This window comes from Mirounga angustirostris, unplaced genomic scaffold (genome assembly GCF_029215605.1).
Source record: "Mirounga angustirostris isolate CCGP_5_RB_7025 unplaced genomic scaffold, mMirAng1.0.hap1 SCAF_6, whole genome shotgun sequence".
NCBI classification, from domain to species: Eukaryota; Metazoa; Chordata; class Mammalia; order Carnivora; family Phocidae; genus Mirounga; species Mirounga angustirostris.
In genome coordinates, this window is record NW_026991714.1 from 9685848 (window position 1) to 9828994 (window position 143147).

At 49.6% G+C, this 143147-nt stretch overlaps 1 protein-coding gene across 5 annotated transcripts; it reads right to left on the reverse strand.

Moving 5' to 3' along the window:
* Positions 1-20991: 20991 nt before the first annotated feature.
* FAM78B (family with sequence similarity 78 member B) lies at positions 20992-109791 on the reverse strand. 5 transcript variants are annotated; one of them, XR_010412181.1, is made up of 4 exons: positions 109058-109791; positions 101247-101348; positions 33563-34493; positions 20992-24259 (listed from the first exon to the last, which is right to left on the reverse strand). XR_010412181.1 is itself a non-coding variant. In XM_064593837.1 (3 exons), exons 1-3 carry the CDS (start codon positions 109318-109320, stop codon positions 33971-33973), a joined length of 888 nt encoding a protein of 295 aa, XP_064449907.1. In that variant the 5' UTR covers positions 109321-109791; the 3' UTR covers positions 33008-33970. The 5 variants fall into 5 exon arrangements, 4 of the variants coding, with proteins under 4 accessions (XP_064449907.1, XP_064449908.1, XP_045732786.1 ...); XM_064593837.1 differs by lacking the exon at positions 20992-24259 and having other exon boundaries at positions 33008-34493; XM_064593838.1 differs by lacking the exons at positions 20992-24259; positions 109058-109791 and adding an exon at positions 101616-101754 and having other exon boundaries at positions 33008-34493.
* Between the last annotated feature and the right edge of the window lie 33356 nt (positions 109792-143147).

The following is a 143147-nucleotide window of genomic DNA, read 5'->3' on the forward strand; positions in this document are numbered from 1 at the left end:
AGGTGTCAGCTGTCTGAAGAGCTGTGGATGGAAACTTTCCAGCCGGAGCTCGAGAGTCCCCAGGTGTGTCCTGTGACACTTCCAGTTGTACCCCATTGCCTGGCCCTTGGTCCCTTTCATCCTTTAATCCCAGTGACACATCACTCCGCTGGGAAACTGTTTGCAGACCTGGACTGGGCCAGCCTCTCTTTGCCTCCTCCCTCAGTGATGCTGGCTAATCTTCCCTGCCCTACTCCCTCCGTGGATTAGACTTTGTTGAAAGTACATGTCATAGGGCAGAGACCAGGCTCCCCTCTGCACCGTGGGTACCTGTGGAGTGCTGGGTGCTTAACAAGGACGTGTTGGATTAACATATGAAGGGTTGCTACAGTTTCAAGTATCTATATGCTCTGAGTATCCAAAGTGCCTCCAGAGCTTCCTCTTTGCTAATAGTTTACTCTTATTTTCAGAAGTAGGTGCATAAATCAGATTCTTAGCTTGAATATGTTTGGCACTTCTTTGAAAAAAAAAACAAACAGACAAACCAAAAAACAGAATTCCTGTTTTCACCCAACAAATATTTATTGAACATTTCATATGTACAAAGAGATGCTAGAGATGCAGAGGTGAATATGACATGGTCCCAGGCTTCCTATTATCATGGAGTTTCCAGTCTGGAGTTAAATAAGGTATTGAAAAAAACATTTGTTGGGTGGATGAGTAAATAATGAATATGAGTATTTAATTTAAAAAAGCAAAGCTTTTAGGGGTGTCTGGGTGGCTCGATTGGTTAAGTGTCTGCCTTCAGCTCAGGTATGATCCTGGGGTCCTGGGATCAAGCCCCATGTCAGGCTCCCTGCTCATCGGGGAGTCTCCTTTTCCCTTTCCCTCTGCCTCTCCCTCCCACTCGTTCTCTCTCTCTCAAATAAATAAATAAAATCTTTAAAAAAAGAAAAGTCTTTAAACTTTATAATTGCTTAGAATACCTGCATGTGTATGGCTACTGTGCAGTGGGAAACTTATCTTTAAATTCATTTTATTTATTCATTCAAACTGTAGTTATTGAGCATCTATTATATATTTTTAAAATTATTTATTCGAGAAAGAGAGAGCGAGGGGAGGAGCAGAGGGACAAGCAGACTCTGTGCTGAGCATGGAGCCCGACGTGGGGATCGATCTCAGGACTCTTGAGATCATGACCTGAGTGGAGACCAAGAATCAGACACTCAAACTATAGAGCCACCCAGCACCCCTCATTATATTTTCAGTACATGAATATATGCTCATTTCTGAATGGGAGCCATTAACCCCACGCAAAATATTATGGGCCTTTCAAGACCAAATGAAATGTCAACACAGAAGAGCTATTTGCAATGCAGATGTGAAGTCACCAGCCTCTGTAATAAACTGGCTGATGAAATAAACCCCGAGAGCTTCTGGTGAGAAGATCAGGTTTAGCAGTTTTAATGAATTACAAAGGCAGTGAAAACTGCTTCTAATTTGTTTATCGTCCATGTCTGAGGTCAAGGCATCAATCTGTACTTGGGCAGGACTGCCAGACCGCTGGGCCTGTTTGTAAACAACACATCTGCCTACAGATCAGTGATTTTTTAACCTTTGTGGGGACACATTCCCTTTGGAGAATCTGCTGAAAGCAATGCACTCTCTCCCCAAGAAAATGTATGCCCAGCGTGCTTTGCATTCAGGCCTAGGGATGAGTCCCTGGGAGCCCAGAGTCAGGGTTGAAGTCTCTGGAGTCGAGTCACATGTCTGATTTCAAAAGTGGTTCCCCAAAGCTTGCTTTCAGTCGTTTGGAGATGGAACTTGTATGCATATGTGGGACTTTGGAAACAGATGGAATGCTTGGGGTGCATTGGGGCATCTGTCTGCTGTGGTTCCTGGAGCCCATTAGGAACATCTCAGGACGGGACAGCAGCCCAGGACCCAGGCATTACAAAGGAAAACTTTCTGTGTTCACTACATTGCCGGGGGATCTTCTCTGCTGGAGCACAGGGACCCAGAACTAAAACCCAGAGAGGCCTTTTCATGGGCTTGGAGGTGGATCCTGGTTGTCCGGTTAGGGCTGGCGATGAGCAGCACCTGGGTGGGAGTTGGGCCAGGGGAGGCCAACAGCCACGGCCTCGCCGTCTGTTCTCTCGGTGGTCTCTCCTGTAACGGTCTTGCTCCTTACTCCGAGGGGAGGTGGGAGAACAGCATCCTCCCGTCACTGTCAACGGATCTTTGTGTCTTTGCGAGTCACCACCCTTCTCTCCCGAGGAGCTGGGCACAGTTTCCTTGAGGGGCTGAGCTAGAGGCTCATGGGGGAAGGGGACGGTTTCTCCACTCACCTGACTCCATGTCACCCCAGGTTCCTTCTCAGTGGCATTAGGGAGTTTGGGGATGCATTTCTCCAAGGTCCTGGTGGAGGAGGAGTGCCTCAGGAGGATGCGGTTCCATGTCAGCCCAGCCTATTAGTTGCTGTGTCAGGCAAACCACCCAAGCCCGGGCTGGCCTGCCCCTCTTCCCGGACAGACCCGGCAGGCGGGCCGGGTGTGGGTCAGAGGTGCACAGACGTGTCAGTGTTTATTAAAAACCCTGATTGCTCCGTGCCTATTTGGGTCTGAGCCCTCCTGATGTCCTGTTTCCGAAATCCCTAGGAATTTTCAGGGCTGACATGTAATGCCTGGCAGCTTCGGTGACATGGTGCTCCTGGCCAACACTCTGACACTTCACTCCAGGTGTGAGGACCTCGGGCCAGGGCTGGCGAGGAGCTGCTAACAGCTGGAGCTGCTGGGGTCATGGTCTGTGAGCGTGACCACCCGGACCACGCTGCCCTAGGCTTCTAGCTCCCTGTTCACTCAGTTTGCTTCCCAGGGCTTGACAAAAACCCAGCTTTTCCACGACCAGTGTTGCATGAAACTGACTGTTTGAAATATATTAGCAGCTGCTGTTATAACCAGCTGGCAGGGTGCCAGGGAAGGAAATTGAACTTTACATCTCCCCAGCCCTTCCTCCCCACTTCCTACTAACCCATCGATTCTGTTCGGAGTGTGCCAAGACCATGGCACTTGGATTTCTCAGTGAGTTGAGATATTCATTTAGCCCCTGCCAACTCATCGTTGGGCTCTGAGGAGTCTAAGGTTATTCCAGAGAAGGGTCCTCGCCTGCCCAGTATCTGACCCGAAGTGGGTATAGCCTGTGGGGAGACGGGGCGGGTGGTTGCCAACATCTCAGTTTGGCTTTTCAGTGATGGAGAGGAAATAATTTACAAAAGTCAGAAAAGCCATATATGTCAACAGTTTAAGAAACCAGCATGTGAATAATAAATATGGTTCTATTTATTTTATGACAATAAACTGTAATCTTTCAATGAGAGAGAACATAACGAATGGACTGAGTGTCTTCTCACGGAGAAACTTACTGCCACCTGCCCAAGGAGCTCTGCCCCTCATCCCCAGCCATTTTACCCAGACTGCCTCTTGGCTCATGTCTAGGGCCAAGTAGGGGCCACAGAAATGTGGAAGGCCTCTCCTGGCCCCTGGGGAACTCACAGCCCACTAGGGGAGATAGCAGACCTGCTCCTCATCCCCATAGCACAGTCTGTGATGAGCACCCATGGAAGAGAAAAGGCCTCTATGGTGAACGTGGCACACAGCTCACACCCAGTCCTTCATTCAGCAAACACTGAGCTCTTACCATGCCCCAGAATGCTGCTTACACTTGAGACTCAAAGCCTACAAAGTATTTCTATCTTGGAGGAATTCACAATGAGTAGACAGGGAAAAATATGACTTTTGTAGAGAGAAGACAGGTTCAAGTCTTGGCTCTGGCAAGACACTTTCCCACTCTGAGCCCCTGTTTTCCTCTTCAACAAAATGGAGGAGGTTGAGGACCGCCTCAAACGGATGGTGAGGATGGTGGGCATGAGAGAAGGCATGTGAAGAGGTTTTTTCAGGAAACAGTAAAGCAGTAACTGGGAGTTCTGAGACACCTGGGTGAGTTGGGAGGGGTACACTAATCGGCGCCCCTTGGTGGTCCTCTCTCCACAAGACCTGACTGCTCCCCCTGCTGGTGGTCCTCGGGATCCTGCCCTCTCAGGACTCCCCACCTCTCTCTGTCTGCAGGACCGGCCTTTGCGGGGATGAGTCCTCCTATCTGTAGAGCTCACCCATCTTTCTTCCCTGCCAGGCATCTGGAACCCTAGGTTGCTACCAAGATGTGGTGTGATATATGCTGAAAGCTTTGCCCCTTATTTATTTGTTTATTATTTTTAAGTTTTCTTCTGGAAAATCTCAAACATATACAAAAGTAAAGAAAATAGTATAATGAACCCTATGTACTCCGTCCTCAAGGTCAACAGTTATCAATACATACCCAGTCTTGTTTCGTTCATAACCCCACCTATGCCTCTGGTCCCCTGGATTATTTTAAAGGAAAGCACTTTATACACACACACAATCACAATCACAATACCACTATCACACCTAAAAATTTAGATTTTTCCTTAATATTATCAAACATTTAGTTGGAGTTCACATTTCCCCGATTGTCCCACAAATGTTTTTGTGGAGTAGATTTCTTCAAATCAGGATCCGAGTAAGACCTACACCATGTGCTGCTATTTGGCATGTGTGTGTGCTCCCCTAGTAGGGAAGGCAAAATGGCTTAGGCAGGAAAGGGAGAGAGTGATTTCAGGACCAACGTGCTCTGGTGCACGCAAGGTCCAGAGCACAAGTAGAGAAGTTGACTTTGGAGAGGCGTGGAGATACTTTCCCACCTGAACACAAGAGGAGGCAAGGGTGTGTGGTCTTAGAAGCTGGCGTAGGAAGGTGAGGTGATGCTTATCTGGTCGCTTCTATTTTCTCAATGAAGTACGAAGATCATAGGTGAATCCCTTTGGGCTGGGGAGAATCTGAGGACTACTCTAAGCAATCTTCTTCATTTGAAAGGTAAGGAGAGCAAGACCCAGAGAAGAGATTTGCCTGAGTTTCCCTGGACAGTTAATAACCGGCTTAAGAGCAGAACCTAGATCTCCTGGTTCTGAGCCCCGCATTCTTTTTACTCCCTGTCAATCAACAGAACATGTCTCTGGTTTCCCTCTGGAGATGGTTGGCTGGACTCTGGTGAGCTATCAGGGAGGTGTGTGTCTAGGGATTGTTACTGATATTTCCACAGTGGCTTTGGTGAGTCTGGATATTGGGTTGCATGATTTATTTATTTGTTTATTTTAAAGATTTTATTTATTTGTTAGAGAGAGAGAGCAAGCACGAGCTGGGGGGAAGGGGAGAAGGACAGAGGGAGAGGGAGAAGCAGGCCCCCTGCCGAGCAGGGAACCTGATGTGGGGCTCGATCCCAGGGTCCCAGGATCATGACCTGAGCCGAAGGCAGATGCTTAACTGACTGAGCCACCCAGGCATCCCTGGGTTGCATGATTTAAATCCAAGAGTTTGGTTAAGGAGGAGACTCACAATTACAGAATTTCAGACTTAAAGAGGCACCTCTAGGTGCCCCCAAGATCCATGCTCATTGCTAAGATATCCCTCAGAGCACCTTACAATCCTCCAGTAAGTCATTGCTCAGCCACTTTTTTTTTTTTTTTTTTTTTAGAGAGAGAGAGAACACAGGGGAAGAGGGACAGAGGCAGAGGGAGAGAGAGAATCTTAAGCAGGCTCCATGCCCAGCACAGAGCCTGATGCAGCGCTCAATCTCACGACCCTGAGATCATGACCTGAGCCAAAATCAAGAGTCAGATGCTTAACTGACTGAGCCACCCAGGCGCCCCTCGGCCACTTTTGATCACACGCAGTGACTGGGAGCTCGCCACCTCTCAAGCAGTGTACCCTACTGTGAGACATCTCTAATGGCAAGAAAACATCAGGCTAATGTAGTGTTGAAATCTGCCTCTGTATAATTTCTACCCACTGAGTCTAATTCTGCCTCTGGAGCTGTACAGTGAGACTCATCTCTCTCCTTCTTGACAGCCTTTCAATTACTTGGAACTTCCTCCCAGGTCTCCCTGCTGTGAAGTGACACTGCTTCTGAACCTTGAGAAGCAGAGCTGTCCCCAGAACAGCAGCCTCACCCCAAAGCTTGGAGGACCAGATTCTCTTGATAGCTCAATTTTTGTTGCTTGTTCTGGTGGAGGCCAGGAAGTCAACTCTGCTGCTGATCCCATTTTCTTTTTCTTAAAAATGCGTTCTCTTTTCATTTCAGTGCCCTGGGACCCCAATCAAAGCTCTCTAGTATGCCCCACTTGTCTTGCCTTACTTGCCTTGCATGTCCCCCAGGGGCACTGCAGGTAGGACCTGCTTGCTCTTCCTTCCTCTGTTAGTGTCCCACAAGGAGGTCCAGGGCACCAAGCCTCAATGAGGAGGCTCCTTCACTGACTCACTGACAGATTACCGGTAGGAAGTCTTTGGCAGGGAAGGTGGGGATGCACCTCAATGCGGCGGACACAGAAGTAGAATCTTGTCTGGAATCCCTACACTTATCCCTCACTATTCAAATCCTTCCCACACATCAAGGTTCACCCTCGGACCTTCCTCCTCTGTGAAATCTCCCCAACCTGCTCTAACCTGTGCTAACTTCCTCTTTCTTGGGACTCTTCATCTTAACAGTGGTGACATATGGGTAGGAGCCATCTTTACGTGTGAGGAGGAATATTTTATAACAGGTATTATTTAGAGTTACAGCAATGATGATCATAAAAAGCAGACCTTCTTTTAGTCCATCTATTGTTTGTAAATCCTTTGTGCACAACGCACCTCCTCATCGCTTGCACGGGGATGGGTGCCACTGCTTAACGGTGACTCGTGGCTTGCCATATGGTTTCTCTGATAGTTGCATGAGCCTTAGTTTTCTCCCCCACCCCAGGCATAAGCCGCTGATGGTTGGGATGAGTCTTACTAATCTTTAGCCAGCCCTTCTGAACCTGGTTGTACTCATGGCTTAAGAAGTAACATTCCCGATTTCGCGAGTGAATAATTGGAGTGGTTCCCCATTCCCAATATCCACAGCAGTGCATTGTGGTTCTAATCTCCCTTGGAATCATCCCTCCTGACCGGCCTCAAGGAGGAGAGAGACCGGAGTGAGTGGGTATTCGTGTGTGTGTGTGAAGGAAGAGGGAAGCATGAAGGGAGAACCCTGTATGCCCACCACCCCGGCTGTGGGAGAAGGCAAAACTGGAATGCTCCCTGGCTCACTGGTCTGCACCTACCCAGAAGCCTCTACTCTAATCAGGGGCAGGCATCCTACTTCTGCTCCTCTTCTCTCATCCTTCCCCCTCCCCACTCCTACCTTCCTTTTGTAATTACTCTGATGGGATTTCAAAGACTGGAGCATCCCTTTCCTGACCTCAGCAGTCCGTATGATTTCATTTTGATTTTGCTTTGGCTGAGCCCTTGACCTATTGTAATTATTTTCCCAAAGTGCCTGCAGTCCCCAGTGCACACAACTAATTATCTGCAGAGCATGCACAAAGTGATCTCTCAGCTTCTGATGGATCTGGGGCTCTGCAGCCCTCGCCTGTTGGTTAAGTACTGGGAGCTCTGGCTGGACAGTTTTGAACTTCCCATTCAGGGTTTTGGCATGTGGGAGGTTCAGTATTCAGTAAGGGCCCCATTCCTTCCGGAGGCTGGTTATCAATGAGTAACACCCAATAATCAAGAGTACGCTTTTCCTGGATATTCATTCTGATCACATGATGGCTAGCCTGCTTTCCGGGAGTGAGACCACCATGGGAAATCATTTCATTCAGTTACTTATTCAATTCATTCCTTCATCTATTCAACATCTTTTGAGACCCTACTACATGGTAGACATTATGCCAGGTGCTATGTATCTGATGAATGAATAAGACATGGCCTTTGCTTTCAAGAAGCTTGGTCTAGTCAAGGAAATGACAAGTCTTATATGCTCTGAGGGAGGCACAGATCAAAAGGCCACAGGAGTTTACATGACAGGAGGGGAAAGCACTTTTAAATGAGGTGACAGGGAAGTCTTCTGGGGAAAGGATATGGTTAAGCTGAGCTTAGAAGATGGGTTTAATTTGGCTACTGGGAGGCAGAAAGTAGAAGAAGCCCTTTGTGTGGTTGAGTCTGTAGGACTTTCTCCTGAAGGCCTGTTAGGGGACCCCAGCCTCCTCGAGGCCAGTGGCAAAGTCTCTACAGAAACCTTGCTAGTCCCCGTCCTCACTCCCTCCCAACCGGAGCACTGATCCTCTGGAGACTGACGCTCAAGGTCACGTTCGTGAAGTGTCATAGGCTTATGGCTCCACAGTCTTCTTTCTGGCCCATCTCACAGAGGCTGAGGAACTTCCCCACTTCCAACTTCTGCCACCTCCTTGCTCCCCACCGTGCCCTCTCCAGGGTCTGGATGAATCACTCTAAGTGTCAAAGATGCTGCCACGACAGACTAAAGACGTGAGAACACCTGATGTGTTCCCAGACCCCCCCACTCCCGGATGCTTCCTCACCTTTGTTCCTTTGCTTAAGCTGATCTTCCCTCCTTCTCCCTCCTCCCAGGGCTGACTCCTTAGCGTCCTTCTAGACTCAGCTCCAGTGCTGCTTCTCCCTGGGGACCCCTTCCCCCCAACCCGGGATGTGTTATGTGTCTCTCTTGGCGTTCCCATCAATGTCACCGTTGCCCGGAACTGTCTGTATTTGACCCTATGTACTGTTGGTTCTTTGCGGTCAGGAACTCTGTGTTTTTCCATCACCAGGGCATACATAGTAAGTGCTTAATTGGTGTTTGTTGGATCAAGAAATGCAGGCAGGGTGCTCTATAAAGCAGATGCCTCTGCAATGAATGTGGATTGAAGAAAAGGACTTTGCACATTTTTCTTAAAGCTGTCATGGTACTTAAATTATGTCACTGCTGTGGCCACATTCTGGCCAGCCAAGAAGACCAGGAACCAGGCTCAGAAGTGGGAAAAGCTCATGGGATGCGTCGGGAGGTGGTGGTCTACATGGCCTATAGACCTGGCTGCTGGGAGACCTTCTGGGGGAGACTCTTACCCAGATGCATGGCCTCGATAGTCTTCAGGAGTCAGTTGTTCTCCAAGTGGAATCCCCAGACTCCATTAGTATTGCCTGGCAACTGCAGATTCTCAGACCTACGCTAGAGCTACTGGATCAGAAACTCTGGGGCTGGGGCTCAGCCATCTGTGTTTCAACAAGTTGTCTAGGTGACTGAGATGTGCTGAAGTCTGAAAACCTCTGGCCCAGCTCAGCGCTCCTTAAACTGCACTCTGTATAAAAATCACTTGGGGGAATTTATTTAGAATGAAGATCCCTAGGCCCCATCACAGAAGCTGTGATGCAGAAAGTCAGGGAAACCCGGGCATGTGATCTCTGGGAGATTCAGGATCCAGCTCCAGATCATATGTTCAGTTCATCCACGGGGCAAGAGATGATCGCTGAGGTCCCCGTCACAGCGACTGGCCTCTGGTTCTGGTTGGTGAGGAGCTGTTGGTACAGTGAGTGGCAGAAGGTGGGTCTGGGAGGGGTGATGGTGCTCTGCCAGCCTTCCAGTTGGCTGGGAGAGGCCCTTAGGGGGAAACCATGATGACTGTCCTGTGGGACAGGACTTGGAAAGGAAAGCAGCCTGGAGCCTGAAGTGGGATAGTCTTTCCCCAAAATAGCCCAGAGTGGGACTAGGGGGAGGGCGTAGCACTTCTGCCCCTTTAAACACCCTTGTAATTTGCATTTAAAAATAGAAAGAAGCTCATGAATAATTTGTGAGTCATGAGCAAGCCCCTTCAAAATACAGTCATGAATAAAATATCCCACTTTGCCTCCTCTAATGACACCGGCCTTTGATGTTTTATTGATGGCTTGCCTGCCCCGAGTGCTGCCAGGCTCTGGGATTAATTCACGCACTTGGGCCTTCGACCCTCCCAGGTTGGTGGGTTTGCCCTTGCTTGCTGGCTGGCTTGCTTACACATAAATACACCACCCTGTTTTAGACGGTTGGAAAGGGCTGCCTCAGATCCCTTTGGAGCAAGAAGCATAATTACAGGACTGTGAGAACCCCTGCCCTGGCCTCAGAGAGGGTAAGACCTAAATCACCAGAAGCCATTGTTCGTAGCAAGGTGAGCATTTGGAGCAGGTGCAAGTGTGTCTCCCGTTTTATTGCTTCCTAGGAAGCCAGGCATGGAAAACAGACATTAAGGAACTATAAATAATAATCCCCTAAAGCCTGCACGAAGAGGTGCCCTGGAGGCATGTGCCCATCTAAACAGAGGCTCTGCCTTCCCCGGGGTGGGGTGGGGTGTGTGTGTGTGTGTGTGAAACAAAGGTGGAAGCCCCAGTGAAGGAGCTGGAGGCGGGGCTTGGCTTTGCATCCTACCTAGGGAGTCTAGGCACCTGCCAGGGACCCTCTCTCCAGGCAAATCCAAAGGACTGTCTTGCAAGTCCAAAGGACTTGGATATGGATATGTTGCTGTCTACCCAGGCATAGGAAAAAGTGGGGGAGGGTGGAGGAGGGCAACTTCATGGCCTTTTAAAGTAAAAATAAACAAACCAACCTTATAACGAGAAAAAATTGCATGGATGAAGAGGATGCTGGTAGTGAAGTTCCAGGCACTGAATGTCCTGACCGAGGGGAGACCCTAGCTTCCCCAACGATGACCTGGATGGGCTGGGAATTCACCCTGGGAGAACAGGGAGCTGAGGTGCTTTGGGTCTGTCCTGGGACAGAGTGATTGTTGGAGGGTGGGACAGTTTTGGGGTGGGAATGTGGAGATCCTACCAATGTCTTTGACTTAGGTCTTGGGCCACGTCCCAAGTTTGCTGAGAGAGATCGCTGGAAGAGTGGAGAGAGTTGTATTAGGTAGGGACAGAGCCCTTCAGAACCTCAGCCCTGTTAGCGTGGACAACTGTGGTCATCCAACTAGGGATCCAAGTCTGGTGGTGATGAGAAGAGCCAAGGGACAATGGGGACATGGCAGAAGCAGTTGAAGGCATTCAGGCCAGGGAGTGGGAGTGCCTCTACAGCTGGAGACCACGGTGGTCAACAAAGAGACAGCATGAGCTCCCTTGGATCCAGCTGCTCTCTCCTACCCCTTTTCCCCCATTCTGTGACTGACCATGGAGTCCTGGGCTAGAGTCCCCAGGCTAGTCCCCCATGGACAGTAGGACACTGGTTCCCATCAAGATGCAGAAAGAGGGGCATCTGGGTGGCTCAGTTAGTTAAGTGTCTGACTCTTGATTTCAGCTCAGGTTACGATCTCAGGGTCATGAGATCAAGCCCCACATTGAGCTCCATACTGTGCGTGGAGCCTGCTTGAGATTCTCTCTCTCCCTCCCTCCCTCTGCCCCTCCCCCCATGCATGCATGTGTGTGCGTGCATGTGTTCTCTCTCTCACTCTCAGAAAAAAAAAAAAAGAAAGAAAAAAGATGCAGAAAGGGGTCATGGAGTGGAGGCAGACTGAAGCAATGAGGGAGCACAAGGCTTGGTGGAAAGAAGAGACCAGGGCAGACAAGGTTCATGACACCTACACCCCCCCAGTGAGTCAAGGCAGGGAGGTGGTCTGGATCAAGTGCGTTCTATCCTGGTGGCGGGGGGGTCGGGTGAGCAACACTAGTACTAGACGTTCGATGCTATCTGCCAGCAAACTGTCATAAAAATATAAAAAATCCCCTAGGATTATGATGTAAATGGCACCCCCAGAGCTATGTAGTATAGAGTATACAGCAGGCCCAGGGGAGTTGGGGAGGGGGCTTGTCACTTCTGCTGCAGGCTGCCTTCCAGGGGCAAGTGTATTTGAATAGGATCAAAGCCTCATGCAAAAGGAAATCATGGCATTGCCCACTGATGGTAGGGACTAGGTATTTTTAGGGGGTCTCTTAGTCTGCTCTAACAAATTACTACAGGCTGGGTGGCTTATAAACAATAGTATTTATTTCTCATAGGTGGCTGGAAAGTCCCAGATCAGGGTGCTGGCAGACTCGGTGTCTGATGAGGGCTGATTCCTGCTTTATAGATAGCCATCTTGCTGTGGCCTCCCATCGTGGAAAGGACCAAGGAGCTCTGGGGGCCCCTTTCATAAGAGGACAGATCCTGCTCATGAGGCTCCACCCTCATGACCTAATTACCTCCCAAAGGCCCTAGCTCTTTTTCTTTTTTTAAGATTTATTTATTTATTTTAGAGAGAGAGCACAAGTGGGAGGGGCAGAGGGAGAGGGAGAGAGAATCTCAAGCAGACTCCCTGCTGAGCACAGAGCTCAATGTGGGGTTCGATCTCATGACCCTGAGATCACGATCTGAGCCAAAACCAAGAGTCGGATGCTTAACCAACTATGCACCCAGGTGCCCTGGCCCTACCTCTTAATACCATCACTTTGGGAGTTAGGATTTCAACATATGAATTTTGGGAGGATATAGACATTCCATCTATAGAGCAGGGAGTGGGGGTGTGTGTATGCTAACAGTGGGGTTCCCTGAGGCCCCTAAAGAAGACCGTGAATGTCACTAGGTGCCACCCACACAAGAATACAGCTGGGGGGATAGAGGTCTTTACTGGTGATCCAGTTCATTCATGCTGCTCATTGGACCAAGGGTCAATACCAGTCTCTGAGTCTCAGTGTAGAACCAACATTCTGGTGTGAGAGTGTTGATTTCAAAGTGGGTATAGAACTCTGTGTGTGTATGTGTGTGTGTGTGTGTGTGTGAGAGAGAGAGAGAGAGAGAGAGAGAGAGAGAAGGAGAGAGAGAAAGAGGAATTGTGGTTGTAGCCTTGAATTAAGAGACACTTGAGCACCAAGGAGCTCATAGGAGGTGAGAATAGCTAATTGCTGTCTTGTCCACACAGTCTGGGAGACAACACTGAGCTCGTTATTGCTGAGACTTAGGAGAGGCAAACACCCCAGAAAAGGCAAGTTGGGAAAGAAAAAAATGTTTCCAGGCCAGAGGAGGGAGGAGATGTCCATTTCCTCATCATGCCTCTCAGCCAGTGTTCAACAGAACACCCTTCCTCCGGAGCTTTCTCCGCCATCCTTCAGGACGGGTACAGCAGGCAAGAAGGTGGCCCGGCCCACCCTGCGGTCAGATGGCTGTGAGTCCGGGGTGCGTTGCTCAGTGCCAGTGAGCCTTAGCTTCCTTGCCTGTAAAGTGGTCATTCCGTTACCTGGCGGGGTTGTCGTGAAGGCGAAATAAGGGGTGTCTCAGCACTCGGCACCTGGTGAGTCCACTAAGTGTATTTTTATTTCTTTCTTTTTTTTAAATGTTTTATTTATTTATTCATGAGAGTCAGAGAGAGAGAGAGAGAGACAGAGGCAGAGGGAGAAGCAGGCTCCCCGCCTAGCAGGGAGCCCGATGCGGGACTCGATCCCAGGACCCTGGGATCATGACCTGAGCCGAAGGCAGACGCCTAACCATCTGAGCCACCCAGGCGCCCGACTAAGTGTATTTTTCAATGCTTCTTGAAAAGGAAATACATAGCGATTGGATGAATATCAATGTAAAAGGTGGGAAAGTCTCTCTATATTAAATATGATGGATTAAAAACTTTTTGAAAAGCTATTACACATACATAGAAACAAAATAGGGCAAAAGGATATGTTGCAAAAAATAGGTTCCCCTCTTTCCCTCTTCTTAGTTCCCAGGTGCCTTCTCCCAAGAGATGATCAGGTTTCACCCTCTTGTCGAGAGGGCTGTGTTCCAGAGTCCCCTGACTTCCCCCCTTGTGCTTAAATCATCTCAACCTCCAAGATTTTCTATGCAGCTTCACTTGCCTGGGAGCCAGCTTTGCAGAAAACAGGATTTGAAATGTCTAACACATAAATAAGCGTTCTGCACATTTGCTCTACAAAGGATTTGTTTTCTCACACCCCGGTGCCCTAGACCAACACATCTGCCGCGCTGGCACGGTGAATGGCCACTGGTGTGTTTCTGTGTGATGGCCAAGAGGCGGGAGCCAGCGCACCAGGTGTGGACAAACGCCCCTGGGGTGGAGGGGTGGAGGGGCCGGGAGGCGGGGGGCTGTGGCTACACCCTGGCCGCTGCCCCTTCTCATTGCGTTGTGACCCGCCCTGGGAATTGGTTCCTTCAAAGCAGCCTGTTGTGATGGGGGCATTTGTGGGTAAACCCTGGGCTTTTGAAGCAGTGACTACCACGGCTAAAGTCTCACTTTGGCAAAAAGATAGGCAAGCAAAGCCAGCAAAAATGACCTCTTTCCCCCTGGGCCCCCAAAATGGCATCGATGTAGATTCCTGCTTGGGTTTATCCTCAGGCACTTAGCGCCAGTCCTGGGACCCCCCCTCCCACCGCCCCCTCCCCACCAGGGAAGGGCCATGCCCTGTGACTCCTGCTGGGTCCTCACGAAGACTGGGAGCCAAGACTGGGAGCTGGGCTGTGTTCTGTGGATTCCAGCTCTGGGGAGACTCTGGCCCACCCCAAGGATCTCCAGTCCCAGGCCAATGGCGGATGGGATATGCAGGCCTGTGTGCCAGCTCACCAGCTCACCAGCTCGCAGATGCAGTGGGAGAGTCCGAAAAGGAACGGTTTTGCCCCAGTGTAGATGCTCCCTCCATGAGGCTGCAGTAACTGCCCTCAGAGCACTCGGTTCTAAGGAAGGCAATGATCCTAGAATCTCCTATTCATTCACCCAGTGACCCTCTCTTCTGAGGTCCTGGAATTATGGTATTGCTGCTGACCTCAAGAAACTCACAATAAGCGAACTGCCGAGCAGCCGAGGTGAGTACAGAAGTGCGTACCGGCAGCCGGAACAACTGAGCCCTGCAGCAGGAGCGGGGGCAAGGGCGGATGGGCCCTCGCACAGGGGCAGCTCGTGCCCCGTTGCCAAGAGACTAGCAGGACCTGTTCACAGTCCTCAGTCTTGCTGCAACCCCACGTGTCCTATACCTGCTTCTCCTTATTTCCTTCCTTCCTTTGCCCAGCACGAACTCACCTCCATCAAAGACCCAGGAACTACTGAAGAATTTTCATGGGGAAATTGGCTACCCAGCCAGGACATCCTCTCCTCTGATGGAAGACCAGTGGGCAGGGCCAGTTCAGACGCAGTAAGGCACTCAGATGAGTTCCTGGCAAGCTGGGTCTCAAAGACAAGGCTCATTCCACTCTAACCCCACTGGGCTTCTGTAGTTCCTCAATCATGTCCACTTCCTGTTCACTCCGGCCTCAGGGCCTTTGCACTGCTGGTTTCCTCTTCCTGATAAGCTCCTTCTCTAGGTATCCGCCTGACACCCACTTCTTTCAAGTCTATGTTTAAATGCTACCTTCTCCTGAACCTTTCCTGACCCTCCTGTTTGAAACCCATCAATCTATATTTTCATTTCCTGCTATATTCTCCTCCAGAGCACAGATCACTAACATAGCCTCTATTTTGGTTACTGATTTTACTATCTATCACTCTGCAGCCTCCAACTAGAATGTAAGCAGAGGTTTGCCTGCCTTGTTCACCACTGGGTCTCCCACCCCTAAAACAGTGCCTGGCACCAAGCAGGTGTGCCCGACATGTTTGTTGAGTAAATAATGAAGGAATGGGTATTTCTGGGGGCTGAATAATTGGACTGAAGGGAGGCTCATCTTGCACCTCTGCTGAGGGGTGCTGCCTGGCCCTTCCCTGGTTGTGGGCCACAGGAGAAATCGCTGGGAAACTCCGCTGCTTGGTTTCCAAGCCCCTGCTCCCTGGACTCTGGGACCCCTGTCCTCTTTCATAGCAGATTCACGTCCCCCTACCAGACTCCAGTCACAGGCTTCCTCGTGGGCTCATCTGGGGGCTTGGTACTCAAGAGGTAGTGTCCTGCTCCTCTTCCCATCCCCCACATAGTAGGTACTCCTAGGAGGTTTGTTCAACTGAATGGGCCCCCCACTCCCTGTTTCTGAGGGGCCGCCTCATCACATGCAGTAGTTCCCTAGCATGAGTTGGCAACAGAGGTGTTCAACAGGGATATAAGAATGTCCTTGTTCACAGCCTCTGGTTTCTGCCTCTGTGAACTCACCAGCAGGGAGATCTCTCCCTAGAGGGGAGGAGGCAGTGCGGAGTTGGGGTCCCTAGTCGGCTTTGGTGCTGTTTCTTCCACTGCTTTGGGCGATGGCCTCCCTGCCCCTGGGATCCCAGGCTGTGTGGTTACTGAGCGACTCAGCGCCCCAGACCCACCACCCCCAACTTCTAATTCCTACTAAGGGGCACTGCTCCTCCTGGGGTGGGGGAAGCTCTCTTAAAGACATGGGATTTGGGGGGCGGTCCTTATAACCATCAATTTAATACACTGGAATTCAGAAGAAGTAGCCCAAGTCAACTCAGAAATGCTCAGGGACAAACTCTCCAGCCTGCAGTGTTTGCTGCTGCCTTGTGGACCCCTCTGTTTGGGGTGGGAGAGGCATGTTAGGAAGGAAAGAATAGCTCCCCACCAAAGACCATTTTTCACTCTCTCAGAATCTTTTTTTTTTTTTAAGATTTTATTTATTTATTTGAGAGAGTGAGAGAGAGAAAAAGAGTACACGAGAGGGGGGAGGGTCAGAGGGAGAAGCAGACTCCCCGCCGAGCAGGGAGCCCGATGCGGGACTCGATCCGGGGACTCCAGGATCATGACCTGAGCCGAAGGCAGTCGCTTAACCGACTGAGCCACCCAGGCGCCCCTCTCTCAGAATCTTAACAGAAGATCCCTACAGCTTTGGTTGGAGCCCATTTCTCTGTCTTTCCTCAGTGATAGGAAAATAATTGGTTCCCATCATCTTCAGTGTAGATGCTCTCACTAGAGTGAATAATTGCTACACCTCAGACGGCGCTGCTGGGTGGAGACACAGACACATTCCTGAACTTTGCGGATAGATTCTATTTAAACTATTTTGTGTCTTTGTCAGGCTATGCACATGAAGTTTTAGTTTGGAAACTATGACCATCGTGGTTCTAGCTTCTCCCACATGCTTCTTGCTTATTCCGGGATTTGTTTCATTTTCTGTCTTGGTTCATTCTCTATCCTTCCCTATGAAAATGAGGCTTGCCCGCTTCCTTCATGCTGACCCTGGGCTTATCAAGTATCTTTGTGTTTTGGGTGGTTTTGTCCCACTTCCCTTGGCATCTTGACAGTGAGGAACTGCAGAAGCAGGGAAGGGACACTTCTGCACACCCTCCAAGCTGGGAGGATGGCTGAAGAGGCTACTTACTGTCTTCCCTTGTTGTTCTAAAGTCTCTCACCCTGACCGTGGGGAGAGGAGAGCAGGCAACCTCTGGCAGCTCTACGAACCATTTCGGAAAAGAGAGTATGCTTCTTGTCTTAGTCAGTTGGGACCGCTATGAGAACACCATAAATTGGATTGCTTGACCAACAGACATTTCCTTCTCACAGTTCTGGAGGCTGGAAGTCCAAGATCAGGTGGCCGCATGGTGTGGTTCTAGTGAGGGAGCTCTTCCTGGTTTCCTCACTTGGGGGAGAAAGAGAGCGAACGAGTGAGAGCGAGAGCAAGAGAGCACAAGTGAGTGAGCTAGGGTCTTTTCATCCCTTTATAAGGGCACCACGCCCACCAGGGAGGCTCCTTCCCCATGACCTCATCCAAACCTGATCACCTCTCCAAGACTAAAATACCCCCCAAACCTAATTACCTCCCAGTCTCCAAATACCATCACTGTGGGTGATATGCTTTCAACATAGGCATTTTGGGGGACACGCTCAGTGCATAGCAACTTCCTGCCTATAGTTTTTATCTTCTAAGCTTTCCCAGAAGCTGAATTCATTCTTACTTACTAGGTTAGACTGATGGGCGCAGGACCAGCTGCCTTTCAGACCAGCATGACACTTCTTTCTGCTCCATGGTGAGCATCCTCCAATGGCTGAGATAACAAAGGGAAGCCAGAGGCCTGGGATGGGACAATAAATCCAACTGCTTGTTTGTCGCCACACCCACACCCCTGGGATCCGTCACATGAATGTCCTTTTCTCCACACACAGGGCTCAGAAGCTCCTGGCAAGGACCATGTCCCAGTGCTTCTTCAGCACATTTTGTGTAGTTATGTGCATGCTTTCGTAGAGTACCTGCAAGTGGGCTTGCTCTGAATCCAGTTGGAATCAGATAATTAGTTTACAGACAGAAAATATATACTGTTTTAATTTTCCCAACTTGAGTAAGGATTGCTTTGGGAGTTGTGTGCAGCATGCTGTAAAAATAACTCTTTTTAATTATATTTATTTACTTAATGAATCACACCAATAGCAGGTAAGTGGGGTGTTGAGGCAGCCCGCGGAGTTGCCCAAAAGTGTCATTTGTCCCATGCCTTCTGATTTATAATGTAATTTCACATCCAGTCTTATCTTCTGTTTGCAGGGAACTTTTCTAGGTTGCGTACACCTAGTAAGAGGCAATGCTGGGTCTCAGTTTTGAATCTTTGGGCTTCATGTCTTGTGCTCTTTCCACGTTCATTGGGGACATCATACAAGGGAGTCAGGAGAGCCTGACTCTTAGTAGCCATGTGGCCCTCGGGGGCCACTTCACCTTGCTCAGCAGCAGTCAGTGAAGGCTCCACAAGTTGCCCGAGATAGGAGGTGATCAACCTGAGACTGCCTTGGAGAGTGTGAAGTGATCCTTCCGTGGCCCAGGGCACCTCCTGATGCATAGGTTAAATGGGAGAGGGCATGATTACTATTGTTCTTATTAGTAAATGCAATTGGCAGCTGCTTCTTGGCATATGGCCCAGATAGAAAAGCACCTGGAAGCTGATCTTCCTGAACTCTTGATCCCCCTTCTCTGTTCTTGTCCCCTCCCATTGAACCTCTCACCACATAACATACAATTTCCTTATTCATTATGTCTATCGCCTATCTCTCCCTCCACTAGAATGGCAGTTCCAGGAGGGATGGGTTTTTTGTCTGTGTGATCCTGAGGACTGCTCAGCATCTAGAATAGTGTCTGGTACATGCTGGTCACTTAATAAGTATTTGTTGAAATAAATAAATCTCTTGCTCTGCAGATCACTCCAGTGGTCTCCTTATTTATGCAAACAGGGGCTTCAGGGAGAGGGCAAGGCAGAAGTGGATCAGCTTGCCTAGGAGATCTGGGCCTTTCTGTAAGTCAGGGAATGAGACCCAATTCCCTTTCCTAGGTTTGAAGTTGGGACACCCGTGGGGATCTCCAAGGGACCCATACTTGGGCTCAGAGCAGGAAGAGTGCTAAGGTCACTGACTTGGGTGGGCGGACAGGGCTTTAGGTTGTTGAACTGGGTGTAACATAGAGGTTTAGAAAGTTGTGAGGAAGGTGGTTTCAGCACAACATGGGATGGATTTTAGAAGGGCCTCCGGTTCCCAGCACCCTTGGCATCGTTTCTCTTTGAGAACAGTGACTGAGCAGAATATGGTGTCCAAAGCCGTACCAAGGTGATAACTTTTGTCCTGGGCATCCCAGCAACAGTGAACTGCTATCTTCCCTCAGCTGGTGGGAAGGGAAGGCAGCAATGGATGAACATGACCGTGTTCTTTCTGTTTGGTGTTTCGGCTCTCTTTGGGATGAGTTCAGGACACAGGGTTACTGAGAAATTGGGGGTGGGTGGGTTGAGGAGCCTCAAGAAGGGATTACTGAACTCTCTGCTAACAGGGCCTAAGAAAGTTCAGGTAATTAATTTGAAAAATAAAGCAAATGTGATCATATTTGTGCCATAAGTTGATTAGGCAGGTTGTACCATTTCTTCACATAGGTAGCAATAAATATACAGTTTTTGTTTGACTATTCTTTGTTCCCCCAAATTTCTTCTTTAAGTGTGTGTGTGTGTGTGTGTGTGTATATATATATATATATATATATTTTAAATCAAATACATCATTGTTTCCTCTTCTAAACCATTATGGAGTTTAACATAGAATTTTACAGTTTCTTTTAGCGAGAAAGAAATACCACTTATTTTCAAGTTTGCCTCAACTGTCACTATGTTCCCAACCCTCATTTATACGTTTGAGCTTTATACATGTACACACACAGACACACAGACACACACACACTCGGTGTGTTCAGCCATCACCAGGGCAGTGTTTATTTCTTAAAATAAATTAATTAGGAAAAAGTGCCAATTGCCCTTTCACACAGGATATACTTCAGATTATGCTTTTTACTGGAGAAGATGCAGGAATCCCATTTCCGAAATGTGCCTCTATGGCTGCTTCCCACAGAACTGTGCATGTCCTGCTTGGCTCACTTGGTGGGGGGGGGGGGGTCCTACTTATAAATACATATGTTTAAAATTGTACCGCCCCTCACCCCAGGAGAGGCATGATAGATAACATTTCTTCCCCCTAGTGGAAACCACTATTTACCATTCTTTGAGTATCTGGGTCTCCTTCTTGCTTTTCCTCTTTTGAATGGTGAGAGAGAAAGAGAGAGAGAGAGAGAGAGAAAGAGAGAACAAATATGAATTTTTGACTCCTAGCCCTCTTAAAACTGCTGACCCCTTAAAAGGGTCCCATTTCTTGTGGCAAATAGCCATGATAGCTCTGAATAAAAGGTCCAATAGAAAGAACAGCTGTTAGCCCGATGACACCAAGCACTTGCCAGCCAGGTGCTTACTTCCAGCAGAAAAGCAGGGTGAGGAGGAGGCGGGAGAGGCAGGGGTGGGGTGCGGGGGTGGGTGCTGTGGCCGGCCAGGGCTGGAGAGCTGTGCTCCCCAGTTCCTTCCCATCTGCAGAGTGTTCAGAATCCACGTGCACGCCAAGATCTCCATCCCAACTACACTTCCCATTGTTGCCCAGATAGGTCTGACCATTAAAAAACGTGACTCGAGGGAGAGAAGGCGATATCCCAGAAGCCTTAACTACCTTTGGGAGCTCAGACTCTTCACGTTATCTTGTTTAAGTAGAATCCTAGGTGGCAAGTGTTGAACTAAGGGGAAATCATTTAGCAAAGGCAAAGCAGAAACTGACCAAAGGGTGCTCTAAAGAGGAGTAGTGGTGGGGAGGGGATAAAGGGCAAGGTTTGCCCTCTTCTTTTCTAGAATGTTCTCCCCTCCCCAGTTTCATAGCACTAAGTTGGCCTTAGCCCACCAGTTGTCCTAATGGGCAGGACTCTTGCATCTGCCCTCTGTACGTCCCAGAGCTGCTTATTCTGAGGCCTCCCCAAGGCTTTAAAACAAAACAAAACAAAACAAAACCAGCCGCTGCATCTTTAATGACCAAATTAAAGAGAAAAGATACTTTGTTGTTGTTGAATACATACTGTATTTAACTTTTTTTAATCCCAGAGAAGTGAAATGCAACATCTGTTTGAGTTTATGTAACATCCAAAGACTGACGACTCAGAATTTCCTAATTGAAGTCATTTTTAAGGCACTCTGCAGAGCCAGCTTTCGTCTCTTCCTTGGGTGGCTTTTTCTCCAAACTGCAGCAGAATACCCGGTTTCTCTTTCTTCCAAGTGATACACACATGCTCATGCTTTTCACCTGCTCTTTGTCCAGACAACACCGAAAAACAGCACAATTCCAAACGGGAAACAGTGAAGGAAGGAAATACATCTGTTGGAGGGCACGGGGGGAGGGGGGCACAGAGAGGACACTTTTGAGTAAATTAACTGATGGGGTGGTAGCAGAAAAGAGAAGGAGCAGCAGGGAAATGGAACAGGGTGGGGTGGGCCAGGTGGCTGGCAGCCAGTGAAATACAGGCTACATTTCCCAGTGAGGTTTAAATTAATTTAGCTGTTCCTTCTTCTTTTTCTTCTTCTTCTTCTTTTTTTTTTTTCATTTGTAAAATTCGGGCCAATATAAGGGAGGAGTGTCAACATTCTGGAAAGTGTACATAGGTAAGTGTGCTTGCTTGTGCTCATGTACTTATGAAGGGTTGATCTTAGAGATAAGTGTGGTTGGGGGGCTCTAAAAAGCTCCCCTGATAAAAAATAATCTCCCTTACTGGCCCACTGCTGTGCCTGAGATACCCACTGTTAGAGCCACTCCTTCGGATTAAGGCATTATCTGTAGCCCCAATTAAAACATGAATGTCACCTGGGAGGGGTAACCCTCAACTCTTTAGCACCCACTGACTGAACTGTCTGTCACCTATCAGAGAGTAGGACCCTGAGAGATGGGACATAGGGCAGGGACATTCTGACTAATGGGGAAAGAAGGCTTGGTGGTATGGAATGCAGAGGGGACAGGCTGGGCAACGGAGGGTGTGTGTGAACTAGTACTCGCCCCAGGAAATTACTCAGATGGGGGAGATCAAGTACGAAAAAAACCTCTTCCCACATCCCAGGTTTCCCTGGACTGTGTGTGTGTGTGTGTAACAGTTTGTATATATTACAACATTCTTGTGTATATATCTAATATGGAAATCACCTAGGCCCATTTATGAACATGGTACATCTCTGTGGATCTCGGTTTGTATGCAGCTGATGCACATCACACACATACACACGTATGCATCACACACATACACACGCATTTACTCACACTCAGTGGAGATCTTGTAAAGTGTGAAGGGGGAGATGTCTCTTCTCAGCCATTTGGGATTTGGATGCTGCACAACTGTTGGGGAAAGAACTGGCTTGGGGTAATGAGACTCCTTCCTCTGTTACCAGTTGACCCTCATTCAATTCAGGTGGCTCTGCAGAAATAGCCAAGCCTTGGGTTATCAAGACTCAGCACGGGCCTTCCCATCAGGATTGGGATTTGGAGACATAAATGTCACCCAAGTGCCCTTTAAACCTTTGGAGTTGGGGAGTCTGGGGCAGATGAAAAGAGAATCTGGTGGGGAGTGGGTTTCTATTCCTAGAAAAGCTGGACACCGTTTGAGAGCCCCCGGGCTGGGTGTAGGCACCAGCCTCAGGGTGCAAAATGGTGGGACCTGCCAACTCTCCAGGGATCCACTCAGGTTGGTTGACCTGATGGGTAAGGTTGAGTGAGGAGGAGGGGCTGGAGAAATGGGAAGAGAGTTCTCATTCCCCAGTGGCCACTCCCATTCTTGGCAAGGCAGAAAGCTCCGGAAATAGAGGATGAAGGATGTGGATGGGTGGGAGGGACGAAGGGAAAAAACACTAGAAGTGCTTCTCAACCCTAGCCTCACATTAGGATCATCTGGGGGTACTTTTAAAAACACCCATGCCCAGGCTCTATCCCCAGATTCTGCTGTAATGAGTTGGAGAGGGGACCGGGTATGGATGGTTTTTAAGCTCCTCAGGCATCTCTAATGTGCATGTGGACTTCAGAAGGCGGCACCAGAGCAGAAGGAAAAATCTAGATCCGAGGTGGCCAGGCTGCAGCTGACTGCCCCCCCCCCTCCCGGTCCGCCCCACGTGCACACAGAGCAGGGGAGGGGTTATGCTGTGAGGGGGAGGGGAGGGCGGGATGCTGGGAGCTTCTACTTGGACAGTTGACCCTCTTTCTGCTGATTTGTATGGCTTTATTGCCTCACTAGAGCTGGTGGTTTCTAACCCCACTTCTGGCTGAAAATCTGGTTGGGGTAGAAGTGTTTGGGCACAGAGAGAGAAATCCCCCCTCTGTTTTTTCTGTGGCTTCAGAGAGGAGTCACTCACTGTGCTCTCCAGGGCCAAGAAGACAGATTCCGGGGCTGGACGCCTCAAAGATGGGAGTGGGTTTTCTGCTGTATAATAAATACATATTTTATAAATGAATCAACCAGTAAGCAAGCCAACCAATAAACCAATAAATAAAACAATGCACACCATTTTTCCCCTCTTAGGGTGGCTCTCCCCTCCCCACATCGATCCTGCTGACATACACTTGCCCTTGGTCACCTGAAGACACCCAGCCTGGTCATGCCAGGGAAGCAGGACTGCTTTGGCCCTAGCTCCAAGGATCAGAGAAATCTCAAGAGCGTATCCACACTGGCCCCCCATGTGGAGAAGGGAGGAAAAGGGGAGATATGCATTCCCGCTGTTTCAGACCCAAAAGCGTAGGGAGGGAAGGCAAGAGTTTGGGAACCAAGGCTGGGCCATGTTAGGTGTCTGAAGTCCAGGCTGACCAGCTCTTCCTCCCTGGGCAGCTTCACTTTAGAGGGTCGGGGATGGACTTGAGATCTGGATGGACCCAATCTTTCCACACAAAAAGATACAGCAGACACAGCTCCCACTTCAGCACAGCCCGCCAAGAGCCGAGCCGAGCCCAGCCAGTCCATGGGGAGTGCTGCATGACCCGTGCTTTGGTAGGAGGGGGTACAGCTCACGGGATGGGAGGATGGCTAGGAGACAGGGAGAATGGCACTCGTTTTAATGGGAAATCAGCTGTCCAGGTCTTCAGCTTCTAGAACCACCAGCCATGGCTCATTTCCTCCTCTTTAGTCTCTGCCATGTGGTTCTGCTTGCTGGACGTGCCTTGTCCTACTAGGTGACCTGTATGTGCACATGGAAACATGTAAATAAGATGGGCATGAAGACAGTGACCAAAGAATGTCATTCCTTAAAAGCAGATGGTTATAATCTGGCTTTATAGATTTCAAGGGGACAACGACCCTGCAATTTTATGTGAAGTTATTGGGACTTATTTACATATGCATTTCTCTGTAAAGATGGTCTATAGTATTTATGTGGGTCTTAAAAAATGATTAAAAACTAAAATAATATTAAGGGATTCCAGATCATCCATAGGTGTTATCCACCAGCAAGGCACAAAGGGATCTAAAGAAATGGGTGGGAATTCCAGACCCCCCACCCCCCTGCCTTGTTTTTCAGCATCTGAAGGCACAAGGAGATTTGCAAGACTCGCTGATTCACCAGAACCCTGTGGCTTACCCCAAATTCCTGTGCCTGGGCGCACACTCCAACTGCACTAAAATTTCTCGAGTGTAGGTCTATACTACTCAACTTGAAGTTGTCAGTCAGTTTGTCTTTTTAAGACAAACTTGCTGCCACTATTTTTGTGTGTGGGTGGGTATTTGTATATATCACTTTAATAGTTATGGTCCTAAAGAAGGGGGCGAACTGAATCTTTCAAATAAAAAGAGTACTTTTGAATGCATGGAAGGAAGAGTTGCTCCGAGGTAAATCCAAGCACCAGGCATCCTCCTCTTTCTTCCCTGATCATTTTTTCTGCTTTGTGTCTTTGGATTTTTGATATACTGGCTCTGCTTACAGGGATGCACAGCAGAACGAGTTTTTCCAACAACAAATGAACACCATTGCATTTTCAGAATGTCTGCATGGTTTCAATTTCAAGAAGAAAACAAATCCCTGGTTCTTACAGAGGTTGTCAAATAAACTCGTTCCAGTTGTTTGAAGTTTGCAGACAACCACATTGTATGTACAAATGGGGACTTAATAGCCTATAAGCCATTCTAGAAACGGTTCCTCCATACACCCTGTACTCTAGCTGTTGTGCCCTAGTGTACCCAGTGCCTGTCCCCCGCCCCCTGCAGCGAGTGAGTGGTCAGAGGCACTGAGAGTGCTAGGCTCTGCTGGCCCTTGATATCTTGCATGGCACAGAATGACAGACGTGGGGGATGATGGCGGAAGTTGGGACGTGACATGGGCACTCGTGTGCAGAAGCCTTGAGACAACCTCGGAGGCTGTGCGCTGCTCATGGACCATACTGGAGAGAAGCCTGTGTGCAAATGTCACATCATTGTGACAACTGCTTTATATGACCATTATATTCATTATTATAATGTTCATATCTGTTAACTGTATTCAACTTACTATACAGTAAGGTTACCTTTGGGTTAGCATAATTTTGGTACAGGAAATATTTTAACTGCATGGTTGAGTTTTATCTCTCAGTTTCCCCCAGGAAACTCTGCCAATGTGTTCTCACAAGCTTAAAAATTTCGGGGGGCTGACTGTGGCACTGAGAACAGGACTTCTTCCCATTTCACAGATGGAAACGTGAAGATGCCTTGCATGAGACCTGCATATTAAGGTCCATTCAAAAGGACCGGTCTCCTGGTCCCTGACACCATCCTGAGCATTTGAAGGAGGGAGCTGGCTTGGGAAGTGCCTCCTTCTTTCCTGAAAAGGAAAGGACAAGATCGTTTTGAATCCAAATGAGTTTAGAGCTGCTTATTTTCTCACAACAAAGGCCCCTATTTCCTTTCTGATGAATGTGCCCAAAAAAGGCATTTTCCTTTGTTTGATTTTGTGAGTGACTCTTGGGAGCAGATTTTTTTTTTTTGCTGTTTTCAGAAGACCCATGACATTTTTCAGGTGAGACAGCAGATGAGTCTTCAACCCTAAGGCATGTGTGTGTGTACGTGCATGTGCATATGTGTGCGTGTGTATGCATGTGCATAGGTGTACATGCACATGTGTGTGTGCACGCACACGTGCACATGCATGTACACGTGGGGTGTGCGTGTGTACATGCATGTGTGTGTATGTGTGCGTGTGTATGCACACGTGCACTGCACACGAAGAGCTAGGTGGTGTAGAGCCTAAGTCCCCGTTCATCTGATATGCATATGCAGGGCCCTTCTTTCTTTCCTAATTAATTAGAAGTAATAGCTTTCTATAGTTTCTGGTACATGAGGGAGTGAAGTGGGAAATAATTTAATTGGCTGTCTTGCTTTCAAAGACCAGTTTAATGAAATAGTTCTCAGCCTGAAGTGCATGTATTATCTTTCCTGTTATTTTTCCAATTAACATTTCATTGGATCATGTCTGTGTGGAATATTCTAATTGGTTTGGAGGGTGGGGGTGAGGGGACAAGAGCAGATGGAGAGATAACCAGCTGTTTCTCCCATCACCAGAGCCTGTGTATGTGTGGATGAGGCTGTAGGCTCTCCCTAGTGCCTTTCCTTGGAAGAGATCAAACAACACGACAGAATGCTGCTTGTCTCCTCACCCGTCCTCACCAAGTCCTCGTGCCGGAAAGGCGTCTTCCCCTCACAGGCAGACTAAGGGAGCGCTTGTTAAACTTCTGGGGTTACTTGTGATGTATGGCACCAAAGGAGAGGATGAGTGGTGCCCAGAGCTTCCTGTGAGCATCGTCTCCCTCTGGGCAGGGGCTCTGTTTAGTCTGGCACATAGTAGATGCTCCGTATAAACACTTGCTGGGAGAATGAGTATCCCGAGGGATCTCACGGGAGCCACCCCTACCCTCCCTTCCTGTGAAGAAAGCAGCATGTAGACGGTGGCACAGAGCAGGGCTGGGAGCAGGGTGAGGGAAGCCAGGCATCCAGGGCAGACACCGCAGGGCGTTCGTGCTCAGCAAGTGCAGAGCCAGTCTTTGCACAAACCTGCATCGAGGGCCTTCTGAAATTTTTGCACCCTGGGCGCCTGGTTGGTTCACCCTCATCCTGAGCCGGGCCTGAGGCAAAGTATTCTGCCGTCCTTCCTGTCTCCTCCCTGTTCCCAGAGACATGGGGCATCAGCCAGCCTGAGACCAGCCCCCCATGTAGCCATCTTGCTGTTTGAATGCTTCGCATGCCCTGTCAGAGCCCCCCATGGTCCCCAGGGGTGTCCAAGGGCAGCTGGGCCACTGCTCTGGGTCTCGGCCTTCTCCCCTCAGCGCTGTAATGCCATAGCGTCTATTTTCCCTTCTCTCGGCATTTCACTCAGCGGCTTTAAGGACTGAGCCACATGTTCTGGGTTAGCTAAGGACCCCTGGGAGCCCGGAGGCAGAGGAGAGGCTCCTGCGTGTGGCCATGTGGACTGCTGCCCAGAGGCCTGGCTTCATATTTATCCCGGTGAGAAGAGCGGGTGGTTTCTCTTCTGGACCACTCCCCAGCTGGGCCAGATTACCTCTCTCCTCAGAGGGCCCGTGATGCTGGGTCTGGCTGGGGAGGGGTGCAGTGGGGTATGTGGGGCCAGGGGGCCTTGGGAAGCAGTCCTGAGGCAAGCTGCATGGCTGGTCCAGGTGGGGCCATGTGGAATGGGGCCACAGCAGGCAGGGTGGGCAGAGAGGGACCATAACCACGTATGCCCGCCATGTGGTGGGACAGCCTGGGGGGTGGAACATTTGAAGAAACATATCCTTTTATTTGCATACTCAGAGCCAGATCTGTAATGCGACCTCCAAACTGTGGTGTCCTAGCCAAGATCTGGGGCATCAGAAACTGTGTAGAGACAGGACAGTGGGAGATCCCCACCCCCAACACTATATATATATTTTCCCCCTCTGTATCAGTGGAAATCCACAGAAAGGTGTATGTGTGTGTGTGTGTGTGTGTGTGTGTAAAATTATTATTATCACCATTTACTGCCTCTGTATCTCTTGCCTGAGCTCACAACAGGAAAAGGGCCCCTGCCCCTGGCTGGCTTCTCTAGGTGGCTTAAACCAGGCAAAGTGTGCTGGGATTTCAAGTTTGGCCCAGATCTGATGTTCAGCCTCCTTTCCTTTCCAAAGGCTTCTTGGAGTTGCAGCTACAAATTCTGCCCAGAGCTGCTTCCTACAGGGCTACGTAGTGGTCTCCTTTCTTTTCCTGACTGCCAGGGTCCAGGCCTCTCCAGCAAGGTGTTTGGGGGCAAGGGGGGGTTGGGGAGCTCAAACCCCACCACCCTCCACTGAGGCCAGGCTTACTTGGCGGGCAGAGTGGGTTTCCCTGAAATGGTTTTGGGCTTCCTAGTAGATGGAACTTGAAATCGTGCAATTAGCTCTGGGCCTTGTGATTCTACCAATGTGACAATACCTTACAACAGGCAGCATGTTAGACATTTTGGGAGTGTTTCCAGACATCATCCCCCTGTGTCTTCCTGACTGTGATGTTGGCTGGGTTGTATTAGTGGCTCAGTTAACAGAAGAGCAAATGGAAGCCCAGGTGAATTAAATGATTTGCTCAAGGTCTAGTTCACCAGCTGGATCGCAAGTCACGCTGAAGTCCTGGGCTCTGGCCTCCAACTTCAGAGCACCCAAAAGGGCCTCCCTTCCAATGAGGAATAGGAGAGAAATCACCTGAAGGCACAGAGCCTGGGATAGCTGAACCCAGACTCTTCCGGAGAGCTGATTCTGTCTTAAACTGCATCCAGGGATCAATCAAAAAGGATCAATTTCTGCATTCCTAAAAAGACACCCTCTCCTAGTTAGTCAGCCTTGCCCAAGGAACAGCAGTGGCTGGACAAACAGAGAAAAAATGCTTGCATTGAACGAAGGAGAGAATGTTCCATGAGAATGGAGTGCAGGTATGCAGCCAGAAGACCGAAGCTCAACTCCTCTGTGCACTACTAACATTAGGGTGACCTTGGACAGGTCACTTGACCTTTCTCCTCAAATCCTTCATCTGTAAAATAGGGACATAGGGCAGCTCTTACTGGATCATTGAGACAAAATGACAGAATCTCTGTGTCTGTGCTGTGTAAAGTGTAACATACCAAAGGGGAGTTGTTGTTGTTAATAATAAGGATAGAAAGATTAGGCCAATACTAAGATTTCCTCTCTTCAACAGAACTCTTTTTTACTCTATGTAAAGGACAGGAAAAACCCTTTGTGAACTGTAAAGCATGGTATGCCTGGAAGGAATCGTTAGCAGGACTGAGGTTAGCAGTAGGATGCATCGGGGAGGGAGCACGGCCCTGGCCCTCAGCTCCCCAGACACATTCCTGTAAAAGTGTTTGAGGATGGCCAAATAACCTTGGCTGTCCTCTGGCCACTGAGCTGGCAAGTCTCCTGTAGGCCTTCTAGAGGCAGATGTCCTACTGGGAAAACTGGAACCAGATGTACTCAAGATCTCAAAAGAAATTAATGGCAGTAAGACTCTGGGGTAAAAATATCTGTGTGCACTGAGCTTGCTCACTCAGCTCCCTTTCTATCTGAGGATCATTTAGGCTTAATTATAGAGTTCAGGCGTTCATTGGGTTTTTGATTAATTTTCTTTTCAGCTTGAGGAGTGTGTGAGTGTAGTGGGTCTGTGTGTGTGTGTGTGTGTGTGTGTGTTTACATCTTTCTTTGCAACGCAGTTGGGAGCTGGCTCTGGCAATGCCTAATTGTGCCCTCAGTTCTAACAAGAACATTCAATGTGCCAACCAGAACTCCGAAAGCCGTCGTTTGCACTGCCTCCGCCCCAGGGGCCGCTCCTGCCACATGGAGGGATGGTGGCCGGCAAGGTCTCGCTCAGCTGGGACCTCAGCTGCGGAATGCATGCTTTCCTCCTCCTTTTGTGCTTATGGGTTGTTGAAGGGGCTCTGAGACGAGGAGAGCCGACTTCCTCCTCTACTAATGACCAGGGCTGTGCTGAGAGCTGCCAGATGACCGCAGCTCCCCCACCCTGCAGCCCCTGACAGGCATTCTTGGGGGGCTAGTCTCCCCGAGGATTACAAGGTTCTCTGCCTAAGAAAACACTGTTCGTCCTCTTATTTTTAATACGTCCACTCAGTAGTTGGTAGGGACTACGTGGCCGTGGAGGGGAACGTGGCATGCTTTCTCCCTTGCTTCCTTCTCTTTGGGTGCCCTCCAGGCAGGGAATGCGTGGGGAGGCCGCACAGTGCCGTGTCCTAGCATGGGATTTGGAGCCAAATGGCCCAGTTCGAATCCTAGCTCCTGACATTTCCTGTTTGTGTGCCCATGGATAAGTCACTTAACCCCTCTGGATCTCAATTTATGGTCTGTAAAATGGAGACAATAATATCAACAGCAAAAGTACACTCCCTGCAAGACTGTCTGGGGATGAGAAGAGGCATGGAGAAGCCTTTGGTAAAATACTCTATAAATCACAGTTCTCTTATTTTACTGCTCAGGATTGCTGCTCAGAATGCGATTTTGCCCTATGCCCTTATTCATAGCACGAGGAGATGGGGTTGTAAAAAAGCCCAGGGAACGGGAGGTGGAGAGAGGACTAGCCTCCAACCTTCCATGGGCTGTGAACCAAAGCACTGACCTGGGAATACAAAGTCCATGCTGCCAAGGGCCCAGATTAAGAGTTCAATATCAAACAACTGTCATGGGTAAGAGGGAGTCTGGAATATTCATTTTTTTGACATAACAGTAACAAAGATTTCACCCTATTTTTAAAAGGGGAAATTCAATTGCCTCTAGTGCTGGAAGGGTGAATGGTTTAGGGCTAGACGCAGGAGAGGACAGTGGGTCTCAGGTAAGTGTGCCCATCTGTGCTATGAGATTTGGGAGACCCAGGCTCTTCTCTTGGCTCTGTTGCTAATTAGGTCTGTGACCCTGAACAGATGAACTAATTTAACTGGACCTCAATTTCCTTGAGATTGCGGAAGAAAAGATCTCAAAGGTGACTACATTTAAGATCTATTACCTGACAAAATGCTCTTTCCCACACGGAATTAAAAGGTCTTGTGCCACCAGAAACCATTGCATTATGTGTGTGTTCAGAATTAAGTATAGTCTCTTAAGTATATAAGACCACCCAACTAAAACCTGATCAAGGCACTGAATGAGCCTCTCTAAACTGATGGCCTCTGGCATCAGACCCCAGGGGTTCTCGGAGGAAGAAAAGCCTGGTGGGAGGATGGGGTGACCCCAGTAGAGATTTCAAGGTGAATTCTCTCTTGCTGGAGAGCCTTTCATTTGGCAATATCCTGACTAAGCTGAAAGGTAACGATCTAAGGATCACAGAAAGAAAAGGGATTGTTTCCTTGCAAAACCACTTTAACTTCAAAATAATCAGCTGTGGGGCAATGGAGCATTCTGCCCGGCTCATTCCAGAACCGAGAGACCCAACTGCACAGCTCGCAATAGTATCACCAACAATAATCATAATGTATATTTTGCCCAAGGGATTTTAACTTTTATAAGCACTTTCCTCTCTATTTTTCTCATTATTACATAATTTTCCAGAAAACTGGCCAGGTCACTTCTTTTCAAACTCTGAAAAGTGCAACTTTTCAGCAGGAACAAATCTAACTATGTATGCTGCCCCTTGCTTTCTACAGATATGCCCTTGAAGAAGTTATGCTATACGTAAATGTGATTGTGGAAGTCATATCTTGTTTTAATGGATGGGCAAGGGGAATTTAAAAACAGAAATCTTGTACAGGATTTTGTAATTCAATGATCATTTCTCATTAATCAGTGGTTTGTTGCAATTTTGGAATTTTAAATATCAGGTTTTCTTAGGATAGGGCCACATGGGTTAGATTCCAGGATTGGTGTCCTGGCATCCCATCTAATTCAATCAGAGGGAGAGTTTGTTGTTTCAGATGTCAAAGTGGAAAATAGGCAGGTTTATTTCAGCCATGGAGCTCTTTGGAGCTCTGATAAAAAACAAGGAAGCCTGGGAAGGACAGTGGAATCCAAATGTAACCGCTGAATTATTTTTAAATGGAATGTCTCTAGGTCTTCTGTGAGTCACTGATGTGTCATTAATGTGCTGTTATAAATAGCTCAGTTTGCCATCAATAACTAATCTATAAGAGAATAGCTGGTGGTTGGGTGTGAGGTTAACACTACATGATTTCAAGTGGATCTGTTAACCCTCTCTTGTAAATAAGCACCATCCCCTGGGACTAGAACCTGAAAGAAATTAGACTTAATTGCATTTTAAATAAAAGTAATAAGAAAGTCCTCCTGCTTTTTCTTCTCCACTCTCAGACTGTGGTAGAAGACATCATTGAAGCCAACCATAGGACTGTAATAATTACTCTGAACTTCAACTCTTTCACCTCTGAGATTAGGCTGCCAGTATCCATCCACAAAATCTACAATGACATTGTGACAGTTTTAAAATTATTTTGCTTGGGGGATTTTGAATGAAGAAACCGTGTGTGTGTGTGTGTGTGTGTGTATCACAATTTGCATGATTGAGAATAAAAGGAAAGGCTCTTTTCTGGGTGATGTAAGCTAGAAGAGCTGGGAAAGTCCTTATTGTAAAGATTGGAAACTCTCTAAAACATTTGATATTGGCCTGATTAAAGGAAATATGGTCTCTCATCCTTGATGGTTGGATCTCAGCCATATAGTCTTGCACAATGTGAGCAGCTCAGATTTTCTTTAAAGAGCTCTGAAGTTAAACATTATGAGGCACTTCCTCACAAGTGCTCATGCAGTTAAAGTTGAGCTTCTGTGAAATCAAGCTAAAGTAAACATATATAAAGTATATGTACTGGGCTACAAGGACATATGTAGGGACTGCTGGCACATGTGTTGGTCATGCTATCAGCATCCTGGTGTGTATGCTTGCATGTGTGCATGTATATACATGTGTGCATTCTGTATGTTCACATCGTTCAGAAGCTAAAAAGACACCAAAAGAATGAAAATAGTATTCTTATTTGTTAAAATGTTCTCGAAATCCTACATGGATTCCATGGTTTATAAACAATTATGCTTTTGTAAATTTAGGGCTGGTAACAGGAACAGGATAAGCAGCTGTAAACAAAATCACAATTAATGTTTCACCAAAAAACATGGTGAAGTCCCCAAATATCATAGCTTCTGCAGAATACAGGAACTGTCTATCCAAATACTGTGATTAAGGATACTCAGAACAATCAGATTTTGGAAAGAGGTGGGTAGATGGAAGCATCGAGGCACCATCTGTCTGTCCACATCAGAACCCCGGACAGTTCCCAGGAGGCTCCCCTTCAGAATGGAGTGAATATCAATATATCTCTAGTTCTCTAAGTGTACCTTTCATTCCACTGAGTATGTTGAAGATCTGATTGTCTACTAATAAATTCATAGGTATTAATTTGTAGTAACCACTTATTTCTCCTTCTCCCCATTCTCTTTACCGCCTGACTTTCATTCCACCCCCTTCCCCGAGCACCCTCCAGTCAGACAGTGGGACTCTCTGTCTTACAAACACCTGGTGTAGATGTTTTCACTCCCACTTCTAATTGGTTGGGAAGCAGCATTTGCCACAGGCACTGTTTAATTTTGTTTCCATCCCCTGCATCTCACAGGAAAGAAATGGTCAGTAGTTCAGATAAAAGAATCATCCTGGTCAGCTCCAAAATATGGCTACTTGCATGGTAATCACAGCAAGTCTGTCAAATCAGTGATTTCTTTATTCCTAAAAGGAAGGGACTTTTCCTAAGGATTATGGTTCTACCACCCAAGAAGCAGCCCTACTCTTCATAAGTGGCTGCAAATGCTGGCAAACCAAGTGGTCTGCTTTGGCTCAGAAACTCAGTTTGGCTCCTGCCACCCCTGGCAGCCTCACTGCGTGTCATAGCGTCATGTGCTCCACACACAGTCAGGCCAGTCTGCTTCTACTTAGGAGGGATCACAACCAGAGGTGGTCCTCGCTTGGGCCTCCACATGAGGACCTGGGCATCGTTGGCATTGGGTTTCACTAGTGCATTGGGGGGGATGGGTTCCATCCGGCTCAGGATCCGGGGCTGCTCCTGCTGAGTCCTGCCCACCAGCCGGGCCCGTTGCCCCAAGAGCTGAAGAGGGTCCACCTCAATGTCCACCCTCATCCTCCACTTGATGGTCTGTAGAATGATCTTCTCCTTTGTGGTGGTATTCATGGCCACCAGCCAGGTAGTGAAACTTTGGTCCCTCTTGATCCTTGTGAGCAGTGGCACATTGCTGTCACTCACTGGCACTGCCCACGTCACACTTGGGTAGAAGTTGTCATTCATGCTGACGGAGAACCTGGAGATCTTGTTGGTGGGACCAACCAGGGTCACAGTTTCTGTGGTGTTCCCGTACCAAGGGTAGCTCACCCCATCTGAGTCACTGATGGCTTTTACTCTCCCTTCCCTCAAGTCAGGTAGTTCCCAGCTTGACCTGGCAAAGCAGAAGAGATGCACAAGAAAAGAAGAGGCTGAATGAATTTTTCAAAAGCTGGAGAGGTGCCCACCACTTACTAACACTGTCAACTTGGGCAAAATGAGAAGTTCAGAGGGGAATTCAGGTCAAAGATCTATGCTGTGCTGCTTTGGGATTAAGTAGGGACAAATCAAAACAACACAAAGATTAAAAAGCAATACCAAAACAAGTTAAATAAAATCATAGCTGGTCCAACTGGAAACAGGAAGCTCAGAGAGGCATTTGTGAGCCCCACAGAGGCATCAACTAGTTGAGATGGTGGAATTGTAATCAGCTGGTTAGAGGCATTCCATTGCAAGAGCCACTTTCTCGGGAAGTATGAGTTTGTAAGGTTTGTTTGTTAGGAAGAGGTGGTGACAATTTGATGTACTTAGAGGGAAGTTTCAGGTGGAAAGGAGGGCAAAAGGAGGCAAACTTTCCCAGGAAATCACAGTAGTAGAATTTCTACTCAACAAAGAAAGTTGCTTAAATTCCAGTCATTGGCCAATCTAGCACTTGGCAAACACGTAGAAACTGATAACACAAGGAGATCATGGTCACCTTGGAAACCACCTCAATGTAAATGTTGTGCCATAGGCTGGCATACATAGTCTCTAATGTGCTGTTCTCCCACTGACTTCAGGTCCAGCCTGGAAGTCCAATTGCTTAGTTTAGCAAACCTGCCATTCTGGACACTTTGCTACTCCTCCTGGCTGCACCTGACTTTAGCCCATGTCTTAGCCCATGTCTCTCCCCTCTGCTCACCACTAACACCACCACCACCATCATCATCATACTGATACTTATTGAGCACTTGCTCTATTCCAACAACTGTGCTAAGTACTTTAACTATGTTATCTCAGTTAACGTTCAACATATTCCACAAGATAAATGAATTTCTATTTCCATTTTACACAGGAGAGGGTGGAGTTTTAAAGATGTTAAACACCAAGGGTTCTACAGTTTGTAAGAGGTGGAATTGGGAATCATCTGCCTCCAGAGTCTATGCTTTTGACCACTATATTTTACCACCTCCTGGTTCTGGAGATAGCCAGAGTGGAGGAGACTCGGGCTGTCCAGTGTGATTGCAGCTCCCAGAACAGCCACGGGGAGCTGGACTGAACCCAAATAGAAGTAGAAGTTTAGTCAGCAGAGCCTGGCTATGCATTCTCCATATATCCACTGCTGGGACTGGGAATGAGTCTCAGTGGCAGTGCAGAAGAATTTAATAATTAAAAAAAAAAAATGAGATGCTCCACTCATCAGCTGAGACGTGGTAGCCTTGTTTGATATAAAGTTCCTCCTCTTATGAAGTGACAGAAGATCCTACAGGGCTTTATACGAATGGCTTAAGAGAGAGTTGCATTGTCAAGTTGATGCTAAAATGTCTCAGCATCCTTTACCGTCACATGGGGACATGGAGACACTAATTGCTGCCCCTGGCTGGCCTCCACAGCTCCCCCTGTGCTAGTCAGTCCCAGTCTGAAGAGAAGGGAAGGCAGGGCTGCCTGGGGAGGAGGTGGGCCCACAGCTGCAAGAACCTTTTCTCTTGTCTCCATGCCCCTGGTAACTGCTGGGCATAACTGAAATGTATCCTGATTGGCAGAGATGAAGAAGAGGAAATGCCCTCATGTAGAAAGTCAGAGAGAGCCCACTTTGCTGCACATGCTCATTGTAGCTGTGCTGACCAGTAGCTCTCCGTGATAATGCTACAGCTCCCCAATAATGCTACAGCCATTCCTTACTGTACAGAGGGGCATAAATGTTGTTTGAGTGGGATATAATCATATACGCATCGGAGGTCAGGTGAGACCCAATCTGCTTGTTGGGTTTATGAAATAGACACACTGGAGTCAGCTTCTTGCCCCCAGCCAAAGTGTGGAGACAATTATTAAGTCACCAGGCATTTACTTTCTGTGTTGCCTCAGCTCTGTTCTCCATTTAGGTTACAGTGACCAGGCCTGCTTTGGGTTCTTTTGGTTCCTTTGTGGGATGGGAGGACAAGCATTCTCAGCAGCAGAAAATTGTACTTGTTCTCCTGTCTAGGACACTGTGCCAACTGAGGCACATTGGTTGGGGAATTTTTCATTCTGGTTGATTCTTGGTTTTTGATTCTGTTGTAACACTGTCCTTTTCAGGACTCGCTATCTTGCTGGTCGATTAAGATATGTTGTCTACAGAGTCTTCACAGTTCATATTTTTGCCCTCACTTTCCTGCCTAGAGTTATGTGAGCAGACTTAAGCCCAGGGTTCTAGAGGTCAGTCATGTGAGAAATTTACAAAGCTTAGTTTGGTCCCAGATTTTCTGCAAACAGAGATAATACAATAAAGTTGCACTCTTGTGCCTGTCTTGGGAGAGAAGGAAGATACCCTTTTCTTGTAGGATTCTGTGGAATAGAGAAATAAAACAAGCTTCTTAATCATCACATCAAAACAAAGGCACCTGGCTGAGTGTAGCCAATGGGCGTGGTGACCTTGGGAGGCTGTGTACTCATCCATCCACATTGCTGTGACTTCTGACACTGCTCTATTGGAAATCCTTTGGGTCTGAGGCATGTTCTCTCCCACAGCCCCAGGGACTGAAGGACTCCATCATTAAGGGAAGGTTTGATTTTGGGTAGCCCCAAATTCATTATGACGAAGTCTAGTGGATACGTTTCTTTTTCAAAAATATCCTATCTTTCTTTCTTTCTTTCTTTTTTTTTTTTTTTTTTGCTTTCTAAGGTAGTGGCTCTTTTTCTTTTCCCCCAGGAAGAGTCATGCCTATACAACGCATGACTGGTTTATGTAGCTGATAAACTGGCTTTGGTAATGATTTTCTTTTTTTTTTTTTTTAAGAGTATTTATTTATTTACTTATTTGACACAGAGAGAGAGACAGACAGAGCACAAGCAGTGGGAGCAGCAGAGGGAGAGGGAGAAGCAGGCTCTCTGCTGTGCAGGGAGCCCAACGCAGGGCTCGATCCCAGGACCCTGGGATCATGACCTGAGCTGAAGGCAGACGCTTAACCACTGAGCCACCAGGTGCCCTGGTAATGGTTTTTAAAGAAGTCCCTGATAAATTCCAAGCGTGATAGTACCCTGGTGTCACTCTCTGACCATTTAAGAAGACTACTTTGAATGGGATGCTGGAGGCACTTCAAATTCCGTATGTCCCAAAGTGAATGCACCACCTACAGCATACACTTGGCCCTTTCCCCCTTCTCTGCCGGGGGTGACCCACTGCTCACCCAGTCTTCTAGGCCAGAAGTAAGGGTTATCTTTGGCTCTTCCTATGCCCTCCCCTAGACTGTTTGAGCTATTGCATCACTGAGTCCTATGAGTTTTGCTCCATAAGTGATGCTTGAATTTATCTCCTTTTCTCCATCCAGCTGTCACTGCCCTCATTTAAAGCCAAGCCCTTAGCATCTCCCACCTGGTCTACAGGGAATGGCATAACTGCCCTCTCTGCTTCCAATCCTGATCCCTTTCAAATTGATCTTTTAGCTGCACTGGTGTTCAAACACACAGACATGATTCTGTCCTTTTTACACCTAACACCCTTCAAAAGCATCATTGGCATCACCCACATGATAGGATTCAAGTTCCTTAATATATGGCCCTCCATGGTCTGGCCTCCCTACCTCCACACACCATGCTGTTTTAACCTCTTCCTTTTTGCTCATGCCATGTCCGCTGCCTAAAGCACTCTTTCCCCTGCTACAGTCTCACTGGATCTAATCACTCATCCTTTGAGATTCATTACATGCATCACCTCCTTCAGGAAGCCTTCTTTTCCATGCTCCCATGGATATATCCAGCTCTTTACAGCTCTCAGGTTATATTATAATTATTTGCTTATATGTCTGTTTTCCCCATTAGATTATGATTTCCTTGAGGCTTGGGATTGTGACTTATTTTTGAATCATTAGTATCTCACACATTGTTGGCATATAGTAGATCTTAATACATTTTTGTTGAAGGAATAAATATTTTATTTGAATCACTTTCATGCCTATCTACCTGGAGCTTGGTAGAGCACAACAAAGTGCTTTATCACAGTTTTACCTTTTATATATTCCCTCACCTTTAAAAAAAAGACTAACATCTACTATTCATGTATTCTATTATTAGAATAGCACCATGCTTAACACTGAAAGTTATTTATCCTTGAGGGGGAGGCAGACAAGCCACACACAAATAAAAATGAATGAACTGGTGAATATAAATGTATTTAGTGACTGTTCATGCCATTATATACCTACATACAAAAGTGAACGACACAGACTCCGAGTGATACAGGACGTTGGAGACATGGACATCCATGCTGGCTATAGGGGGAGAGCTTTGTGGAGGAAATGGGATATGAGCTGTGGAGAACAAAGAAAGGCACACCCTGGTGGGAGGTTCCAGCATGGGCAAACATGTAGCCTTAAGCATGAACATGGAGTGTCCAGGAAAGAGAGGGCACCTGGAAAGTAGAGACAAGGCTGGGTGGGCAGGGCAGAGTCAGTCTGTGAAGTAGCCTTTAATAATGGGCTTAGGCACTGGGCTTCATTCCAGGGGTGGCGGGACTTTTGAGCAGGAGATGATGTGCCAGGAAGAAGGATGATGTAAGAAGGAGAATTAGAGGGCCAATGGGAGGGAACCTGGATGTTTAGGAGCTTTTGCAACACTGTAGGTGATCTTTAATGAGGCTTCCAGCTAGGCTGGAAGGAATGGAGGGGAGGGGCTACGTATGGGAGATGCTACAAAAGTAGGTACTCTCTGGCTTGGTAACTGATTGCCTATCAGAGACAAAAAGAAGGGATAAAGTAAAATAACGAGAAGAGCCACATACAGTTGACTGTTGTGTGTATCTGTGTGTGTGTGTGTGTGTGTAAAATCGTTCTCAGAAGTAACAAGGTGTGGTCTCACTGCTTCTGACATTCCACACCCATCCCTGGACCCACCCACAGTGGTATTTCAGGGTGCAAAGCCCTGACTCCTCCATGAGGGAGTAAAGATGGAGTCATGTTTGTCTTTGCATCTTTCCCCAGAACATGGTGGCTGGCACAGGGAGCACACACGTGACTCCTGTTGCCCCTTTTGTCTCATGAGCTCTTCCTCACCATCCTTTGCTGATTCTGCTTCATTTCGCAACCCTTTACCTTTGGAAGGCGCCAGGTCTCAGTCTTTGGTCCTCTTCTCCTTTCTATCTACTCACATTCCCTTGGTGAATCCAGTCTCATGGCTATTAAGTACCATCTAATCCTGACAACTTCCAAATTTCTATCTCCAATCTGAATTGCTTCCCTGAGCTCCAGATCCATAGACCCAACTGCCCACCTGCCAACAACTTTGGAGTCACTCTTGACCACACTCTCACATTCCACGCACTATTGGCAAATCCTCTTGATGCCATCAAAATCTATCCAGAATTCATCTCCTGGCCATCCATCACCTCCATTGCCACTACCCTGATCCACGCTAGAGATGTCTCTCCTGGATTGCTGCCCTAGCCTCCTAGCCAGTCTCCTCCTTGCTAAAACCTCTGTTCTGCTGCCCTGGTCTATTTTCAACATGGCAGTCACAGTGATCTTGTGAAACAAATGTGAAATTATGTCAGTCCTCGACTCAAAATGATTCCACAGCTCCTAAGCCGCTCAGGAAAAGCCCAAGTTCCTAAAAGGACCTATGTGGCCCTACATGATCTGGCTCTCCATTTCCTCTCGGCCACCATCAACTTTTCTCTCCTTCTTTGCCCATTCTGGCCTCTGTGCTGCTCACTTATCTGAAGCATTCTTCCCTCAGGATCTTCAAGGCTTGCTGTCTTGCCTCCATTATTCCTGGCTCAAGTATCGTGTTCTCAGTGCAACCTTTCTTGTCAACCATATTTAAAATCACAACTTCCTGCCCCGGCACTCCCCATGCCCTGACTCTGCTTTATTTTTCTCCACTGTCTAATACACTATAGTACTTACTTTGCTTATGGTCTCCCTTCCTTCACCCTGCAACTCAAAGGTAACCCCAAAGAAGGCAGGGACTTACTTCCTGGTTTATTCACTGCCATATCTCCAGTACCTAGAACAGTGCCTGGCACATAGAAGGAGTTCAGAATCATTTGTTGAATAGGTAAGTATTGAAATGATCTTAAGTGAAAGATAGGAAGAGATTGAATTTCAACTGGGAGGTGCTGCTTTTGTGGAATTGCAGAGTTGGATCGAGAGCTTGGGAGAAAGTCAGGGCTAGAGGTGTAAATTTGGTAACTGTCTGCATGGAGAGGACTGGCTGATGGTGATGGTGAGACCACGGGGGATGAAAGAGACACCTTAGGAGGCTCGTTCAGATGGCCAAGAGACAAAGAGGAACGTACGAAGCAGAAGAGACAGCAAATGGGGACAACTCGCTTCCAGAGTCAAGAGAATTTCAGGAAGCCATCATTGCCAAAAGCCACATGAATTGAAGAAAGTGGGGTTGAGAAAAGACTATGAGATTTATTAATTATCAAGACAGCAGTGAAGATATGCTGGTGGAGGCCATCCTGTAAGGGGTTATGGAGGGAATGAGCAAGCACAAGAAAAAAACGGGAGTTCAGGTAATTCCTTCAAGAAGTTGGGCAACAAAGGGGAGGAGAGAGTGAGGTGGAGAGCTGGTTGGGCAGAGGAGCCGAGAGCAGAATTTCTGGAGCCAGGCTGCCTCAGCTTGTAAACCGAGTGCTACCACCTACTGGCTGTGTCAGTTAGGCAAGTCACTTGCCCACTCTGTACCAGTTCCCCCACCTACAAAATAGAACACAGTGATAGGATTTACTTGATGTACTTGGTGTGGACATTAAATGAGGTAATGAATGCACAGTATGTAGCACTGCATGTGGTACAAGTGAGATCTGACTTTAGGTGTTAGTAAGAAAGAGCAATGGGGGCAGTGTTGGGAAAGAAGGAAACTTAACAGCCACTGATCCTTCCATGGGAAAGCACCCGACAGCAACCATGTGAGGCAGATCTGATGATACGCAGGTCACACACAAGGAAAAGAAGCTCCAAGCAAACTGTGCAAAGTCCTACCAATGGGAAGGGCAGCACCAGAATCTGAAGTCAGTTCTCTCTGACCCCAAACCCTGCTTTCTCTCCTTCACCACACTTGTGGGAAAGCTCCTTAGTCTTAACCTTAACCTTAAATGAGTTCTTCATCTCATTTTTTCTCTTTGCACTCAGTGGTTTGGGTGTCAGTCCCAAGGTGACAGCTGGCTGGCCTCAGACAAGCTGCTCCTGTCAGCCTCAGGCTCCTAGTGGGTAAAATGGGAAGGAAAATAACTCCAGGCTCCTTACATATCAGAGCTGTTACAAGGATCAACTGGAGTGATGGAATGTGAGCAGACACTTTGTAAACTATAACAGGCTAGATCCACGTTAGTATCTCGTTCCCCTCCTTCTCCCACAACCCTCTCCTCACGGTGATAAACACAATGTTTTTATTTTAGACAATCAGTCTTTGACCCAAAGCTCACAGCTAATGGGCTCACCAATGGGGCTAATAATGAAAACATCGATTATTGCAACCGTCATGCTTTCTGCATCCCATTTTTAGAAGAAAAAGGCAAATCCCATTTAAAGAAGCTCATGTGAAGCATTTCATTCAAATAAGTGGTCCCTGGGTTGAGGTCCAGCTTCCAGCCAGTTCTCCCAGTGCCCACGAGGGGCAGAGCACCCTCTCTGAAGGAGCTGTACTTTGCTCCCCCGAAGCCTTGTGGTCACCAAGGGGATGGGAGGGCCAATAGCAGCATTCTTGAGGGCAGGGATAGGCCAGGTGTTCAGGGGCACTGCTGACACTGATGTCCCCTGATGGATGGGTGGTTTTAAGCCTGTTTCAAGCTCCCGGGGAGGCTTTGGGATCCAAGATGACACTGCCCCTCAGCCCAGGTGAGAGGAGCCCCTGCTTGTCCTTATGCTTTAAGGGACCCACTCTGGTATCTTCTGGCTATGCCATTTCACACTGAGCAAGGGGTCTGTGGGGCTAAGAAGACTTGCCCACCTGAAGGCTGTTCCCCTCCTTTTAGACCACAGTCTGGGTATCTGGGATCTCAGTATTCCCAGCCATATGGCCCCAAACGTGCCTCCAGGGTCAATGCAGGCCTTTTCCCTGTTCTGTCTTTCTAAGGGCAGTCTACTCCACCTGTGTGGGCCAAAGCTTGGCTGTTTGTTGGGGGTGCACATGGAGTTTGGACATATGTGTTAAGCATCCACACGCATATGTGTGATTATCTGTTATCTCTCAATATGGTAACAAGCCAAGGTGGGAAGAGGAGTGGGGCCAGCTGGGTGTCAGCTATTCTTGCGCTGCTACACTCTAGCACAGAATTTTGAGGAGTCCAGGAATTCTAAATCTGAACTTTGCTTTCTAGGTTGTTATAAAGGTGTAGATAGATCAGGGTAGGAGGGCAGAACTGATGTGATTTAGCACTTAGTCTGACTTACACCCTTAGCTTTCCATTAGTTGACTTAGAATTAAAATTAATATTTAGAAATATTTAGAAACTAATTAAAATTAATATGTGGGCCTTCATTTGTGTTCTCTCCTTGGACCCTACAAATGTTGGGGACAGGTGGAGATCTGGAGCCCCATGACTTCGGAACCCTGGACAGCCCCAAATCAGACTTCTCTTTTGGTTTGTGTGCTATTACTCACATCATTCAGTCTTAACATTTACAAAGTACTCTCAGAAATAGCTTTGCACCCACTTCTTACATCAATCTCATGAAGTGGGTATCATTCTACTTTCCATTACACAATAGGGAACTTGCTCAAGGTCATATAGCTAGCAATGGGCAGAGCTGAGTTGCAAATCGAGGATCAGATTCAAAATCACATGCTTTCCTCACAGTGACTCCCTGGTACTAAATTAGTGGTCCAAAGGCTCTGAAAAAATAATGATAATAGTCATGGGTGATATTAGCTGACAGACACTTGCTATCACCATACCAGTTGTTAAAATATTGAAACATTTTTTTAAACAACTGCTAAACAGACACCCTCCACCCTTCCCTCCTCTCTAGCTATGCAGGTTCCTGCCTAGGGCCCCGGATCTCTCCAAAATCCACCAACCAAAGGGTTAATGCAGGCAGGACAGGGGACCTCGGAGACCCCCGCTCAAGCTCCAAGGCTGGATATCAGCCCTGATCATATCAACGGCACTGCTCTGAGAGTCTGTGGTCTGCCCACCTCGCTGAGCCTGCTCCTACAGGAAATTGGCTGCTGTGTTAACTTCACTGCATTCTGATGCTGAGAAGGGGCTCCCGCCTTCTCTCTTCACCTTCATCGCTCAAACTGATGGCATTACCACTGGGGAGTGTGGAAAATTAAAGAGAATGTCATGTTTTCTGAGGATTCAGGCTTTTCTCCATCTAGTACTAGGACGAGCAATCAGTGCCACATCCCAGAGAGTCTGCGGCTCAGGGTCACTTCTGATTTGGCAAACGCAGTGCCCGGCACCTTCGAGTCCCTGAAGCCCCTCCACACGAGTTGCTGGAAGCAATAGCCCATGGCCGGTGGGTGAAGGGAGATGAGAGGAGGAAGAGAAGCCCCCTTCTAGGAACAGGCAGGGGCAGGGCTCAGGGCTGGGGAGAGGGCTGTGGTGGGTGGTGGGGGGAAACAGGAATTCAAAGCCGCTGCCCTGTGTCACCTGGTGAGTCCGGACGCCCACGGCCTCTAGGCAGCCTCTCAGCCTGTTCAGACACCAATCCCAGCCCTGGTGTGGCTCCCGAGTCTCAGATGGTTTGCACCATGATTACAGAGTAAGTTTTAAAATTAGGTTTTTCCTCATTCTGCACTGTTTATGTCAGACTCCAAGAAGCCTCCCACCTCCTCCTCCGCCCCTTCCTTTCTGACCACATCCTTTTTTCTTGGCACACAGGGAGGTATTTTTTCCCACAGCAGAAAAGACAATTTCCAGTGTTTTTAAAGAGCCTTCTGTGTTGGGAGAGGCTCCATGTTGAAGTGAAAGGCTTCTCTCGCGGCCACACTCATGTTCTGTTTAGACTGGGTTTCACTAGCATTAGAGACGCCTTCTTATTACGTATTTATCCTTCACGACTGGGGAGTCAGTTTCTCTGGCGGACCCCCTAGCCCAGCACGGTTCTCAGAGGCCTCTGCTGGCTTGTTTATATTTGACATGCCTGAGGTCTTGGGTCAGCGGCCAGTTTTCCGGGTCATGTCTGAGGATGGTTCACCTCCGACTCCAATTCTGAGCTTCTCGGAGCAAAGCGCCCTTCCCCACAGACAGCTGCAGACCGGGGCAGCGGAAACAGCGAGTGTCCTCACTCACACGTGTGGGGCAGTCACGCAGGCCCAGGCTGTGTCCCGAGGGAGCACGGTGTCTGCTGTCCGGGCACAGGCTCTGTGCTAGGCCCGGTGGGCGTCTGTGCCCAGCCTCCAGGGGCTCACCACCTACCTGCACTCAGAGGCTCCTCACCTCCTCCTGTCTTTGGAATGAGGGTTCCAATCCTCCTCCCAAAGGCAGCTCCAAGGACACAGCCTTGAGTTGTGCTGTGGTGCTAAGACCATCTGGCTGGTTCACAGGCGCCAAGGTCCAGAGTTGCACAAAGGTCGGTGTGAGCCCCCGTCCCCCGCACTGCCTCCCCAGGTCAACGGCAGCCACCCCTCAGCCTACTCAGCTCTGGTCCACAATGCTTCACACTCATGATTTGCAATCCTGTTACGTAACTCATCACTTCTTATTACAGAATAAATACAGTTTTTTTTTTTTAAAGTAGTTCTCTACACCCAACGTGGGGTTTGAACTCACACCCCAAGGTCAAGAATCACATGCTTTTCCAACTGAGCCAGCCAGGTGCCCCCAAAATAATTATTTTTTAGAATAAGAACAAAATAAAAATAAAGGGAAAGACCCATAATCTTGTGATCATAGGTAACTACTTTTAACATTTTGGTGTATCCATCCAATATGGATGGATAAAATTTCTCAGTTTTAACAAAGCATCTATCTGTAGTAGCAAAATTCCTAAATGAGAGGAAGAAAACACATGTCCACCTTCCCCCTCCTCTTGTCCCTCATTTGTCTGGCTTCTAGGGATGAAAGCAGACGATTCAGTTGACTACCATGGCTGGAGTGTGCAGCCCCACTCCCCCCCGTCCACCACCTGGCCCTTCCAGCCTCTTCCAGTGCCTTGGGGCGGAGCTCATGGACGGTGCTGTCACATGGAGGCACTCGTGCTGATGGCTGGTGGGATTTTCAGGGCCTCAAGGGGGGAAGAAATCTGATTTCAGAAGAAAGAAGTGCAGTGGGTATTCGCTTAGGATGAGCTTCTCCTCCCAGAACATAGGACCCCACCCAGTAGGTTTTCCCGGGCCTCCAAAGACACTGTGAGGACTCAGGCTGGCTGCCCTGGATCTAAGCTGGGCCTGGGGCCCCATTCACTCTCCCCTCTAGGCTTCCGGCATCTTCCTGATTGAGTCTCTGGTACCACCTGCAGCTGGGGAGCCACCACGGCTCCTGACAGGTGGTTCTGATCTGCTGGTCGTCATGCTTCCAACCTGTGCATTTGGGGTGGAAGGAAACGTGGCTCCCGCCTTCACCCCGCCTGGTCCCAGCCCCAAGCCAGCCTTCCCGGGAGCTCCTATGCTCTGGAATCCAGCTCCTGTGGTGATGACAGCCCTCTGACCCTCCCAACTCTTTCTTTGCATTTGTTCCTCCCGTTCTGTCACTGACTGGGGGGAGGCGTGGCTGGCTTATTTCTTTTTGTACTATTCAAGTGAGATTCCTCCTTTGGAATCTTTTGGTGGGTCCCTGGAGGAGGACACCTTGGGGCCCTCCCATTTCCCCAGCCTCGGGGAACGGACCGCTTGGCACTGCATGCTCTGCAGTCTCACTGACTGTTAGCCCAGAACATGTGCAGCTTTTACTGTTGTTTATAAAGACACAGCTGGTTTTCTGGGGGCTGAATCTAATGATGGCACATGCCTCTGATAGAGACGGGGAATCCTGAGGATGGCTGGCGGGGGGCCCCAGGCAGCCCCCAGGAGGAGATAGCCTCTCTGCCGTCCCACCCTGACCTCTGGACCTAATGCCGCTGGAGGCTGAGGCCGGAACTCTGGATTCTTCGTATTTGCTGGTCTAGGTAGTAGTTGTGATTTCTTCCCATCTGGTTTGGGAATCATTATGGGGGACAGTTCCTCAAGGTCAAGATCACATGATGGCTAAATCTTCCCCAAGATGAATAGGAAGTCACTAGATATTTACAATTGAATGAATGAATGAATGAATGAATGAACCAGAGCAGGAGTTTGGGGGCACCACCACCCACCAGAGTTGCCTGAGCCTCTCTGATCCCAGCCTGGGGAGGAGAGATTGCCACTTCCCAGTCCTGCCCACCCCATCAGCTAGCCCGACAGAACAGCCTACAGGGCTCAGGCCCCTTTGGGGGACCAGGACTGGGGAGGTAGGTAGAAAGGCCAACAGACCAGGGGAGAGGCTGAAAGACCCTGCTCTGGGCCACCAAGCCAAGGGTGGGACTCAGGAGTGACCCGAGGGTCTGGGTACCACGGGTGGGGGGTGTCAATGCAGGGTCTAGGGTGCAGGCTCCTTGGCCTCAGTGGTCTAGTGACTAGAAAATGAAGTCAAAGGTCTGTTTATTGGAGCAAGAACAAGACCAGAGGAGCCAGGCTGAGTGCAACAGCTATGGTGACAAGGCAGAAATCAAGGCAAACAGAGGGGACTCTCAGAAGTCAAGTATTAATACCTCTATTACCTGCAAGAGCGGCCGGTATTTACTGGGGGCTTCCTGTGTGCCAAACATTCTACTAGATACTTGATACAGCAACCTCAAAGTAGGCACATGTTACTCCCCTCCACTTTTTTTTTTTTAGGGCACTGAGGCTCAGGTTAAATCATTTGGTAAAGTCACCAAGCAAGCAGGCGGCCGACCTGATACGAGCCTGACTCTCCAGCACCTGTATCCACTTGTGGCTCAGAACCCGAGGCTGTTGGCAGCCAGTACTGACCTGAGCGCCCTAACCTGCTTCCCTCTCCCTCGCCCCCCCGCAAGGCACCAGTTCTCTGTATGGGCGACACTCCAGCTGAGGCATCGCCCCAGGGAAGGCACGGCGGCAGGGGGAAATGACTGCCGGGTGCCGCCGGCCAGCTGCGGGGAGCACGCGTCTCTCACGGCACCGGGCAGGGTGTGGGAGGGAAGGCAGACAATGGGGACGTGCCCGTGCCCTTTCTCCCAGCTGCCAAGCGCTTCCGCTTCTTCTTCAGGGAGATCCCCATTGCCACCGGGTCATACCCAAGCAGGCAGCAGGGAGGGTGGGGAACGGTCAGGTTCCTGAAGCGCAGCAGAAGAGCGGGGTGCACACAGGGACACAGAAGGGGCGAGGCTGAGGACGGAAGCGGGGTGGGCTAGCGGCACCGACTCTTAAAATCGGAGTTTATTATTTGCATTAACTTTCCACTGTGTGTTCCTCACAGGCCACATTTCACTGCACACGGAGCCGGGCGGCAGATGGGGGGGTTACCAGCACAGCTACGCTGGGGGCAGACAACACGCGGCTGCTGCCGGCTCAGCGTGTGTCCTGGCGACAAGGCCATGAAAATGGTTTATTAGACAGGTCCCTGCTTAGCACACAGAAGGGGTGCCTGTCTGCAGGGAAGCGGAGGTGGACACATTTGTGAGCACAGAGGAATTCGCATAGGTATTACCAACCTAGAGGGGCAGAGAGATTCCAGAACGTGTTCCCCCACGTTCGGTCCGGGGGCTGGGAGGATGCCCTGCAGCTCTCAGCGAGGGACGTGCTTCACACACCTGCTCTCACTGCATCTGTAACAACGCTACCAGACGACTTCTATTATCACCACCCCATTTTGCAGAGGAGGAAACCGAGGCACCGAGAGATGAAGTTACGCCGGGATCAGGCAGCTGGTAAACCATGGAGCCAGGATTCACGGCCCGGTCACCTCTATGGCCCCCAATTCTCCAGAGATGGGAGGAAACTACCATTTTTCAAGCTCCTACTATGCCTGCCATGCTTGGTACTTTCTTACGAGTCAACTCATTTGGTCTTCATAACCTCCTTGGGAAGGAGGCGTCAGCAGCCCTGACTTTCCAAGGTGCAACGCAGACCGAGAAGTCAAGAAGCTTGTCGGTATTCTCCCAGTTGGGAAGTGGCAGACCCCACACTCTTTCCCCTGCCCTGGGTGCCTCCCACTTGACCGTGTTGTGTTTTCAATTTTAAAAAGTTACCTTATTTATCTGCCCCACCCCGTCCCCCCATCTGCTTTCCTCGTTAATCGATTAACTCGTTTAACACATAATTTTTGAAGTTGTTCTGCGTCCAAGGCCATGTGTGGGGAGGGGACACACCGCTGGCTGTGGCCTGGCTCCCGGTGTCCGCTATATGCACATGACCTTGGTGCAAGGGGGAAGGTGAGTAGTGCACTCAGGCCAGAGAACGTTCTGGGGTGCTGGGGATGCCGGAGAGCACCTGTTCCTCAGTATTTTAGTCTTTTTGATGCTCTTGTAAAATGGGCTGTTTTCCTAATTTCCTTTTGAGAGCGTTCGATACTCATGCTACCCAGAGACACAGCTCATTTAGGGAGTGCGTGTCAGCTGTCGCGTCCTGAGCTCTGGGGAAGGTGGCTCTGAAGTCAGCCTCCCCTGACGAGGGGTCCAGGCTGCAGACGCTTTGAGCCAAAGCTGCTCAAGCTGTTGGTCACCTCATCAAACCCCCAGGGGCCTGGCTTTTGCCCCTGGATGGATCATCTCTGCTCTGAAGATTCTGGCATCAGCCTGAGAGCCAGCAGGGGAGCTGACTCACAACAGAAAACTCTGGCACCTCACTCTCTTCAGATGTTAAGTTGAAATCTGGAGCTTCATGACTCTTCCTGTCTTTGGGAGCCCATCAGAGCTGTGTGAACTAGAAGGAGCAGTGGATCACCCCTGCACGCCGTGCCCCCCTCTGGTCTCACTCTCTTCCCGGGGGAATTTCCCTCTCCTCCGCAGACCCTGCTGGCGGGGTGTGAAAAGCACTGGACTTGACGTCGGAAGATCTGGGCCTGCATCCCGGTCTGTCCCTCAGCTGCACAAGCCCCCTGAGCAGCACCCTGGCTCCCCTCTCCCTGGGTTGCCTGAGCCATAAAATGCAGATAATAATGCCCCCTCATGGAGCCAGGAGCCACCGTGTGGGTTACACGGGAAGTCTGTGGACCGCTAGGTTTTATGCCCATTACAATTTCCTGGCTTTATCGAGTGACATCCAGCTGTGGCCAAGACATTTCCACCCCACAGTCCTCTGGGAGGTGCTTCTTGACCATCCTAGCGCACCTGGCTTCTGGAGGGCTGTGTCACCTTTCCCTCCAGCCCCCAACCACCCAGATAGGGGGCAGAGGAGGCAGACCCTGGCTTGGCGGCCTCCCCAGCTTGCGACTGTTCCTATTACAGGTAGAATAAATCCCAAGCCCCTCACTTTCTCCACTCACCCTGCCTAATCCAGCCTCCGGCTCTCCCTGCAGCTTCCTCTCATACCACGCTCCCCTGTTCCATCCCCACGCGCTCCATCCCCACCCGCTTGCCTTGTAGTCCTGAAACATACCAGACTCTGCCCTGCACCAGGACCTTGGCACATGCCATCCAGGAAGCACTTTTCCCCCTATTTACGTGGGTAACTCGGAATAACCCTTAGCTCTAAGTGCCAGTGGTGTTTTCTCTGGGATCTTCCCTGATCTGCACACACCCTCCCTTCCCCAACGCTGAACTAAACTAGGTTTCTCTTCCAGAACCCTGTGCTTTTTCTGATTCACAGAATGTATCACCATTTGCAATTACATAAATGCATGAGTGTGACTGTGCTTTAACGTCCATGTCTTCATGTGGGCTAGAACACGCGGACTCTGGCTACCACCACAGACCGAGTACCTGCCACACTCGGGCACACGGTGGGATTTCATAAGCATGTGGGGTGGGGGGAGTGAATGTCTGCAGGAGGCAAGAGGATGGAGAGTACTAGAGAAGGAGTGGTAGGGCTGACTACTGAGAAGGGAGGAGGAGGAACGTGGTGGGATGGGCAGGGAGAAAGCAGAGGGCTCAAGAGATGAAGGAAGCCTAGTGGGAACACCTGAGAGTGACTGATTGAATTTAAGATTTTGGAAGAGCAGAGTGAAGGATGGTCTGTTTTAGGGCTCCCAGAAGGGGTAGGGGCTGCCTCCAGATGGGGTGCAGCTGGGGCATCCAGAGTGCCCAGGGAGCTAGGAAATGGACCCGGAAGGAGGACAGGGCTCCATGGAGGGGCCCGTGTTGCCCACGTCCCTGTGGCAGGGGTGGCCCTGCGCTCCAGGCGTCTGAGGGATACTTGGAATTTCATTGGATTCATTGAGAGCCCACCTCCTTGCATCAACCCGACCACACCATCGTCCCCTCCCACCTTGTCTTCCCTCACTCTTTTTTTTTTTTAGGATTTATTTATTTTATTTTAGAGAGAACAAGAGAGTGCAAGATGGTGGAGAATCCCTTGGATTCTGCAGGAGGGAGCTCTCTGGGAGGCACGGAGCTCTTTGCACATAACTGGTGGGAATTGAACAGCAGCTTTTCCTCATGGGCTGGAGCCCTGTGGTCAGCAGTGCTGCGTGGACTCAGCAAGACTCGGCTCCCACGGTTCCTGAGCCGCACTGGGGCTCTTGGTCCTCCTGGCAGCAAGGATAAAGCCAAACAGCAGAGGTAGCGATGGAAAGCCACACGGAAAGCTGCTAATAGCCACTTGCAGAAGTAGCTCTTTTTAAATACAAAGGTTCGTACGAAGGTCAGTTATCCAAGGCTCCTCCTGTCCCTCCCAGACCCTCCCATTCCCAGTGCTTCCTTTCTGACCCCGTGCACTGCTGTGGGTTGAAAGATGTCAACGTGAAAACCGAGGGACTGAAAATCCTATCCCACATGCGCCACTGCTCAGGGCTCCATTTTCCAAGTCAGGACCCCACAGCCATCTGCCCATTTACTGATACACGAACCAGCCCAGCCCCTGGCCGGGCACATCAATGCCCAGCCAAGGAAACGGACCCCTTATTCAACAGGAAGACTGGGCTGAACAGTAGTCATAGGGGAAGTACGTGCCATGAGCCAAAGGAAGTGGCCGTGGCAATGATGACAACAGAAGAGCCTCCCAGCATCGCAGGTTAAGTCCATCCTTCTCCCACTACACCTAGCCCTGCTGAAGGAATGTTACCCCGATCAAAATCAATAAGAAAAACTGCCTCAAAGGTATGGCTCATTTTAAATTTAGTTCCATGATGTCTCGAGCACTTGCGCTGTGCCTGGCGCTGTCCCCGGTGCGGGGGACACCTACACTTAAGACAGGGCTGTTGACATCCCAGGCAATGTTGACGTTATTTGGGGAGGACAGGCTTAGTGGCAGATCACTTCAGTGCAGTGTGGGATATTTGGGGACAAAGACATGTCATCCTAGGGGAGGTAGGAGAAGCGTGAAGGCCAGCTGGGGAGAGAAGCAGGTGGTGATGGCATTGACAGCCAGTGCTGATCGAGGGCCTGCTCTGCATGGGCATCCTTCCCAGTGCTTCGCACACGTTCACTTGTTAATCCTCCCCACCACCCAGGGAGGTGGGAAGTAGCACTGTCCTGTTTTAAAGGGGACCGAGGTGTGGGAGGTTGATGACCTAGCCTGGGGTAATGTGCGGTTGGGACACGTCCCGCATGGGATTCCGGATGAAGACTGAGTGGCAGAGGAGGAGGGAGCATGGCCCGAGGAAGAGAGGGTGCAGGAGATAGCTTCTGAATGACTTGAACGTGGACGTGGGCTAAGAGTGAGGGAAGACCGGGGCACCTGCGTGGCTCAGTGGGTTAAGTGTTGGACTCTTGGTTTCGGCTCAGGTCATGATCTCAGGGTCCCGGGATCGAGCCCTGAGTCGGGCTCTGCCCTCAGAGGGAGTCTGCTTGGGATTCTCTCTCTCCCTCTTCCTCTGCCTCTCCACCATCTTGCACTCTCTTGTTCTCTCTAAAATAAAATAAATAAATCCTAAAAAAAAAAAAAAAAGAGTGAGGGAAGACAAGGTGGGAGGGGACGATGGTGTGGTCGGGTTGATGCAAGGAGGTGGGCTCTCAAACATAATTCTTTGTGGGTCTCCCACCTTCTGTTGCCACGGAGATGCTCTGCATCTGTGACTGACCCAGTGGGAAAATCACCAGAGCCAAATACTGGCTTAGCACTTTACACTTCACAAAATACTCCTTAATAACCCCATTTAATCCTCAAAATAATCCAGTGAAGTTGATGGTATGTCCTCCATTTTTGAGCCAAAGAAACCAAAGTTCAGAAAGGTTAAGTGATTTTTCTTAAGGTCCAGCAGTGAGTAAGTGACGGAGACTGGTCTCGAACCTCCATCTGCATTCTGTATGTTGTCTACCACACTCACCCTGCTCTCACAGAGGCAGGATAGCTGGAGAACCCAGAAACTGGGGTCCACATGGTTGAGCTACCATTTTTTCTGAAACACAAAAAGGGTGGGAGCCTTATGTACCAAGATTCTATTTTTCTGATGAATTTTCCAGAACCTGGCTCTCAGGGAGAATATCTGTCCAAACTGCCTGTAATACACTTAGTAAACATGAGCCAGAAATAATTAGGTACTAAGCTGCCATCAATGCTAATTATCTGTGCCAATGGAGGTGAGCACTGGTGTGGAGAATAAAGAGCATTGGGCAAGTGTCCCTCTGATGGCGGGCACGGCCCCACTCCTCCTCCCTGAAGGGGATCCCAGGCTGCCCTCGGTGCAGCCTGCACTCCCAAACCTGCCTGGTGCTCTCAATCCTCCCCAGCAGGCACCCCTCTAAAGGGACCTCTCGGGGTCGTAAGTGCTCTCCACTGCCCCTCTACCTTCTCCTTGCGCCCAGGTAGTCCTGCTCTGCCCCTCCTGTAGACCATCCATCATGGATTCAGGGCTGGTTCTCTGCCTATTCACTGCCTGTTGGTCTTCAAGCTTCAAGCTTCCTTAAGCCTGTCGTCTAGGACAGAGACCTTGGTTTTCCTTTACTCCTTGCTCCTCAGCTGCAAGCCAGCCTTGCCCCCCTAGAAATCCAGTCCTGGCCCTTGGAGCCCCTGGGGAACAGGCTCCCCAAAGGGAGTTTTGGGTATGCAGCATAGCTTTGATTATAGCCCTAACCACCCCAAACATCCTCCCTTAAATTTGGTGCTGTCTGATTATTTTTGCTTGCTAAGGTGAGAGTGAAGAGGCCCTAAGAAAAGTCATTCTAATCCACATTTTTGACGAATGAAGGAATAAGTAACTTAATCCTCCAATGATGCCCGTTTTACAGAGGAACACACTGGATCTCAGAGACCTTCTAACTTGCCACTAAGCAGCCATGCCAGGACTAAAGCCGGGCCGCTCCCGAGCCCCAGACCTACGCTCCTTCAGGTCCACTTGCAAACTTTAGCCGGAGTTAAAGATATGCCGAGAAACAAATATACTGGGGCAGCAACTCATTCAAGGAGCCTTGCAGAGAAGCATTTTGGAACCAAAAACTCTTGGTGTACAATACAAATGAGCACCCATTCATTTTTCCTATTTTACAAGTTTCTTTAAAAATAGATACTCCCGTTTTTTAAAGTGGGGCATGTCAGTTTGTAAGGAAAGACCCAGAAGAGGTATTGGGTGGAAAAGGGTGGTAGGAACACACAGCCAGGTGGTGCCTCAGGTCTAGTTAGTTGTATATGGCCGTTGTGAATGGCAGCACAAACATGCAGATGGTCATAAATTCTAATTTTTATGTACCTATTCCAAGTACTTGCCCTTCCCATTACTTTTACCAAGAGAAGAGGGGTCTGATCGTGCCCTTTTTTCCTGGGCCAAAAGCAGAAGGAAAAAGAACCAAAATATGACATGCCAGGCCCTATAGAACCCCCACGTAAAAGCAAAGGGCTTGCTTCCTTTTACATAAAATGTCTTTCTGTCCCTTCTCACATGCTAAGCCTCTAAGACATGAAATCTGTGCTAAATTAATGGAGGACACACATGAGAGGAAAGTGTGTCAGAGCAATTCTTTGCAAAATAAGGCAGTCCTGTTCAGCAGAGACCTCGCAGGGGCCGGGAGTCGGCAGGCAAGAGGGTCACAAGGAAAGTGTTCTTTATTATTTTGTTAAAGAAAGCAACAAAATTCGCAGACAAGATGAGGCACTGGAGGTGAGGCAGGCATTGATTTTTAGGGAAGAATTGATGCATCCTGATTGGCTGGGATGATACAAGGACAGGGCTGCTGGGAAGGGAAACTGACTAGTCCTGGGAACAATGGCAACTCCCTGGGGAGAGAAGGGGGCATGGGGACCAGGGGAGAGAGGTCCTCAGAGAGTGTGAACAAGTGTGTGTGTATGTGTGTGTGTGTGAGAGAGAGAGTTCTGAGGCCACACTTTACAGAGCCAGAGGCTGGAGAGGAGGCAGGAGGTCGGGATCAGGGCTGACCTCACACAGGAGGCTCTGAATGCAGCCGCAGAGAAGAAGCTTTCTGGGGGGGACAGTGCCGAGGAAAGTGCCTGTGGTCACAGCCAAGAGAAAAATGGTGGCGGCTGAAGAGCAGGACCAGGAGTGCCGCGACTCAAAGTCACGTGGGCCCCGATGGAGCCGGGAGCTGGGGGACAGAAGCAGAAGGCCCCCTGCCCTGCTGTGGAGGGCAGATGCGTCCTGTGCTCCCAGTAGGGACCCACCTCCATGCGGTGGCAGGACCTCCCCACCTGGGGGAGCGTGTCCACACGGGCATCTGCTCTCTGACAGAGCACGGCTGTGGGCATTTTCCGATCAAGGTGGACCCAGCAGAGCCCTTGGCCATGCTGCACTGGGGCTGAGAGTCTGGCCCCATGCTGTCCTGTCCTGAGCAGACTTCCCTCTGCTCCTGTCTGTACCTTCCTTAGAAGGCTGACAGTGCAGGGGGGTCCTGTAGATGTGGGGACCGAATGTGCCTTAATTCTTCTGCCGTGAACATGTTGGCCCTGTATGGATGCTGCTGTGAATCAAAATGGCTACGTATTCTGGAGGGAACCCTGAGGGTCGCCGAGGCCCGTTGGGGCCGGCAGAGGCTGACGGGTGCAGAGAGGGACAAGACTTCTGTTGCAGTGACAGCAATAACCACAGCAGTACTAGTTGCCGTGGCTTATGCACTGGGACGTGCCAGGCAGAGTAGGGCGTTGCATCCACAGCCACCCTTCTGCACATTTAATATATAAGAACACGAGAGCTAAAACCACCTGCCAAGGTGGCCAAACTGGCAGGCCGATCTGGCCGCCCAGACCCTCCGGGCCATCCTCAGTAGGCACGGCGCTCTCCATCCCCCTGCACCCGCCCTCGCGGGGCCTGCAGGAGCTAGCTGGCTGGCACGCAGGGCCGTAGGTGGCCGTGTTTCCCCCTTCCCAAACAGCTTGCCAGGCCCTGTGGGCAGGGCGGCTTCCCGGGGCAGGGGTGGGGGCAGCTTCCTTTCCTTTGAGCACGAACAACTCAATGACAGGCCCTCCGACTGCCCCAGTCCCACAAGAGGTGGCAGCCCAGGGCAGCTGGCGTGGCCAGGCCAGAGGGATGTGGGTAGAGGCACGCCCAGGCATCACAGGTGCCGGCCCACGGTGTGGGCGCTCTCCCTGGCTTCCCAGCGCTGCGGCATGGGCTGTCAGAGCCACCGGGGGAGGGCTGCAGAGGGGCTGCCCCAGGAGGAGGGCCCCCACCACGGTTTTCCAGCGGAGCTATACAACCTGGACTTCCATGCACACTGTCGGGGCTGCCCTGCCCCTGGCCCAGGGCTCCTGAACCCCCAGGGACCGCCCCCCAGACCCCCTTAGTCATGCCTCTCCTCACCCCTGCTGAGAAGGGGGCGTGGGGAAATGAGCAGGGAACCGCCCAAGTGACAGATACAGTGAGTGATGCACAGACCCTCCCAGGCAGGAGACAGTCTCTGGGGCTGGAGCAGGGGAGCAAATTAGGAACCACTTTGGGAGGTGACACTCCCTGAGCCGAGAGGAGTAAGATGTGAACTCCTGAGGATCAGTGACAGTTAGAATCAACTCAGAGACGATCAGACCCTAAATGCAGCAAGCTGCAGTCAGAAATGAAATGCCCCAGCTGGGAATGGCAACACCTAAAAATACAGGCTGTGGTTCTCGTAGGAATGCTCAACGGCCCACGTTAAATGGAGAATGGCTTCTGGATTATGGGTTAGAGTAAATAAAAAAGATCATCTAAGTAGCATAACCATAGGTTTTTAGCTTAAAATGACATCTGGTACCAACATATTGTCTGTCTCTAAGAAACTCAAATTGCCAGTCGTCCTGGGAGCCTCTGTTGTTCTCAGCAAGTTTTCATCCTGAGTTGCTCTGCCTGGTAAGAAAGAGCACAGTGTGGACTTCCAGGCCTGCTTTGGGCCCCCGAGTCTCTGTGGCGACCCCAGAGCCGCTGCTGGGGACAGGCGGCCACTGAGAGCCCACCTGCTCCCACCTGTGGGCCGGGAGCCCACACGGCCCCCATGCGGGTCACGGCGCACCTGTCTCCTCTCCAAGGGAAACAGCTTCAAGCGCTCCCCTTCCCCATGGTTGGTCAGTGGCAGCGCTGGACACTTTCTCTGGAAGGAAGTTAAACCCGCCCCACCATCGATCTAATTCCTGGTTCTCCAGTGTCTGCGCCACGTGACCCAGGGCGAGTTACTTCCCCGATTTATGCCCGTTTCTTCATCTCAGATGGGGACTCAGGAGGAGAATATTTCCGGCCGCCTGACGTTGCCTGAGAGGCCTGCTTTCATGTTCTCCTGCTCCTGTCCTCGCCCGGGGGCCTCCCCCCACCCCCAATACCACTGTGGCGGGTCGGCCTGCACCCCACCGCACGCTGACCTTTGCCACGGGAAGTCAGCCCAGTTGCCAGGGAAACCAGGCTGGAGCCCTCGGATCCAGAGAAGATGAAGAGCTGTCTTCAGAAGGAAACGAGCAGGGCTTTATCACTGGCCCTGGCCCCGGGGGTCGTGAAATCCTGACTTCGCCTCCTCCTTCGGCACAGCTGGGCATCTCTGGAGAGTCGGGCGGGAAGAGACCGTGACTGCTCTCTTCCTTCGGCTGTTCTGGACACTGTTCATTATCTTCTCTTCCTGTGGCCGAGGCCAGGCAAGTGGTGAGAAATCACAGGCCTTATGCCGCTGCCCCAAGCCGAGCTCCTCATTAACGCCCCCACTCCTTTCTTGCTTGGCCACTGACGCGGTGAGCAGATGTCGCAGGCACATGGGCTGCTGGCTCGGCGGGCATCAGTCACCCCAGACTCCAGGACACTTGGAACCAAGTCCCACAGAAAACCCCAAGAGGGAGCCCCCAGTTGGGGAGAGCAAATTGCAGCCCCCAACTATGGGAGACATGGCTTCTGACACCTCACGTAGCAGGGCTCGGGGATACTGTGAAGACCCACTGGGATGACACTGTCCTAGGACAGGCGCAAGGTCCGAGGGCCTCTGCACGTAATACTGGGCATTCCTTGTAGGGTGAACGTGCACTAACACCATACAGTCATGCTTTGGAAGGTCCTGTGCCCCTGAAATGTGAGGAATGACAGAGAAACCTGCAAGGCCCCTGTTGAGCAGTGGAAAGGTCTCTTCAGCAGTGGAGAGAGACAAAGTCAGTGGTATGAACTGTTTGACGACCAAACCTGGAGGGTAGGGAGTTTTTTTTGTTTTTTTGTTTTTTTAAGATTTTATTTATTTATTTGACAGAGAGAGAATGAGAGAGAGAGCACATGAGAGTGGGGAGGGTCAGAGGGAGAAGCAGGCTCCCTGCCGAGCAGGGAGCCCGATGCGGGACTCGATCCAGGGACTCCAGGATCATGACCTGAGCCGAAGGCAGTTGCTTAACCAACTGAGCCACCCAGGCGCCCCTGGAGGGTGGGGAGTTAAAGGCCTCCGTGGGAAGACCATTACAGGCCATTGTTGACAGGGTTCTCCTGACCCTCCCAGAAATGGTGGCCTGGACCTGATCCTTCTCTTTCATATGTCCCCTGGATCAAGCAGCTGCAAGGTCCAGGTGGCTGGGATCTGTCCAAGGAGGGCCCTGCCCGGGGCACCTGCTGTTCTCTCTATCAAGAAGATCCCACATTTATGCAGTTTGTTAGAAGTAGGACTCTCTCTAAGACTGATGGGCAGGGAAAGGAAGGACAGGGTTATAATGGGTTCACGTTTGCTCTCTGCACCCCAGTAAATGGGCCTCTGCTTTCAGAGGTTGGCTGTCAAGTGGGGACACTTGATAAGAACGATCTCACCCCTGCAGAGAGATAGCTAGAGAGCTCAGACATGTCCAGGGCTACCTGTCACAGAGGCCCAAATAGCTGGCAGCCAGCAAGGACACACCGACTGTGAGGTTCATGTGCAGTGTCCCTGCTGCACCTATAGTCTGTTCTGGAAATGTACTAAGTCTCCTGCTTTCCTTACAGATAACTGGGACTCACTTCTTTTTGGCCACCTGCAGTGGGGGAAAATTCATGCTCACAAGGTCCAAGAAAATGTCTTTACATGTCAGACAACTATCAAGTGGTTCCTGGTCTGGGAAGCCTCCTGCCCAGAGCTTTTGAGGGGACCCAATGAATGCAGGTCATTAAAGTTTGCAGCCCAGCTCCTGGTACCTAATAACTACTCGGTAAATGTTCACTATTATCTAATTTCCGGTAATATTTGAAATAGAACCAGCCAGAGAGCAGGGCTCCTGGCTTCCCAGAGGCTGGCTCATTACCTGTGGCTTACCATTCTTTATTGCTCTCTGGCTAAATTTCCACCCAGGTCATAGAGATTTTGCCTAAGAGAATATAAATTAAGTTCAGGAAGTTGCATGATCCAGGTTCTCACGGAGTTGATCAATGTCAGGAGACAGGGCTCAGTGGCCTGGCCTTCCCTGGCTATAACTGCTGTTCTGGGCCTCCTTGGCACTGTTCCTTCTGCCTCACTTCTTGGGGTGACTCTCTCCACTGCCTCTGCAATTTCCTTCCAGCTGAGTCATTCCCATCTTCGGAATGTATTCACGAGGGATTAGTTTTCTTAGTCACTGATCCCATTTCTATTACAATTGCATTCACAAGGCTGGTCCCTAGACAGACACAAAACAGAGGCAGGTCAAGGGAAAATACAGGTGGGACCCCAAAGCTGGGTTCTGTGGAGACCAGCCTGTTGCTTTGCTTCTCCTCCTCACCTCACTTCACCCAATTTCTAGAAAAGCACGGATCTGGTTTTTCGGACCCACAGTCTGAATTAGCCGAGGAGAGGAACTGCGGAGCCGGAAAGGGCACTTTTCCCGGAGAATCCTCCCCCTGCTGCAAGACCCAGCTCCCAACCCTCATGGCATCGCCTCCGCTGAGGGAGCTGAGGAAAGACTATGAGGGGGACCCTACGTCCTGGAGCTCGCTGATGAAGTGCCGACTAACCCCCCAGTCTGCACTGCCTGCTGCAGGCGCCCCCCTCTTCAAGGGGTGGCTACAATACACCAGCTTCCCTGTCCCCCAAGAGGCAGGCGTTCCCCAGCTCCTGCCCTCAAACCAAGCAGGACGGGGATGGGGCACCAAGGCCCCAGCCCACCCACGGTTCCATGAGTGCTTCCCACGTGCCAGGCCCCATGCTTGGCACCCGGGACAGGCACCTCATCTGTCTTCGCAACAATCCTATCGAGTACATAGTAGCCTTACGCCCACTTCACAGATGTGGAAGCTGAGGCCCAGAGAGGCTATGTCATTCACCCACAGCCCTATCACTAACAGGTGCCAGAGCTGGACTCCAAGTCTGTATTCCTGGGAAGTCCATGTATTTATTTATTTACTTGCCTTTTTTTAAAAAAAAATTTATTTATTTATTTTAGAGAGAGAGCATGTGTGTGCATGCAAGTGGGGGGAGGGGCAGAAGGAGAGGGAGAGAGAGAATCCCAAGCAGGCTCCCCGCTGAGCAGGGAGCCTGATGCAGGGGCTCGATCCCAGGACCCTGAGATCATGGGCTGAGCTGAAATCAAGAGTCAGACGCTCAACTGACTGAGCCACCCAGGCGCCCCTAGGAAATCCATTTAAAGTGCATTGTTAACCTGGCTAAGTTACAGAGATGAGAGATTAAAAAAAAATGTTTTCTACTTAATAACACCACAGAAACTAACTGTAGTGAACCAGGCTCAGCTGTGCCCCGTCTGAAGGCCTTTCAGGCCTCAGATGGTCAGCGGCCCTAGACCTGCCTGCCTTGTCCTGGCCACGGTTGGGAGGAAGGTGTGGGCACCAGGGCCACCGTGAACAGGCTGGCTGTCACCGTGGCCCTCTACCTGTTTTGCTGTCAGCAGCGAGATGCACCTGCAGTGGGCCCTGAGTTCACAGCCCTCCCCCAGCAGGTCCTGCCCCCACAGCCTTCCCAGGAGACTATGTAGGGCAGCCAAGGGAGACTCGCTCTGCAGGGTGAACAGACCTCCCTTACTTGTCGCTATATGCCCAGATGACGTCACTGCTCCAACCTCAGTCTCATGAGCTGTGAAATAGACCTAGAAGCTATATTGCAGAGTTACGAAGGTGAAATTAAATGTGTGATGACCAAAGCTATGTCAAAGCGTTATACACACTGGCAATTAAGTATGTAACTGAATTTATTTTCATCAGGGTGTGAAGGACCATTAGGATTTACCCTCCTGCTTTTTTTAAAAAGATTTATTTATTTATTTGAGAGAGGGAGAGAGAGTGTGAGTGGGGGAGGGAGAGGGAATGTCAAGCAGACGCCCTGATGAGCGTGGAGCCAGATGCGGGGCTCGATCCCACGACCCTGAGATCATGACCTGAGCTGAAGTCAAGAAGCAGATGCCCACCCGACTGAGCCACCCAGGCACCCCTACCCTCCTGCATTTTAAAAGAGGAATTTGATCAAAACAAATGACACTCCAATGAGTGGGTTGTGATGTGGCATCAGAAAATCCTTCCAGCAGGTGGGAGGACTGGACTCATCCTCCACCCCCGCCCCCCGGAGTCTCTGGCCCTGTCGTGCCATTCTAGCTGGCCTCCACTGCATGCTCACTCAGGTGCGCTCCCCTTAACAGCCCTGCACGGAAAGGAGCTGGTGTTTCCTGGCACAGAGGGCTGCTGGACGGGGGGGACAAGGAGATGGGCCTGTGTGCGGGTGGGCACGGCTGTGAAACCACATGCCAGGCCTTTGTCAGCTCTGCCACGCCACCTCCAGCAGGTGCACTGTCGGGATCCAAACTGGGGTGAAAGCATGAAGCCAAACAGTGGCCAAAAGGAGGCAGCCCAGCAGAGCTGGTGACGTGGTGCCCATGACGGGATCCACCAGCCTGCGGGTACTTGCTGGCATGCGAATTCTTTATAGAACAAGATAACTAAATCAAATAGACCCTATTTATCCCTTCCACATTAGCCACAGGCCTCCTCTGTGCACACTCTATGCCGGGCACCTTTGGGGGTACCACGTATGCTGATAAAAGGGCATTTCTCTTGCACATTAGAATTTGGGAAGTGCTCCCATCGGCGTGATCGAGCTGGATTCTTGAAACAGACCTGTACCAAACATAGTCTAATGCCCATCTAGTGGTCGGGAAAGTAAAGTTCAGGGAGGAAAGGTGTCCTGGGCCACAGTCAATGGCACAGTGAGGGTGACGAGCCACTGGTCCATTCGGTCACTCAGTCAGTCAGTCACAGAGTAGTTGGAATTTTTTGGAATTGATTTTGGCACAGATCTGTCACCTTTTAGAAAAAAGTCTGGCCATTGAGGCAGAGGGTCCAGGGCTCTGAGAGACGTGCGGCCTCCCCAGGAAAGCGGCTTCTCCGAGGAGATACGGAAGGTAGAAAAGGGAACTTTTACCCCCTTCAGACTGGTTGTCTCCCTTCTGCTCAGCACCTAGTAGTCTGGGGCCTGCTCACACTGGGCACTGGGGAAACTGAGGCAGCCTGGTAGCCGTCAATCACCCCGGCAGTGAGCTGCCACCCGATACTCTCATCTCACCTCTGTGACAGCCCTGTGAGGGGGTGCCAACACCTCCCGCTGCACAAAAGGTGAAAGCAGGAGGGGAGCGGGAGGCTGAGTCCCGCTCCCTGCGCGGCTCTGCGGTCGCCAGGAGCGCGGCCGGCTCGGGGCTCTGCCCACCGTGCAGCCCCTCCCTCCTGTCCACATTCCCCCCGTCAGCGCTCTGGCTCACCGAGACCCCGGTTTCCTGTCTCATGCAACACTGCAGTCGTTCCGTTTGACATTTGTTAAAAATACATACGTCTATGTATGTATTTTGTGAGCACCAGCAGTGGTCGGGGCTCTGTGCTGGGCCCCGGGGAAGAATGACGAGCATGACCCAGGGCCTGGCATGCTGGTTTGGAACAGGACAGGAGGACAGCCATCCCTACCTCGCAGGGGCGAGCGCTTCACTCAGTGAGCAGCCCAGCTGCAGCGTGAGCGCATGGGAGATGCACCTGGCCCAGCGGGGGGAGGCGGGGGCCGCGGTGTTCAGGGGTCAAGGGAGGCGCGGGACCTCCGTGACGAGTTCAAGCCAACCAATGTCCTGATGACCCCTGTTGAAAATGAAAATCCAACCAAACCACGCCTCTTCTCAAAACCTTTCCGTGGCTCCCTATCACTGACAGAAGGAAGGACGGGCTCCTTAGCAGGCCCACCAAGTTCTCCCACTCTGCCTATATATATACCTGTCTCCTCCATGATGGAAGCACCCAGAAGGCAGGGCCTGGGTCCAGTTTAGCTCTTCAAATCCAGGGCCCGAACAGGGCTGCTAGATAAGAGGTGCCTGAGGAATTTATTACAAAAGAAAGAATCATTCCTGAGGTCTGAGTCATGGTCCCCAGGGAGAAGGCCAATTCCGCTTTCCCTTGGGTCTCATGGTAGGAAGGGCCCAAGCCTCCTGTAATTTTGATCAGTGAGGGAAGAAGAGGAGGGTAACAAGGGATGAGATGCAACTTCGGCCCCTCTATTTTCTGTGGAGAACCCTAGGAGGCCTGTGGACCGTTCTTCCTACCTCTTGACACAGAGGGGTCAGTTTATAGGTCCTCTGAGTGCAGAGTCCGAGGAAACTTCTCTGTGTGAACTGCCCCTCCCCCCACTCCTTCACATTCCCTCCCTAGGAGCCCCCAGCCCCAGTGCTCTGCACACACCAAGCATTTAACAAGTTTCTGTGTGAAGGGTGAGCCCTCTGCACTTCCCACCAGGATGGGGTTTATAACAGAGACAAATTCCCCTATACTAATTTTCAAGGAGAAAAGAAATGCACTTCCAGCAAGAAAATTGGGTATCTGGGAAGGTTTCCAGCCAGGAGATTTCCAGCAGGACTTGAAAAAACCTAGTCCATCCTGCATTACAACAGATTGGGGGTGGGGAGGTGACCTTTACTCATCCTTTCCCCAGCTCTGTGCTAGTCCCCTCCGAGGACACAGAAGAGGCGACATGGAGTCTGCCCAGGAGAACAGAACAATGTGGATTCCTTCTCTCCTAACTATAGTGTAGCTTTTTTGCTTTTTCCTCCCCAAACTCCATGTCGGCCAACATCTTAACAGTTAACACTGTGTGCCTGACCCACGTCTATACAAGGGGCTCCTGACTCCCAGGGAGATAGTCTGGTTTTGTACCAATGGTTCCCTTCAGCCTTCTTCATTTGATAGCATAGAGATGGTAATTTTTAAATTTGGGGAGGAAGGATGAGGAGTGAAAGATTTAGGAGGGGTACGCAGTACCACCCTCCTCTCGAGATGTAGCCAAAAGCAGCTTTTGGTGCCTTACCATGATGCACATGGATTGTTCATTCATTCCACAAATGGTTACTGAATGGCAGAGACTGTTCCATCTCAGTGACAGAAGCTCCAGGGGTCCGGACAAGCCTGGCCACCACACACTGCCATCTGTCCGTGTCCACGAGGGGGGGCGCTGTGCCCACAGAAGCCAGGCGAGGCTCTGACCATAGCCGTGTTTGTCTGTGGCAAGAGGCACTTAGCTGGGGAAAGAGAAGAGCCAGCACTCTCTATAAAGAAGGTCCATTTGGGAGGAAATTGCCATCAGCAGATGGGCACGGTCATAGTTGAACACCAAACGAGCCGCCATGAAGTTAGAATGAAGTGCATGCCACGTGCCCTGTTCCCGGGTTAAAAAGCTCCTCATCTCCAGGTCCCTTTAGGAAGAGGAGTGTCCTTTCACTAAGCCCACGGCTTGACGTATTTCATCCCCGGTGTGTGCTTTCTGCTGAGTTGTCCTGCGGTAAGCTCCCCTCCTCACCTGGATCGCCCATACCTGACTTATGGGTCAAATACTGCTTTTGTTCTATCACCCTGAGCACCCCTTGGGCCTCAAGACTATCTGGAGAAAGGGGGGGTGAGAACAGTGGACCCCAAGGTCCCATGACCCTTCGTTTCTAATGGGCGCACCTTGCCATCTCTCCTGGCTGAGGATCTACCGTGCCCCTTGGATTGTATCTTGACCTCTGCCTTTCTGTGCTCTCCTTCTGCCTCCCTCCCCAGTTTAGGGAAAGACACATGTCCCTGGGTAAGATTCTTGCCTAATTTTGCATTTTGTGAAGCCTGCAACTTGCTCCTGGGGCTCCATAATACAAACAGAATAACAGACCCCCAAATCGCAAGTTTGTCTTTGTTCCTTTAGATGATGAGCCCTTGTGGTCTCGGCACCCCCAAAGACACATTTCCTGGTCAGCGCAAGCGGCTGCTTCTGCCATGTGCTAATAACATAAGTATCCATTTACTCCCACCTGAGAAGTGCAGTTCCGAGGGCCTGTTTCATCCCAGTCTTAATGGCACTGATTTTTCTATGGATATATGCCTTCATGAGCATAGATTTCTGTCGAGAAGTCAGCAGTTTTATTCGTGGCAGGAATGGCTGAACTGTAGGTAAATAGGTAGGTCGAAGGCACGGGGGTTCTGATTGGTCTGGAAAAGAGATTTAAAGTACCTCAGGGGTTCTCATATATTCTAAACTTTCTTCTTAGATGAATGGGGGCAGGGGCTGGACCAGGGCAGAGCTTCTGGATGTCTGGGTAGGTCATGGGGTGGGGGGGTGTTGAGCCAAATGGGGTCCAAGAGAGTCAAAAGTGCAGCTGGGATGGAAAGCTAGGCAGGCAGCCCCACGGGAGCGTTCCCTGCCAAAGGCTGGCCGGGCTGAGCTGGCAGGGCTAGGGAGGGGTGGGGGCCCAGGGACGCCAGGCCAGGAAGGCCCTGGAGGGAAGGGGGCAGAGCTGAATGAGTCCTCGGAGGCAAGCGTGCTGGGCTCTGCAGCTCATTATGGGGACAAGGGGAGGAAGAGAAGGAGAAGGAAGGAGCGTATACCAGTAGGGCTGGTGGGTGAGGCTACAAGGACGCAGAGTCTGACTTCACCGCTGGAGGGGCTTGGGTAGAGGGAGCTGCTGTCTGAGATGACCAGCCCTTTGCAGGTTACGGATCAACAGGGCTCAGGAAGGGGGAGAGGGGCTTCCAGCATGCGGGGCGGGGGCACTCTGTGATCCCGAACATCCCTTCGAGCACTAAGAGTCTGACATTCTATGCAATTCTTTTTTTTTTTTTTAAGATTTTATTTATTTGAGAGAGAGAGAGCACATGAGAGTGAGGAGGGTCAGAGGGAGAAGCAAACTCCCTGCTGAGGAGGGAGCCCGACGTGGGACTTGATCCCAGGACTCCAGGATCATGACCTGAGCCGAAGGCAGTCGCTTAACCAACTGAGGCACCCAGGCTCCCTCTATGAAATTCTTATCAAGTATATCCCAAGATAGTCATCTAAAGTATAATTTCAGTTAATCACACAGCAAATAAAAGAACCAACAATTTCATATTCTAATGGGTTTTATGCCTTCATTAGATAAAACATATAACTTTATTAAGTTAGAAAAAAGCTTATTGGATATGTTTACTACCTTGACTGTGGCGATGGTTCATTTTCATGAGTGCGTGCAGATGTCCAAACTCAGCAAATGAAATATGAAATAGGTGCAGTTTTTAATATGTCAGTTATATCTCAAAAAATTGTTAATTATCTTTAAAAAAAAGAAATATTGTGAATTAAAAAAAAAGAAAATCTTAAAAAAAAAAAGAAAGAGGGGCGCCTGGGTGGCTCAGTCATTAAGCGTCTGCCTTTAGCTCAGGTCACGATCCCAGCATCCTAGGATCGAGCCCTGCATCGGGCTCCCTGCTCCGTGGGAAGCCTGCTTCTCCCTCTCCCACTCCCCCTGCTTGTGTTCCCTCTCTCACTGTCTCTCTCTCTATCAGATAAATAAATAAAATCTTAAAAAAAAAAAAAAAGAAAGAGATATTCTACCTCCCAGTTTCAAACATACAAATCCTACCAAAAAAAAAATTAAGAAAAAAAAAAAAGAACCTCATTGGTTCTCTAATCCAGGACCTAGGGCAAATAAACAAATAAAGTTTTATTGGAACAGCCACACCTGTTCATTTACATATCATCTTTGGCTGTTTTCATGCCACAACGGCAGACTGGAGTAGTTATGGCAGTGACCAAATGGCCCATGAAGCCCTATATACTTGTGATCTGTTTGCCACCCTTCTATCTAATCCAATCCCCCAATTTATAGGTAAGAAATCTGAGGCTGACAGAGTTCAGTGACTTCCTTTAGGTTGAGCGAATCGGCTGAGAAGGAACAAGAACCACAACCTCATGCCAGGTGCTCATTTTACAGATACAAGGCCCGAGGACGGAGGTGAACTCTTGGGCCCAGGATCACTCCCACCACCTGGCCACAGGACGGGGCTGACTCTCTGAGTTCTGATTCCACAGGGCTGGCTCCCAAAGACTGTTCCAAGACGGCTGAGGCCTTGGAGGGCAGAGAGAGCTTCCAAGACAAGAACTCATCGGCTCCCCAGTTCCCTCTCAGCATTAGCATTCACCTTCTGTTAGCTAACAAAAGGACACATTTACAATTGTCTTGACTTCAACTTGAAAACCCTTTTCACAGGTTTCCAGGGAAATTACTCCAAGTGGCCCTGATGGGTTAAAATGATTTTAACACACCAGTTGCTTTCAGTTCCTTCCATGCCATCTGCTACAAACAGCAAACACATGAGTACCTGATATTTATCTTCTTTTGAAATAGGAGATTCCAAACGAGAGAATGCATGGGGGAAAACCACCCTATCTGCCCACAATCATATTTAAAAGAACAAACAGCCAGTCAGAGGCCCAGGTTGGGCCTCTGTGTTCTGTGTGGGAGACTTCTCAGAGCTACGAGATCAATCGACCGCTTGGATGATCTACGTTTGTCCAGGAGAGTATCAATTGGAAGCTGACCCTCCCTATCTCCTTTCTCCCAGCTGCGTGCGTCCCCTCAGAGGGCTGTTTTCCTCCTCTTAACCATTTACAAGTCTTTACATTGTCCGCATTTACACTTCTATCACACATCTCTCCTGGACAGAGAGTGATGAATATTCCTGGGAGAGATTAAAGAACATCAGCATTCTCAACATAAGTGGTCAAGAGAATAAAGTGGTGCTGTCAACAGCCACGAGAGACCCCCCCAAAGCCTTGCCAAGGGGATACATTTCACAGGTGCATGGTTCCCTGGGCCCACAGAGCTCCTGACCAGCGCAGACACGAGCTTAAATTTCAAGGGTGCCATTTTGCAGCCAAGGGAGGAAAGCCAAGGACCAGAGGGAAGCCAATCACCAGAGGCAGCTTTGCGTGGGGTTCAGCCAGTGCATCCCCTGTTACTCATGGCTCTGAACTCAGCCTGCCCTTCTCAGTGGAGTCAGCTCCTCAGGGCTTACCGAAGACAACAACCGACGAGTGTCACACCAGGCACTGGGGGCGGTGCTGACAATCAGAGATGGAGAAGGTCATTGTCTTTACATTTTTTGAGAACTCTGCTGGGGCTTTACCCGTGCTGCCTATTTCAATCCTCACACAACTCAAACGGTCCGCATCATTATCCGCGTTTTATACACGCAGCATCCCCAGCTCTGAGAAGCTAAGCAGCTGGTCCGAAGATGCACAGAAAGGAAGTGCGGGAGCTGGGCTTTGAACTCATGTGTGTCCGTGTGCCTTGCATCCTACCATGCCACCTCCAAAGTCTGGGGACTGTCTATCTCTGCGGCTGCTGGCCAACGGTGCCACACCCCCTCAGCGGGGTGCCCGGCGGCCGCAGGAACATGGTGGAGACACAGGTGCCTTGGATGTGGTGCATATCGTGTTGAAATGAGGGTAAGTTGGAATGGCGAAGGTCATTGGAGAGGAGAGGCAGATGAGGGAAACAAGGGAAGAACAAACCGGATTTGTTGGAAATACAATTGTGTATGTTGGTGTGAATTATTGGGATTGATCTTGCTCAACTGTGCTCACTCAGGCCCTGGGGGCTCCTGACGAGGGGGGCACATCCCCGAGGGCCGAGGCAAGGGCTGCCGAAGACAGCAAGAATGCAAGATTCCTGCAGCACCTGGAGTGAGGTGGGTGGGTAAAAACAGGAACTGAGAGCTGTTTCCAAGAAGAGGGGCGGGCGGTGAGCGGAGGACCTCCACCGGGAGCTCGCAGGTAACCCGGATGAGTGGAAGCACGCTCCAGGCAGAGGGTCAGCCTGGTTCCGGAACCCCCAGCCGCATCTGCAAACACCACTTATCTTGTTCCTTACAGCTAAGTCTCCAATACCTCTGCCTTCCATCTATTTGGCCACAGTTAGCGGAGGGAGGAAGCGAGGATGGAAATCAATACAGCAAGGCAGACACATCCCAGAGCTTCAGCTCTGAGTAACTGCTCTTGATCTCACGCCTCACCATGGTTATCACCACCAGGCCCACCGCAAAAACATTCAGGGTCTGGGGCAAGAATAAAAAAGCCCACACACCATATGAGTAAATATTTAAAAGTTATAAATCAAGCCTACAAACTGCTAGGTAAAAGAGATGCTGTTCTCCTACCTTGTCTACTATATGTTGTCCTATCTGGAAGATCAGATTCCAACTCAGAGTTTTCAGACTCCATAGAGTTCTGTGTTGGACCATGGTGGCAAGGGATGACACACCCGTGGACGTGGACCTCACGGTCAGGGAGGGGCCAAATCCACATGGTGGGAGAGCTAAGCCCAGAGTCCAGGCTCCACCCACAACTTCACCTTCATGCACCGGGGGCCTCTGAGGATTCCCAAGGCAGTGGAGGCCACCCACAGGAGGCTGACCTGGGGCAAAAAGCTCCTCATGGGTCCTGGAAGCAGTTTGAGGCTGTTTTAGCAGGGAATTCTGGGGTCCTGGGTCCCTGAAGCATGGCCTAGAAGGAGGAGTATGGACGCGTATGTCTCCTTGGCCATTCAGAACTCCATGCCCTGTGGAGCGCAGGGCCCTCTAAACATGGGGCCCAGGACCCAAGTGTGGTCATTGACTCCCACCAAGTTCCACCTACTAACACATGTTCCAAGCATTTTACATGGGCTAATTTATTTAATTCTCACAACTCCAGGAGGTAGGCACTATTCTTGTCACCATCCCACAGCTGAGGAACCTGCAACACGCAGCAGGAAGCCACGTGCCCAGGGTGACAAGTGATGGATGGAGCCAGGTTGTCTGGCTGCGCTATCGACTACCCCGCGTCCCCTCCTCACATGGCTGGGTTCACCTGCGGCGCAGGTGAGGCTCACGCAGTGGCCCCTTAGAGAGACACAGAGCCCTCAGGGCAACTGCCAATCAGGCACGATAGAGCGCCTCCTGTATGCACGTGGCCAGAACGTTTGTGATGACTCTGCCACGTCCCCATCTCTCTGACTGCTTTGCTGAATCAGATTAATTCCCAGACCTGGGAGGTAGATTTGCTGAGGCATCGTTGTGAAGACCGGGAAGTGAGGTAGGCGGTGGGTTCGTGTGTGTGTCTCAGCCAGGAATAAGGAATGGAACCATCCCTAAGGGAGAGGGTAAGCCCAGTCCGAGGGCATCTGTGGGCTGATGCCATAGCTGATCTAACCGGGAGAAAGTTGCTCTGTCAGGACACAGATCCGCCCGTAGCGTGAGCGATGGAAGGCACGGTGGATGAGCGAGGTTTCCAGCAGCGGGGGATGGTAGCTGCCCTTGAACTGGGGGAAGGTCCAAGCCAAAGAAAAGGAAGCTACTGCATCTCATCTTAGAAGCCCAACCCACCTCTACCCGAATCAGATAATAAAGGGGAAGAAAAAACCCCAGGAGCGTGGTATTTACAGATGTAAGGTGTGTCGTCCCACATTACGTCGGCAGGCTCCCCGTCTTAGGTACTAACAGACGTCAGAACAGAGACAGCTGGGACCCACTGACAAATGGTTAAAAAATCGGTCCGGAGGTGAGAATCATCACGGATCTGGGTTCAAATCCTCCTTCTCTCCCTTAGTGGCTGTGTGCTCTCGTGCGTGTCATCACACCTTCCTGAGCCCTGGCATTCTCGCCTGTAAAATGGTGACAAAGGACCTACCAGGATTACTGTGAAAATTCACTGAACCAACACTGCTAAAGCCTCTGGGACATAGAAGGTACTTGGGCAAAATGCCATTTCCCCCTTGAGGCCGTCCTGGGAGCCTCTGTCCCCTGCTGTGTGCAGGAGTCCGGGCGCAGGCTGATCCCAGCTGCGGGAGGCCCTCTTTTGCACAGGGTATCCGAGGTCCGGCCCAGAGCCCTGGGAGGAAGGTACAGAAACAGCAGAGGGCAGGGTCTGCTTTGATCAGGAGCCGCTCTGAAGGAAGGTGGGAACCCAGACAAACACATTTAAAAGAAATCCCTCCATGGCCGTGACCGCAGAGCCGTGGGGGCCGCGCCCAGCCCCGCAGTGACAGTGAGCACAGCCCACAGGGTCGGCTGCGCGGCGAGGGGGTGCGGGGTGGGACACGGTGCCTCTCACCCCCTCTGCTGGCTGCCCGCCTCCTGTTTTCAGGCCTTGACTTTCGAGGCCAGGCTAGGCCTTGCACACACCCTAGGCCGGTCCAGGGACCTCGGGAGGCCCGGACTCATGGGCGGAGACAGCTGACAGGCTGCTCTTGGTCACCTCGGTGTTTCTGGGATCGGTCTGCCTCCTCTGTTCTGACTTCAAGTCATCTTGACACCCAACGTGGGGCTCAAACTCACGACCCCAAGATCAAGAGCCGCATGCTCTTCTGACTGAGCCAGCCAGGCCCCATACTTCTCTCCCGGACTCAGGCGGCCCCTAAGCGTGTCCTCTCTCGACTCTTTTTCTAAGTCACCTTCCACGGTGCTGTCAGCGTGGCATCTCTCAAATGCACAGCCGACCCCAATTTGACACCTTCAATAGCTCCTTCGCTGCTCAGCCTCCTTAGTGTGGCCTATTAGTCAGGCCTGTTTCATTTGCACATGTCACAAACCAGCTTGAGAAAGCTTGGATTTTTTTTTTTTAAGGGTTTATTGGCAGGATACTGGGAAGTTCACAGCACAAAAGGAAGAACTATAGGAACCTAGGCAGTTCCTGGGATCTCAGGGGCCAGGACTGGGGACTCCCCCATGGGGTGGGGCCTTCAGGCGCCCCGGAACCACACGTCTCCAGCCACACACAGCTCGAGGGGCAAGCTGGACTCTCCCAGCCCGGCTCTGGCTTCATTGGAAATCCCAGGGGCGCATTATGATTGGCCAGCTTGGGTCACGTGGACACCCCTCGCTCACTCTGGCCCGTGGGATGCGGGGGAGGTGACTAGTGCTTGAGCTCCACTCCCAGGCCTACCAAACTGGGGAGAAGAGTGGGATCTGTGCTAAAAGAAGTCAGGAGGAGGGCGCCTGGGTGGCTCAGTTGGTTAAGCGACTGCCTTCGGCTCAGGTCATGATCCTGGAGTCCCGGGATCGAGTCCCGCATCGGGCTCCCTGCTCAGCAGGGAGTCTGCTTCTCCCTCTGACCCTCCTCCCTCTCATGCTTTCTGTCTCTCAATCTCTCTCTCTCAAATAAGTAAATAAAATCTTAAAAAAAAAAAAAAAGTCAGGAGGGTAAAGTCAAAAGCCCCCCATGATCTGACCTCATGGTCAGCTTAGCACCTCACTACTCGGTGTCCCACCTGGAACCTTACATCATAGCAACACCAGTCTCCTTGCACTTTCTAGCACACGCCATTATGTCTTGATCATGGTTTTCAACACCCCTTTCCTGGGACGTCTATACCTTCTTTGCTTGGATAATGCCTACTCATCCTGGTAGATTCAGTTCTTTGTCACCTCTTCCAAGAATCCTTCCTAGAGCCTTAGGTTAGATCATATGTCTCTTTCTGAGCACCTAGCACACCTGCGCATCTTTACTGTACTTAGGATACAAGGACACTACCCAATAATAATGATGGTAATGAAGACAAACACATACAATGTTTACCATGTGCCAGGCATTGTTCTAGGCAGCTGACACACTTGAATTCAGTTGCTCCTCACCACAACCCGACGAGGCAGGCACATTACTGGTCCCCATTTTATGAAGCAAAGAAACTGAGGCACAGAAGCTAGATTGCAAAGCTAGCAATCAGCAGAGCTGTGTTCAAACCCAGCACCCACAGCTCTGAGTCTGTGCTCCTAACTACTGTGTCCAGAAATGGCTCGAAGGGCCGCGGTCTGCCCTGCTGGGCTGTGAGCCCTCAAGGGCTGGGACAGTGAGAGTCACCCTCACATTCCAGGCGATGACAGAGTCCACACTCACAAAATACTGTCTGACAGAATCGAATCGAACTATCTCCGTGGGGTGGCAGGAGGACGACGAGGGAAGGAGAAAAGACTCCTTGAGCTGGATTTTGCAGACCTGCGGAAAGCACGCGGTCAGAGGCCAAGCTGCCCGTGTCCCGGCAGACCACACAAGGTGGCCAGAGCCCTGCTGCCCACTGGCCCTTTCTGCAAAATGCCTCTGGCTAACTCAGCCATGCTTCCTTTCTCCATATTCTGGAAGCAAACTTGGCTTTCTCTGTGGTTAACTGAGACTTGCATCGTGGCACAAAAGGAGGCTTCTACACTGAGCTCTCACAGATGCGGTTTTTTCCAACATAACGTGATAAAGCCAACACTGGGGTGCGCAGCGCTGGGGTGATTCTCACCTGGAGCTGCGGCATTCCTCGGTGTAGCTTTGCTTTCCTTCGGTTGCTGGCCCAGTGGGCAGGCAGACCTCTGACTCACCGCCTTTCCTAAATGAGCTATCAAACGTTCCCTGACTTGATTTCTCCAGTTGTGTATTGAAGCTGACTCTAATAACCCGCCTCAGTGGGCCACGGGGCTCAATAAAAGGGCCTATTTGTTTCCACTAGGAAGGCGGGTGGCAAGGAGGGACTGCAACCGTCGTGGACGGGTCATTAAACATGGCCCGTGTTTCCCTCCAGTAGGACCCGAACCCAAACTACACCCCAGCAGCAAATTAATCAATATTAAAGTCAGATACGACGAGAGCGGGCTTTTATTGGGTCCTTCCTATGGGTCAGGCTTTGAGCTAAACTATTAACAACTCCTATCTAATTTAATCCTCATAAATCTGTGTCGATCCTTTCAACAGTATGACGGGCACCCGTTTATGCCAGACTCTGTAGTGGGTCCCTGGGACACAGCAGTGAACAAAACAGACAAAGATCTTTGACTTGTATACAGACAGCAAGCAGTAGACATAATACACAAGTACACTACAAGGTGAACCACAAAGTAGGTTGGGGAAAAGATGGGTAGAATAGTAGAGCAGGTGAGCGGCTGGGCGCGCTGGGGGGATGGTCCCCGTTGAGAAGGTGCTATTTGAGCAAAAATTAATTGGAAGTGAGGGAGTCAGCCATGTGGCTATCTGGGAGAAGATCATTCTGGGCAAAGGGAATGGCCAGTGAGAGTGGCCCCAAGGCAGGACCGTGCCAGGGGTGCTCAGGGAGGGGTGAGGAGGCGGGAGAGGCGGGGGAGGGGTGAGAACAGGGAAGATGAGCAGGAGAGGCAGCGAGGGGCCACATCGGGCAGGCCCTCGCAGGTCACAATACAAGTAGCTTTACAGAAGAGGAAACTGAGGCAGAGCAAGGTGATGCCCAAGGGGACGTGACCTGTAAGTATCAGAGCTGGGACTGACCCCAGGGGCCCTGCATCAGAGCCTAGGTGTACATCCTGATGCTAGGTACCCCCTCCCCCTATACACGGCAAACCAAAGCTGCGGCTGCTTCTCTCTCGTGTTGTTTTTTAAGATTTATTTATGTGTGAAAGGGAGGGCACTCGTGTGCATCTGAGTGGGGGGCGGGGCAGAGGGAGAGAATCTTCCGCAGACTCCCCGTGGAGCATGGTGCCCGACGCAGGGCTCGATCTCACGACCCTGAGATCATGGCCCGAACTGAAACCATGAGTCAGACACTTAACAGACTGAGCCACTCAGGCGCGCCAAACCAAAGCTTCTTGATGTCCTCCCAGGTCAACCAACTTAGGTCTGATGGGATCCAAGACTCAGACATTTCTGATAAGTTCTGACAGTTTCTCTTTCCCGTCCTACCTCCTTCCCCAGCTTCTTGGAGCTACAGTCATTGACAACCCATCTCTGAGCTCAGTCCTGCCCCAGATGGGGACAGGATATGTACCAGTAGGCTCCACTCAATCGCTACCAATCCAGCGGGGAGCTGGGAATTTTCCCGGGACTGTGGAGCGTCACCCCCTCATCTGTTCCCACACACGGCAAGTCCACTTTCCACGCAGGGGGCCAGGATCTGGTGCCCTGGGTGTCCCCAACCTTGAGTCTCTACTGTTCCTCTTTCATTGGCTGGGGCCCCACTGGATGCGCTCAGAGCTCCACTTAAAGCATTAGACACACGTTAGGTGCTCAATGAATGGTTGTCACTGTTGTTACTAATAGTACAATGGGATTTGCTGCCCCCAAAAATGTATTGGACAAGTCATGCACCACTGTGCACCCCAGTCTTCCCTGCAGTATGGGGTTAATACCCATGCTAGTTTCCGTCATGGCAACTGCCTGGGCTACTATGGATGAAAAAACTGGATCATTTGTGAAAAGCTATACACACGGAAGCCACTGTTTTTAGGCATCAGCTGGAGAACAGAGAGGAGAAGGTTTCAAGCTGGATCCCACTGCCCACATCCACAAGCCAGAGCCTGGGGGACCTGGTCCTTGCGCCTCTCCTCCCACTTTCCCACTGGGAGCAAACCAGGCACAGGGCTGTCAGCCAGAGTGGCCGAGGCAGGACCGCCTTCTTTCCTGTGGTGGCCCCAGAGAGGCACGCAGCATCCCTCTGGCTGGTTAGCAGATAAATATTAATGACTAAATATGTATGTAGGGTGGAAGATGGATGGGTGTCCTGGGAGCCATCGCTTTGATTGTCCCTTCTTAGATGCATTTAAGGATCTCAACGTGATAATTGTAGAGAGCTGGAACGAAATAATGAAAAGCGTGGCGGGGAGGTAAAGCAAGGTCTAAGGGTGGGAAAATAAAGCCGTTGGGTCACCTGCTGAGAGGACACGATGCAAATGTGACTGGTGGCCCTGGGAGGGCAGAAGCCTTTGGTGGGGATACCCTCTCGTGCTCCAACAGTCCCGGCTCCGCTTTCCTGCTGGGGGTGTGAGCAATGGCAGGAAGCCCAGGGGTACCAATTCGGGCTCAGAGCCCCTGGTGCGGGCACACGCCAGTGTATATAGACTCAGAGCGTCCTGGTGTATTGTTAGAATATTCGGAAAAAACAGCATATGGCATATGCTTCGCATGCAATTCTGCTCCTGCTGTTAACTTAGTTAATTCCAAACTCGGATTCTCTCTGCTTATAAAAAGGTGCTTTGCACAGGGACTAAGGCCCCAGACTGAGCTTCTTTTCTTCTTTCTCACTGAATGTTATCTTTTGAGGGTCACATAGATCGTCCCTTAAAAAATTATAAATAGATCTGAGAAGCCTGTCCGCACTGAAAAAACAAAGCATTGAGCAAACGAGTGCGTGTCTTTTCCCACAGGAAGTGTGGGAGACCGGCCCAGGCATGGGCGTGGAAGCCTCTGGGAAACCCGCACGTTTAATGCTTTTCCTGGGCCCCCCTCCAGGGCCCAAGGTTCCTGATTCCTGGTCCCTCCTCGGCTCCTCCTGTTGCATTAATGGCCACGTCTTTCTCAGGGATTCAGATTCCACATTTTTGTCCCTCCGCCTCCTCCTTGTCCTCCTTCACCCCTCACCAGTCCTGCTGCCTCTCGGCACCTCTTCCTTCATCCACCCTGTGCTCCCCACTCCCACGGCCGTCACTCTCATTCAGGCCCCCAGACGCCTTGCACTGGCTTCCCTTCACTCCAATCCACTCCAGACACTACCACCAAACAACCCTTTAAACACGGCTCTCACCACGGCGCTCTACTGCTCAGATACCTCCCATGGCTCCCCATTGCCAACATTAAGGGCAACTGGCACAGCTGACATTCAGAGCCTTCAGAAACCGGCCACCAGGTCTTATCTCTGGCTAGCTTGTCCTCTCAAACTATGTCCTTCTCTGCCCTCCGTCACACTGCTCCCTCTGCTCAGACCACCTGCAGAGGCGGCTTCTGCCAGCTGGAATCCTATTCAGCCCCTGCGGGCCTATCCCCAGCATCGGCTCTCCCAGAAAGCGTTTCCTCTGGGCCACCTCTTCGCGCTCTCAGGTATGCGCGCCCTGCATTCCAGTCCTTTCTGTGCTGAAAGATTCCTCCCACTAGAATTTATCACCCATGAAAACAGGCACTGCTACTCATCTTTTTGGCTCTTCGCTTCACACACAGTAGATATTAAACACATTAAAAGAAAGACACTTGGATTGCGCAAAGTGAAAGCACAGACATATCGAGTTTCCTGCTGGATCACATAGGGGTCTGGTTTAGAATACGCTGTTTCTTTCTGCTTCTGCATAATTATGGTCAGATCGGAGGAGACCCAAATGCTGAAGGATGCTGACGGTGGCCCCCATGGTGTGTCCTGCCTGTGCGCACATGGTTATTCTGTGTGTTCTTGTAATCCTAAGGGTTCATGCAGTGGCTCTAGCTGCGGGGGGAGGGGAGGGAATTTTGCCCCCCAGGGGACATTGGGCAAAGTCTGGAGATACTTTTGGTTGTCACGATGGGGAGGTGCTGCTAGCATCTAGTGGGCAGAGACCCAGGATGCTGCTTGCCATCCTACAATTCACAAGAGAGCCCCCACAACAAAGAATTATTCAAGCCAAAGTGTCAATAATGCTCCTGTGGAGAAACCCCGAATTATTGTAAAATCAGCATGATTAACCCCGTGACTGGGCCAAAGAAACCGAGGTACAAACAAGTCGGGTGACTTCCCCAAGATAACACAGCTATTTCAGTGGCAGAGATAGGCCTGCCCCAGGTTCCCTGATTCCCAGCTGTGTCCCTTCCCCTAGCTTAGGCTTCCACCTGCATAGACACACACCATGGCAGCAACTCAAAGGTACCAGGCCCGACCGAGATCGCTGTTATTAAGCCTGGTGGATGTTCAAGTGACCCCAAGGGCGTGGGCCGAGGTAAAATAATTTGGTCTCTCATCCACTCTCCCGAGCCGGGATGCTTTCCCAGAGTCCCTCCAAATTAAACAAGCCAGTGGGAAGCAAAAGCAGAGAACCCCCATCCATGGATAACTAAGTCCTCCAGGACACGGTGGCTTTGCTGAGACCCAAGAGCATCAAGGCTGGCTTTCTCTGCTCCAAGCGCCACCGTGATGAAGCCCAGGAAGCAGCCCAAGGCGAGCCACGCTGGGAAACCCAACACCACCTCGGTTCCTGGATTCCTTGACTCCAGAGAGCAGAAGGGCAGCATGCTGGCACGGACAGGGAGGAGGGGCCCGACAGACACAGATGCCACTTTTTCTGAGCATTTGGGCCCGTGTCCCAGAACCTACCATCTGCAGGAGAGAAACGGGCTGAAGAAGACTGACAGGCAGAGGGCACTTGGGGGCGCGAGCGTTTCCTCAAGTGACTACAGGGCCACCATGCAAGAAGATGCTCTTGGTGCTGTAGGGGGTGGAGAAGACACCATGTGGCAGATTTGGGCGCCATGTGAGGAAGAATAGGGACAACGGTATAACATCATATGAGGTTCCAAGTCGCCAGGATCCAGGGTAAGTGGTTGAAGAAGTTCCTAACTGGATACCTCCCAAATCCTGTATGTTTGATGGAGGAAAACGCAAGCATGGTGGCCGGGTGCTAACTGTAGGGCTGGAGCCTGTGGCCTCGGCAGCACGGCTGTCTAGGACGGGGGGCGGGACCTGAAGAAGCCCAGCCCCATGGAGCAGGAGATGTTCAGCTGAATGCAGAAGACCTGTCTCATGGCGACAGGGACTCACAGGCATCGCTGTCGCTCGGATCAGAGCCGTTGACTTCAGTTGAGAAGGTTTCCGCTCCAATCCGAGGCTGAAAGTCAGGAAGGCCATAAAAACTCCTCTAAGCACAGCTTTCTCCAATTTTTAAAATTTGTCAGCAGATGTCTCTACAGTAAGAGCAACAAGCTATGAAGACCGGGCACGGAGTAGCTGTCGCCGGGAAGTGAAGCTCACAAAATGAATATGGTACATTCAGCGGTATCGTTGCTTCTGTGTTACATGGGGGTGAAGCAGTGCTTGGCTTTTCCGTTCTCACTTTGCTCTTAGAGGGGTGACTCCAGACCTCTCCTCTTCCCCCAACACTCACAAGGTGAGGACGGTGACACCGGCATTGACTGACATTCAAAATCTGGCACTGCCACTGAAGTGTGACCTTGGCCAAGTCACGGAAATTTCACATTGCGGCTCCCTCATCTGTCAGATGGGGACACTACTACTGCTATTACTACCCCTACTTACCTTTACAGGGTAATTGTTGAGGATGCAATGAGGTGTGTGTAACGTGCACGAAGCAGGGAACGTGCACGGTAAGTGGCTGGTGAATGTCAGCCCTCATTACAAAGGGCTTCCCCATATGTCATCTCTTTCCCCCTTGTACCACCATAAGGTGTGGCAGCAGGAGGCTCCCCATCCCTCCAGTGCCTGATTCTCCACCCAACGGTTGCTGTGCCCTCTTGCCAAATCGTTCTACCTAATTAGGCAAAGACTCTCATGTTAGGATGAAGGCACCAAGTTCTTGCTTCCAGTCGCTTTCTCTAAAGGAACTACTATAATATATAAATATATATATATATATTGCATCAACTACGTGACCCAGTAAGGTCAGCTTCGTTGCTAACCGCCCAGAAATATTATGAGATAAGCAGTGGCTTGAGTTACAACGCCAGCTCATTAATGCGATCAAACAAGGCGTCGCGGTATCTGTGGGCTTCCCAACATGACCCCTAACGAAAGCGGTAAGAGCAGTTTGTAGGGGTGTCCACAGTGCTACTTATGCCTTCTGGGAGGATATGGAAACAGTCTCTGGGGCCAATGTCAGGTCACCAGCAGTGCTGGGAATTTGTTGGAGAACTTGCACTTCCAACAATGACGGAAGGTATGGATGGTTTGTTAAACTGGCAGGATCTTGGCAGGACAGGAGGCATTGCTGACTCTGGGGATGGCCAAGTGGCCCTCCTCTTCGCTTTGAGAATAGATATCTGCCGGAGGCTGCACCTGTGTTCTTTTCTTGGCTTTATGTATGGGGGCCAAGGGCAGAGCTCTGCAGAGCTGACTGATCCAGCAGCTACATGCGGTGCCTGAAACCCCTAAAAATGCCCCCTTTGGTCTTCTGCAAAGGCAGGTTATGAGAACTCTAGGGAGAGGATGCTTGTTATTTCAGAATTCTAGGTTTAGAGAATTCTGAACTTTCCCAAAGATGCCTGTTAGAGGAACAAGGTCTTTAATGAAACAAAAGAACCTGCAATTTGCATATTTTGCCAGCAGGTGACAGCCGTGTGACCCAGACTCGAGTGCGGGATCTTTCCCCAAACTCTGCAGGTGCGCTACTGCTATTTCCACAGATTTAGTAGAACGCATACTACTTTAAAGCAATATGAATCCACCAAGCTGAGAAATCTTAAAGAAGAAAAAGAACTGGGGATATAATGGGGGATGCCGAATCTGATCTTTATTGGTTAGAAATGGTTTCTGAGGCAAACCTCATACCTATCTACTTGGAGTGGGTTTTGTACAGCTGCAGGCTGCTCTTTCTTCGAGCTTGCCACCCTAGTCACCCTGGTTCAGAACCCCTGCCTCCCTTCTGTGCACACTGTGATGTACTGAGCACTCACTTTCTACCAGGAGCTGGACAAGACTTCCTGCCGTTCACTGCTGCCTCGCCACAATCCCATGAGCTCCACATTATCATCTTCGTCTTACCAATGAGGGACGGACTCAGCTGGTGACAGAGCCACATCCAAACTCAGACTTGCCGGACCCCCACACACCGGGCTCTCCCCTGCATGTCGCTCACTTCCTCTACCAGGTTGGAAGAAAAGGAAGATACCAGGGTTTCCCCATGATGACAGTTCTTTCCTGACACTGTCCGTTCATTTCCTATCTGAAGGGGGAAGTCCTCTACTTTATCCTTCCTGAAAAATAAGGCAAAGCAAAAGAACAAATAATCTAATCAAGAAATGGGCAGAAGACATGAACAGACATTTCTCCAAAGAAGACGTCCAAATGGCCAAAGGACACATGAAAAAATGCTCAACATCACTCGGCATCAGGGAAATACACATCAAGACCACAATGAGATACCACCTCACACCAGTCAGAATGGCTAAAATTAACAAGTCAGGAAAGAACAGATGTTGGCGGGGATGCAGAGAAAGGGGAACCCTCCTACACTGTTGGTGGGAATGCAAGCTGGTGCAGCTACTCTGGAAAACAGTATGGAGGTTCCTCAAAAAGCTGAAAATAGAGCTACCCTATGACCCAGCAATTGCACTACTGGGTATTTACCCCAAAGATACAAATGTAGTGATCCGAAGGGGCACCTGCACCCCAATGTTTATAGCAGCAATGTCCACAATAGCCAAACTATGGAAAGAGCCCAGATGTCCATTGACAAATGAATGGATAAAGAAGATGTGGTATATATATGCAATGAAACACTACTCAGCCATAAAAAAAATGGAATCTTGCCATTTACAACGACATGGATGGAACTAAAGGTATTATGCTAAGTGAAATCAGAGAAACACAATTATATGATCTTACTGATATGTGGAATTTAAGAAACAAGGCAGAAGATCATAGGGGAAGAGAGGAAAAAATAAAACAATACAAAACCAGAGAGGGAGACAAACCATAAGAGACTCTTAATCATAGGAAACAAACTGAGGGTTGCTGGAGGGGTGGGGGTGGGGGGATGGAGTAACTGGGTGATGGACATTAAGGAGGGCACGTGATGTAATGAGCACTGGGTGTTATATAAGACTGATGAATCACTGACCTCTACCTCTGAAACCAATAATACATTATATGCTAATTAATTGAATTTAAATTAAAAAATGGAAAAAAAATAAGGCAAAGCAGTCTCCCATTTTCTTTCTTTCCAGGCACTCTCTGAATGAGTGTGCATATCGTATTTATTTATAGGTTCCTAGAATTTTCCCACCTGTGGGACCTCAGGGGAGCTTTCATCCAACTCCCTCTCTTTGTGATATGGAAAATGAGGCAAGAGAGGGGCAGCGACACCCCAGGGTCAAGCAACTAGTTGGCAGAGAGGTAGGATCGGAGCCCAGGGGTTTCCTGTCTTATGGCTGGGTTGTAGGACCCCCTACGTTTTCCAAATCATTTCAGAGAGTTCTGAATAAGTGGCCAATTGAAAGAGACCAGAACATCAAAATAATAATAGTAGAGATTAAACTGGTTAAACTGGCTTAATAAGAGTGGAGCATGAGAATTTAAAACACCTCAGTAGGTCAGACCAGCATTCACCCCACCTTACAAGGCACCCCTGACAGTGGTATCGCAGAGGGTCATGGGAGAATATGGGAGATGAATCTAGAATGTTAACATTAAGCATTTTGGAAATGTCCCCGAAGTTCCATTTAATAACCCCATTTATATCTGTCATCCACGACTCTCTGAGAGTTCATTCCTGGAATCTATTTATAATTTCAGCCCATACTGTTTCTCGGAGTAACGATTTTTGCACATTTACTACCTGCAGCGTAAAGTACTACTTCCTTTTATTTGGCCTAAAACTATCAAGCTCTCTGGCTCTGCTCAGCAGGGCAGGACGAGAAGTCATTAACATCTTTCACCTGAAGAATTATTTTTAAAGAAGCTAATTAAGTCTACAATGAAAACAGGTATATTACTATGCAAAAACATTAATTAGGCCAATTTTGAGGTTCCTACAAGGGCCCTGAAAGAGTTCAGTCCACCTACAGGAGCTTACCTTCTCCAGAAGACTTCCAGGTAGAACCTACTTTTAGTAGGATTTTTCTTTAGACACCTGTGTGGTGGACACGGTTTATGGCTGCCCCAGAAGAAAGATAAAAGTCCGTCGAGGGGTGGAATATATAATCTCTAACGACAGTGTAACAGCAATGAAATCTTTAAAATACATCCTTTTGTTCTCAAAGTCCAAAACTCTGAGAACAATTCCTTTCTGAACAAAGGGTATATTGGGAATGACTCCAGTAGCTAAGGCTGGGAGATGGGCTAGCAGGAAACAGCATCTTGATGGAGATTCAGATTGCATTACCTGAATCCTTCTGGATCACCATTTATAATGAAAGCATGCATCACCCCTTGTCTGTTTGTTTCACCATCAATAAGGGATAAACTTTCATTGCTTTTCTATTCAGGCCAATAGTACAAGACATGCTGGCTGAAGATATTCTCCTTGAAGATTCAAAGAAAGGGCAGATGGATGGCACGGTCTGAGTCTCCTACTGTGGCCAGGCCAGGAAAGAGATGGAGAGGCACCCGAGCCAGGGAGAATTCCAAATGGAACAATTTCCACTGTGGTCCCGGGCTTCTGGGACCAGCTCCAGCACAGGCCCAGACATAGCACTTAACACCATGGCACCTGTCAACTGGGGGGTGGTGGGTAGTGCCTAAACGAGTTTCTCTTTCCCCTGGAGAGTCATATTCTGTGTGTCTTCTGCAAAGATAGTGCAAAGGTTAATCATCCAGGGTATTTTAAAGTCAGTACAGACCAAACCGGTTTTCTGAAGGTTGGTTTTGATACACTAAGGAGAGTTCTAGTCTCCCAAGACCTCGGGAATCCCCAGGGGTTCCCACATTCACAAGATGGAGCAGGAAAAACGAAGCCACATGGCAAGCCTCAGCACTAAATCTCCTCAAACAGCCCTTTGGGGGAGACGTGCCATTCACCAGTATTTTTAGGTAGGCTAAGTACAGTGTCTTCACCAAACTCTGCCAGTAATGTGCTTGTCTATGGGACCAGCTGGGAACTAGCAAAGGACACGGAGGATGTAAGAGAACAAGACTGTAAGGATCCTAAGGCATGGAGCGAGGCAGAGATTTGATAAGACTTCAATCTTCTACCAAAGTCGGAGTTCACAGCATGGCTTTTTCCAAGAAGCGCCACGTGCTTTCTAGAAGACACGTTAATCTTCGCAGATCCCGGGGAGGGGAAAGCCGGAGGCCGCGGGGGCAGGGTCGGGGGCTGGGGAGGCAGACGCCTCACCGTGCACTGCCCCCCCACCCCCCCACCCCCCCCCCCGAGAGCGGGTCCGCGGTGCGGGGAACGGGACAGCACATCCAGACGTCCTTCTGCTCTGACTGCCGTCCTTGCTGCCCACTCTCCCTGCCCGTGTTACTACCCACCGTGACCCTTCTGTCTCTTCCCAGCAGCCTAACTTTGCTGATCAGCAATAATCCACATAAAAGACTCCAAGAGCAGACGAGAGAGGAAAGGGGCAACTGGCTGATCTGCTGGAAGAAAAGAAGCCAGGAGCTCAGAGAGCATGAGCATCCCGCCTTCTGTCACAGGCCCGGGCGACCCTGCCCCTAACTGGGGCTGGAGCGTCTGCTCCAGATGCGGAGGCCTGGCTGCCTTCTCCGCCTCCGCCTTGGGGGAGAACCTAGATGTCCCGTGCGGGAGCACTCATGTCGCCCGCCTGACCACGTACGGATGCAGCTCGCCCCTGCGTGTCGGTACAGCGCCCGGCGCACCGCGGATGCCCCGAGTGTCTGCTACGCGAACGCGCGGGTGCTGCACCCTACGGTGTAGAAAAGTCACCCAGGTGACTCCCTCCCCTTCGCTCCTCAGAACTAGCCCACGGCAGGGGCCGTTGCACTCTGGCAAAACACGAGGAGGCGACGAGCAAGAGAAGGGACCCGAACCCCGAACTTCTCATTCGGATACTCTACTTATCTCCAGAAAAGGGAGGTTCCAGGCTGGCCAGGTGGAAAGAGGAGAACAGGTTTCTATGCCCAGGATGATAAGAAAAGAACCTGGGGATCTAGTGGAGGGATGGCAAGCAATTTCATTTTATGTGCTGACTCCGATTTTCAGCAGCGGCTGCGGGCTCCGGGAGGCAGGAGGACCCTGGGGCTGCTCGGTGGGAGAGTGGGCTCTGATCGATTAGCTATGTCTGCCCCAGGCACGGAAAGGGCTAATGGGACCACCATGTCACCATGATATCACCCATGGGCAATTTTTTCTTTCTGGTACACCTATTTATTTTGTAGCTAATAAAGTTTATCAGAAAATTAATGCATCCTACATGACACAGCTGGACCGTGGCAGAGCTGAAATTTGAATCTAAGACTCTGACCTCCAAGTCCAGTACTTTGTTCACTATGTCATGCTCTCCTGGTCCTAATACCAGTCACGGCTCCATAAACGTGGATGAATGAGTTCTCCCCCGACTCCGTTTCTTCGCTTGCAGATCAGAGTAGCTAATTCCCGTTTTCTCTATCTCACAGAATCACTGGCAATCGAATGAAATGCCAGAATCCGAGAACTCTGAGCTCGCGGGCCACGTTCTTGCTGCGGAACCACGATGCTATCAATAGATGTGAAAACAGAGACTGCAGAGCAGTAGTATGGGAAGCGAGGACTCTGAAGCCCGAGATTCTGCTTCAGTTGCATCTGCTCCACACCTGGCGGCTTTCTCTCTCCAGCCCCACGTGCAGGAGGTCAGGAAGAATGAGATTGGAAGAGAACCAAGGCTGACAACAGAGGCAGCCCCCAGCCCCCCTCGGGCAGCTGGTTCCAGGGATGTCGCAGGAGAGAGGACGTGGCTGGAGGCAGCAGCTGCGTCCTCTCGTAGCCCTCTCACCCCTCCATCCTGCTCTCCGGAGTGGCTGTCCCAGACCTAGTCACTGCACATGAGCCGTGTCGCTGGAACCTGGGCCACTGCAGCTCAGAAAAGAGGATGGTGGCAGTAGGGCCTGGGGAGGAGTGAGGCTGGGGGTCCTGCGTCTCGAGTTGGGGGCTCCCCTTTGTCTCCTACTTCTGTTCGCTCCTCATCAAAGGCTCCATCCTTACTTCTACTGCTCTCCATCCTGTCTCTCCCTCCTCCTGACCCCCTCATGGGTCCAACCACGTTGCCCATCCTCTGGGGTCCTCTTTCTTCAGCCTTAATAGCATGGCAACCTCAAGGAGAGGCAACCACCTCCCTGCCCCACGCACATGTTCCAGCAGTGGGTCTTGGTGCCACGCATAAAAATAGCCACTGTATCAGCTCATCACTCCTCATAGAGTGGGAGTTTCTGGAGAGTGGAGGTCATAATTTGGCCTAGAGGTGTCCGAATAAAGAGAGACCACTCATCTTAACTAGCCTCAGACTTGCAGGATTGTAAGGCTGAAAGGAACTAACAGGGTCGTGTTCCTGCCTGGAGGTGATGAGTGGTACATATCTACGTGGGGCCCAGCAAAGGGTGGCCACAGATTGCTGGCAGCTACGGGATGCACAGCTCACATTGTCTTTTGCATGTGCTGACAGATGCAAAGCTGCACATGCCAAGCACGGTCGTACGTGTCCTGGCCTCTGGAGGAGAGAGACTGCTCTGGGCTGGATTGCATGGAGATGCTGGGGGAGAGGCAGGCTTCTGGGTGCTGGGCTGGTCCTGCAAAGCCATGGTGCTCTCTGCTCCTCAGCAGGGCATACTGTCAGAGGTCCCAGTTTCCTTGCTCTGGGCACAGTTCCCCTGTGATCAGGCAGGTTGTGAGGGTGAGTGGCATGCTGGCAGCCAGTTCTGCTCTGACCTGAGGCGTGTTGGCATCGAAGGGGATCACTGCCTTGCAGAGATCTCTATGAAGGTAGCTCACTAAGGGACATTGTGCAGTGGGAAGTAATTGTTGGGGGTGTGTGTCAGACTATGCTTAAAGAAGGTTCTAGAGTCCTGAACAACTCGGGTCTATTGCAGTTTGGGGCTCTGCCTCCAGAAATCCTCTTCCACCCAGGGTGGATCTCCCAGATGCCTGATTCCTTTGAGTGACCTCTACCATCCAGACCTGGGAAGAGTGCATAACTGTGGCCAAGACACAGGGCGGCTGCAGAAGCCTTGAGCTCACAAAGAGGCACTTGGTCCCTCTCTTCAAGGGGTCCAGCTGGGACAACAGGGAGACTCTATGTCAGGACTGACCATAAATCAAAGAAACTAGCTTTGTTTGTGATTTGAGGAATCATAACCGTGATTCTAGGTTTGTGTATAATCTTGTTTATTTCCTCAACCAAGTCACAAGCTCCCCAAGGGTGGAGGCTTTGTCTTCTGAGTCTCTGACCCCATGGTTCTAACACCGAGAAGGCATTCTGGGCCTATTGTGGAGTGATGGGTGGGCAACTGGCCGCATCAGGTGGGTTAGTCTTAAATCTGAGTCCCACAGGCCTAGAAGGATGTGATTGGCTGAAGGGTTAACTGAAAGGAGATGTGCTCTGACCCGGAGCCGGGCAGTGTGGCGGCTTCCAGGATTCAAACGTGTAGCACGAGTCTTCTTAGGTCAAGGAGCTCAATCCAGAAAGGGCCATGGTTCGATCAACAGTACAGGAGGCCACAGAGCCTGGTGGTTATGAACGCAGACTCTGGGGCCAGATCCCGGGTTCCAATCCCAACTCTAAAGAGCTGTGTGATCTTGAACAAATCATTTCATTTCTCTGTCTCAAGTTCCTCATCCAGAGGTGGCCATAATAGTAACAGCTCCCAGGATCGTTGTGAGGATCACGTGAGGGGAGATTTATGAAATATCAGGAAACACATACATGCTGGCTATGAATGTGCCGTAGAGGCTGGGGTGGTGGGAGGGAGGGAGAGCTCATCCTGACTTGGGGTGGGGGGAGGATGCCAGGGAAGCTCTCTGGGGAGACGCACAGGTGTCTTCCGGAAGGGAGGGGGACACTGGCTGGGGGCGACACGCGGTGTGTTGCAGGTCTGGTTGAGGCCCCGTGGAGGGACGGCGGGACCGCAGATGAGGCAGGTTAGATGCCCTCCCCCCCAGCCCCCCAGCAGACGTTTGGCATTACGTTTGGTAAGGAGTGTGAATTTTACTTTGGAGGGCATGGAGAACCTTAGGAGGCTTGTAAGTAGGAGGATGAGCTGATCAGATGTATAGGCTGAGATGCCCACTCCGGATGCATACGGGTGGCAGAGGGAAGGGCTTGGGGATGGGAGGCAGGGAGGCCAGATGGGAGGCAGTGGTGCAGGTGAGAGGAGGTGGGGCTTGCATGAGGGGGCAGAGATGGGGAGAAGAGGATGGGCAGATCTGACAAAGTTTACGTTAAAGGACAGGACTGGCAGACACTAAAACAATACCAACGATAATTCGTGGGGAGCCCTTCACAGGAGTCAGGCCCTATGCTGAGCACTGGGCTCAGGCCACCTCATTTAGTCCCTCCCCAAACCCTCCAAGCCTGGGGGGGGCCCTCGGGGGCTGCAGGACAGATGAGACACAACCTGCTAACGCACCTGTGATGAGAATAAAGAAGGAAGGGGGCTTTGTGAAGGAATGAGTGACAATGAGGCAAAATCGCTGACAAAAGGCAGCAAAGAATCCTGAACCCAAATTAGTGGGTCCAGCAACCTGGGTTCTCCAGGGATAAAGGGACTGGGGAGTGCTGACTTCTCATTATTCAGGGAATGAATACTAAAACTCAAAACTGCCTGTCAGACGTGTGCGTGTGCACTGTGTGTGCGCGTGCGTGTGTGTGTCTGTGTGTTTGTCGAGAGACCGAAAGCGGGGGGAGGGTGAATATGTTTTCACAGACCCAGGCACGCCCAGGCATTTGGATGGGGGAAAGTGCTGAGTAAGGGAAGGGTCTAGGAATGGTTCTGCTCCTCTTTATGAATGATCTTGATGTGGGTGTCATAGGAATGAAATCAACAGATGGCAATAAATTTGTAGGAAATGAAAGAGACGGATTTAAATGCAGGATCACAAGAAACTTTGAACTGCTTCTATGCAAGAGAGGCCTATGAACATTAAGTATTTCCTAAAGGGTTAGCTCAATTCCCAAAGGGGGGGAGGCAGGGCTGGGGAGGAGGAAGCTAGCTGTCCTCATGGGAGGGAAAGAGGGGGAGCAGAGAGGGAGCAGAGAGAGGCCTCCCATTCATCTGAGTGGTGCTGGCTCTTGACAGACAGGGAGTGGGCGGCTGTTTATCTCCCAAACCTCAGCCATTTTCTTCAGTAACAAGGTATAAACTAACTTTCTTCAGGGCAGAATCTTCAGCTTCAAGGGGGAAAGAGCACATCAAAGGCAGAGAGCCCACAGGCGAAGGAGGGACCTGCCATTTCTTTATGGAAGAAACTCCCTCTCTGTTCTCCCCCACGGGACCTCACTCAGAGGCTGCTCTATGACTTCATCCATCTTCCCACCAAAAAAAAAAAGCAACCCTCTCTTCCTGCCCCTGCCTATGAAAAGGAGTAGTTTTGAGTTTCTTTGAAAAAGCCAGAGATGGGGAGAGCAGTGGGGGCACTCCACACCACCTCCTAGACTGGACTAGCACTTCAAAGGCCCACAGCAGACTTTAGTTCTTTGATTCTCCAACTATGCCAGAGGAGACAGGTGGTAGGTGGCCCTTCGGGGTTGAATCTGTCTTAGTCAAGGTAAAGGAGGTGCCCCCTGGAGGGGCCCTGGAACAAAGAAGGTGACCCCTATCTGATAGCCACAGACTCAGGAGGCCAAGGACTGCAGGAATGGCCACTCCTGTCTCAGACTCTCATCTTTTCCATCAAGACTGTTTCTAGCATTTTCGTTTTTCCAAATCAGAGGTGCCACCTAAACATGGAACTCAGGCGAGACTTGACATTTTGGATGTGTTCCCACCTGTCTCATTAACCTGTCTGAACGGCAAAAAAATTGTCCCAGAGCACGTCTGGTGTCCTGCCTTCCAGAGCATTCTGCAGGTCGGGTCCAGATGCCTTCCCTGAGGACAGTTCACGGCACCAGCACTTTGCTCAGGTTCTCAAGGGGAAAGGAGGGTTTTCAATGGGCAAAGGTGGGGCAGTGTGTGTGTGGAAGGGCCTGTGTCGTACAGGAAACCCACCTGCTTCTGGGTTTCCTGGGGGAGAGGGAAGGATGAGTCAGATGTTTTCTCAAATTCCCTTTCAGCTGCTTTGTGACTTTAAGAGAGGCCACAGAGCATTATCTTAGCAAAAGTCAGCAAAATGCCCATCTTGGATCTGCATATTGTCAAAGACAAGCTCAAGTCAGATACATTTCTGGCACCAAATGGAGCCCATCTCTGCAAGTTTTCCAAATGAAAGGTGACTGGCTCTTCTTGGTTGGCTGCCCATCAAGCTGACGCGCAAATGCAGAACTCAAGGCCTGGAGGGATGGCAAAGTGGACAAAGCCTGCCTCACGAGTTAGAAGGAGCTTGTCTGGGGCGCCTGGGTGGCTCAGTTGGTTAAGCGACTGCCTTCGGCTCAGGTCATGATCCTGGAGTCCAGGGATCGAGTCCCGCATCAGGCTCCCTGCTTGGCGGGGAGTCTGCTTCTCCCTCTGACCCTCCTCTCTCTCATGTTGTCTGTCTCTCATTCTCTCTCTCTCTCAAATAAATGGGTAAAATCTTAAAAAAAAAAAAAAAAAAGAAGGAGCTTGTCTGGTCATATCCCTTGCCTTCTGGCCTTGGACATGTCACGTAACTCTGCTGGGTCTTGGTTTCTTCATTTGCAAAAAAGACATGATACCTCCCCACCTTCTTCTTATAGCTACGGTGAGGAGCAGAGGAAATGTTATGAGCCAAAGCACTTTGTAAGTTTCTATTACCAAGATGAAGGATGGTTATTAGTAACATGGCCCGGAAGGTCCAGAATCTTCCCTGAGGACAATTCACGGGAATGCTCTGGGCCTTTAGTTCAACGGACTGACATTTCAGTTACTGCTACGGCCACTTTGTTGAAGAGGCTTTTGACCTCCAGGGCCAGTGTCTACCTTCTCCACTCAGGGTTTTATGACATCTGGGACCACAAAGCATTATGTTTATTTAGGATCCTGTCTGAATCGCTTTTTGTATCTCTGAATTAAACATATTGATTATTGGGTCAGTGTGGCACATTAGGCTAACGTTTCAATTCAGAGCCCAGAAAGCCAGGAGGATGGTAAAGTGGACAAATCATGGGGAATGGGTCTCGGGGGGGATCTCTGTCAACCTCAGCACAGGTAAACAGCCTCCTGAGCATTAGCATGCATTTCATTCTGGCTCATAAAGCCTATTATCCTGAGCTTCCCCTTGGAAGCTTTAGGTCCTTTGCCTTCCTCCATATTCAGTGCTCAGGCTCAGTTGATCACTTTTGGATAAGGACCCTCTACTCTGTCTTTGTAGATCTCGTCCCCAGCCAAGCACGCACACAAAGGCATCAGGGTTCCTAAAAATCCTGAGCTCATAATCTAATCCAGGGGCTTTGAGCTCTGGGTCTGGGGTTCAGGAGACAGCAGATCCAGGCGGAGATAAACAGAGGGAAATCCGTCCTGGGAGAGGCAGTCAGGAAAGAACCAAGTGCAGCCTAGTAAGCGCAGCGATGGACACGGGGAAGGGAAATTTGCTGACAACCAGGACGGGGAAGGAGTGGGCTCGGCATGAGGTGAGGATGGCCAGAAAAGTCCTAGGGGCTGTTGAAGGTAACACCTGACTTCTTTTACGGGAACGCTGTGGTTCTGGAGATCCAAAGCAGGCACGAGGCTGGGATAGCAATGCCTAGATGAAAAGTCCTCCCGTGGCTGCTACTCGCTCATGAAGACCTTCTCTGGGAACAGAGTCCCAAGGATAAGCAAGTTTGAACCTGGTAAGGACACTTCAGGGAACTGGTATAATTCTGCCTGGAGAAAAGGCAACTTGCGGCAGTCTTTCAGGGGTCTCTACCGGTCTATCAGGTTCCGCCTCCTCCACGCAGGCCTCCCTGATTACAAAGCCCATAGTGGACCCCGCATAGTGCTAAGCATCCAGGTGCTTAATAGCACCAGCTGACTGATTTAAAAGGGCTTGTACACAACCACAAGACTTTCTGCACGGGATGAAAGATTTCCTAGCATAGCTCCTGGCACATACCAGGTATTCAATGAATACTTCTCCATTTAGTTATTTGTTCACCCGTTTTTAATTTAATTTTTAAAGATTTATTTATTTTGAGAGAGAGAGAGAATCTTGAGCAGACTCCCTGCTGAGCGTGGAGACTGATGCAGGGCTCCATCCCACTACCCTTCGATCATGACCTGAGCGGAAATCAAGAGTCAGACGTTTAACCTGAGCCCCCCAGGCGCCCCTCACCCATTTTTAAAAACATTTAACAAAATCACAGGGTACCCGCAATGCATGAGGCACTGTTGTAAGCATGTTGTAAATGTTAACTCATGTAATCTTCCTAACAATTTTACGAAGTAGGTACCCCTGTTATGGGTGGGGAAGCAGAGGCACAGAGAGGTCCCTGAACTGCCTGAAGTCACACGGCTAGTAATAGCTACGTATGGAGCTGCGTACATGGCCCGTGTATGGGGGGCTCAGAGCCCATGCTCTTTCATGCTATGTGGCCTCCAAAGAGGAGGTAAGAGGCCGGTGGCTCTGAGCCCCGTGCCCTTCTCCACCGTGGCGCCCTCTGCCCAGGAATCTAATGCTTCAGCCGCCACAAGGACAATGAATCTCCAGCCCCACCCCACTCCACCATGTGCAAACCTCTCCTGAACGCAAGGTGCCGTGTGAGGGGTCCAAAGAGCTATGAACACAAAGAGCACAAGTCTTTGATAGTTTTTGTTTAAAGAGTGTTTTGTTGGCTTTCGGAAAAATCCTGACCTCCCTCTCGTGTACGTGCAGTTTGGTAAGAATGTTTGCAATGGTTCTGTGATTAGGTGTTCAAATTATTTGCTGCTCCCAGCCTTTGCAAGCCCTGCTTGGCATCTTAGGTCAGGCAGTAGTACTAGGACTTCTGTGCTGATCCTGCTGGTCAGAAGCATAGCTTCGGAGTCCTTCGAACCTGGTGTTCAATTCTGGATCCAGCACGGTGAGTCTGGGCAAAGTACACGATCTTTGAAGAGCCTCAGTTTCTTTATGTGTCTCATGGAGATAATGTGAATTTCAGCAAGTATTAACGAGACACATTTGGGTCAGGTTCATCCTGTGCCTATCGGCTGGCGAACCAATAAACGAATGGATGACCGCGTGCCAGTCAGATGGCGGAGGTGCAGCTCAGATCTCCGACAGGCACCCCTGCACCTGCGGGAGGAGATAACTCATTCTGCCCCTCGGAGCCCGGAGGCCCAGCTGAGAGGGGAGGCTCAGACCCCACGCTCCCGACACGGCACCCGTCCAGGCGAGGTCATTCCTGAGGACCGTCACTGCGTTATGGCGTGTGTTTCTCCGAGGCATGATAAGCTTGCATAAAAAATTAAATTCACAGGGGCGCCTGGGTGGCTCAGTCAGTTAAGCGACCGCCTTCGGCTCAGGTCATGATCCTGGAGTCCTGGGATCAAGTCCCACGTCGGGCTCCCTGCTCGGCGGGGAGTCTGCTTCTCCCTCTGCCCCTCTCCCCTCTCATGTGCTCTCTCTCTCTCATTCTCTCTCTGTCAAATAATAAATAAAATCTTTATAAAAAAATAAATAAAGTTTCATTGGGCGCCTGGGTGGCTCAGTCGGTTAAGCGACTGCCTTCGGCTCAGGTCATGATCCTGGAGTCCCGGGATCGAGTCCCGTATCAGGCTCCCTGCTCGGCAGGGAGTCTGCTTCTCCCTCTGACCCTCCCCCCTCTCATGTGCTCTCTCTCTCTCATTCTCTCTCTGTCAAATAATAAATAAAATCTTTATAAAAAAATAAATAAAGTTTCATTGGGCGCCTGGGTGGCTCAGTCGGTTAAGCGACTGCCTTCGGCTCAGGTCATGATCCTGGAGTCCCGGGATCGAGTCCCGCATCGGGCTCCCTGCTCAGCGGGGAGTCTGCTTCTCCCTCTGACCCTCCTCCCTCTCATGCTCTCTGTCTCTCATTCTCTCTCTCTCAAATAAATAAATAAAATCTTAAAAACAAACAAACAAACAAAAACCAGACATGTTTGACAATAGACTCCATCCTTGGGGGATCTCAGCTAGTCTGCCGCTCAGCTGTTTGTATGACCTTGACCTCTTCTCACAGCTGTGCTATTGTTGCACCTGAGAAATAAAGCAGTCGCGCTGGGGAGCTCCCGGTCTTTCCAGCTTCTGAAGTTTTATCGCCTTTTCTTTTTCTACCATCAGCTACCGAGAGGGAGCAATCAACGTGGAATCAGCTGGCAAGTGTGGCCACTTCCTGACCGCGTGAACCTGCCCAATCACTTAAGTTTCCCAAGCCTGGGTTTTCTCCCTTGTTACATGGACGACGACGGCATGAGCCCTAAGAGCAAGTCTGAGCCTCAGCGGAAGTACCTAGAGAAAAGCACTTTGGTAGGTACTAAACTTCCAGCCTCGCCTTTTGTCACCGGATTCTAGTCTTATGTGACCCCCAACTGCCTTGAGATCGCCATACCCCAGAGCAGCTGGACGCAGGGAGCCCCCAGCCCTGTCCCCACGCCCCGGCGACTCAGCGCGAGGAGTGCCCGGGCGATGCCAGGCATGGGTGCCTTCCCGGGGGGCCCCTGGTTACGCCTTCGAAATAGCAGCCAGTGTTGCCTCCCCGCCCCTCCCTCCTCCTGATGGTCCTTCTCAGAACCATCTGGAAGAGAAGGAGGTACACAAGCTCACCACCTGCCAAGGGCTGAATGCCAGTGCAAAATGAGCCTCAGGGTCAGGCCCAGGGAAGAAGAGCAGAGCAACCTGGAGCAAATCCTTCTGAGTCGCTGATGCTCCAGAGGGACACTGCGGATGGCTGTGCTCAGACAGGGCCTCAAGAGCTTCCTCTCCAGCAGAACATTCTGGGTCATCAAGGCAGACTTGGGGCCCTGAAGTGTGTACAGATGGGGACCCATGCCACAGTCATTGGGCAGATCCACAACACCGCAGAGAAACTGAGTCACTGAGACAGCAGGATGCCTTTGTCGGCTGTAGCTGGTGCACGGTACGGGTCTTGCCAGACTCCCTCTATCCAAGATCCTCAGCATGCCGTGGCTCCTCTCTCCACTCCCAACGGTGGGGGTGCTAAGAAACCTCAGGTCTTTTTACCAAAGGGCCTTGCCTCGACAAGCAGCTTGCTTGGAAAGATATTCCTTCAAACCAGAAAAAGTAGCCCCTAAAAGCTTATTTATTTTTTTGCCTATAGTTAAGGAACAGAAGAACCTAGTAAGGAGGTCATAATGTAGTTAAATAAATATCCTGAAAAACCCTCCATTACAGATCTCTTACGGAATCCCCTTGGTTGAGCTTGCAAAACAGATCCCCCAGAGGCCAAACATGAAGAGGAAGCAAAACCAAAGAAGTAGGCAGGCTCAGCCTCGAAATGTACAAAGTAAACTGGAGTACTCTGCAGGAAGAGAGTCATGAACACACCAGCATGGAGAGAAGTTTCAACAGACCTTCTCAGTAACGAATAGAGCAAGCAGATAAAACTTGGCAGGAACACAGAACATTCGCACAACACAACTAACAAGTTGGATCTTATGGACATAAATAGTGAATATTCAGAAGTCGGATGGAGTGACCCAGAGCTAAGATGCTGAGGTTGTATGGAAGTTGATTTTCGCCAAGGAGCTAAGGGTCAGGGCGATCCACCTCAGTTCCATCCTGGGTCATGCATGTATCAAAATGTTGACAAACAGGAATGGCAGGACAGAAGAAACTGAATCGTTGAGACTGGAAATGATTGCAGGTCGAGCTGTAACAGCTCAAGAGTTCGCTGCTACTCTGTCAGCAGGTCTGTGCTCTTGAACTCTGGATATACTTAGCCCTTGACCAGTCCCACCATCTATACCCACTTCCTTCTCTCTGGCGACTCTGCTTCCACTTATCAAGAGATGTTTCTAATAGAATACTTTTTCAATGTCTTTGCTCTTTTGGAATAGCATGAAAGCATTCCAAAATGCTTTTCCTTTTTTTTTTTTTTTTTGTGGCAAGTCGTAAATACCAAGGTGAAATTCTAGATCCTAATTCTGATGCCCAGACATTTCAAGAAGCACCAGATGCTGAGAGTAAATCTTAGAAAAAATCCTCTCAGCATCCAAGTGAGGATGGATTTCTTTCTTGGAGTGAAGACCTAAACACACCCGTCTGCTGATCCAAAAGCATCCCTACTCTTCTTGGCTCAGTGGTGGTTGTTTGTCCAGCCTGGGGGTACCTGGCCTCGGACTCCTCCACCCTGAGTCTGAAGAAACGGTGGCGCCATGTGAGCAGAGAGGAAACCATCTGAAGCCCCGAGGGTTCACCAGCCATTCCCAGAGGGTGCGGTGCCCAAGTGTCCCAGCTTCAAGTCCTGGGCCCGCGCGACCCTTCAACCATTTGGCTAAAGAGAATTGGCTGCTTAATGGAAACGTCTGCACAGATCCCCAGGTTAAAGGTTGACGGCCAAGGCTTCTGTGAAAACCTTATCAGGTGGCCCGATGCTGCATCGCCCCTTCCATTCTAGGCCGAGGGCCTGGTGGCTCCTGCAGGAGAAAGGGGCCCTTAGCTCCAAATCTGCACAATGACCCCTTCTAGGCAACCTTCAGGTCTGACCCTTTGTCTCATCATGCAACAGCCCCATTTCTGAGAGTCTTCAGTGGCCCCCCACGTACACCCAGATGGTGAGATGCTCTGGAGGACCCAGGCCCTGAAAAGATGACCTCTCTCTGAGACATCTGAGAGAAGAAGAGACAGTGCAGGAGGATGCACCTTCGCCACAGCAGGGGCCGCCTCGGGGTGCCCAGCCCCAACCCTCCCTTCCATTTCAGGCACCCCTTAGTTGGGGCCGCTCGGCTCAGCTACCTGACCAGAGACTGTTACCCTGGGGGCTTTCAGCAGAGAAGGCTGAGGGGGGCTGTTCTTTGGCATCGGGGTGGGGGTGAGATCAGCGCCAGGCCTGCTTGGGTCTCCTAAGTTCACCCCCCGGGAAGGCAGGGCCGGACAAAACGTTAAGAGTTTGGCCTCGCTGGGCAGGAACCCGGCTGTCTGTGGCTTCCCTTGGCCCTGTCCACACCCCATCAATCGTCCTCTTTCCCAATCTTAGGGTCTGCTCTTGACACCCAGGCCTTTCTGATGGCCGCCAAGAGGACAAGGGCAGTGAACCATGTTCTTCAACTTCTTTCATTACCCCATCCCTCTGCGACAGACCTCTGTGAGCGGCCCGGCCCTGGAGGCTGGAGCATCAGTCCGCCCCCTCCCTGGTCCACCCACTCTGTGATGTCCCAGGTCCTCTGGTCTGGCCCAGGTTCCAGCTGCCTTGCCAGACTTCCAGAACTCTAGTTTAGTTGCCCCTGTAAGTCACAAACAGTTTTCTTTATAAAAATCGTTCCGTGGCTTTTGAACCCCCCACCCCACCCCCACCCTCCATGAGAGAAAGAGTGCAGGCTTAGAGGGTATGCGAAGGAGGACAGGGTGGCTCCCGGCCTCCCAGGGCAAAGGACAGCATGATCCTCTGGCTGGGAACCTCTCTGCATTTCTCGGTCCTACCTCAGAGAGAAAGAGAGGGAGTCCGACAGAGAGGACCCAGGAGGACAGGGGCCAGGGGCAGGCATCTGGCTAAGGCCCAGCAGCCTGACAGGGTGACTGGCCCAAGATGAGCAGAGGGCCAGAAACCAGGCAGGGCAATGGTGACATGGACAGAGAGATGGTGCACATGGTAGACAGGGACAGGGACTTGAAACTAGGCCAGGAGATCTGAAGGTACCTCGTCCTCCAGGGAGGGCCAGAGGTGGGTCCCCGTGCGAGTTTTGAGAGGGAGGCCCAGGCTGGAACAGGACCGTGTCAGGGGGGGGCAGACCACTTGATGTTGTTCAGAATTTCCAGAGGCCTCATGATGGGCATCCTGCAGTGGTGTGAAGACAGAGCTTTGGAGTCACCAGATGGGCCGAGGTGACAGGCTGCTCGGAGGCACACATGGCCCCTCTGCCGTCCTTCCTTTAGACCCCCCTTAAATCCCACCAAGCTGGGTGTTGATCTTGACCGGCTGCTTCCGTTCCCCTCCGCCCCTCCCTTCTTGACTGAGAGTAAGCAGCCAGCACACTTAGATCATGCCCTGGGCTAAAAGGCTCCAAGTGAACAAAATATAAGAAACAAAAAATGGAGAGAAACCCAAGTAAAAGCCACAACAGAAACAGAGTCTCCAGGCTGCTAGGATATCCCTCTCAGACTTGCCCCATCTGCTCTGCTCCCCAGGAGCCTCCCAGCTGAGCCCTGCTGTCAGGGGAGGGCCCCCGGCCCCTCACAATCTGTCACCTTTGACACCACTTGGATCTTGTTTCTTCTGGACCTGCCAGGGGCCATGAAGCTACCTTGCCTGAGTGTGGGCAGGGGGGGCCGGGGGCCCATGTATGGCCCTGAGTACGAGGGAGGTGGGGAGGTAAGGGAAAGGGATTCTGAGTTGCTGGGCACCCGGGCAGAATCTCACGTTCTCCACACATCCCTCCTCCCTCAGCTGCCAAACCCTCCCATTTCCTGCCACCTGTGATGGGTACCTCTGGGGAAACCCTCGCCTTTCCTGCATGCTAATCACTGTCTATGGACACTGGGAAGAGGCTGGTCTCTCTGCTCCTGGCAACTGTGTAGACATCCCTTGGGCTGATGTGAGTTCCTCCCTGTGCTGCCGAGGGCCAGGCCCTTCCTGGACTCTGGGCTGCTTCCTCTCTTGGGCATCTCTGCCCAGAAACCTGGACAATCAGCAAACAGGGAATGGGATGGTGGGGGCAGGGATGAAACAATAGGATGTGGTGACCCAATTACTACTTTACGGACTGGGGTACCCGGAGTCGGAAGGACTTGGGTCACTGGCTGTGTCATGGCCCCTCTCTGGGCTTCGGGGTCACCATCTGTTAAGATGAGCAGGGGGCTCATGAGTTCCCACATTGCCTTAACATTCTGCGACTCATGGATGATTCTGCTGACCCACTACCTACACTTTTCTGGGTGTTTCTCTTGAATCTAGACTCTGCTGTGACTGGTAGCTGGTAGCTGGCAGGGTAAAGAATGCAAACTCAGGTGCTGAGAGGGTCCCTTGGGTCCGACCCCAAGACCCCAGTCTCATTAACGTCATGTCCTGACCAGCTGAGCAAACCAGCTGGGAGGCGAGGAGGCTGGCTATTTCCAATCTGATTAAACCCTTTGTTCCCCAGGTTTGCTCAGGAAGGACAAAAGTAAGTGCTCAGGCAATATCCTGAGCCCCCCCCTTATCCATTTATTGGTTCATTCATTCACTCACCCCTTAATGAGGCAGCATAACGTCACGGAGTCTCTGGAAACCTGGTTTCTAATCCTGGCTGTCACCGATTAGCTGGGCAATGCCAGGCAAGTTAGTCAACCTCTCGGGCCTCAGTTTCTTCATCTCCAATTCGGGGAAAGTAACAGCCTCACTTCACAGATGTGCACACGGCACATTTAGCATGAAATGCGTGTTCAACAAATGGCTGAGTATCGTTGAGTAAGCTGCTTATGGCCTCATGGGGATACAGACAATAGGCAAATACCTGCTCCCTCCTTAAAGCCCACATGGGGCCCAGCACCAGACAGGCTCCTTGGCTCCAGAGGCCATGAAGACATCTTGGGAGTGTGGGTTTAGTTTTCTGACACAAATTTCTTAACAAAATGTGAAGGTTATTCATGAACGTTTGAAACAGATTTTCAATTATTTGAGTCCCTTTAAAAAAATCTGGTTTTGAATTGAGTCCCCCAGCCTCAGGTGTGGATGCTGCCATTGGGAATGGAGGCTCAGCTGGTGGTCCTCAGGAGGAGGAAGACAGGGCGGCATCCTGCTCTCCCAGAACCAGCCTGAGTCCCCTTCCAGCCTCGTGGTCCCCACACACCCCAGCACCTGACCCCGGTCCCCTACCCCATGCCAAGAGCAAAGCAACATCTCATTGGCCTGTTTCTGGCCATTCCCAACTTGCCAAGGCATGACTCGGCCGCCACTCATGCCCAGAAGCCCCGACCTCCTCAGCCCACCTGCCCTTCAAGATGCTGACCGAGGATGCTGGTTTATTACTCCCCATTAGCCAGACCTCTGACAGCCTCTGAGCACCCCAGCCTGGCACAGGCCCAAAGCCAGCTTGGAAAGGTCAGGCCCCAAGAGAAAGCTCCAGCCAGAGGCTTTCTGAGGCAGGCCTGTCCCAGAAACCCCACTGAGGTGCCCTCAGACACCACGGTCTTATTTATTTCACTGTAATCTGACAGACTGCACATTTCTCTTTGCTTCTGTTGAATACATTGGGATGTTCCTATCTGCCCTCTCTTGTCTTTAGAGGCCACAAATCCTGACTGGCCCGGAGGTGCCCAATGTGCACGGCTCTAAGGATGACCGCTCCTGTCCCCAGCTCCTGTCTGGGGTCGGCCGACTGTGCACTTGGCACAGGGAGGGACTAGGGAGGAGTTGAGAGGCCTGGGCCCCAGGCCTGCCAGGGTGACCTTGAGCACACTCTTTCGTCTCTTCGGGCCTCCACTTACCCATGTAAAATGGGAATGGTTGCTCTAAATATGTTTCATGATTATCGTCTGGTTAATTATGTGAAGACTTCTTATAAAGAGACAAAATCATTTTATATGGAGAGAATAAAATATATTTATGACAGCAGACATATTAACAATAATTTGGATGCAAATCATTTCATTGGTCCCATCTGTCCACCTGGGTTGCGAAGTCTGCAGCTTACGGCTCCTTCTGGAGCTGGAACAGCATGGCTTACACGCTCTAGAATCGTCCCCAAGTCCTAGGCTTCTCATCTGACTGACACTGTCACCTCAGGAGGGCCCGGGACAGGGTGGGGAGTCCCCGCGAGGATATGGCTGAGTTGCAGGCATCCTGTCCAGGAACTGGAAGTGCTCAGGGTCCTGCATGCCACCCAGAGCCCACAGCTCAGAGCAGATCTGGGAGGGTGACTTCTGGGTGGGACGAGGGGTAGCCACCACCCACCCCTGAGTATGTGTGGAAAACAGCCCTGGCTCCCTGTGGGCAAAGCCAGCCTTTCTCCTCCCCTCTGGCTCTGAGCAGGGCCAGGGAACAGCAGCTGAGCCGTCTGGGACCCATTCATCCTCAGAGTCTGAACGCCTTTCTGCCCGGAAGCCCCAGGGCCACAGCCGTGACCTCCCTGTTCCTTGAAGCTGACTGAGAGTCATCCTCTAGTGACAAGAGTCACGTTCCATCATGATAACAATAATGCGTGCACGGCACATTTCAGTGCGGAGAGCTCTTTCACGGTCTTTACCCCCCAGTGACGGCGACAGGACAGATTTCATCGCCCAGTGACGTGCGTGCAAAGCAGACACCGAATTGTTAAGGCATCTGCTAAAGGTCACATGACTGGCGCTCGAACCCAGGTCTTCTGACCTGAACCCCGGCGCTGGGGAGCCAGCGGCTCTATCTTCAGCCGGCACCGTGAGCCGCTGGTTCCATCCGGCTAGCATACCGGAGCCTAATGAGGGAGAAGGGTCCGCAGGGCTAACATGGTGGCCTGAGGCGGCCTTGGGAAAGGAACAACAGTACCAGAATTCCCAGGAGCCAGAGGGATGTCCGTCCTTCTGCCACCAGAAGTGGGTCTTCTTTCTCTTCCCGATCATCTGTCCAAACAGCGATGGTCTGGAGAATCTGAGGGACGAACAGACTCTGAAGTCCAGGAGCTGGGGGGTCTGGGTCACTATCTGCTGGTGACCATCAGGGCTGACATGGGACCCCCAAGGAAGCTCCTGGAGGAGGCGGCCCAGGGCTCAAATCTGCAGCCCAGACGCCGGCTCGGGGTCCCTGAGAGCTGGGGGCTGCCTTCTCTGTCCCCCCCACCCCCCAGAAAGAGCTGCTGTCGCTGCAAATGTCTACCACCACTCTCAGCGGGAGCTCCGAGACGTCCACGCCCCTGACCTCAGAACAACTCTCTCCATTTCCGAAGGAGTGAGGAAACACACGAATCAGAGAAACACGCTACAGCTAGGACCGTTTTGGAAAAGACTAGGGAACCGTAGAGGGACAGCGATATTTTGCAGAGCGAGTTCTGAGCGCCTCCTTCCTAGGAGAGAAGGCAGCGGGTTAGAAAGAGCAGGGGGACAGGGGTGGCCGGGGCCTGGGCTCTTGGCGGGGCTGCTGGCCGGCTGAGGCCCCGGGCCAGCTACTGAACCTCACTGCCACAGGAGTAGCCCCCCTGGCTGCTGAGATGTGCCGGGGGGCCCTGTGTGGAAAGCAGCCGGCACCGAGACCTTTCAGGTCATCTCCTTCACCTCCCTTTGGGGCCCTTCAGTGGCGCACCTCCCAGACTCGGGAGGCTTTCCTGGATGCGGACGGTTCTCCCGCCACCTGGACACAGGCACCCCTCTTTCTAAAACCCACTGCGACAACTCCAGGGTACCTCGCTGATTTGGGAGTCCCGGTGAGAACGGCAGGCGGCTCCCCCAATACCATGTGGGGGTCTCTCTGAAGCTGGCGTGTGCGCCCCAACCCCTCCCAGGGACCCCGGCACCACGCGGGCCCTGCCTGGCTGGGAGTGGTCACCCGAACGGTTACCGCTGACTTCGCGTCATTTCTCTTCTCGTGACAGCCATTCATAAACGGCGGCCACTTCTCAGGGCCTGTTTAGTGTTAACACATCAGAAAAGGCAGCGCCTCTGTGATCAGCGACCCAAGCGGCCGCATCAGCCACCCGGGGCCGCGGGGCAACCCAAGCCCCTCCTCAAGGAGCGAAGCACCAGGAGGCCCCAGGCCGCAGCAGCCGTAAGGGCGAGGTTTTCTAGTGCTGCTGGGAATGGGGTGCTGGCCGGTCTCCACCACTGCCGGGCTGAGCCATGGCAGCACACAGACAGGCAGGGTACGGGGTCCGAAGCCAGTCCCCGCGCCGCCACCAGCTAGGCTTGTGCCCTCATGTCCTCTGACCTCCGTGAGCCTCAGTTTTCTCCTCAGGAAGATGGGCACACCGACAGCATGGAGCTCCCAGGGTCGGCGGAGGGTCAGCCAAGATCCGAGTGCTGGACAAATCGGAGGGCAAGGGATATTTGGGATCTTGTGCCCCGCACTGGAGTCTGCAGTCCCCTACCCAATCGCCAGCTTTCTCTCTTCACCCGGAACACGAAGCACCTGCAGACAGCTTTTTGCCTCTGCTGCCTGGTGGACGGTCACTGACACCCTGCTGTCCCCATCCACCCAGTGCCCGGCTGAATTGTAGCATCTGGGTTACACGAGCCGCGTTTCATTTTTCACTCCCCTCCTAACCCTTGTCCTGACGTCCCCTCTGGGTCCTCCCATCCCTTCCAGCCCCAGGGTTGTGCTTTATCTCCAGTGAGCTTAATGCTTCCTGATAAGACCTGCTAATCCTCCGCCACTCCTCCTCTCCGAGATGGAGAAGATTAGAGGCAAAGGGTGAGGCCAGCTCCCCTTCAAGGGCACTCAGGACTCTCATGAGGGAAGTGGATCCTGTTTCTCATCTCATGCTCTCGACTGGGAGTCCCTGACATTTCTGGTGAAGTGCAGCTCTAGCCCCTTCCAGGTCATGAGCCCCCCATCCGGGGCTGTAATGGGAACGGGGGGGGGGGGGAGGGTGGGTGTTGGTGCAAGTGGCCTGGGGGCTCATCAGATGCCTGAAGGAGGTATCTCTATGACTGAGGAGGGCCACATGCAAAGCCATACCGCACGTGCAGGCAGCCGCAGCCATGGTCACAAAGGAAACTGCTAGCTTTGGGGGAAATGACCTGAAAGAGCGGGGTACTAGCACCCACAGTCCTGAGATTCAGACCACGGGTCAGTGATGCAGGTGAACGGTGCTATGACATGGTCTCCGGGTTGCCTCTCCTTGGGCAGACACCGAATGCCACTTGATCACAGGTAACGCGAAAGTGAGGTTTGGGTGTTTGCTGAACACGGCTCCTCGTGCACAGACCTGGAGGCAGAGGAAGTGACAGATGGGAGCCCTGCGCTGAGGAGCAGTGGATCTGCCGGGGCAACGCAGAACGAAATGACCCAAAAGCATAGCGGCGTTACACTGTGTATGTGTTAAGCGACAGCTGGGACGTCTAGAGTTCAAGAGCTTGGTCGGGTTAGCCTTGGGTGTGATAGGAAAAGCTGATTTTGAGGGGCCCCCTGGGGGCCCAGTCGGTGAAGCATCCGACTCTTGGTTTCAGCTCAGGTTGTGATCTCAGGGTTGTGAGATCAAGCCCCGTGTTGGGCTCTGTGCTCAGCGCTGAGTCGGCTTCGGATTCTTCCTCTCCCTCTGCCTCTCCCCGTGTGTTCTCTTTCTCTCAAATAAAAAATAAGTCTTTAAAAAAAAAGCTGATTTTGAAGACAGACATGATTTGTTGAAGATGACACAGACTATTCGAGGTCCGAAAAAAATGGCTCATTTATTTTTCAGATGTTTATGGAGGGCCTGGTAGGAGCTAAGCACCATTCATAGGGCATAAGATGGATAGAATATCTGCTTTCATGGGGCTTATATTCTAGCAGAAGGGTCAGGTGTTAAACAAACATACAATTACATTCTTACAAACTATAACAAGTAAAAGAATAGTGTCTCATTCAAGAGAACAGAAGAACCTTAATTTAAACTGTGAAATCCGGGTGGCCTCTGAGGAGGTAATGGTTTAGGCCTGAATAAGGAGTAGGAATGTGCTAGAAAAGGGTGGGCAAGAAAAGCATTTCAGACAGAGAGCAGCACAAGGAAAAGTTCTGAATTGGGACAAGGAAGCTGTTTTGTTTGTTGTTTTGTTTTTTTTTTTTAGAAGTGGAAACAGGTTGACACGGCTTAAGAACAGAAAATTCGGAGACTGGGATGAGGCCTTCACATTTTCTACCTTTTACAATGAAAAGTCAGTAAAAGAGTTTAAGCAGGAAAGTGGTAACATTTACGTTTTGAAACTATCACTTGGCCACTGTGTGGGGAAGAGACTGGAGGGAGGGCAAGAATGAAGGTGGGAAGTTTGGCTGGATATCCTCTGCTGGAGCAGGTGAGAGCTGACGACGACCTCCCTGTGAGGGTATGAGTGGACGCAGAGTGGTGGCTGGATTACAGAGCTATCCCAGAGACGGGACCAGGGGGGTTTGATGATGGACTGGACGTGTGGGAAACTATCTAGGATGACACACAGATGGTTCAGCCTGAGCAGCTCAGGGGCTGGAGATGTTCTTTACCAAGATGGGGGAAGATCGGTGGAGATGCAGATTTGGGGAGGGAGCTGGAGTGGCAGTCAAGAGTTCCGGTTTGGGTACATTAAGCTTGAGATGTCTTTGAGACAGCCAAAGGGGAAATCGTACACCGACCGATACATACACACACACACACACACACACACACACACACACACACCCTATGCCGCAGGTGACTGCGCATCACACAGAGTATCGATTGCCATGGGGAAGGATAAAATTACCCGGGGAGAGGATCCAATGAGTAAGGTCCTCATGAACTGTACTCTGAGGTAAGACAGAGAAACAGCTAGAAAAATAGCATCAAGCTAAAAGATGGGAGTGATTCAAGATGGAGGAAGCTGTCGACTATGCGGAATATTGCTGAAATAGCGAGTGTCTCTCAAAAGCATCTGCTGGATTGGTAACATGGAAGTCACAAACTGAGCCAGAACAATTCTGGAATGGATGGAAACCAGCTTGGATTGGACTGAACAGGCAACAAAGGTGGGCAGGTAGTGTCAACTTCTCATCAACACTGACTCCCAAGGAGGAGTAGGGACAGGCGGGAGTGAGCTCTGACCTCCGCAAATTTCACCCAGGCCAAGGGTCTCCCAGCCTTGGGCTGACCACAATTCCCTTACAGCTCCAGAAGATGACACACATGGGCTCAGAGAGAGTGGGGAGGGCCTTTAGCCACGGCCTGTCCTCCCTCTGACCTCGGCTTCACCTCATTCATCCTTGACACATGAACCCCACTCTTTGTTCAAACCTCACTCAGGAAACCTCTTGGGTGGCATACTCTAGCATTCAAAACTGTTCCATCACAGAGGTTTTATGTCTCTGTTGAAAAGCCCCTGCATGGCCCAGAGGTATGAAGAAAGTAGGAAGAGCCTCTCCACGCTGGTTCAGAAGACCTGACCTCAACCTTCTCCTTTCCAGGTCATATTATCCTAGGCCTTTCCCAACAGACCCTGGCCTGCCTTCGGACCTCATCTCCCACTGCTCTCCTACTTGAAAGCTCCACTCTGGCCTACTTATGCTCTCTTAAGACACCTTATATTTTCCTGCCCCCATATATTTGCTGTTCTTCCCTCTTAGAATGAGTCCCCCTCCTTGTCTAGCTGAATCTTATCCATTGCTCACATCCAGTTCCAGTCCTTCTGCCTCTAGAAAACCCTGCCTGGCTTCCCACCCCTCTTTCCAGATTTCTCCTATACTGCTTGGGAGCAAAGGCTTGTTCTGCCTGTGTCCCTCCCTCCTACACTGAGGAACTATGAAGCTGCCTGCTTGGTCCTTTGCTTTCTTTGCTGGTGCCCAGACCTGAGAGGCGCTTGATAAATATTTGTTTATTGATGGGATGATTGACGAAAAACCAGAGGCCCTTCATTCCCGGAAAAATGAAGACTTGGACCAGGGCTGCATTAGCGGGGTTCACCAGGGCCAAAGGAGAAATAAATAGAGGACATAAGTATTCACCAGCCTGGGTTCTATGCAATCATGTGAGAATGTTCCAAGTCACTTGAGTTCAAGTTCAAATTAAGCTCCGGCCATCATGATCATCAACTGTTTCAAATGCTCCTTCAGAAACCTACTCCTTCTTGGATATGTTGAAACTTTAACCCACAAAAGCTCATGTTTTCTTTTAAGCCTGTCACTAGAAGTTTCTTGCCATTTTAAATTATGGATTTCCTCTGGCAGTCCCTTTTAAAATGTTGAAAAGGCAGCTTTCTAACCTATACCCTCTGATCATGTCTTGCTTCATGTAACAAGAGCATTGCAGAGGGGTGAAAATTCAGCCTGTGGTATTTTTTATCCCCCCACTCCAGATACTGGCTAAAGTGGGTAATAACCAACAGATTGTGAAGACTTCCATGCAATATGAGGTCCCATTAAAAAGTTTGTCCTGGCTAAGTTTTCAGGGCATACACATTTTGTGGAGATGGGTTCAATCCAATTTGGGCTCCAGAGTATGCTTAAACATAGCAATTACTGCAACCATGAAAACAGGTGGACTCTGGACCCAGATCTCCAATTATATGCTTCATGATATCTTGGGCACTGTTTTGCTTCCCTGCATCAATATGAACACTGAGAATCTTAAAATACTGATAGTAGCAGTTGAAAAGCAAAGCTCTTTTCCAAGCCCCAGAGGCAAGAATTCAGCAAGGAAACATCAGGGAATAAGTGCCCCTCAGACCCAACACCAGTTCATCCCCATTGAAGCTGGTTCCACGGTGGACACTCTGTCCCCCAGATTCAAGGATGTTTGACTACTATGTCTGTTTATATCTCAACTCAGCTTTTCCTGAGGTGGGATATGTTTTCTTTTACGGAAAGAAATTATTTATTTGTTTGCTTTTGATTTACTGATTCACAAGAGATATAAAGCAACAGGGAGGCCTGGCTGTGTAGTCCGGGGAAAAATGCTCAGTCCCTCCTGGCCTCCTCTGCATTGGCCCCAGACTGCAATTACTGCTCCGGTCCCCGCCCACCCGGGCAAGGTGTACACCACCATCAGGGCCAGGACAAGAGGGAAGGCCTTTGCCTGGTGTGGGGCTTGCTCTGACTTCGCTGGAAATAATGGGTTTCTAAAAGAACAGCTTTAAGAGACCCATGTGTTCAGATATAATCATCCTTTGGAGGGTGTGTGTTTTTAAATGGCATGATTCACCCAAAATAATATGTCCCCCATTTCTTACATCCAGCTGTCTTCCAGAAAGATAAGAACACAGTGAACAGAGGCATATAGGAAGAAACTAGGCTCTCGCACATCTTCACTAGGAATGGGCCTTCTCCAGCCCTCAGCTTTTATGCTTAAAGAGAAAAGTTCAAACTCTTTGAGGGGAAGGCAGGGAGAACAAAACAACCTGTCAAAATCTCTTTTAGCACCCATGACTAGTGTTAACTTACACGCCCTCAGAGTGCAGTTAAAAACCCTGCAAGCTGCCATTTAAAAAAGATCGTTTGGCCTTTCAAAATCAACTCCCTTCCCCATATATTCAATGGATGAACCTTGGGAGCTCCAGAGTCCCCGGTTAATAAATGAAATGAGGCTGGATTTCCAGAAGAGGGTTTCTCTAGAGGCCGCAGGCTAAGTGCTCCAGACCAACACTGTAGCGCAGGTAGAATGCAGGCCCCAAACCTTTTAGCCACTGTGGTCGCCAACCGCTCAGAGTCGGTTTCTGCAAGGAGGCTGGCGGGGAGTTAAGCAAAGTGAGTAACTAAAAAGTCCTGGGCGCGACAGCCCGCAGCCTGGGGCTCTGGGGCAGGCTGCGGACTCCGGGTGGCGGCCGCGGAGTCGCCGCGGTGCTGGGTCTCCCCGCAGCCGCCCAGCCCCGCGCGCACCGAGCAGCGCTGCTGAAAGAAGTTGGAGAGCTCCCAGCTCGCCGACTGGATTCGCCGGTGGGCGCTGGGGAATCCCTCCCGGCGCCGCAGTTAGTAAAGTTCTGGAGCAAGTAAGGACCCTGGACAGCCAGGAGACGTGTACTTGCCCGGAGCACAAGGAAAACCCCGCGCCGCGCCAGCCCCAGACCGCTCGCACAAGGTGCCTGCCCGCTCCCCACCGCCGCACAACTCGTCCAGAGGGCGCCGAGCCAGAGAGGCGGCTCCGCCGGGCTTGCGGCTCCGAAGGGAAACGCCTGCAGCCTTCCCGGCCTGGGGCACGAGGGCTCGAATTCAACAGCGGAGGGAACAGGGGCAGAACCAGCAAGTCCCGCTCGGACGCCCGGGACCTTCTCCTCCAAGCCCTCTCGGGCTTTTCCAAAGGACGCGCGGCACAGCCGGTGCGCCCCCGGCGCTCCACTCCACTCCTCTCTCCACAGGTCCCCCCAAACTCTTCCCGGGAAGCCCCATCAAGCCCAGACGGCTCCCCGAAACTCCCAGGGCACTCGCCAGCCACCCCCACGCCCGTCTCTCGAACCCTCCTTGTCGCGTTCTCGCCGCCCCGCGCCCTCCTCCTCGCGTTCACGGGGAGTCAGAAGCAAACCACGAGAAAATGCCTTCGCGAGGAGCCTCCCTACACCCGCCCTGTCACTGAAACAAAAGCGCAGGGAGGAGGGAGGTGGAAGAGGAGGCGGGAGGAAGGTTTAGAAAGAGGATGGGGAGAGCGCTAAGCAGGAGCTGAGGAGGAGGGTCGGGGTGGGGAGGAGGGACGGGGCCAGGGACCCCGCTCCGGCTCCGCGCCGCCGGTCGCTTACATGCCCAGGTCGCTGTAGGTGTTGAAGAACTCCATCTGGTTGCACGCCTGGATCCAGCCCACCACCCAGGTCTCGTGGCGGGGGATGGGGGGCATGACCACGCGGGCCGAGGCTTTGAAGTAGGGGGTCTTGTAGCGCAGGACGATGGGCGAGGTCTCCTCGATGCGCGTGGGGCACTGGTCGATGGTGGCGCACACATCGTACACCACGATGTTCTCGCGCCGGATCCGCGCCTTGCAGGTGATGCTTTGGATACAGCCCATCCTGCCGCCCGGCGCCGGCGCGGCGCGGCGTGGGGCAGCGCGGGGGCCCGCGCGGGCAGCCGGGGGCGCCCGTCACGCCGGCATGGCGACGCGCCGCCAGCTCCCGGTCCGGCTCAGCTCGCGCCTGGGAGCGGGCAGCCGCCGCCGGGCATCCTCCCGGGAAGCCCCCTCCTCCGGCCGCCGCGCGGGGTCCCCGCCGCCCCGACGCCCGCCCGCCGGCCCCCGCCCACGCCCGCCCCCTCTCTCTCCGGCAGGGCGCGCGGAGCGTGCGCTCCTAGGAGGCGGCGGGCGCCCCCGCCGAGGGCAGAGCGGGGAGCGGCGCTGCGCGGAGCGGTGCCCACCCGGGGCCGGAGCCCCCCGCCCCTCGCCGGAGAGGAGGCGGCGGCGGCGGCGGCGGCGGCGGCGGCATGGAGCCGGGGGAGGGCGGCGGCGGCGGCGGCGGCGCCCGGTCTGTCTGCCTCCGCGGCGGCAGCAGCAGCAGCAGCAGCAGCCGCCGCCGCCGCCGCCGCCGCTGCATGAACCTCTGCACCGCGGCTGCCCCCCGCGTGCAGCGCACCCAGCGGCGGGCGAGCGGGCGGCCCGAGCGGCAGGCGGCGGCGGCGGCGGCGAGGGCGGCGGCGGAGATCCGCGCGGCCGCCGGCCCCGCCCCGCACTCCCCTGCCCGGCCGCCGGGGGCTGGGGGGCGCCAGGGGCTGCGGCCGGGGGGCGGAGGGCCCCCTCGCGCCGGGCTGCCCGGGACGTGATCCGCGGAGGAGACTGGCCGTACGCCACGAGTTTTGTCCCTCTCCGGCTGCCGTCCGGGCGGCGGGGGGCGGGTGGTGATGTGTAAGGGTGGGGGTGTTTAAAGGGCCGCGGGCGCCGGGGTGGGGCCTTGCACGTGGGGCCGCGCGGGGCGGGGCTGCGATAGGTGGTGCCGGGGTGGGCGTGGGGGCTGGGGGGCCCGGCGGGGCCCGGGTGGGGCCGGGGTGGGGTCGAGGTGGGCGCCGCGCTCCCGAGTCTGCTGGGAACCGGGAAGCGACCGTCTGGGGCAGCCGGGGCGGGGGGCGGGGGGCTAGGGGAGCAGCTGTGTCTTCGGCAGGTCGGTTATTTGTAATGGGGTTTGTTAGATTAGAGTTAGGCTTGAGCTCCCCTAGTACCCTGCCTAGAGGAAGCCTCCAGGAGCCGCTCGAAATGCGGTGGATTTGCGTCTTTCCCCGACTGGATTTGCTCTGGAAGCTTTTCTTTCCACCACCACTGTAGGGAGGGTACCCAGAGACCCCCCCCCCCCCCCCACCCCGTGCCCTAACACCACGTCGCCAAAATGCCGAGAGTTTGGGTTGTAGCATGAGCTCAGCTTTTACTCATCTCCTGCCTTCATCTAAATCTTTTCTTTCCCAGAAAATGCTCTTTCAACAAAACCCGACACATAGGGGAATTAGAGCAGTGGTGGACTTACCTAAACACGGCGTTTTGAACGTACCTGCGGGGAGACAGGCTGTGCCCAGCACGACCATCTAGCTGGATTAGAATGCCTAGCAGCCTTCTTGAGGTTACCCAGGGTAACCTGTGACCTGCTAAGTGCAAGGGGAACTTGAGAACATTTTTGGAACCAGGCTGAATTTAAATAGTAACTGCTTAATGATACAAGTCCAGGACACCGGTTTGTAGTAAGCCATCTCCCTCGTAGAAAGCCTGGAATCTCGGGGACCCACTCTTGTCCTAGCTTCTCCAGAGCACAGCACGTGGGGGCTGACCAGCAGTTGTCTGTGAATGAATGAAGGAGTAAAGAAAGAACAGCCTCACTGTCCTCCTCCTGCGGTAACTGCCACCGTAGATATTGGACATTGTGTGCAGTATGACCCAAGCCATGTGTCCGATATTGTGGTCTAATGTACCAAACGGGAAATGATATTTAGCAAATGCTCTTACTGGGCATCTTTTTACATTTAAAAGCCCAATAGCTTTTCTTTAAGTATTTCTTCTGTGATCATTGAACATTTTGCAGGATCTGGTGCCCAAGTGTGAAACAGTCTGACTAACAGGCTGCGGGAGGCTGACGACAGTTAGTCTTTAGCTAGGACAGATGTGATGAGTAATTTAAAAGTCGGTTGAGATAAAAGCATTCTTCATCCTTGTTTTAACTTTTCTGGCACCTTGATTCACTTTGTAGTTAACAAAAAAGCAGTTTTTGCCTTTTGATAGCATGCTTCGGTCATTTTACCACATCGCTACAGACCTCAATCGCGGGTCCTTTGATTCAGGAGACGCTCACTGACTTCCTGGCAGGAGCCAAGCCTTGTGCTACGCACTAGGATTCAGAGGTGAACAGGAGCTCATAGATCACTGAAGATAAACCTGTTAAGGTGTTAGTGTAAGTTGTGACACATGCTTCATTAGGGGTGTGTATCCAGTACTGTGGGAGGCCAGATAGAAGAGCCACTGAGAGATGTATCCGTGGCTCTCTTGAAGTAGTGACATTTGAATTGGATCCTGAAGGTATTGTAAGAGGCTCTCCGAGAAGAGGAGAGCTTTCGGGCAGTGTAGGACAAGAGTTGGACAAATGAGAAATGCATAGAGGTATGAAAGAATGCAGCATGTTCTGGGAGATAAACAGCTCACAGCCAAGGCGTTTCTCAGTGTTAGACGGTGGGATAGGACCCTATCTTGATCTTCACTGGAAGCCAGTGAGTGCGAGATTTGCATTTTTTTAAAAAAGATTTTATTTATTTATCTGACAGAGCGAGACACAGTGAGAGAGGGAACACAAGCAGGGGGAGTTGGAGAGGAAGAAGCAGGCTTCTTGAGGAGCAGGGAGCCCTATTCCAGGCTAGATCCCAGGACCCTGGGATCATAACCTGAGCCCAAGGCTTAACGACTGAGCCACCCAGGTACCCGCAAGATTTGCATTTTAAGAAAAATTACCCGGTATCCTTTTGGAGGATAGAGCAAGGATGGTTTCGAGGCAGGGGGTCAGGGTATTGTGATGACAGATGATTTGGCCCCAAGCTAAGGCAGTGCCATGGGGCTGGAGAGGCCTGGCTGCGTTTGAGAGTCATTTAAGAGGTAAAATCGATTTACTTGGTAACTGATTAGATGTTGGGGAAAGAGTCTGGCCAACTCTGAATTTCCTGGCTTCAGCAATAAATACATTTGATTTAGCAGTAGTCAAAACAAGGAGACAGAATTGGAAGCAGATTGAGATTGTGTGTTGTCATGCTGTGTGGAGGGTATTTGGGGGAGGGGGCCAGAGTTTGGGTTTCAGTGGTTATTGGGTTCCAGGAAATAGACAAAGAGAAAAGCACTCAATTGGGGGAATGTAGTTAATCCTTGTTGGTTTGAGTTACTTGTCAGGCTGTAGTGTCGTGGACAAATATCATCCTTCGTCTTCTGGTAGCACGTGCTAAGCCTTCATAAACAGGGCAGAGCGATGGCAGCCTACTCCAAATGGCAGGAAAAGCATATAAAGGAGAATATACCTTCTTTCCAAACTTAAAATGAGGCCTTGTTTTATCCAGTAGAGAACCAATAAAATATAACTCATTATTCACAGACCTGGACCCCTGACATTCTCAAAGGGTTCATGCATGACCTTCATGAGCCTCCAAAATCATGAATGTCACCACGACATATCATTTCCACTATAAAAAGCAGTAAAGTGTGAAAAATGTAAGGGATCCTTTTAGACTCTTAATGGTTCTATCAATAGGGGACCAAGGTGATTTCTAAAGTGACTTAAATAAATTTTGCCATTAAAATGAACTCCTTACTTCATTACATCTGTACCTCCTTAATTCTGTATTTCCCTGGCTCTGCAAAGAAAAACAAATGTTAGCCGCAGTAGGAGTGTGACTACATAGATGTCAAGGAGAAGAGAAGAGCTGAGCTGTGTGGGGACATGAATGCCAGCCGTCGGGTGTGGTCCATTCACGAGCTAAGTGGCTGGCAAGTCCACTCTGGCATCCTGGCAAGCCATTCAGATTTGTGTCTCAGCAATTACCTCATGGCAGAGACCTTTCAGATCACGCAGTGGAGACTGTGTTCATCCATGAATAGTCAGTCTGCAAATGCCAATGGACTACTCTGTGTAGCACGCATAAAAGTCCTCAGAAGTGCCACGATGTCTCTGTGCTGTTCTTCTAAGCTCCTCTTTCTCTCTTGGCGTAGTGAGTGTCCCCACCCTGTGAGCATCACCTGCCTGCCTCTCTTAGCACCTTTCATGCTGTCACAGTTGAATGCTCACACAGATCTCCTTCAGTAAGCTGTTCACACCTCCGGGGAATGTGGCATCATGTCTTGTTGCCCAGCCCAGGGCCCCCTGCCTAGGAGCTGCTCAGTAAATATTAGAATAATTAAAATTATTTTTAATATGATAAAATATTATTTCCCATAACTTAACTGTAAGCTCTGTCTCCTTACCAACAGTAAGCTTATATTTTTATCCTAATTCTTTCTGCGTGGTACTTCTTTGTCCTCCCAGTCTTCCCTCACAACGAGCCTTCTTGGTGGTTAAGTGATGCCTTTTGTCTCTGAGCACCATATACCATCTCAAGGGTTATCCACTCTAGGCACCAAGAAAGGGAAAGACTTCAATGACAAGACGTTGATGACAATCATTCCTTGTGAATAACCTCATTCGGGTTTATTCTCAGGGCATAGCACAAATGCTCCTTTGTACGTCATGCTTTTGATGGTCTTGTGCATGACAGAGACCCTCAGTTCCCCCAAGTTAGAGCCCCAGAGCACATTCCCCAGGATGCTGGCCTCTGCACCTCCTTTACAGTCCACTCTCTCAGCCTCCCATGACCCCATGCTCAGTCTTTCCAGAAGCAGGGCGATCTCTGACTTTATTTTTCCTATTGGTTGACTCATTACTCAATTTGTCAAGTGTGCTTTTTAGAAACTCTGGGTTACAAGGGCCTATTTTCTAGTTGACCTTGGCAAGGGTTTTCAGAAACTGTAGAAGAGATTACCACAAGTTGTTGCCTCTGGAGCTGTTAAAAATGGAGATAGATTTCTACCTAGCTTAGATGTCCTGAAGACAGGCAAGAGGGTAAATGAATCCTCAAGGTCCAAGAGTTCAGGGTTAAAGAAATAACTTGGCTTTTTGGTGTGAGCTCCTCCTACCACCACTTCAAGTCAGAGAAATCAGGCTAAGCTCAACAGGAAGTGGACCGTGGCCATGGACTCTTCACAGAAGGCAATCAGCCCAAGATGTGACAGCTGATTCACGTAGTCAGTATCTATCAAGCCTTTCCCACCAGCCTCACATTACCTTAGGCTGCAAAGACTGTGAAGAAGGATGCCCTAGTTGCTCAGCTGTCCTGTTGAAGGTCACTCATGCCTGTCTCTGCCATAGTCAGGTCCTTTTCTAGGTCCTTCTCTATAGGGTTTAATTCTCTTCTCTTCTTTTAATCCCATGATTCTGCAAATCATGATTCTCCTCCTAGCTTCTCTGACTCCTCTTGCTTCCCCATCTCCCACAGACTAGTATTCCCAAGGGTCTCTCCTCCCGTACCTGAACTCTCTCAGGGCATTTACTGATGCTACTGGTTTTAATTATTATTTTCCATGGATGTCTTCCAAGTTGGTCCCTCCAGCCCAAACATTTCCTCAATTCAAGGCCAGCACGTTCATCTGCCTACTAGATGTTTCCATCCAGAAGTCCTGCTATCTTCTTCATACCAGTGAATTGGTACCTCTCTCCCTGAAAGCCAGTGTCTCCTCCTGACTACCCCACTTGTGGCTGAGGGTTCTTCCCTCTCCATCTTTGCCACTGTCATCCAGCACCTCAAGCGAAAACAAATTTTGATCATGATACTCCCTATTGTAGAAATTTTCAGTGTCTTCTTGTTGCAGATTCACCACAAATATCATGGGTTGGTGTTGAAGTGCTCCATGATGGCACCCCAAGGCTTTTCAGCCTTCTTAGCCTCTGCTTCCAACATACCCTGGGCCTCAGCCTGAGCAGACAACTCACCATTCCCTCAACAGGGCTCCACCCTTTCCACTTCTCCATCTTTCTTTAAGCTCAGTCCTCGACTGCATGTTCAAAGCCCACCCTGCTCCATGACAATGATAATGATGGCGACCATGTATGTCTCACTGAGTCCTTACATGAGTCTGGGAGGTGGGACTGTTATCCTCCTTTATGGATGGTGGTGCAAAGCAAGTAAGGGACCACCCGCAGGCCAAACTAGTAAGTGGCTGGGCCAAGATTCAGTTCTCTGTCTGCCCACACACTGTGACCCTCTGACTCATAGAAACTGCGAGCACTTCAGCCAGAAATGATCTTTTTCACCCCTGAACTCCTACACAGAACACACACTGGACACTGAGTAACTCACACATGAATGAACAGAATAACAGGATTTTATAATGGCTTTATGGAAAGAGCAAAGGAGAAGGAAGAGTTAAGGATAAACCTAAGATTTTCAGACTAATTACTTAGAATGGTAACACCATTTTCCAAGTGAATCACATGAGAAGAGGAGAAGGGAAGAGTCTGGTGGGTTGGGGGCTATAGTGACCTTGATATCAAGACATCCAAGTGTTCGAGTGGGGAAGTCACCGATGGGCGCACCTTGTTTGAGTTGTCGTTTTAGAAACTATAGCTTAGTGCAATTCCTTCCTTCTCTCATTTCTCCCTCCTTTCCTTTCTCTGCATTACCTTCTTTCCTTTACTTTCTTCCAGAAATATCATCCAGCCTTTTCTTGGTGCCTGGTATTCTGATGCTGCTTGGAGACAGTGAGACGTATGAGATACTCCATCCTGTTCTTACTTTGTTCATAGCACTCACACTTTTAAAAATACTATTTATTTACATGTCTCTCTCATGAATACATTATCATCATCTTGAGTTTGTGTCCCATATTTAATTCGACTTTGTGTCCTCAGTTGTAAGCACAGTGCCTGGTACGTTGTAAATTCTCAAGTGATGTTGAGTCAAATGTAGCCTGGTGAGGAGTAAGAGAAAGGGCATTTTCAGGCTGAGAGCAGTGCTCCTCAAATTATGCCTACAGACCCCCTGAGGATCTTGATAAAATGCAGATTCTGATTCAGTAGGTCTGGGTGGGCCTGAGACTGCATCTGTGGTGAGTTTCTGAGTCCTCATTACTCCAAATGGGATCTGAGGACCCTCAGCACTGGCATCCAAGATCACGAAGCATGATGGAGAGAATGGTGTGTAAGGAACCAGCTGGACGTAGCATGTGGGGATGTAGGCATGGCGATTGTGGAAGCCAAAATGGGGAGCTGGGACCAGGGCCTGCAACTCCCAGGGTCTACGTGAGGCAGAGGGAGGTATAGTGAAACGTTAATGCAGTTGGAGTCAAACATACCTGGGTTCTAATCTCAGGTTAGACAAGAACTAGCTGTATAATTTCAGTGTCCCTTAGCCGCATTTTCTGTGTCTATCAAATAAGAATAGGGAGAACACGATGTCTACTTCGTAGGGCTGCTGTGACCGTTAATTAAATGTAAATCTCAGGGCGCCTGGGTGGCTCAGTCATTAAGCATCTGCCTTCAGCTCAGGTCATGATCCCAGGGCCCTGGGATTGAGCCCCATGTCGGTCTCCCTGCTCCGCGGGAAGCCTGCTTCTCCCTCTCCCACCCCCCCCGTTTGTGTTCCCTCTCTCGCTGTCTCTCTCTTTCTCTGTCAAATAAATAAAATCTTAAAAAACAAATAAATAAATGTAAATCTCCTCATGCAACGCCCGGTGCATGGTGGGTGTTCAGTAAATGGTAGTGAGCATTAGCCCCATTTTAGAGGATGCCAGGGTCAACCTGGGCAAATGGATAAAACACAACCCCTGCCTGTGGGAACTTCCAGAGTGGACGGATCATCGGTGTGGATGGGCTCCTGGTATAGCCTCTCCATTTTCTGTTTTACTCTCATGACTGGAGGGGACAGGCTGTACATTGGCTGCACAACTTGAGGCCCCAGGTGGGATGACCCCTTGCTGGTAGACCCAGGTCAGCGAACACCCTCAGTAAAAGGCAGTCGCCTTCTCTGGATTTGCCTTGGCCTCAGTCACAGTTCTGCCAGACACCTTCCCTTCTTCTCCCTTCTCACCTCACCGCCAGGTTATCCCGCCAGGCACCCACTCCTGTTGGGAGAGGCGTGTTTCACCCCGATTCCTCCGTGTGGGTCAGAGCGTGGAGTTTGGATTCAGGGAGCTGGGGCGGCATTTCAGCGCCAGTGTGTATGCCCAGGTGCTCCTCCTCACCGGGGCTGGCCGCCCCAGCTCTTGCACCACGTGGAGGGCAGAGCCACCGCCTGTCCCCGAGGCTGCCTGTCCTTCACTGCCACCACCGCCACCGTCCACCCGCACCCTCTAGAGCACTGCTCTCCAAGAGAATCTCCACTGGAGCAGAGGAAGAAAAGAGTAGAATTTCTCTTTTCCACTTTTCCTGTTAAAATTTCTATTTTTTAAAAAAGATTTTATTTATTTATTTATTTATTTATTTATTTATTTATTTGAGAGCAAGAGAGAGAGAGTATGGGGGCGGGGGAGCAGAGGGAAAGGGACAAGCAGACTCTGCTCTGAGCGCGGAGTGCAATGTGGGGCTCGATCTCACGACCCTGAGATCAGGACCTGAGCCGGAATCAAAAGTTGGGGAGGCTCAACTGACTGAGCAACCCAGGTGCCCCCAAATTTCTATTTTCATGTATCTGGTATTAATGAATGTATCAGTATCATGGTGCTCACATGTATAATATATAAATAGGTAAATAAGCAAACCTATGTGACCTCTATTGAACCAGACAATTGCAACTTCTAGCTGGTTTCCTTGTCTCAATCCCTTCCTTGACATTACACTGAGAATTATTTTTCCAAAACGCCCTTGTCCTTGTTCACTGGCCTGTCTGAAGCCATTTGTTCATTCATTTATTGTTTCATTCATTCATTCATGGGCTGAGCAACTACCATCTGTCAGGCACTGTGTGCGGGAGATACAAAGTACCAGGATATTATGCTCCTCCTGGTGATGAAGAAGACTTTGTAATCTGCTCCTTTTCTATCCCACAGCATAATCTCCAGCTCTCCCCCTCACTCGGAGGAGCCACTCCGAGACCCACACAGTTTTTGTGTGCTTTTCATTTTCACATCCCACAAGCACACCAGCTCCATGAGGGCAGGGAGCTTTGCCTTTTTGTTCACTAATGTAACCCAAATGCTTCGCATGGTGCCTGGTATACAGTAGGCACCTAATAAATATTTATTGGATGCATGAATGCTCAGCACTTACTTTTTCTCTGTCTTGTGGGTGCCATTCATGTAGCCAACTCATCCCTTGGGGCTCAACCTAAATGTTCAACCCCCTCAGCAGCGCTTCCCAGCGAGGGCTCACTAGCATGCATTTATAAAGCCCCTCTACTTCTTCCTCACAGCCCTTATCACCATAGGAATTACTTACCCACTTCTGTGATTATTTAATTATGATCTCTCTTCCTTGATAGATTATAAGCTCCACGAATGTGGGAACTGTATTTAATTTTTTTTATTGCTATTTCCCCAGGAACCAGAACAATGTCGGATACATATATGTTGTTCACAAATCTCTGTGGAATGAGTTGGGGTCCTTGTCTTGGTAACCTGCCCAGTATCCCAGTCCTTCTAGAGTTGCTGCCTTCTCTCACCTGAGCAGTCCCTCAGGCCCGGGGTGGGAGAGAGATTAGATCCTGATACTTGCTCACAGACTTCCATCTTGCTGCCTGCCTTGTCACTGCTCCTGGAATTGCCCTGGTTTTGTCCCCTGCCAGGACGCATGCGTCACTCCAGTAGCAGTTCTGGGGCTGAGGCCCAGCCTTCCTGACACCATGCTATACCTGGGGGACCAGGCACGTTTCTCTCAGCACCTGCTTTGGGATTTTCATGTTAAGCTCCAAGTCCCACCCCTCCTGGATTGCCCCATCCAATCTGTGGTGCGGACATGTGTCTGAGATACAGAAGGAGGTTGTGAGGAGCTAGTGTGGGGATCCCCAGGGACTGATTGTGTAAGGAGCTCTAGTGTGTGTGGTGTTTACTCAGAAAATTCAGCCTGGGCCTCAGTCCAGGCTAAATAAACGCACACACAAGGGTACAAATCTCTGTGAGCATTTACCAGTGGAATGAGAACTTATATCTGTTACTACTGGAACCTATTGATATACGAATGGAAAGCAAGTCCAAATCACATTATAATAAAGGGAATGAGCATATAGGAAGAAAACAATACAAAAAGGAAGGAGAAAGCCTGAGAATCTCTTTAAATTGGGTATTGTGTTTACTGGAATAGGAACTAATTCTATCTGTATCGCTCAGTAAGTACTACACACACTGAAGCAAATAACATTAGTGTTTACACTTCCTGAGGCAGTTAGCAACACCCACAACCCTGTAGCAACATGAGACAAGCATCCAGCAGGACACACATCACAACTTCATTTCACGGCCCCCCCCCCCGTCCATGGAGCTGGGTGAAGAGGACCATCCTGTTTCCCTAAAATGTTCAAAGTACAATTGATTGTATCTTAAAATAAGCTCACAGCCTGGCACAGGGAGCTTTATTGGAAAGTTACGTCTCTGAGGCTTTGTGTCTTTCAGTTAATGGAAGATTGGAAGTGATATCAACTCGCTGACCGTGGGCACATAAAGCCTTTGAGCCTCAGTTTCCTTGCTTGTATTGGGAATTCAAAAAGGTGATCCTCATGGCTATCTCCAGATTTCCACCTGTGTTTGTTCTGGGAAACACCTTGATAAACTGCTTGGGGCAGAAGATGGGAATTCGATGACAAGGAGATTGAGACCTGGTAAAAAGATGTTGGTGGGTTCTCCCACAGAAATGAACGTGAATTTGGGGGATGGGAAGAGAAGACAGGGAAGGAAAGAGTGGATGGCCTACTAAGATGGGTAGGGAGATTCACCCATTAGATCAGGGAAATCTAATGTCCGGTTTTAAAAGGATTGTATTAATTTTTTCATGTAAGACCCACTCTTCTGTGTCTCCAAACCTTTAATAGAGTCTTCCTTATTTATGAAGACTGTGTATGTGTGCAAATTAAAAAGTAATGCTGAGTTCCATATGTGGGTCAGTTACAAGGCAGACAACTGGAGTTGAGCAGTAGTTGAGAAGTGACATGAAGTCAGAGTCAGAGGAGGCTTTGAGGACATCAGCCTCCTGGAACTGCAGAAATCTTGCAAAAGCAAATGAACTTTCTGAGGGCATGGGTTAAGCATTTGAGTTAATCCAGTCTTTCTTTCTCAAGGAGAAGGAGGACCTGAGAATGCCAGGTCACATGCAAAAAGGTGAAAATAAACACAACACAAGGGCAGAAATCTTTGTGAGCATTACCATTGGAATAAGCAATTGTTCTTATTACTGCTGGAAACTGCCCTGCCCTGCTCACTTATATGGTTGTTAAGGGTTGAGGAGTGTCATCAGTCAGAGAGTATGAAAAGCTTTACCAGTGTCAGATATTGTTACCACTACAACTGTCTTAGGGACTTAAAGCCCTCTCTGCTTGTGTCCCTAAACTTTGTGACTCAGTGTCCAATCTGGACAGCATTACACAAGGATTATTGTCTATTCTTCTTGGTTGTTGAAGATCAAGAGCCACTCCCTAGGGAGAGCATCTTTCTAAGCATGCTATGGTAGTAACTAAAATGACTGCAAAACAGGGGCACCTGGGTGGCTCAGTTGGTTAAGCATCTGCCTCCAGCTCAGGTCATGATCCAAGGGTCCTGGGATTAAGCCCTGCATCAGGCTTCCTGCTCAGCAGAGAGTTGGCTTCTCCTCCCTCTCCCTCCCCACCCCCTGCTCCTGTTTGTGCTTACACACACTGTCTCTCTCTCTCTCAAATAAATAAATAAAAATATTTAAAAATCAAAATAAAATGAATGCAAAACAATAATTCTGCAGAGGTATAAGGAGACTAAGCCATTTTCTCCTCAAAAAGGAAGAGATTAAAATACTACATTAAACAGATGACAAAAAATGAATGATCAGGGGAAGGAATTCAGCTCTTTTTCTACATAGAGAGTGATGAGACCTGAAGAGGGGGGATGGAAAGGAAATTCCCAAGGTGAGTAGTAGAGATAAAAGCAAAAGAGATTTTATCTACATTACCCAAGTTTCACGGGGTCGGGGACACAACTGAGCAGAATATGTAAAGTTGAAGATAGATGAGCAGACTTGGTAAAAACCAAAAGACCAACTAGGGAGATTTGAGAAGATACGTGTCAAACAAGAATAAAGGGACCACTCTTAGGCATGTCGGACTGGCCAGTGACCCCCAACACCCCAAGGTGAAGACACCATGGCCGTGGAGATGGCTGACTATGTCTGGGTGATTCCGTGATTTCTAAGATGTAAAATGGGGAGGCTTACTGGGCTATTGGCTGTACCTACTTATCTTCAATTCAAACATATTCTCTTTTCCATTTTTATTAGTGTTCTAAGTGCTTTGCTAGAGGTAAGAGCAATGCCCAGAAGGTCTAGAGGTCAAGGGGCAACCAGGGTTGCTACCAGGCTGGGGAGACCTCCAGTACCTTAGCCTAGAGTGGTAATCATCCAGAGGGCAGGCATTCAGAACTGCAGATGGGATGCCCGCGGTCCAGCACCAAAACCCTACTAATTCTCACTTCCTTCAGATCGGGGTGGGAAACTGTGTCCTGTGCTCAAAGGAGCAGAGAGCGTGGGGTACCGTGAGCCACCTGGGAGGGGATCTCACTGTTCTGCCACTATCTCACTCCATAAGCTTAGGTGAAAAATTTGTCCTTCCTCAGCTCCAGTTTCCTCCTGAAAAATGGGTTTAATCACATCTTCCTTATTGCCCTCGAAAAGAGTATCATATGTATAAATGCTTCAGCATGGTGGGTCTCCGAACACTTGTCAATTAGATGATGTAATTTTGAGTAGAAAGATGATGTGTTTCTTTTTGGAACCCTTCCAATCTCTGAGGCTCATTTCTTCCTTGTGGATTAGTTCCCTCTGTGCCACAGAACACTAGGCTGTATCTCAAGTGACTGTCAACTATTCTCTATTAAAGTGTCTATTGACCAGTAATTCATGAAGGGTCTCCCATGTGGCAGGCACTGTGCTAGGCATTGAGGACTCAAAGATGAATTGGACAGGGGCGCCTGGGTGGCTCAGATGGTTAAGCGTCTGCCTTCGGCTCAGGTCATGATCTCAGGGTCCTGGGATCGAGTCCCGCATCGGGCTCCCTGCTCCTTGGGAGCCTGCTTCTCCCTCTGCCTTTCTCTCTCGCTCTGTCTCTCATGAATAAAAAAAAAAAAAAAGATGAATTGGACATCATTCTTGCCCTGATGGAACTCACAGTCTGGGAGGAAAGTAAGAATTATAACAGAAGGTAAAGTCCTAAAGACAGGTCCCATTGGAGTGCTGTGGAGAGATAGGGAAGATGGGGAGGAAGAGCCTGAGGCTAAAAGGGGAAGGTTTCTCAGAGCACAAGAAGAGATCTGTTCTAGGATATGAAGGGTGAATAAGTGTCCCCAGCAAGAAGGCTAGAGAGGACAGTGTTTGCAGGGGAATAGCATGAGCAAAGGCAGGAACATACAGAAATACTTTATATATTTAGGAAATGCTGGGAAGGCTGATGCAGATAAATCCTGAATGAAGAGTGGAATGGGGAAAGGTGGAAGATGACATAGGATGGGTCACTGGAGGCCAGGTCTATTAAAGGGATTTGGAGCAGGTTGGAAAAGAAATGGAATATTGAGCCATAATAGCTTTCCTGGGTTAAACCCAATCTGGTCATGAAGAATTATCTTCTTTATATATTGTTAGAGTAGATTTGCTTAAATTTGATGATGACATCTAGTGTTGTTATTCTGTGGTTTATTGTAATGTCATTGTCTTGTTTCTGTATCAAGATAATGCAGGCTTCATAGGATGAGTTGGAAGTGTTCCCTGTTTGTATTATTTTTCTATTGCTGCTGAACTAATGAACACAGATTTAGTGACTTGAAACAACAAAATTTATTATCTCACAGTTCTGGAGGTCGGAAGTCCACAGTGAATCTTACGGGGCTAAAATCAAGGTGTTGGCAGGGCTGACTTCCTTCTGGGGGCTCTAGGAGAGTCAGTTTCCTTGCCTTTTCTGGCTTCCAGAGGCTGTTGCATTCCTTGGCTCACAGCCCCATCTTCCTTCTTCAAAGGCAACAGTGTAACATCTTCCAATCTCTTATTTCAACTCTCTTGCCTCTCTCTTTCACTTGCAAGCACCCCTGTGATTACACTGGGTCCACCAGGATAATGCCAGGTAATCTCTCCATCTCAAAATCTGTAGTTTGGTCACATCGATAAAGTCCCTTTTGCCATGTGAGGTAACACATCCATTGGTTTCAGGGATTAGGACATGGGCATCTGTAGAAACCATTATTCTGCCTACCATACTCTTCTTCAATTTGGGGGGAGAGTTTGTGTAGAATTGGTATCATTGCTTCCTTAAATGTTGGGTAGAATTTGCCAGAGAAGTTTTCTGGGCCTGGAATTTTCTCCATCCAAAGACTTTTAGGAACAAAATCAATGTCTTTAATAGCTTTAAGACAATTCAGGTTATCTACTTCTTTTGGTAGAGCTTTGGTAGATTATGCCTTTTAAGAAATTTGTACCATTTCATTGAAGTTGCTGAATTTACTGGCATAAAGTTGTTTATTATACCCTTTGTTATCCTTTTAATTCTATAGGATCTGTTAGGATAACCACTCTCATTCTGATATGGGTCATTTGGGTCTTCTCTCTTTTTTTATTCATGATCACTATGTGTAGAGGTTTATAGATTTCATTGACATTCTCCAAGATTCGGCTTTTGGTTTCCTTTTTCTATTGTTATTCTTTTAAAAATTTTATTGATTTCAACTGTTAGCATTATTTCCTTTCTTCTTACACTAGGGCCACCAATTGCACATATATTGATTTCTATTGATTGATTTTTCTCCTCATGAGAGATCATACATATTTTCTTGTTTGCATGCCGATAACTTTTCACTGGATGCTAAGCACTTTACATTTTATGTTTTTGGGTGCTGGATTTTTTGGTACTCCTTTACAGGATTTTGTGCTTTGTCCTGGGATGCAGTTAAGAAAAACAACAACAACAACAAAAAAACAGTGGGGTCCTTTGGAGGCTTGTTTTTGAACTTTGTTGAGTGATACCAGACAATCTTAGTATGGAGGTAATCTGGCAGTGGTCTTTCAAATATCTTTCTGATATCCCACGTATTTCAGGTTTCTCCGCTCTAATTGTTGCAAACAATTCCCAGTTCTGTGTGAGCTTTGGGAATTGTTTCTCCTGCTCTTTTCTGGTGGGTCTTTCTCCTGTTTCAGCTAGTTTCCTCACATGTAAACACTAATTGGTATTCGGCCAAAGATTCCAAGGGAACCCTCTGAAGATGTCTGCAGTTTTCTCTCTGTGCAGGTCTGTTTTCATTGACACTTGGCTCTGTGAACTCTAGCTGCCTTGGGTTCCTCAATATTCCAACAGCATCTCCCAACTCAGGGAGACTCTCTGCCCGGGTCTCCCCTCTCTGTTCTATGTCCTAGAAACTCTTCCCAGACATCACTCTGGGACACCATTGGGCTTCCCTTGTTCCTCTTCTCTTAGGGAACCCTGTCCTTTACTGCCTGTTGTCCAGTGTCTGAAATCTGTTGTTCCACAGAACTTGTCCAGTTTTTAAGCTGTTTAAGGAGGGAGAGTAACTTCGGTCATTCTGACCCCATCTTGTTTGGAAGTGGAAATAGACATAAAATAACTTAAAATGAGATTGCTTAAAATCTTGGCTTTTAAGAAGCCTCAGATCCAAAAGAATGGGGCCATGGTCACGAAAACCTAGAGCATGGACACCTGGAGTATGGTAAGGAGCCAGAGACTAATCCCAATATGCTTAAAATCTGGATAATCCATTCTACACTGCCTCAGATCAGGAGTCCACACTATATCCTTCTGAAAGCTTAACTAAAACAAGTTATGGAAGCCCCATTATCACTGGGAGCTGGGGCATTGACCTTACCCTTAATTCTAGTGAACCCACTTGCCCCAATCTGCTGGACATCGCTGAAGTCTGCAGGCAGTGTTGGGTCTAGGCCCCTGGCCACAGTGGATTTGCTTGGCTTCCTTGAAGATTCTTCCTGCCTGTGTTTCCAGGGAAACAGGCCATAGCCGCATGGGGCCTCCTAACCCCTCAATACTAAAACTCAAGACTGAGAAGTGAAGCCATCCGCCCAGGGCCTCACTTTTGCCCTTTGGGATCACGATGAACTCTGCGCCAGAGTTGTGATAAATGACTTTCTTTCCCTACAGTGATTCAGATCTCTCAGGTGGAGTGGCTCTGCTGGGGTAAGGAATAAGAGTTGGGCAGCTCCCTGCGCTGCAGGAGAACAAGTGGCATGGATGGTTGAGCATCCCTGAGCATTCCCTCTCGGAAGGACAGATGGAAACAGAGTTATCAGTGGGTTAAGCCTCTCCCCCAGGCCTAGAGTCCTCATTTCAAAGACTAAGTGGCCTACAGGGTCCTTTCTTACATGACCTTGGAACTCAGTACTTCTTCCTTCTGGGTTTCTTTTTATTGAGGAAGAAATGATGCCAGTTCTACACAAACTTTCTGTTTATTTGATAATGTCCTCCCGCACTCATAGAAACCAATGCCAAGGAGGGGCAGCCGAGGTGGCCATGCCAAAGGAGGCTCTGACCTCCCTGAATGACGAGGGAAGGCTGCTTTCCCAGGGCAAACTGTGATTGTTCTTATAAGGATGATGGGTGACCACAGTGATGACAAACGTCAGGCGGCTCCCCGTGCACTTTGCACAGAAGGCCCAGTGACTACACGGCGCGAGCTGTGGTGCCCAACACAGGTCAGGACACACAGTAGGTACGTGGTGGACCCTCACCGAATGAGTAAGCCCAGAGAGTTCTATAGTCATCGTGGGCTTGGAGACAGACACATTCATGAGCTCCTCCTGGGTGTGTGGCGTCAATGATGAGGCACACAAAACCGAAAATCACACCTCACCTGCCACGGGGAGTTTTCCAGTCTGGGGAGAGGAACTCTCGTATAAAGAGTGGCCATGTCTACAAAAGCAGTGATTCGCAAAGCCCAGGAGGAAGAGATCACTCAATTCCAGCTGCTTCTTCACACGGTAGCCCTCTGGAGCTAATATTTGTCTGTTTCCTAATCACATGCTCTAAAACCCCTCTTATGTTTGGGGGTATTTTCTGCAACACAAGCCTCCCCTCCCCAAGGGGAAAAGGCTTCCCGGCCTGTCTTGTAGCTGGGGTTTACTCACAGATCCAAATTCTGACAATCAGATACGCTGCCTGGAGACTTCGATTAGGAAAACAGCGGACCGAGGATGCAGGCGCCGGAAGCTGCTTTCTGTTGAGGGAAACTATGGGGCACTGGGCTGCTGGGGGCAGCAGAGTTTGGGGCTTCCAGGGCCAGGGGTGTGAACCGTGTGCTGTCACGCCCCCCCCCCCCAGAGTGGGGTCTCCTCAGAAGCCATCTGCAGTGTGGTCCTAGTCTGACCCCGGTCATGTGGCCCCCAGGCCTAGCCCTCCCGCCCTCCTGGACATTTTCTGAGCTACCCAGTATCCTTTAATAAATTCATTTCCTGCTTATGGTGGCCGAAGGGGGTTCCGTTATGTGTACCTGGAAACCTGACTGAAAAACCTAAGGCCAGCACTTCCTGCTCATGTGAATGCAAACGGGACTCCCTTGTTCTGTGACTCAGGTGTGACTTTCTCACAGTAGTGGGTCAGAATGAGCGAGCAGGTCCTAAACCACCCTGCAAGGAGTGAGCACACATCTCACTTCTGGAAGCTTCCTGGCAACATCTGCACTTTAAATATACTGTTAAAAACAAAATTCAGCTGAGTACAGAAAGAAAGAAAGAAAGAAAGAAAGAAAGAAAGAAAGAAAGAAAGAAAGAAAGAAAGAAAGAAAGAAAGAAAGAAAGAAAAGAAAAAGAAACCAAGCCCAGAATGGTGTCATTTGCCCTAATAATAGCAAACCAAGTCTTAATTACAGTTTTAACCTACCTCAAGCATGTGACCTTTTAAAAGTTGATCAGAAATTTCCTGATCAGCACTAGTGAGGTAACTGCATGAAAAAAATAAAATAAAAAACCCTGCTGTTGTGTGTCAACTATACTTCAACAAAAATATGTATATTTTAAAAATTGTTTTTATCCATAGCAAAAAAAAAAAAAGAAAGAAAGAAAAAGAAAAAGAAAAAAGAAACTGTTATTTCCTTCCCTGAAAAAAAGATGTCATGTCCTGAAACAATCCTTTCTCTCTCGCTCTCTCTCTCATTTTTTTTCTTTCTTTCTTTTTTTTTTTTTTTTAAAGATTTTATTTATTTGACAGAGAGAGGCAGTGAGAGAGGGAACACAAGCAGGGGGAGTGTGAGAGGGAGAAGCAGGCTCCCCACCGAGCAGGGAGTCCGATGCGGGGCTCAATCCCAGGACCCCGAGATCATGACCCAAGCCGAAGGCAGACGCCTAACGACTGAGCCACCCAGGCGCCCCTCTCTCATTTTTTTTCTAATAACTTCCTTGCCCCACCCTCCTGCCTGTAAACACCTTCCATTTCGCACAACTCCTTGGAGTATCTCTCTACTTGCTGGGTGGTATGCTGCCCAATTCATGAATTGCTTAATAAGGCCAATTAGATCTTCAAAGGCCCTTCTTTCCATCTGCACTGCTGCTCCCCCAGCTTGGACCTTCGTCCACTGTATTTGTCTTCCCATTCAGTTTCCTGCCTCCAGCCCCTTCACTTTGCATACCACCTTCCATGCCACCAAATTTAATCAGGTCACCCTTCTTTCTAGGATAAAACCCTTAGGCGGCTCCTTATTCCTTGTGGACTGATGCCCAAGCTCCCTTGTGATCTTGCCCCCCGAAAACTGGTTTAAACTCACTCCCTGCTCCTTCCTCGTCACCTCCTGTGTCTAGCCACCCACCAGTTACCAAACACCAGGTGCTCATAGCTGCCTCTGACATGCACTCTTCTCTTTTCCTGAAATGTCCTTTGTCACATTATGTGTTTGGCATACTCCTACTCAGCCTTCAAGATTTAGTGAGAATGCTACCAACTTTGGGAAATGGTTTTTGCCATTTCCAGCAAAGCGTCACATTTCTTTGCTGTGCTCTCTAGCTTTCTGTTGGAGCACTCACCACATTGCTGTGGCTCTTGACTCACCCATGTAGCTTCCCGCTAGATGGCGAGCAGTGAGCGGCAGGGCTGGAGTTCCTCTGTTCATCTCTGCATCTTCAGGGCCAAGGACAGTGCCTGGGACTTAGTAGATACTCAGTTGATGCTTGTGAATTAACTAACTAATAATAAAAGCGATTGCAGGAAAGAACCTTGAAAGTTATCTAAAACATCGGCAACCTGTATTCCCAAATGGAGGCTGTCATTAAAGCAGTAAGATTCTAGCCACTCCGGCCACCACCATCCCTTCTCCAGTGGGCCATATGCAACTCCTGAGGGGAATCTTCCTGCCCTGGCAGCCTAAAGACAGACCCAGGGAAGGAAATGAAGCACCTGCTAATTTTCAGGCACCTAGGAATTTGGAATACTAATTAACACAAAGCTCGCTAATAGTTAGGGAGTAATTAATAGCTAAATGTTGGCAATTAGCAAAATGATGTTTTTCCTTTTTCTACCCAAGCAATGATTTTAAGTTGAGGATGCTGAAAACGGCTTGAAATGGGAGGGAATCATTCCAGACACCACGTGTATTTAAAAGGCAGTGCTACAGGTGGGCGTCCTTCATTGCTATTAACCACCACGGCAAGTGCAAGCATTTCCTGAGCCCCCACCAGCCAAGGCAGAGGTGCAGAACTGAAGGCAGGCCCACTTTCGCAAAAACCTCTCCAATGAGAACGAATCACACTTGCAAAGCAAATGAATTTAGAGGGAGGCAAGGTTATCATTCACAACCCAGAAGGACCCTTTGCTATACAAAAGTGTCTCCCACAGGGCTCCTTTCAACAGGGAACTCCCGGAAACACTTAAAATATCATCGAGTTTATAAAGAATCAATTAAGAACTAATTCTTTCAGCAACCATTCTATGGCACAACGGGGGTGTTAGCTACCTTTAGAATTGCTGCTCTAACCTTTGACTTGACATTGACCTTTGCCATCAACCAATAGGCAGCAACACTGTGTAAAAGAAAATACATGGACAGGGTCAGGACCCCTGGGCTTGAGCCTGGCTTTTGACCATGCTGGCTCAGCCTCAGTGTTCTCATCTGGAAGTAGGGCCAACAGTCTCAGGAGCAAGAAGTGGAAAAGAAAATCAGTGGAAATGGCCCATGACATAGGTAGTTGTTCACTCCTGTATTGTTTTGCTAGGGCCACTGTAACCAAAAGTAGCACAGACTGAGTGGCTTAAGCAACAGCAATGTATCGCCTTGGTTCTAGAGGCCCGAAGTCTGAGATCAAAGTGTTGGTGGGGTTCGCTCCTTCTTGCTCTTTCGGAAGGCTGTTCCATGCCTCTCTCCTAGTTTCCGGTGGTTGGCTGGCAATCGTTGGGGTGCTTGGCCTCTGCTGCATCACCATGATCTCTGCTTCATCATCACAAACCCGTTCTTTCTGTGTGCATGACCCCATCTTAACTAATGGCATCTGCAATGACCCTGTTTGCAAATCGGTCACATTCTGAGGTCCTGAGAATTAGAACTTGAACATATGAATTTTGAGGGGCCACAATTCAACCCGTAATAACTCAATAACAAGTTATTGTTCTGGCCCTCAGTCCCTGAGATGACAGACAAGCTGTGTGTGGTTTTTTGTTTTTTTTTTGTTTTTTTTTTGTTAGATATTTTCCTTTTCTTGGCTAGGTTGTTGCCAAGTAAAAGACATTTTTTATAGAAACAACAGCAAGCCACAAGGAGAAGATTTGAAACATAGAAATCAAGACAAAAGGAAATGTTAGCAGAGAGCAGATTGGGGCAGCCGCCCCAGGAGCAATTTTTCTTTCTCCTGCCAGGTTCTTTTATTCCTTCCCTCTCAGGAAAGGGAGTGCACTCATCAGGGATTTGGTCACATTCTCCTTGCCACACTGACGAGTACGAGGGAGGTCTGGCACTCTATTCTTATCATGACTCACTTTTTACAGGAAGAAGATTTCTCACACCCAGTGGAACCATCCTTCTGTCAGATGGAGACGACTCTCTGCCTCCAGAGTTCTGCCAAACCAGCCACAGGAACAATGAATCGGTCATTTCCTCCCAAGCTTGGTTTCCAGTAAACTCCAAAAAAAGCCAACCAATGCTGTTGCCCCCCAGATCATATTACTATTGGTGGAGGTTTGGAGGTCAGAGCTGGAAAGTCGGTGACACACATGTTTTGTGCTCTGGTCCCCAAACAGTGATCCTTGGCTCTTGGAGTAGATTGATTGTGGTGATGACCACATTTGCTCCCACTCCCGTATCCAAGCATTTGATAACGCCCTCCCACACCCCTGATGGCATAGCCACGTGTCTTGATTTGACTTGAAAAATACCTGTGCGCTGAGGTTTCTCCTCTTGCTGCCCTTATGACCTCAGCAGCTGCTGCCAACCCATCAAGCTCAAGTTAGCCTGCTGGAGGTAGAGACATCACATGGAGCAGAGGTAACCCCTTTTAGCCAGGCCATGATGGACTCACAGATGCATGAGTGCCCAGCTGATATTAACAGAGTCTGGCCCAAGCTGGGAGAGCCATTCAGCTGGGGGAGGCCCAAATTGCACACTCTCCAAACTGCAAGCTACAATTATGTTTTCTTTGCTTTTTTCTTTTCATTGTTGTTGCAGGCCACTTGGTGTTGAAGTGCTTTGTTATGCAGCAAAAGCTCCACAGATATTTTGCTAAGGGTTCTCCTGGAGTCTAGTACTACTGATGAAATCATGTGTGAAGGGATTTTAGGGACAGTTTTCTCTGCAGCCAGGTGTAATTTGGGGAATGTGGGCTAGGAGGTAGGATCTGTTATCAATCCTGCTCCTCACCCTTTGGGACCACAGGCTTGGAGTCAAACTGGCCTTGATTCAAATTATGGCACTCTGTCGTTGTGGTGTAACAGCTGTAAAAACATGAAAAACTCAGTGGTTTCACATGATAAAGGTGCCTTCCTCCCCCATGTCACAGCCCATTTATATATTTATATATCGGGTGTCTCATACATATGTGAAAACCTGCAGAGCTGGCTGGGGCTGGGTAGTCTAAGATGGCTTGGGGGGGATGGCTTGTCTCTGCTCTGTGTAGTATCTTATCCCCTGATAAGCTAGCTTGTAGTGTTTCATCACACTGACATATATCCATGTAGAGATTCAGGGACCCAGGCTCCCTCCATCTAGTGCCTCCTCTGAGCCCTCCACGGGATCCTTGGCATCCATCCAGGAGACAAGAAAAAAGAAAGAGCACGGAGCATCTGGTGGGACTTGTTGTAGGGGCCAGGGCTGAAAGGGGCATAAACCACTTCCTCCCCTATTCCATTGGATAGTACTAGTCACATGACCCCCACCTAATGCAAGGGGAGTGGGAACATGATCTAGCAGTGTGCCAAAGAAAGAGAGAAGATAGGTGTTGGTGAGTTCCAGAAGTCTGTCTCATGTAGCTACTTATTAACTAGGTACTTGGGCAAGTTATTTGACTTCTCTGACAGTCAAACAGTCCCATGTGGGTTGTGCAATCTATGTAGAAGGTGTTTGCTCCAATCTGTGTCTCTTTATTCTGGTCTGTGGTCATTCAGACTGGGGGAACTGAGGTCATTTAGTGCTACATCCCTATGCTGTTGTTTTCCAGAATTGGGCTCTGTTGGGCATACCAATGACAAGGCAGTGGGAATGGTTCACTCTCGGTGTAGGTAATAAGTCAGTGCATTTTCTTTTTTTTTTTTCCAAGATTTTATTTACCCATCTTTGTGGGGGGAAGGGCAGAGGTAGAGGGAGAGACTGAATCTTGAGCAGACTCTGCACAAAGCTCAGAACCCAATGTGGGGCTCTATTCTAGGACCCCAGGATCACAACCTGAACCCAAACCAAGAGTCCGATGCTCAACCAACTGAGCCACCCAGCCACTCCTAATTCAGTGCATTTTCTGTGGAGACTTTTTAAATTATAAAATGAACTGGAAGTTGGCCTATTTTGTATTATCATCAGGTGCCACCAAAAATAATAAAATACTCCTTCCTAAATAAAAATTGTTATCTAAGCGCTAAGCAATGGTGGCATTACTATTGAGATTTTTAAAAATTCTTTATGTAAATTCTATTTATTTATTTTATTTTTTTAAAGTTTTATCTTTATTTGAGACAGAGAGAGAGATAAACAGAGCGCAAGCAGGGGGAGCGGCAGGCAGAGGGAGAAGCAGGCTCCTCACTGAGCAAGGATCCCAATGCGGGATTCGATCCCAGGACCCTGGGATCATGACCTGAACCAAAGGCAGACACCCAACTGACTGAGCCACCCAGGCATCCCTATGTAAATTCTAGTTAGCATACACCGTATTATTAATTTCAGTGGTAGAATTTAGTGATTCATCAGTTGCATATAACACCCAGGGCTCATTACATCATGTGCCCTCCTTAATGTCCATCACCCAGTTACCCCATCCCCCAACCACCTCCCCTCCAGCAACCCTCAGTTTGTTTCCTAGAATTTAGCGTCTCTACAGTTTGCCTCCCTCTCTGTTCTTGTCTTATTTTATTTTTCCTTCCCTTTCCCTATGTTCATCTGTTTTGTTGCTTAAATTCCACATATGAGTGGAATCATATGGTATTTGTCTTTTCTGACTGACTTATTTCACTTAGCATAATACCCTCTAGCTCAGTCAATCCCATTTACAGTGACACCAAAACCCATAAGATACCTAGGAATAAGCCTAACCAAAGAGGTAAAAGATCTGTACTCTGAAAACGATAGAACACTTATGAAAGAAATTGAGGAAGACACGAAGAAATGGAAAAACGTTCACGCTTATGGATTGGAAGAACAAATATTGTTACTATTGAGATTTAATGATATACATAGCTACAATTGAGTCCTAACGCACAAGTTCCTGACACACACTTTGGATTTCAGATTCTCTATATTATAGAGGCATCTAGATTTCAGATTCATTTAAGCATATTTTCTTTTTTTTTTTTTTAAAGATTTTATTTATTTATTTGACAGAGAGAGAGACAGCGAGAAAGGGAACACAAGCAGGGGGAGTGGGAGAGGGAGAAGCAGGCTTCCTGCTGAGCAGGGAGCCCGATGTGGGACTCGAGCCCGGGACTCCAGGATCATGACCTGAGCCGAAGGCAGTCACTTAACCAACTGAGCCACCCAGGCGCCCCTCATTTAAGCATATTTTCAAACGATCACTCCAGCTACTGTGTTTCACTGTTTAAAACTTTTAAACATGAATAAAAAAGTCCAAGTGGTCACATAGAGTGACAAAACAAAAGTAACTCCAGTTCTGCTTTGTTGTCTTCATAGGCATTGTTAATTTTTACTTTATGGCTTTAATGCAGGAATATCTAGCGCCATGGAAATTGGAGACACAAGCTTCTCCCCAGGAGAACTTGAACTGTTCTGAACCACTGTGAGCTTACTGGGAGTTCACCAAGTTCACTTCCATGTAGAATACAGTATCTATGTAAAGGGTAAGTGTCTTAGTCAGCTTGAGCTGCTAAAGTAAAATACCGTAGACTGGGCAACTTAAACAATAGATATTTACTTTTCAAAGATCTGGAGGCTGAGGATCCAAGGTGAAGGTGATAACTATTTGGTTCTTGATAAGGGCTCTTTTCCTGGCTTATAGATGACTGATTTCTTGCTATATCATCACATGGCAGAGAAAGGAAGCTCTAATCTCTCTTCCTTTTCTTATAAGAGCACTGCTTCCATCATGGGGGCTCTAGCCTGGTGACATCACTGCAACCTAATCATCTCCCAAAGGCCCCACATCCTAATACCATCACATTGGGGTTAAGGCTCCAACAAATGAATTTGGGGGTAGGACACAAACATTCAGCCCATCACAATAAGTAATGACATTGTGCTTGTTTGAAGATAATTTGGGGGGAAGTTGGAAAATTATCTGCTTTGGATTCAAATTCACTAGCTTAGTCATTGGCCCCTCCGCAGAGGATTGGTCTTTGGTAACCTCTCCTTGTCAGCACTCTACTCTCCACTGAGGTTCCTGCGTCCACCTTGATGTGTTAGGATCTTCTTAGGAAGGAGGGTGACTAGAAAGGACTCCAGAATTCTGGGTCTCAGATCCAGACATTAAACGTGACCTGGGCCATGCTGTCTACTGGCTGGGGGGGGGCGGGGGCAAAGCCATGCTCATTCCAAGTAGGCCAAACATGGAAGCTCCTGAATCTCTCCCTTCCTCTTTCTTACATAGTCTGCTGCTTCAGGCTTTTTTGTTTGTTTTACCATCAACTGCCTCTAAAATAGCTGTGTTCGGTTGTCCTCTTGTCCAAATGAGTAAGTCCAAATCTGGATGGATCTGTTCTTCCCATATATGAATGACTCTTATTCCAATTATCCCACATTCTTCCTTCTTTTTCTTTTTTCTTTTCATTATTTATTATTATTATTATTATTATTATTGACATCATTATTCTCCCAGTCTCAGTAATCTTTGGCATGCTCTCTTTTATTTTCTTTTTTTTTTTTTAAAGATTTTATTTATTTTTTAGAGAGCGAGAGAGAAACAGCATGAGAGGGGCAAGGGTCAGAGGGAGAAGCAGGCTCCCCGCTGAGCCGGGAGCCCGATGTGGGATTCGATCCCAGGACCCTGGGATCATGACCTGAGCCGAAGGCAGACGCTTAACCATCTGAGCCACCCAGGCGCCCCTCTCTTTTATTTTCTATAGTTGACTAAGTTCTGTGATCAAGTTCTCTCTTTTCCCATCTACCCTGGTTTGGACACAGGTCAGCTTGCATGTGAGGTCATGCTTCATTACCCCACCCGCACACACTGAAACCTGTCTGCACTCTGCTGCCAGATGAACCTTCCCAAACACCACGTCATCATGTCACTGCTCCCCCCTAGTATCTGTGATGGTTTCCTGTTGCTAATGCATCAAAACCACCTCCCCTCAGGCCTGAGGACGCTCGAGCCAGTGACAAACAGACTTAAAAATTTTTAACTAAACATTTCAACTTTCACCTAAAGATGTTTTCCCAAATCTAAATCTAAGCTTGGTTTTTGAGGAAAGAACACGTAAGTGGGGCAAAGGAGACACCATTTTCCTCTGCACACAAGAAGGATGTGTTGACCAATGTCGGGGCTCAATAAATACTTTTTAAATAGAGAAAAGAAACTTATGGATAGTATATGAAAATGTAACTTCCTCAGATACTTTGCCCATATTCATCCGTGATGCTGTTTTAGTTTCTATAACTGCACGAATGAAATACTCTAAAACTTGGTGACTTAAAACAACCATTTTATTATCTTTCAAATTTCTGTAGGTTGACTGGGCTCAGAGGGACAGTTCTTTTGCTGGTCTCTCTTGGGGTCTCTCTTGCAGTTGTACTTATATGGAGGCTTGGCTGGGATGCTGGCACAGCTGGGCCTCTTCCCTCTTTAAGTGGTCTTACCTCTCCCTCTCCATGTGGCTTCTCCATGTCATCTCACCATGCAGTCTTTCCAGAAGGAGAGCCAGACTTCTTATGTGAAAGCTCAAGGTTTCCAAAAATGAAATAGTGGAAGCTTCCAGGCCTATGGAACTAAGGTCCTTGCAGGCACAGTGTCAGCTCTGCCTTATTCTGTTAGTTAAATCAAGTCTCAGGAAAGCCCAGTTTCAGTGAAGGAGGGGTCTGTACAATGGTGTGATGTAGGGAGGTGTGGTTCTTTGGGAGCCATCTCTGGAGACTAGCTACCATCTTCTGGCTTTTAATGATTCATGTCCTTTCTTCTCTTCTTTTCTTTTTTTATAAGATTTTATTTATTTATTTGAGAGAGAGAGCATCAGCTGGGGAGGAGTAGAGGGGGATGGACAAGCAGACTCCCCACTGAGCAGAGAGCCCGACTCAGGGCTCGATCTTAGGACCCCAGGATCATGACCCTAGCTGAAGGCAGACGCTTAACTGACTGAGCCACCCAGGCGTCCCTGATTCATGTCCTTTCTATGTGAAAAATACACTCACCCCTACCTACAAATCTCAGCATAATATGGCATCGGGTTAAAACCCAGGATGCTGTCCACTAAATCAGGTGCTGGTATGGATGGGACTCCCTGGGGGCAGTCACTTATATGCACTTCCTCTGGTGCAGAGAACACCAAAGGACAAGTTATCTGCCCCTCACCCACCCATCATATAGTAATGAAAGAGACAGAAAAACTACAGTTGACTTTCCCGTGTACAAAGAGAGAGAAAGGGAGACATGAGCAGTCACTGATTTATAGCAATTTTGAAAAATCCAGCCTGGCACATGTCCCAATTTCTCTGACTCCAGGCAGGGAACGTTCCTTGATTAAAGCACAATTTTGCTTTTTAGGAATGGTTCTCCTTGGCTCCTGGTTTCATCCTCTAGGCTCTCACTGAGTCATTCTTCCTTTTTCATAAGAATGGCCCATGTTTGCAGATATGTGGCTCTGAGCCTGCTTTTTGCCTCAATGGAAGTTACTGGCCCGGAGTGAGGGCAAGCTGGTATGGCTAGTCTACAAAAACTGCCCCAGTGAGCCACACCTCTTTTTCCTATCCTTCTGTAGTTCCCTCACTCACTGACCCTGGGCTGGCCCTGTGACCTGCTTTAACCCATGGACTATGTCGGAAGGGACACTGTGTTGCTAGCTCCGACCCAAGTCTTCAGAAGCCCTGGCTGCTTCTGATTTTATACTTTGGGGATCGCTGAGCCACCGTCCTGTAGGAAGTCTGGCTGCCCTGCTGCAAAAACCACAGGTAGAGTCCACATGGAGAGGGAGAGGCTTGAGACTATACCAAGAAGGCGAGGAGCCTCAACATAACTCCATTGCCATCTGACTGCAAGCACACGAGACAACCCAAGTGAGACCACAGGAAGAATTTCTCACCAAGCCTAGTCAACCTAGGGAACTGTGAGACATAAGAAGCCTGTTGTTTTAAGCCATTCAATTAGGGAGGTTTGATATGCAACAGTAGGTAAACAAAGCCCATGTGTCTATTCACTGCAAGCCATTTAACTCTCCCTCTGTGCCTGATACTGTGTTAGGAAAAGTGGATCCTAATTAAATAAAGCATTGATTCTGAACTCTTATTTGCTAATGAAAAATCTTTGTAGGTAGAAATACTTTAATTTTACATTTTAAAGGTGAAAGATTCTGTTTCATGAAATTATCCATGCAGGGAATCCTTTTTTTAATTAAAGATTTTATTTATTTATTTATTTTAGAGAGAGAGAGCGCGCGTATGCACACGAACAAGGGGAGGGGCGGGGGGGAGGGAGAGGGTGAGAGAGAATCCCAAGCAGACTGAGCATGGAGCCTAACACAGGGCACGGGGCTCCATGCCACGACCCTGAGAGCATGACCCAAGCCAAAACCAAGAGTCAGAAGCTCAGCCCACTGAGCCACCCAGGTGCCCCAGCAGTGAATCCTTTTATAAAAAGGAATAATTACTCTGAGACTTTTCATATTTTTTATTTTCTTCATGTCAGAGTTTTTACATAGTGAAGAACACCTGAGCTTTTAATAATATAATTTAATTCAGCAAATATTTTCTGAGCACTTACTTTGTGCTTCGTCTGTATATTTTTGAAAACTGTGCTGAAATTCAAGGGCCGTTTTCTACCTGATATCTATTGGCTTGCCTGGGGCTTATTGTCCTGAATTACTTGGGGATCCTGGGGATCCTGTTTTTGTCTGTTAGCGTGTATTCCTGTCCCTATTATGCATCCCCTGGCTGTTTTCTTATTGCTTCAGCAAGAATTACATTCAGTTGTTCAGTTTCTAAGTGACCTAATTAACAGTACTTTTCCATTCTTTCTCTAGAATTCTCAGTCTCCAGTTGGACTCCCTCCCCGTTACTCTTTTCCTTTCTGAGTTTTACTCAACATCCTGCTAATGAGTTCATGTTCCACTCCTGTCCCTCCATGGATTGCTGCCCAGGCATTTGGAGGCCTCCTTGCCTTAATTATTGGGGAAGAAGAAAAAACATCATCTTAGTCTTTCCTTGCTAGACTCCGTTTGCTCTGCTTTCCAGCTTCTTACCTCGTATGGGTCTGTTTTTCACACAAACAGAGACTGTAAAGCAGAGAGGAGCCCTGGAGATCACATAATTATACGAATGAGCAAACTTCGGCCAAAGAGCCAAGTGACTTGTTCAAAGAACCACAACCAGTTAGTGGTAGAGCCAGGCCAGGACTCATATCTCCACACTAACAAGTCCTGGCTTCACTAATGTAATGACGGCACTATCAAACCACATCACATGAACACAAGCAGACAAACTGATGATTGATTAAGTAGGCCTATCTATAATTAATTAATGGGTTTTACTTACATCTCTAGTATTAGTTCTGTATTAAAACCGAGAGGGAAAATAAGAGGAAAAAAAAGCAGCACAGTGGATTCAGAAGCTGGAAGATGTATAGCAGTAGTTCATAATATTTTTTAGGGTTTAGGATTTTTTAAAAAGATTATTTATTTATTTGAGAGACAGAGAGAGCATGAGCAAGGACGGGGGTGGGGAGGGAGAGGCAGAGGGAGAGGAAGAAGCAGACACCCCGCTGAGCAGGGAGCCTGACTCAGGGCTTGATCCCAGGACCCTGAGATCATGACCTGAGCCAAAGACAGATGCTTAACTGACTGAGCTGTCCAGGCACCTCTAGGGTTTAGGATTTTGATGAACACTCTTGAGCCCCTCATTAATTTATTCAGTAAAAATTTGTTGAGTATCTCCTATGTGCACATCTGTATGCACATAGGAGATACAAAAGATCACCGGATCTTCTTTTAAGGGGACACTGTGCAAAATAGTGTACAGTGTCCTCATAAATATCTGTATAGTGCATAGAATTGCAAGGTCCATGCTCGTAGCAATGTATCCCAAATTTGTTGCTTTTTTGGAAAAATGGACGCATTAATTCCTTATAGACATTTTGTCTTCTTAATCACTCTCATGCCCCTAGTGCCTAGAACCATCTAATCCTTGTATTTCAAATGCCTTCAAGGGCCACACAGTTGAGGTAAATAAGTGGAGTAGGCTCAGGGGTGCAAAGGGAAAAATGCTAGGGAGTCTGGCAGCACTGAAACTATAATTCCCATGTAAAGAGCACAGCAGCTACTTAGTGTCAGGTGATTTTCGTCAGGTGGGAATTCAAAGGCCGGTATTTCTAGAACTTCTACCTTTTTAAGATGGGCTGGAAATCTTTATTTTATGTGAACTCTTCTGATTTTTAAAATGCTGGCAAGGGGTGCCTGGGTAGCTCAGTTGGTTAAGTGTCCAACTCTTGATCTCAGCTCAGGTCTTGATCTTACAGCTGTGAGTTCAGGCCCCATGTTGGGCTCCACACTGAGTGTACAATCTGCTTGAAAAGATAAAAATAAAATAAAATGCTGGTGGTTAATTTTAAAAACTTAAAACCATTATGTGGGCCAAATAAAACCCATTTACCAAATTCAAATCTTGGGCAGACAGTTGGTCCCACCACCCGGGTGTGCGCCTTCTTCATTGGCAGAGATGGCAGGATCCCAGCTCCCTGGCCACAAGACTCTCCCATTTCCTAAGAATTCTGTAAATCATGGCTCAGGAGGGGGTGGCTGGGTGGCTCAGTCACCTGCCTTCAGCTCAGGTCATGATCCCAGGGTCTGGAATCAAGTCCTGCATTGGGCTCCCTGCTCAGAGGAGAGCCTGCTTCTCCCTCTGCCCCTCTCCCCGCTCGTGTGCTCGCACTCTCTCATACTTTCTCTCTCTCTCTCTCTCTCTCTCTCTCTCTCAAATGAATAAATAAAATCTTTTTAAAAAGATAAGGGCTCAGGTACAACAGTTTTTACTCATTGACCTCTATGGGGTAAACAACTCATTCAGTGATTTGCCTGGTCAGTCTCCACTTGATGTCACTAAGAAAATCGAAGTACCTAATTAGAGGAAGTAAATGGGGAAACATTCCTCATTCCCTTCTGCTTTTGCAGAGATCCAAATATGGAATTGTCTTGCTTTTATTAGTTCAAAATGTATTGGTTAACCTAGAAATGAAAATGTAGTGTTGGTGGTGTCACCCAATGAATCTGTTAGATGCTCATTTCCACATGGGTCATGCTAACACAAACCTATACATGGCATCTCGGATCCTGTTTCTCTGAACCCAACAATAAGTGTCTGGTATTAGCTCAAACCATTCAGTTCAAGGTCCTCTATAGTCTCCTCGGCCTCAAATCTAATCGCCTGCTCTCATTGCTTGTCTTATTTCATTTGCTCATTTGTCACATATTTATAGAGTGCCTTTAGGGTTTCAGGTATGTTTTAAACACTGCAGAGATGACAGACATGGTCTGTTCTTTCATGGAGCTTACTTTCTGTGAAGGTGAGGGAGACAACAGTCAAGTAGACAAATGAATATGTACCATGGTTGCAAATAGTGATAACTGTTATGAGGAAATAGGATAAGAGTGGCTGAAGAAAGGCTTTACTGCAGTCATTTGAGCTGAGACCTCAACGTGGAGGAGCAGACAGCAAAGCAAATATACGGGGCCAAAGGGTTCCAGTCAGGGGAAACATCTGGTGAGAAAGCCCTGAAACAGGAATGGATTCGAGGTTGCAAGAACCAGAAAGAAAATCTGTAACTGGAATATCTAACTTGAGTTCTTTCCCGCGTTTGGCATTGTTCACAGAGCTGGTTCTGATGACACTTGCCTACATCTATTGATCTGCTGCCTCTGCTGGTTCTCTCCAAGGTCCTGAAGAATGAGTGTGCCCTTTTTGGAGAGTTTATCCCCTTCTACAGTCTCATCTATTACCTCAATGTTGTAGTCACCTGAGTACACTTACAAACCTATGAATTCAAGTAATTTTCCATGCATAGAAATGGCAAAAAGACTTACAGCATTTATAGCTTTCTTCTCCCTGGAACACAGAAACATTTTGCAGGAGTTCAGAGAGATAATGTCCTGAACTACAGTAATGGCTAAGGTACAATCATTGGTACCTGGTAGCCTGTTAAGATGTGTGTGTGTGTGTGTGTGTGTGTGTGTGATTGCAGTGAGGGGCATGTTGAGTAAGGATGATTCCAAAGTGTCAGACTGGAGTCCTTGGGTGGTGCCATTCACTGAGATTCAGGAAATAGTAAGAGAAGAGGTTTCCATCGGGACTCAGAGCAGGATGACTAGGGGTGTACAGGTAATGGAAGGTAAGACAGAGTTGAAAGGGGGTTAAAAAGGAGTTCCTGAATCTGAAACTGGGACTCCAGCAAGAGAATGTCTCTTTCTGCCATCTCAGATTGAAGCTCCAAATAAATCTTGCCAAGTAAACATAATTGCAACGGGAATATGGTTCTATGCTGTTGTTGAACACCTTTATTCTTCTACATCAAGATACAAGAATTTTATAGTTGGTCTAAAAACTTACCCACCAATGATAGAATCGCTTTCATTAAAGTCAGAATGCTACAAGTCAAGCGAGTTAAAAGTTGAGGCAATTCTCTAGGAATTTCAGGCCAGAGTTTTTTGGTGCCATTTTGATTTTCCTTCTGCCCAACTAAGTAGATTTTACAAGCATAATCATTGGTTTTTGAGAATCGGAACATGGTGGCAGGAACAGCCATCATTATATGCTGGCTAATGTTCGTCAATCATTAAACAAAATTTATTGGGCACTGACTGTGCACCAAACATTGTTCCGGGTATTGGGGGTGCAAAGATAAATAAGACATGGCCCTTCCTCCAAATTATCAACAAATCACACCTGGGCTGACTTTTATTCTTCACACTAGTGATTCCTTTCCATAACTGATTAATACTGCCTTTCTAAATGGTCTGTTATGTGTCAAGAGCATGTGGGACCAACTTGTGTTTACTCTTTTAATCCTAAAGCTAATTGCAAATCACCATCTCACCAAAGCGCTCTCTGATGCCAAGTGACTGTAGGTCACTTGGAAGGGGGAAGAAGTCTAGAAGGGGTCAAGACATGCTACATTTATTTTTTTAAGAGTTTCTATTACTAGGAATAGTTTCCTTGGTTATTACTTATGAATCCTCTCTCCTAGTTCTCTGATAAAGCAGCTCGAGGGCCTATGTTCTGGCATTTTGATGGAATGGGTTTATTTTCTCTACCTTGGACACCAGGTGTTACTTGCTAAAAGCAGCAGAGGACTGAATCTCTTCCCTTAAAGGTCCTGGCAACTTTGCAGCAAATTTGGGCACTGAGGCAGGCCAGGCTCCATTACTTCCTAATAGGTGTGTGTGTGTGTGTGTGTGTGTTGGGGTGGGGGTGAAGGGGGAGAGAGGAAGAGAGGGAGAGAATGTGCTTCAGTGTCTCCCTACTCTCAAATGCAGATGGTGTTCTCTGCCTTAGTTGTCTTACAACTGGTTGCTCTGAAAGTAAAATAAGATAAAATAGGACAATAAATATGACTGTGCCTAGAAAAAACTAAGTTGTGATTATTTTAAAATATTATTTGCTAATTTGTGGTATAAATCAGTATTACTCTGCATTCCCATGAGAGACAGTATAATCTAGTGGTTAAGGACATGGGCTCTTTGATTTGGCCTGTACTAGCTATGTGATCTTGGGCAAGTTACTTAATCTCTTTGAGCCTCAATGTCTTTCTCTGTAAAATAAAGATAGTAACTTTTTCTGCTTTGTATAGTTGCTATGAAGATTGAATAACTTGTTATATGTAAAGTGCTTACCCTAGTGTCTGACAAATGGAATGCATTTACTTAGCC

Bases quoted from the DNA above. Each gene is read 5' to 3' on its own strand.
- FAM78B (XM_064593837.1), bottom strand. From the start codon at position 109,320: ATGGGCTGTATCCAAAGCATCACCTGCAAGGCGCGGATCCGGCGCGAG. The intron at 101,349-109,057 runs GTAAGCGACCGG...TTCGTCCCTCAG, and splicing joins ACCTACAGCGACCTGGGCAT to ATTCTCCAGACCATCGCTGT. The intron at 34,494-101,246 runs GTACTGTTGTTC...CTGCTTTGCCAG, and splicing joins TCTGGCTCCTGGGAATTCTG to GTCAAGCTGGGAACTACCTG.